This window comes from Gallinula chloropus (genome assembly GCF_964237585.1).
Source record: "Gallinula chloropus genome assembly, chromosome: 23".
NCBI classification, from domain to species: domain Eukaryota; kingdom Metazoa; phylum Chordata; class Aves; order Gruiformes; family Rallidae; genus Gallinula; species Gallinula chloropus.
This window is the reverse complement of record NC_140108.1, coordinates 6284572-6406467: the sequence shown is the minus strand read 5'-3', so window position 1 is coordinate 6406467 and position 121896 is coordinate 6284572. Positions and strand designations below refer to the sequence as shown.

The 121896-nt window shown below is 45.9% G+C and overlaps 4 protein-coding genes across 5 annotated transcripts in view; 1 reads left to right on the top strand and 3 right to left on the bottom strand.

Moving 5' to 3' along the window:
* Positions 1 to 2196: 2196 nt before the first annotated feature.
* PIK3CD (phosphatidylinositol-4,5-bisphosphate 3-kinase catalytic subunit delta) lies at positions 2197 to 21529 on the top strand (the record flags this gene model as incomplete). The annotated part of the gene is made up of 22 exons (XM_084274533.1): positions 2197 to 2337; positions 3771 to 3999; positions 4363 to 4592; positions 5444 to 5623; positions 6261 to 6410; positions 6714 to 6803; positions 7796 to 8017; positions 11387 to 11483; positions 11895 to 12025; positions 12909 to 12968; positions 13171 to 13338; positions 14116 to 14237; positions 14390 to 14533; positions 15191 to 15290; positions 16128 to 16306; positions 16495 to 16604; positions 16998 to 17076; positions 17309 to 17476; positions 18661 to 18784; positions 19919 to 20064; positions 20321 to 20453; positions 21196 to 21529. 22 exons carry the CDS (start codon positions 2197 to 2199, stop codon positions 21331 to 21333), a joined length of 3141 nt encoding a protein of 1046 aa, XP_084130659.1. The 3' UTR covers positions 21334 to 21529.
* Positions 21530 to 28037: 6508 nt separating this feature from the next.
* Positions 28038 to 66035, bottom strand: CLSTN1 (calsyntenin 1; the record flags this gene model as incomplete). The annotated part of the gene is given in 21 exon segments (XM_084274777.1): positions 28038 to 28274; positions 28845 to 29029; positions 29335 to 29470; positions 30885 to 31030; positions 31595 to 31765; positions 32182 to 32408; positions 33656 to 33804; positions 34595 to 34752; positions 36507 to 36557; positions 38965 to 39127; positions 40554 to 40675; positions 42721 to 42969; positions 43973 to 44158; positions 44264 to 44413; positions 45377 to 45585; positions 47756 to 47951; positions 49342 to 49371; positions 55981 to 56103; positions 65593 to 65820; positions 65823 to 65894; positions 65897 to 66035. Coding segments are annotated over 21 exon segments (3285 nt in total). The 3' UTR covers positions 28038 to 28079.
* A 16355-nt stretch (positions 66036 to 82390) lies between these two features.
* CTNNBIP1 (catenin beta interacting protein 1) lies at positions 82391 to 112831 on the bottom strand. Its single transcript, XM_084274672.1, has 6 exons — positions 112718 to 112831; positions 108761 to 108884; positions 97453 to 97544; positions 94468 to 94589; positions 93128 to 93218; positions 82391 to 83595 (listed from the first exon to the last, which is right to left on the bottom strand). The coding sequence occupies exons 4-6, from the start codon at positions 94561 to 94563 to the stop codon at positions 83537 to 83539; spliced, it is 246 nt and encodes an 81-aa protein (XP_084130798.1). The 5' UTR covers positions 94564 to 94589; positions 97453 to 97544; positions 108761 to 108884; positions 112718 to 112831; the 3' UTR covers positions 82391 to 83536.
* Positions 112832 to 115564: 2733 nt separating this feature from the next.
* LZIC (leucine zipper and CTNNBIP1 domain containing) overlaps positions 115565 to 121896 on the bottom strand; it is a 12809-nt gene continuing 6477 nt past the window's right edge. Inside the window, exons 7-9 of one of the 2 annotated variants that reach the window (XR_014617825.1) lie at positions 121108 to 121170; positions 117404 to 117621; positions 115565 to 115948 (exon numbers count right to left, since the gene is read on the bottom strand). Coding sequence is in view for 1 of the 2 variants with exons in the window: in XM_084274715.1 (XP_084130841.1) it covers positions 121112 to 121170 (59 nt within the window). In the remaining variant the exon portion in view is untranslated. Of the gene's footprint in view, positions 115949 to 117403; positions 117622 to 120764; positions 121171 to 121896 lie in introns of those variants that run through there. The other variant, XM_084274715.1, reaches the window with a different exon arrangement.

Here is a 121896-nt window from a genome sequence, read left to right as displayed (position 1 = left end):
AAGGGAATTGTAATTCCTTTTACTCATGAGGTCACGATGGTGCAAACAAGGCTACAGCCTGGAGAACTCTGTTCCAATTTCCCAAGGCAAAATAGAAGATGAAAGTGGGGTGGTGTAGGAGTATTAATCTGTGTGGAGCTTGCTTCATGTGAAAATTGTCACACTGAATCACATCTAAGGTCTGACTAGTAGAGTGGTTTGGTTTTAGCAGTGGGAAGGGGAAAGACTTGGTAAATGAAGTACTAGAGACAATGCAAGCCCAGAGTTATTCTTCCTTTGGTATATCCGCTCCGGGTTCTGTTGGAAGAAATCCCTCCTCATTGTGAGATGATCAGCAAATTTGGAAAGATGAGGTAGTAGTGAGCAACTCGAAGTTGACATTGTAGTGTTAGAGAAGGTACTTATCCAAGGTACATCTGATGGGATGTGGCATCAGGCAGAAGGAAGCAGTTCAGCCGTCGCTGAGTCTTCTGCCAGTCAGTAGAGCCGTGGTGGTTTGTGGCTTTCATTGCCATTGGGAAAGGCTGAGGAAGTGGATATTCTAGAAACATGCTGGGTTTATTGTTAATGAGCAGAAGGCTTGTTTGCTTTATTCAAATTTGTAAACCTTGCCTCTTCCCCTCTTAACTTCCCTCCCTGTTAAGGCATGCGGGTGGGGTTTTGTGGTCTCTGTATCCGGTCTCTGGGTGATACTGCCTGTGCACTGAGGAAGCAGGACAGATAAAACATAGCTCATATTTCTGGGAATCCTTACCCCAGTGCTGATGGGGAAGTGTTGTGCTTCCAGGCGCTGGCAGATAAGGCGCTGGGCTGCTCGTGAGGTGTAGGGCTCACAAGAAGCTGCCTGCAAGACTTCATGATTTGGGAGACCCAAATATTGGGCAGCACGTTGCTTGGCTTCTTTCTAAGTTTGTCCACTGTCTGACAGCTGCAAAGCCATATTTTAAGTTGTGAATGAGCAAATTTTGTACCAGTTTCATGGGCTGAGGATAAGCGGTGCTGTTGGAATTGCTCAGGGCGTGTGCCGGGCTGAATTGAGAACCAGCCAAGAGTCAGGAGGATGAAGCCTCGGTTCTCCCAGCAGCTCTGAGCCTGGCTGTGTGAGTGCTTTCCAGGCAGTACTGCTGGCCTGGTTCTCTGCTGGCCCCCTTCTCTGCTGACCCGCTGGAAGAACTCGGGTGAGCGAGAGGGAATTGAGGTGAGCTGCTTGAAGGGAGTTAAAGCCTCTTACCTGGCCCTGGCTAGGAGCTAATGCTAACAGCTCTGAGCTCTGCCTGCACATGGGGATGCCATGCTCTGCTGTCTGTTATCTGTGGAGGAGACTGGAGTGAAACTGCTGCAGTGTTTTGCTCGTGGGCAAATGGATGGGGCATGAGGGTTTCTCTGCCTCAGGTATTCCACATCTTTAGGAAAGAAGCCATGGGATGGGCTTCTGATGAATGCCTTTTGGTTTACCTGTTTATGTGTGGGCTTACTCTGTGTTTGAAAACAGCAGTTTGTACCTGATAGCCTTCGGATTCCTTCTCTCTTGTGTTCTTTGCATGCACTGGGAATAAATTGTAGAGCCCTGCCAAGTGAAAGGGTGCAGATGGAACTCTCAAACCTCTTTTGATTGCCTCAGCTTTAGATTTCATTTGTTCCTCTATTCGTAGAGAAGGGATATACCATAGGCTGTTATTTGTGTGTATAAAGATGCATGGATGCTCAGAACCAGCAACACCTCTTTCTCCCTCTTGCAGACTGATACTGAGCTCTGGAAAACCAAAGTGAAGCTTGGAGCATGTGGCCTGAGGATCAGCTTGCAGAGCTGGGGTAAGGACCTGCTGCTTGTCAGCTGCTTGGTCATGGGTGATCTGTCAGGACAGGTACCTCCATTCTCAAGTGAAGATAAATTTCTTTCTCAAATGTAGATGTAGATGTTCATCCCAGTCTAGAAGACATTAAGACAGGGCTGCTTTGAGATTGAGGTGAATACTATAGCAAGAACACCTCTGTGGCTTTAAGGTGCTGGGCTAGGAGTGTGACTAAGGTGCATGTTTTCCTGAGCTTTGAGGATATGCTAACCTTCCTTTCCTTGGGTTCTTTTTCACATTAACTTTGTACAGAGCCCAGCACAGATCTGAGAAGATATTGTGTAGTCAATAGCAACAGCCTTTTTTCCCTTTTCTTCCAGGTGGTAGCTGAGAAGTGAGCAGGATGCCCCCTGGGATTTACTGCCCTATGGAATTCTGGTCCAAGGGGGAAAACCAAAACATCCAGGTGGATTTTCTGCTGCCCACAGGCATATACCTAAACCTCTCTGTGTCCTGCAATGCCAGCTTGGGCACCATCAAGCAGGTAACAGCCTTGTTCCACAATCTGATCTGCAGTCTCTTGGAATGAGGAGTCTGTTCTTGGGGAGCACCTGGGGAAATGTGTTGGGTCTTAGCTCAGTGCAAGTGAGTTTCTTCTGCATTGCTCTGAGGCAGATCCTTGTGCCTTGCTTCAGGAGCCCCTCCTTTGTGACAGCCTCTACATTCCAGGGACCCCTGGAGACTGCCCATAGCAAGGTGCTGCTGGTGGTGGTGGCAGTGGGGTCAGCCTCGGTTCTCAGGGTACCAGTCCAACCTTGGGATGAGAACTGGGGTACTTGTGGCAGGTCTGAGTTGGCCACACAGGGCTTGTGGGCTGTGTGTCCAGTTACTGCTCACCTGAGCCAGCTGGTCCCCATGCTGGGTGTTTCACTGGGAGAGCTCTTGTGTATGCATATGCAAGCAAGGGAGTCACCCCCAGGTAGTCAAACCCAGATGCCTGACTGGCTGGAAGTATTTAGGGTGCCAGTCCAGCCTTCTCTTGCCTCACAGAAGTTGAATACTGAAAACTGGGAATGGTGATGATAGAGAGGATTTTTCTTGGTGCTTCACTTGAGGAATAAATGCTGCAGTGAAAGCACGTGTCAGTGACATGTAGCTGCTTCCTTGTTTCCCAGGGCAGGAAGCAGGGATAGGGGAGACTGAAGGAGAACAGTGGAGAAGGTTTTCTCTGCAGCAGCAACCTGGCCTAGATGAGTCACTGATCACAAGGGACAGAAGCTCAGTGCCAGGCTATTCCAAGTTTTCTTACACTGCAGTTCTCAGGTTAAAAAAAACCCCAAACACCCTGTAAGTAGAGCTGGTTAGTTCGAGTAGGTATGCTGGGTCAGCCCCAGTGCCTGGCTACACTGGGATTCCATGTCCTGTAGCAGGCACTTAGGATGAGGGTGAAGAAATGGGATGCAAACAATCATGTGTAAATCCCATCCATGGGAGCGAAGGATCTTTGGGAACTGGGTGGTGTTGAGCAGACAAAGATTTCTTGGCTCAAGTCACAGATTTCATGTCACAGTTCCTGGGGGCGAATTGCTTTACCCAGTTTTGCTTCCAGTAGGAGTGATGCCTCTGTTTCACTGGGCTAGCACTCAGTGGGGACTTGCTGTGAGGTATACAGCTGGGGATTACCTAAGTGCTCAGGTTGAGAGCTCTACTTCTCCTGAAACAAATGACAAGCATGGAAACAAGGCAGTCAGTTGAAGGCACTTGCAAATAACTCCACCCAGCAGTTCTGCTCGAGGTGGAGCCACCAGACTTAGCTGAAAAGCAGCCTAGGATTGCAGGTGTGGGAATGCTGTGAGGAGGTTTGACTGTGCCTTCCCTGTGCTGAACGGTGTGTCTCGGGAGCGGGGTGAGAAGCAGGAGGGAGCTGAGGTGCTGGCAGCGCACTGGTAACTTCACCCTGCTCTTGGTCTGGCCCAGGTGGTGTGGAAACATGCTCAGTATGAACCACTGTACCATATGCTCAGCGATCCTGAGGCCTACGTCTTCACATGCATCAACCAGACAGCGGAGCAGCAGGAGCTGGAGGACGAGCAGCGGCGGCTGTGTGACATCCAGCCCTTCCTGCCGGTGCTGCGGCTCGTGGCCCGAGAAGGCGACAGAGTCAAGAAGGTCATTAACTCCCAGATCAGCCTGCTCATTGGGAAAGGTCAGTTCCCCCATCACTGGTCTCCCCAGGAGCGTGGCCGGGGTGGTGGCTGCGGGTGAAACGTGTGGCGTAGCGATGGAGATGAGATCAGCAGGTTTGGTCTGTGGTGGATCTGGTGAGGGAGTGGTGTGTGAGCAGGCCAAAGAAAGGTGATCTTTTACTGCAGGAGAGCTCTGCAGTGATTGAGTTGGTGTGGTTATACCTGGTAAGTGATTATTAGGAGCGTGGCTGACTCTTGTCCGTTTGGCCAAGTACTAAGCATGTGTTTAGTTCGACTGTTTCACAGACACTGGATTATCAAAGGCTGGTTCCCCCCCACTGGGTGCAGATGCTGATCTTGCCTTTCTCTTCCTCTGCACGTAGGTCTGCATGAGTTCGACTCGGTGCAGGATCCAGAGGTGAATGATTTCCGCACCAAGATGTGCCAGTTCTGTGAGGAGAGAGCGGCGAAGCGGCAGCAGCTCAGCTGGGCAGCGTGGATGGAGTACAACTTCCCCTTGCAGCTGGAGCCCATGGCCAAAGGCCTTGGGACTGGCCCTCTACATACCCCCACCAAGAACATTTTTGTCAACGTCAAGTTTCAGTCTGGCGGGGTAAAGCACAGCCTCTTCTGTGACAATGTTTAACTGGCTTGCCCTTTGGGTGTTTGGAGGCAGGATGATGTGTGTGTGGACAGTGTTTCCATGTGTTCAGTGTTCATCTCCATTCTCCAGATTCCTTTGCCTCTGGAGGTGGTTGGGAGGGAGACTCTGAGCCTCCAACCAAGCGAGCTGGTCCCCTTCCTCAACATGCTCTGTACTGGTGTACTGGTTAGCTCCTAGCTGAGGTGGTTGCATGTACATGTGGTGCTGGAAAGCTTTTTGGTTTTGAGTAGGAGAGTAGCACGGAAACCAACACATGCCTTTCCTTTTGAAGCCCAAAAGTCCGTTCAGCTCGTGCTCAGTGCACGCTGCTTGCAGGCATCTGTTTGTGTTGCCTGTGGGCCCCTGCTCTTGCCTGCTACCCTGGGTTAGTGTGAGTTTTGCATGCTGTGCCTGGGCATGAAGCAGGAGCCACCCCAATGGGGAAGGGCCTTCCAGAGCAGTGAGTTGGAGCATGGGGACCCTAACCACCCTCTGCCTTGCTGGTGGAATGACAGTGAGATTTTTAATAACTAGCAACCAAATGAACTGGTGATTCTGCTTAAACTGGACATGAAATTCCTGATTTCCAGCCTTGTGCCCACACTGCTGAAATGTACTCCTGTCCAGTTTGGCAAACATCTCTAATTATATGCTAATGTGTGTGTGGGGTGTGTGTGGGGGGGTAATTCTGCCTTCCTATCCTTCCCCTTATGGTCAGCAACAGGAATGTCGCTACCTATCTGCTGAGCTTCCTGCTCCTTGTGCTGCTTTCAGCCCTTGGCTGGTATCTGACAGTGTGTGCTGTGTTGTTGGGATTGCAGGAGAGCTTCACTTTCCAGATCTCCCCAGAGGAGTTCCCCATCACGTTAATGAGCTATGCTATCAAGAAGCAGGCTACTGTCTTCCGCCACGAGACGGTGGAGAAGCCAGAGGACTACACGCTGCAGGTGAACGGGAAGTGTGAATACCTCTATGGGAACTACCCCCTATACCAGTTCCAGGTGAGGCTTTTGTTGTGTTTTATCAGTGAGTCTGTGCCCCATATGGCCTCCTCTTGCTGGTAAGGTGGGTTGAGAGGTGTTGCCCTCCATCGAGGAGGCAATGCTTTTTACAGGAATGCAGCACATCAATGGCAGGACCTGGAAGCTACTTAGGGGAAGGGAAACTTCTAGCAACCTAAAAGATCCTTATGATTTTGGGGGATAGTGATCTAAGTCTGTCCCTGGGTACCAGGGGCTGTGTCAGTGCATTTCTAGGTTATGGCTCTGGAAAGGTCTGTCTGCTCACACGGTGGGCTGGGGGTTCTCTTCCTGAAAGTTGGACAAGTATCCCTGTGCTCCCCTGGCAGGGGGAACTGCTGGCAGGAGTGCTGAGTCCTGCTTGGTGTTTCCCCTAACGCAGCCGTTCGAGTCAGTGGATGAAATGCCAGCTGGAAGAGGCACTTTGTATTCTGGCAGCACGAGTCCAGGGAGTTAATTTGTTTATAAAGGAGGAGATAAATGAAAACTGAATTTGGTTGTTGCTGTGTCCTTTCCTTCCTCCTTCACCTGTTCCTGCTGCAGCCAGTTCTCATGTGCTGGCCTGCCCTTGCCTGCCCAGCTCTGTTTCATCCTCCCTGACTCTGTCCTCTCTCTGCAGTACATTCGGAGCTGCCTGCACCGAGGCCGGACGCCCCACCTGACCATGGTACACTCCTCTGCTATCATCGCCATGAGAGATGAGCAAACCAACTGCATTGCCAGCCCCCCAAAGATGGCTGCCAAGCCCCCCCCTCTCCCTAAGAAAAAGGTAAAGGGGGGACAGTGACCCAGCACAGTTACCTTCTGCTCATCCAGTGCTGGAGGTGCTGGCCTTGTCTGGGAATGGGAGCTGGTTCTCCCTGCCTTGCCCAGGATGGGTTTCTAGTGAGGGTCAAGAGCCTTCCAGCTCCCTTGATGACTTCCCTGGTTGTCACAGACTTCGTGCTGCCCACCTTCACTGCAGCACTCTCTTCTCTTGGAGCAAAAATGTATGAGGACAGATGAGGTCTGGAACTTGCTCGTGAAGTCTTTGTTGCATCTGTTTCTGATGGGAACCCTTTCTTCTTTCTAGCCCAACTATGGTTCACTCTGGTCCTTAGAGCAGTCTTTCTACATTGAGCTGGTGCAAGGCAGCAAGGTCAATGCAGATGAGAGAATGAAGGTAGGTACTTACTCAGTTTGGGGTTTTGGTTTTGTGTTTCAGCTTTCCCAGTCGCATCTGTCTTGTTTATGTGGTGAGGCAAGCAGGGGCTGACACCTTGATCTTAGCTGATCCTCCATTCAGCCCTTGGGCAGCCTCTAAACTGCAGCACAACAGGAGGGGGAAGGGAGCTTGCTAGCCAGCAGCCCAGCAATTTGTTCTTAGAAACACTCCCCTGCAGCAGGTTCTGAGTAGCAGACATCTCTGCTGGCCTGTGATGACATGGCAGAAAGCAGCAATGTGCAAACAAAAAGCAGAGGAGGGGAAATTCAGCCCGGAGAAGGGAGAGTGATGGGAGAGGTGGTGACTGGTGAAGACAGAAAGCATGATGCAGCAAAGTGCTGGGGTTTGCAGGGTGTTTGCCATGAAGAGGGAGCAGCTGAATGAGAAGGGGCAAGAATATATCACACAGAGAGGTGTTCTGCAGGGTAGGGCTTTGTAAGGAAGCAGGCAAAGGTGAGCCTGGAGACAGCTCGCTGCTGGCACTGCCCTGCAGCCCGTTCTGGGGCTCAGATGTTTGCACGTGCCCTTCTCCTGTCATGTCAAATTGCCACCTCTTTGGTGTCAGCACTTGCCCAGGTCTTGGTGTCTCTCCTGCTGTGTCAGCACCACAAGTTCCTGAGCAGCATCACGGGGCACAAGGCTTGGTGCATATTTATATCTCCTGGCTATACAGGGTGAACCCATAGTGCTCCTACCAATGGATTACCCAGCGTTCTGCAATGATTAAGCAGCACTTGCAAGCCCATGTGAAGTGAAAAGATAACAGTGTCCCTACTGACACTGAGTAAAGAGGAAGATTAAGGAACTTAATGTCTCAGGGAATCGTAAAAGAGGCAGGAGTAGGACACCCTGTTCAGGGCAGCACATGCCCTGTCCTGTTCCTTTTCTAATCATTCAGCAAACAGGTCCAGTCCCTGTGGATTCATGGTATTTTCTCCTCCTTCCCTCAGCTGGTGGTGCAAGCAGGTCTCTTCCATGGCAATGAGATGCTGTGCAAGACCGTGTCCAGCTCTGAAGTGAACGTGTGCTCGGAGCCGGTGTGGAAGCAGAGGCTGGACTTCGACATCAACATCTGCGACCTGCCCCGCATGGCGCGGCTCTGCTTTGCGCTCTACGCTGTCATCGAGAAGGCGAAGAAGGCACGTTCCACCAAGAAGAAATCCAAGAAAGCTGTAAGTAAAACCCATGTGGGACAGAGCCAGGCTTGCTAATGCTAGAGGGCACAGGACACTGTTCTGAACCAGCTGCCCTTCGCTTTCAGAAGGCTTCGTTAGTTGGACTTGATGATCCTGAAGGTCTTTTCCAACCAAAATGATACTGTGATTCCATGAGCTTACAGAATGATGGCCAGTGACTTCTTCAGCAGGAACCTGAGGAGGGCCTGCCTGTAGGAAAGCTCATTTAAATGTAATTTCTTGACCAGATAGACCATGAAGAAACATACCCTGCATCTGGACGTACACAGAGAGGAATTGGTTGTGTCAGTGTCATTGCTCTGCTGTTCTGCAATTTCCTTGTTTTGTAGTTGAGGTTAAACCATCTTCTAGGTTGCATCTTCTTTCTAGTAAGGTCTTTCATGTAACTCTCTTGTGGAGCAAATTAACAGCTAAAAAGGGTGAAGAAAGTGAGGGAGGTAAGCACTGGTCACAGCAAAGCTTTAGGTGAGGTGAAATAGAAGTGCAGAACCTTCAGGGTTATTGTTCAGATGCTGCAAACTGAGGATGGAAAGTGGAAGTACAGCTAAATAAACAACATCAATGCTGTTGTCCTCCAGTTCTTTCCTGTGCTGTAAGTACATGGACCAGGCGTCTCCATTGAAGAGACCTGGTGGGTTGGGAACAGTGTAGTTACAGGTGCTTCTCCTTTTGCATTCATCACATGGCACTGCCAGGTAGTGGTGTGTGTCAGAGGTCTAGCAGTGGTTTGTAATTACAAAGCAGTGCCTTGTAATTAGAAAGCCTTCCACTTTGGAAGGTCTTCTTTTGAGCTGCTGAATCAGAAGTGTAGTGATATTTCTCACTTTCCTCTATTCCAGAGCTTTTGTGTCCCTTAATACTCCAGTAACTGAAATCAGATCTAAGCACAGTCTGTAATTGCACTGCTGGCTTCTCTGGTGTGAATGAGCCTCTAGCTCTTTGCATGTGCATTTTTTTTCTATGAGCAACAAATGTGTTCCTCTGGAAATTACTGTTTCTGCAGCCATAAAAACACTGTTACCATGCTTTAAAGAGAGGGTTAGTTGTGCCATCTTTTCTAGAGGGCTGAGAAAGGAGGGACTGATTGAAGTGATGGCAGAAGACTTCAGTCTCAGTCCTGCTAGCTCCTTTTCCTTGCTGGGAGGTTCACTGAGCTTTGCTGCCTTGACATCAGGAGGGTTCTCAGAGTGATGGTGCATTCATGTCTGGGGAGCTACAGGCAAACCTTGAGTCCTGCTTGTGTGGGACCCATTTCTGGGTTGGAGGAATCAGACTGAAAACATTTTGAGGCCAGGACCAGGATCAACCTTTTTACTGTTGGGTTTCTTTTTTAGCTTAAGAATAGCTTTAGAATAGTTCCTGCTGGAGGCTTTTGTTGAGCAGAGTGTCTGATTCATCCACAGGCTGCATTTTTGTGGTCACACTGGAACAGTTTTCATTTTTGAAGGCAGTCAGAAGGAAATCTTGCTGTTCTGATTGACAAAATAAAACTGGTCTGATCAGATGAGTTTTTAAAGAGGTTCTTGTTCTTAGGTACCTGGGAAGGTGGATGCATCTGGTGAGCCCTATGAAACCACAGTATTGCTGGAGCTGAGCTCCTCAGAAATGGATTTTTTCCACAGTCTGCTACAGCTCTGAGTAAGGTGTCCAGATCTGATTTGAAATGTTTGGTTAGAGGAGCTTACAGTCAGAGCATGCTCTGATTTTTGGTTTGGATTAATAATCATTTTGTTTGCTTTGCGTACAGGACTCAGAGGGTGATCACATGCATGTTGTTTGTCTGTGCAGACTGGCCAGAGCAGATAGATGGGACTAAATCATTTACTACCACAAAAACAGGCATCAGGCTGGATGAGTCAGAGGGTTAATGTCACCCAGAGGTGACATTAATTTTCAGTGTTTCTGTAAGTCATGCAGGAGTTATTTCTGTCCTTACACTACTGAATCATTTCTTTGCTGGACTTCATCCACCAGAAACCTTGCCTCGTGTTCTGGCAGGCTCTGTGCTGTAGTTTGATGTCATTTTCTGGGTTAGAAAAGGTTGTTGCTGGTGGCAGTGTTTTGTTTGGCTTTTCCCTGTCATCTAGAAGCTGATGTCTCAAATGGGATTTTACTGGAGACACTTAGGCTAATCAGATCAACTCGGAGCCTTGCGAGAGGCCGCTCGGAAGTGATTCATTTTGTCTCATTAGGGGAAAACACTGACTTTGCTGCCTTCACCAAGCCCTAGGGTGTACCTTTGGGGTAAGCCCCATACCTTCTTCACAGTGTCTCAGTGGAACAAGATGTCTCTCTGGGAGTCCCTTCAAATTGTGCATGGTTTGTGGGTGCCTCTCACTGCTGTTTTACCTCGCAACCCTCTTTGCAAGTGGGTTTCTGTTCTAGGGTATGTGTAAGCTGTGGTGTTTTCTGAACTGCTGGGTGAAATGCTGGTGTTGCTGAAACTGTGATGTGAAGTAAACTGTTCCATTCGGGGAACGCAGGAAATCTTAGGTCATTTGTGGAGTATGTCTGTCTGTCTGTCTGTCCGCCGCGGTGGCGGGGAACAGCGTTACAAGCAGGGAGACGGGTTCTCCTTCCCAGTGACTTGCTGGAGTCTCCCACCTCCAAAATGAGACTGGCTTGGGCTCATGGGTTTTATTTTGGGGGTGTGAGGGGGCACTGGCAGTGTAAAGTGTGCTTTCCATAGATGGTGTTTATTACTGTACAAAGGAGCCAAGCGTTTCCTGTCCCATCCTCGGGTGGATCTCGTGTTCCTTGCCTCTCTTTCTGAAGTCATGCTGACTGTCAGTTCCCAGTTTCAAAATTAAGCTTCTTCTCTCTCCCCTCAAACTGTGGAATATATGAATATATATGTCCCTCCTCCTTCAAATACCATCCAGTAGTTGCAAGGCCTTACTGGAAACTGAAGGATCCTTCAGCAGTGCAGGATACTGGGGGATGAAGTTTTAGACACATTTATGGGGGGTGTTTGGTGCCATCATGCACCACGTAAACACCCCAGGTTTTGGCAGGGGTCTGAATTTGATGCCATCTTGTTCTCTGATTTTAGGAACTCTTAAAAGGCAAGCAGGCAGCATGGCTACCTGGGGTGGTGTATTCTTTACAGCAGCTCTTTAGCAGGGGCTGCCTACATCCTCTGAACGGAAAGATATCTGCCAGTAGCATTCAGTGGAGCAATCTGCAGATTTGGGAAAGATCAAGACTATCTCACTTCTTATTCCTGGCTATTGTCAGGGCTTTGCTTTGAACAGGAATATTTTACTTTGCTATTAGTTCTTCTCTTCCCTTCCTCCAGCTTTTGCAGTTACAGCACCCAAATGAGCCTGTGTCTTTGCTTTGCAGGACTGCCCCATCGCCTGGGTGAATGTCATGCTCTTTGACTACAAGGACCAGCTGAAAACGGGGGAGTGCTGCTTGCACATGTGGTCCTCCTTCCCAGGTATGTCAGGAGACAGAGCTACTGTATGGTTTTGTGCCTTCAGTCTCCTCCACAAAGGCAGGAGACACCCAACATTTTGCATTGCTGTCCAGTGTTGTAGGAGGAGGCATAATAGTTAGGAGGAGCAGACCCAGTATGATTACTGCTGCATATTGGGAATGGTATCTAGAGCACTGTTGAGATGAAGGCCCCAGTTTGCTTGGCATTGCATGTATGATGTGAGAGGTTGCTGCTGTCCTAAAGGTGTCATGTATGCTTGGTGTGTGAGAGGTCAGGAAAACAAAGTGAGCTGCTCAGGGGCCATGCAATACACAGTGACAGAGCTGGAGGCAGTCTCTGCTCCTTGCTCTTCCCCCTGACTCAAAGCTTCAACACATTTGGGCTCACAGGTTCCTGTACTTTGCTTTTCAGATGAGAAAGGGGAACTTCTGAACCCCATGGGCACGGTACAATGCAACCCCAACACGGAAAGCGCGGCGGCCTTGGTCATCTGCTTCCCCAGCGTGGCAGTGCACCCTGTGTACTACCCATCCTTTGAGCAGGTAGGGCACAGGGACTTCTGCTGGGAGGCACAGTGGTTCCCTAGTGCTGCTGGTGTGGGGGTGTATGGAGATGCTCTTTTGGGCAGCTGTCAACAGGGACCTGGTCCAAGCCAACTCAGCCAGAGGTGGTGTTATTTGGAAGTCTGACTTTTTCTCTTAGCTAATGGGCTGTGTCTTCTCCTGAGCTCCTGAGGTGAAGTTCCTCTCTATCTCTAGATAAGCAGTTTAACAAAGAAGTGTTTAACAGAGTGGCCTTTAAATTGTGGGTAGGATTAGTCTCTGTAGGAAGGAAGAGGAATAAAAGGGGAAATGAGTGAAAGTAGACAGCTCCCCCCCTCTCAGCGCAGAGCGAGAACGTGCCGTGTGGCACAGGGACTTTCCATCTGTCACTGCAACTGGCCTGAAATGGAAGAAGAAGAAATGTGCCTGTTAGAGGAAAGGAGAGGGATCTGCTCTGCCAGGGACATGTACACATGTTCCCCCATGGTGTGTGTTCTGGCTCAGATGCTTTAATGGATTGTGCTGGTGTGCAGGGGTGGCTTGGGCAGCAAGTACACACCAGCTGGAAGAAGGTGGAAGGGCTCATGATAGCCTGGAGCTTGATGACCCAGAGCCCATTCATTGAGCTGTATGGTTGCCCTTTTGGGAAGAAGGACCCACCCCTTCATTCTTCTTACTACCAGGGAAGGGGGTCTATGAGCACTTTGACACCTCTGAGCAGAGGGGTCCTGCTGGGTACCCTTGGGCTGGGAGAGGTGTGATTCTCTTCTCCAGAGGTAACAAGGGACTGATCTCTAATGCAGCATAAATGTCTGAAGTGATGGTGAGTTAGAAGTACAGAGGAAATGAGGAGAGTTTCTCAGACTCTTTATTTGTGTTCCAGCTGCTGGAGTTGGGGAGGAATGGAGAACAACCCCGCACAGGACCAGAAGATCCTGAGGAGGTGAGTCTTCTGTCACCAGTTTTTCAGCAGTGTGCAAGCCTGCTTTCATAAACCAAGTTACATATCTCCATCTTACCCTCAGCCAGCTTTTGTCACCAGCCTGGATCATGCCCCAACCCCACAGGGTCTCTCTGGGCTGAGCAAGCTCTCTGGGTTGAGACTCAGCCTTTTGTATGCTCTTTCCTGTGATTCCCATGAGCAGAAGCTGCTACTGAAGGAGATCCTGGAGCGGAGGAGCCACACAGAGCTGTATGAGCACGAGAAAGACCTGGTGTGGAAGATGAGGTATGACATCCGTGACCAGTACCCCCAGGCTTTGGCAAAGCTGCTCATTATCACCAAGTGGAACAAGCATGAAGATGTTGCCCAGGTGAGGATGCTGGGACTGGTGGCTTCCTTTTTGATCCATCTTTCAGTGTCTACATGCCTGTGTGGTGTTCAGGAGGGCAGATTAGCAGGGGGTGTTGTTTCACAGGTAGGTTTGACATCCTGAAGCTGAGGAAGATTTGTGCTTCTCAACCAGTCACTGTGAACATAGGCTGAGTGGTACCCAGCTGAGTTGAGGTTTGATGCTCTGCACTGTCCCAGACTCATTACTGACCAGCAAGGTCTTGCTTATTCCCTCAAGAAAAAACCCAAATCTCTAATTCACAGTGTAAATAGGATCTGGATCAGGTATTCTGAGCTGAGAGTGAGACACCAGCACAAGCAACTCAGAGGGTGGCTGAATCTTTTCCAGTGAGAATGTCAGCCACAGTTAGGGATGGTTTTTGTGCTGCTCATCCCTCCTTGCCACAAGAGCTTTGACAGCACCTCCTAAAGGTCCCTTTCTAGGCTACATTATCATGCTGCAAAAAAGTGCTTTTCCCAGAGAGCTCATTACACTGATTGCAGCGTGGCAAAGTACCCCTGCTTGGACTTGGCTGGCTCCTCCTGTCAGCCTTCTGAGAGTTCAGACTGATGGGCTTTGACCTGGTATCTGCACACATGCTGTGGGACATCTGTGAGCACCGGCGGAGACGGAGGGTTTACACCCACGAAGGAGCTGCCCTTCGCCTGGGGAACGTTACAGTTTTTATTCATTGTCATAAATATCTCCTGCATTTAATTTTTTTTGCTTCCTCTTCCCTCCCCTTCCCCCTTTCAGATGATTTCCCTGCTTCAGACCTGGCCAGAGCTGCCTGTCTTGAATGCCTTAGAGCTGCTGGACTTCAGCTTTCCTGACCGCTACGTGGGTTCCTTCGCCATCAACTCATTAAAGAAGCTGACGTAAGTGTTCACCACAAGAGAGATGTGGAGCCCCTTTCTATTTCTGTTCAGGGCTGCTGAGGGGGACTGTGAACAAGGCTTGACAGTCTTGTCTTTGCAGCTTTGGCAAGTGTTGCAGTCAAGATAAGCTTGTCTTCCTTTCTGTCCCCCAGAGATCAGGAACTGTTCCGGTACCTGCTGCAGCTCGTCCAGGTGCTGAAGTATGAATCCTACTTAGACTGTGAATTAACCAAGTTCCTGCTGGACAGGGCCTTATCCAACCGCAAGATCGGCCACTTCCTCTTCTGGCACCTGAGGTGAAAGGCAAATGCTTCCTGCTTTTTCTCAGGAATTGAGTGAGACCAGCATTTGCTGATCTTTGTCGTTGCTCTGTGAAGTGAGACAAGCATGGCTCTCTGTGTAGATGCCAGGCTATTTATTTAAGGGCTGTTGGCTGCCCTTTAGCTAATGTCTTTCATCAAAGCAGTGGTGGGACTTCCTGGGCTTACCAAAAGCTTCCCTGCATTTTACTTTGGGTCACTGAGGATTATTCCAGGAGGACACACAATTTGTTGTTGTTTTTCTTTCTTCTTTCATTGTTGTTTGGACTGGGTTCTGCTTTCAGAACTTACATACCCATCTATGTGTTGAAATTGGCTTTGGCCACCCATGGCCACCTGCCAGTTCTGAGCCATAGGCTCTGAACCATCCTTACTCCTTCAGTAATGTTCTCAAAGGAATCATTAGCAGTTTGCTTATCCAAAAGGATGTCTCATTGCTTCCAGAAATGCTTTTTCTACAGCACCTCCTGGGGTGGGTTAAGATTTTTCCCTCCTCAGTACATAGATTCTAAACAGCAGCTGATATTCCACTCCCTCTTCTCCCCATCTCTTTGTACTGGCATGACTGGGAGAATTAGTTACTCACTGCAGTGAGTCAGAAATGCTTTATCCCCCCTGTGTCATCTTCCCCAGGTCAGAAATGCACGTTCCTGCTGTTGCCTTGAGGTTTGGCCTGATCCTGGAAGCATACTGCAGAGGCAGCACCCACCATATGAAAGTTTTGATGAAACAGGTAAAAAAATGATTGCTTTTAGCCATAAGGTTGAGTTCCCTCTGGCTTGGAGCTGGTTCTCAGCTGTAACACAAAAAAAAACAAACCAAAAAAAAAACCTTTTAATTGTGTTATTGGTTCTGGCATTTCCTGGTGGAGACCCTGGAGGGCTCTGTCATGTGTGACTTGGCTCATGTCTCACCCACATGCACCCCTAACTACACCATGCTGGGTCTGAGTGGTTTGCAATGGTCAGAGACCTCTGCTGATACTAGACAAGCTGAATGAGTTACTGTTCAGTAGGAGCTGATCATAGTTGGGTGAGTTGGACCACACCCTTTCCTTGAGGTGGAGGTAATCCTGCCATTTCCCCACTCTCTAAAAGGTCCTGTTAGCTGCCCAAGGTCTCTGGCCCTAATTCAGACCTGGGGGACTCTGGTGTACATGAAGTTGTACCTAAAATGTGTCCACCCCCTGGTGCTGCTGCTGTTTTCCAGCCTGAGTGGTGCTTTTGCACAACCACATCTCCTCAAGAGCACGAAGGGCAGGGGCTGTAGGGCTCATCCTCACGTTTCCAGCCCGTGCACCTCACTTTGTCTGCTGGTCCTTGATAACAGGTGTTATTCCTGGTGCAGGCCTTACCTTGCACTGTGTGCCCAGCAGAACATCCATAATTGATGATGGATCTCCATCAAACAGCTACTACTGAATTTGTTTTGTTGCAGTGTGTGAAATTGCCATGACTTGAGAAGGTCAGAGATACAACCAAGGGTTACATTTCATAGATTTTAATAGTTTTTAAAGTTTCTCCAGGAGTTTCCTATTTGTTAACCCTGTTCCATCCATCCCTTTTTCCAGGGAGAAGCCCTCAGCAAGATGAAAGCTCTGAATGACTTTGTTAAAGCAAGTTCTCAGAAGGCCACCAAGCCTCAAACCAAGGAGATGATGCACGTGTGCATGAAGCAGGAAACATATCTTGAAGCACTTTCCCACCTCCAGTCCCCCCTGAACCCCAACATTATCCTCACTGAAGTTTGGTAAGGATGATATCTGTGTCTAATTCCTGCCTCAAGCTTTGTTCAGCAGCAGAGCTGGGCTTTGGGTTACCCCAAGTTCCTCTTTCCTCGTGGGAGCCACCAGTCCATTAGCTTTTGTTGCACTTGCAGCTCAGGTGGCTGCTCCTTTAGAGCTGGAAACTGATGATGGTATTTTTTGTTTCCTCTAGTGTGGATCAGTGCACCTTTATGGACTCCAAAATGAAACCTTTATGGATTGTGTTTAATAATGAAGAGACAGGTGGAGGTGGAGTGGGGATCATTTTTAAAAATGGAGATGGTAAGTCCTTAGAGGAGAAGTTTGTACAGGCATAAGGGGCTGAAATACTTCCTGGGGTGAGGGGGAGAAATGTGAAGCATTAAGATGACGTATAAATGAGGACCAAAACCATATTTGAGGGTTGGGGGTTTTTTGGGTAGTAATCTAGAGATAAAATAAACTGTCCTCTGTATATAATTCTTCCCTGAAAGAGTTGTCAGGGCCTGGCACAGGCTGCCCAGGGAGGGGACTGAGTCACCAGCCCTGGGTGTGTTTAACAGAGGGCAGATGAGGTGCTCAGGGATCTGGTTTAGCACAGGACAGGACTGGTGGGACTTGATGACCTGGAAGGTCTTTCCAGTCTTGTGAGGGGCAGGTACTTACCTCCCTTTTCTCCTCTGTAACGCTGTGTAGATCTTCGTCAGGACATGCTGACTCTGCAGATGATCCAGCTGATGGACATCCTGTGGAAGCAGGAGGGCCTGGACCTGAGGTAATGTGCACACAGTTATCCTACTGCAGTGATACATCACTTGGGGGTGGGGGAGACCGTTTTGTCTGTGAGGCTGTTTTGCCCTTGGCAGGTCTGTCTCAAGATTCTACAAGCAGCTGGTCAGGCTGTGTGGTACTGAGGAGTAGAGATGACAGACAAGGGAAAGCTGAAAAGGCAACACCCCCCAGTTCTGGGCAAGATTTCAGTGGAAGGGTTTCTTTCATCTCTGCAGGATGACCCCTTATGGCTGCCTCTCCACAGGAGACAAGACTGGCCTGATAGAAGTAGTCATGCACTCAGACACCATCGCCAACATCCAGCTGAACAAGAGCAACATGGTGGCCACGGCTGCCTTCAACAAGGACGCGCTGCTCAACTGGCTCAAATCCAAGAACCCAGGGTAGGTGGGCTGACCCCCCTGCTCTGCTGCTCCCTGCCAGCTGGAGACACTTCAGAGATGCATCAGCACGGACCCCCAGACTGGTTTGGGTGGGAAGGGAGCTCAAAGTCCACCCATCCCATTCCCTGCCATGCTCAGGGACAACCCCCCACCAGCCCAGGGTGCCCAAAGCCCCATCCAACCTGGCCTTGAGCCCTACCAGGGATGCAACTCCTCTGGCCAACGTGTGCCACAGCCTCACCACCCTTGCAGTGAAGAAGTTTTTCCTAATCTCTCATCTACATCTCCCCTCCTTCAGCTGAAGGCCATTCCTCTCCTCCTGTCCTTCCCTCCCTCATCACCAGCCCCTCGAGGGGCTGGAAGGGGCTCAGAGGTCTCCCCACAGCCTTTTTCTTTTCCAGGCTGAACCACCCTAACTCTTTCTTCTGTTTTTCTTCTGCTTTACTCTATTTTTCCCCTTCAGTTATGCGTATTTCCAAGCTGTCCCACAGTATCTGTGGATGCTTCACTGCCTGGCACACTAGAAGGTGCCATGTGGGTCTGTACAGGTCTGGAGCAGAAACAGAGGCATCTGGATTACTGTGTGCAAACTTTATTGAGCTTTGATAGCTGAAGGTAGCACTGGCCACAGGCTGGATCCAAACTTTGATCTCCCCCTTGGTTCTGTTACTGTCTCCAGAAAGAAACAGAGTGGAGGCAGCTGGAAAGGGGGCAGAGGGAGTAGTGCCAGAACTGGTAGGTGAAAAAAGCAAGCAGCAGGGAAGCTGTGTGACTTGGGGGTTACTGGATACTGAGCCAGAGAGCAGCAGTAGGCCAGTGCTACTCTGGTGCAGCAGGGCACCAATAGCAATCATCACAGGAGCCTGCTTCAGCTTTTGGATCTGTGGAGATGTAGACAGAAGTTAATTTAGTCAAAACTAAATTCTTTTCATTGAGACTGTGGACACCAGAGCTCTCCAGTCCCAGCCAGCTGACTGGGAGTACTGCAGGAGCTCAGACAGGCTGTGGCAGGGGGGGTTGGAGCTCTCTGATCCCTGGGGTCCCTTCCAACCCAGACCAGTCTGGAATTCTAGGATTCTCCTGCAGGACCCCACAGGGGCAGCTGTAAAAACCCCTTTCCCAGGGGTGAAGTGCTGCTATTCAATGTAAAAGCTCCCTCTCACTCCTTGCCTTGCCCCCTCCAGTGACGCGCTGGAACAAGCCATAGAGGAGTTCACCCTCTCCTGCGCCGGGTACTGCGTGGCAACCTACGTGCTGGGGATAGGTGACCGGCACAGCGACAACATCATGATCCGGGAGACTGGACAGGTATGGGCACTCTCTGCTGCTGGTGGCCTGCTGAAGAGGGGCCTGAGACAGCCCAGTGCACTCCTTCTGCTGAGCAATGTACCTCACCTCCCAGCCCAGAGGCAGACTGGACAGATATTCTCAGTACCTTCTCTCAATTAAGAGGGTAAATACAGTTTTATAATTCGAATTATGATTCTGTAAGTGCCACCTGCCAGCAGCTGCCACTGTTAGCACCCCCTTGGAAATTCAAGTGGGGCAATTGATACTTCTCAGGCCTAAAACTGCCTGCAGATGCAAACTCAAGCACTGTACTCAGGCTGAAGACTTACTTGGCTTCAGCAGAGTCACAAATCACCCACAGTTGCTAGGTAAGATCCTCAGTTACTTGCCCAAGCTGATTTATTTATAAAATCCCTTCTAGGAAAAAGATACGTTTGTGGGGTTTTCCCAAATAAATGAGGCAATCAGCATGGATTTAATTGTTCTTTGCTACCCATACTTTACTTCTCTGTTCAATAGCTACCAGAGTTTAGAGTATGAGAAGATGTGTTTGGAAGACAAAGGGCAAAACAGGGAAAAAGCAAAATCCCTTTGCTGGCAGGATATGTACCCAACCATGAGTAATGGTTTGGTGAAGGGGGAGTCTGAGCTCTACCTGTGTTGTGGAACTGTGAATTCTACAAAGCCAAAACTACCAGGGGTAGTGAATATGGAATGTACATCAGTGCCCATGTTCTGAGGTTCAGAGGATTGTAGGGGTGGGAAGGGACCTCCAGAGCTCATCGAGTCCAACCCCCTGCCAAAAGCAGGGTCCCTGTCTGGGCCTGCAGAGCAGCAGGGTACCCATTTTAGTTCTCTTTCTGCTTCTATCAGTGACACACATTACAAAAAGCAGTAATTTCTTCAGATATACCAAGTGTGGGAGGGGTAAGTATCTTTTCTCTCCCATCCAACATCTAATTACACTAGAGACTATCTCAGCAAGTAAATTATTGCCTCTTCTCCCAACAGTGCCAGGGGAGAGGCCACCCTTCTCCCTCCCAACATCCTCCAGTCAGTGTATTTTGAACACAGGAACTGCAAACAGAATTCAATGCTGATCAGGTAAAACAGACACTACTCTGAAAATAACTTTTTTTTCTTCATTTTCAGCTGTTCCATATTGATTTTGGTCACTTTCTGGGGAACTTCAAGACTAAATTTGGGATTAACAGAGAACGGGTCCCTTTCATCTTAACCTATGACTTCGTGCACGTCATCCAGCAAGGCAAAACTAACAACAATGAGAAGTTTGAGAGGTAAGAGGGAGCAGTGAAACTCTTCAAGCTCTGAGTTTTCAGGAGTTACTTCCACCAGTGATGTGTAGCCTATAGCTGAGAGCCATCTAGACACAGCAAAGGAAATAAACCATTATCCACCTCTTGGAGAAGGTGGAAAAGCTCAGGAGCCATCAGTGCAGCTAGCAGATGACCTGGTCTTGTTTCATGAATGATACAGCTTGCAGTCCTTGATCCTTTGCTTCACCTTCATGCTGTGATCTTCCTTTCTGCACAGATTCAGGGGTTACTGTGAAAAAGCCTACATGATCCTCAGGCGCCACGGCCTTCTCTTCCTGCACTTGTTTGCACTGATGAAAGCTGCTGGCCTGCCAGAACTCAGCTGCTCTAAAGACATTCAGTACCTAAAGGTAAGAGATGCCCGGCCCAGACATGGTTAATGCTGGATACCTGTGCCTCAGAGGTCAGTGTTGAAGGGTGGATTGGAAGCAAATGAGCTCCAGAAATCACTAGTAGATGGTGGCCCTGACAAGTAGATGGTGGCCCTGACAAGTAGATGGTGGCCCTGACAAGTAGATGGTGGCCCTGACAAGTAGATGGTGGCCCTGACAAGTAGATGGTGGCCCTGACAAGTAGATGGTGGCCCTGACAAGTAGATGGTGGCCCTGATCCATGTTCAGGTCATCCAAAGTTGGTGCTGAGATACAAGTATCAGATTCCTCAGCCCAGAGGCCGTAGGCTCCTTGTCCAAAGAACCAGCTTGCAGGGAAGGAGACAGAGCTCTCTGGTTGTGTATCCTAGGGATCTGGTTTAGCATAGGATGGGAACAGTTGGAATTTATGATCTTAAAAGTCTTTTCCAACCTTGTGATTCCCAACTTGCCTCTTAAATAGTAAAGGCCTAGTCCCAGCCAGCAGAAGGGAGCTTTGTACACACACAGCATCACAAACCTACTATTTCCCTACTCTGTGTAAAATGCATCTGTTTATCAGAATGAAAAAACCTGGTGCAAACTAAACCAAGTCACAGCTACTTGTTTCCTACTTGGTGTTCCTTTCAGTGGAGTAAATTCTAAGTCACTTAACGTCTTGGTAGTCAAGCAGATTTGCACTTTCCATGAGGCTACGCTGACTCCTGCCCCTTTTCCTCCAGGATTCCCTGGCTCTGGGGAAAACAGATGAAGAGGCACTGAAACACTTCAGACTGAAGTTTAATGAAGCCCTGAGAGAGAGCTGGAAAATCAAAGTGAACTGGCTGGCACACAACGTATCCAAAGATAACAGACAGTAGAGCAACATCAGCCTGCACTTGCTCCAGGAGAACATCAGACCTGCGCCGAGCCCAGCACTCACAGACAGGTTTGTACAGACTGAGGGGTGTTGCCAGACTGAAGACCCTGCACCAGTGTTCCCAGAGCTCAGACACTTCTGCAGGACTGAAAAGCTGTTGGACTGTTGTCAGCCATGTGATTGCAGCTGGTGTAGATCTGTGGGGGACAAGGGAGAGAGGTGAGGCAATAAAATCACTGCAGTGAAAGGTAGGTAGATGGACTGTATCCTTAAGAGCTCGTTGAGATTCAAATACAGCTTCAGAGTTCAGGCAGGTGGATCATCCTTCCACTGTGGTAATGTGTCTGTTTTCCTGAAAATTCAGCTGAACACTGAGAACCTGCTGTCCCTGTAGCTCTGAGTGCAGCCCAGCGTCTTGGTCCTCACTGTTCCAGCTGGGAAGTGTTGACTTCACCACGCGATTGGTGCTCCTACCCTGTTCCAGTGCACACCAAGACAGGGCAGCTTCAATTGCCACTGAAGCTGACAGAGAAATGAGCTCTGCATTGTGACAGGGTAAAAACACATCATGTTCTCTGTGCTGCAGAGGCTGTTTCAGAAGATGGAGCTCAGAGTGTTCTGAGATAGAACTGAACCTATTGCTTGCTGTCAAAACCCTGATGCCACAAGAACAGGCTTGGCTTGCGCAGTGGTTTGGTGTTCCTGTTGGCTTTCCCAGTCAGACTCCAGCTGAGTCTCAAGCAGGTCCCAGGGTTCTGTGTTTATTTAGATCACGCTTTCAGAATTGGCACAGCCCACACCTAATCCTGCTGGGGTTCATTAGAGAGTCAGCACCTGGCTTCCTTGCAGAATGTGCATGCAGGGTGCTGACCCTCTCCTATGTCACCACTGGGGTCCAACACCCTGGTTCCTACATCAGATGGGGCTGTTCTGTGCCTGAGTTGTTTGGCCAGTCTGCTTCCCATGCAAGGATAGTGGTGTGCCAGAGGAGCAGACGAAACACTTGCAGTGCCTGAGCTGCATCTCAGCTCTCCTCAAGAGTTTATTTGCTGTTCCTTTCCATGCTCTTCCTCCTCCACCATGGTGCACGACTCCTTTCCTGGGTGTAGTCCTGGGGTGCCAGACCTGTACAGGGGCTCAGCCATGGAGCACGCTGTGGTCATCCGTGCTGGTACCTACACCGGGACAGACAGCCCCAGTCTCCCCCTGTGCTCACAGCTGCTTCTGTCTCCTCCCCACGAGGTGCTGTAATCACAGGTTTCCTACTCGTGTGTCATAGCTTTGTCTCCATGAGTGTCCTCACCTCATGCACAGTTCTGAGTGCTGGTGCTGTACAGGGACAGAGGAGCAGGAGCTGCTGCTCTGCACAGTGCCTCCTGCTGCTGTGGTTAGTACCTGCTTCCTCCAGCAGTGTCCTGGGGTGCTTCCATCCATTTCCCAGTGTTCTCCGCACCATCCAGTGTCTGGAAACGTGCTATAATGCCACCATTCCTGCCTTTAAAGTAGTTAATTTTCAAGACACCCCTGAAGCAGAGTCTTGGATTTGATTTGTAAGCCCTGAACTAGGCTGAGCTGTTGTCCCTTATTCACAGAGCTGTTTGTTTGTTAAATTTTTCTTACTTACATAAAAATCCCAAATCCCTTTCATACCCCAAGGCCAGAAGAGCTGTTTGTATTGTCAGATGATGGACTCATGTAAATTCAGCTTTCATGTCTGGTTTAAAATTCCCACAAAAACCACCAAGTTCAGGACAGAGACTGAACTGGCCAGTTTATTCCTAATACATCCCATCTGGGGTAGAATAAATGTGATTTGATGGTTTGACAGGGAGCAGAGGTAGATACTGCTCAATCCTGAGTTTCAGCTCTCGTTAATACTTTAAAACTGGCTGTTTAACTCCACCTGTTTTTTTTTAAGGTCAAGGTCAAATCTGTTTGTTCTTCAGCAGCAGCATCCCTAAGCAGAGAGGAACAGTCGGTGGCAGCAGCAGGGTGGGTTGATGAATGGAAGGTGAAGCCCCATGCTGAGCCTTGCCCCTTCCCTGCACACCTGTTAGCAGGTCATGATTTAGTATTTACACTGTTGGTAGTTTAAATCCAGATTTGAAGTACTTATTCTTTTCATAAAAGATGTTACAGTAGGAAGCCTATACTGTTGAGTATATATAGTAATGGAAAGCAGGTAGCCTCTCAGAACAAGCTGTTACTGGAAGCTGTAGTGCTGCACAGCAGAACTCTAACTACAGACAAACCCTTGGAGCTCCCCTTTCTAAATGATGCTGTATGGAATGGAGAAGCAGCCCATGTATTTCTAGATCAAACAGCAGGGAGCCTCCTGTGTGACCCAAGCAGGTAACACATCCCTTATAGTATCACTTCTTAAACAACCTCCTGAAGAACTGAACCACTGAAGGTGTTTGCAGACATTGTCTGTGCTGTACCTTGTGTTACAGACCCAGCTGGGGTGGCTGAACTGAGAGCTTGAGGTATAACCCTGCTCTGGCCCTAGAGAAACAGCAGCAGCTGAACACACACAAACCTGCCCAGGGGAACAAACCCCACCCAGCACTCCCGACCTGCCGCTGCTTCCAGCAAGCAGAGGCTCTGAGCTCTGTCCTCCAGCAGCTCTGCAACACACTAGAACCTTCTCATACTGTTCTTGAGCTGAGTCCCTGTTTGCAGTTAGTAGAGCAGCATGAAACTGGTCAATACAGTACAGGAGTTAAAGCCTTGTGTTATTTTTTTAGCTGCTTAAGCACATGTAAGGATGGGTTCCCTTTCCTGTGCCAGATTCCATAACCTCACGGGCTGGGAGGCTGCTGGGTGTCACCACTTCCCTTGGGAGTAGGAAGGTGCTTGTATCTCTCGTTACTATTCCATTACCATGAGGATGTGGACAGACACTGCAGGTTCCATGGGGTGGCAGGTTACCACCCACCAGCTGCTCTCCCACCCGTGACAGCAAAGCCTGTGCCTGTGCAGCGAGACACTTACCATGGGCTCTTCCCCCCAGAAACCAGCTCACTTGACGCTACTTCCCAGGACTAAGGCAGGAATGTCTGGTAAGCACCTCATTTGTCCAGCAAACCTGTGTGTCACCTACCTGCTGGGATGGTGCTTTCAAGGGTCCTCCACAGGCACCTTGGAATTCCTTTGAGGGCTTTTTAAGAGCCAGAGGGGTGGCGACCGCGTGTTCTGTATCCAAACCTACAGGAACATACAGAAAGTGTCCCCCAGTCGTGGAATGAAGGGTGGCAGGGATCCTGCTGAAATGCTACCTGGGAAATGCAGGAGGAAAACCCAAAGTTCAAAGCTCTTACTGGAACCTGAGATGCACTGAAACCCCCACAACCTCATCGGGGGCTCGTACACTCTTGCGGAAGGGAGGAAACAAACACGACACTGCTGGTCATGGGAAATAATTCTCTTCCACGGGTAATCCTGCAGCCAGGTGCTCTTCCCAAGTAGTTTCCTTAGTCCCTCTTTGGCTGGCAGGCTTGTGGCAGTTGGTCCCTTCAGCCTGGCAGTATCTCCAAAAAGCTCAGGCCCTATTAGCAGAGTTCCTCACAAGTACAAAGCAGCAGTGGCTCAGTCATCTGTCCTTCAATCTTAGAAGTGCAATAAAACACAAGTTGTATCGGTGTAAACTGCCAGAACTGAGTGATTCTAAAGGTTTCTCAATCCAGCGGGGTGCTACAGATAGGATACTCAGTCTAGAAAATCAACTTACCTACCAGGAGTAGAAATACCAAGGTGTTGGTACGTGGATGCTCTTGCTTGCACACTCCTGGAACAGAACCTGTGTCGGGTCACCACAGAGCCTTCCACCCTCACAGAGCAGCAGCTCACCCAGTTGTTTTCAGCAAGGAATTGTACTGAAGATGGAAACTTAAATCCCTCTCAAAAGCCTCATGTGCCACTATGAACAGGCAGCTTCTGGCTGTACAGATGTGCTCGAACCCCTGTCTATTTATTGCAAGGTGTTTCTGTGGTTTTACCTGTACAAACAGATTGTGCTTGTTCTGTTGCCTTTGTAAAAAGAAGTATTTTTTTAAGCCAAACTGTGGTTCTGTAAGAAGGGAATGTTTACATGTTCAAATTCTCAGTTGCTTTAAAAGGTACTTGGTTTTTTAAAGTCAAAAAATAATAAAAAGATGATTATTAGATCAATATCCAAACACTGCCAAAGACTTTCTGTGCTCCAGAGATAAACAAATCCAAACCATCAGTTTCCTCAAATTAACACACAACCTGATTCAGCTTTGACCCACTCATTAAGAAATCAATGCAAACCACCTTCAGAACCAGAAATTTATTGTAGCTTATAGACTTTCCAAACTGACCTGTTACCAATATACACACCCGAAAAGTTATACCCACAGCGGCTACAAACTGCATCAGGACGTTTACAACCTCTCAGTATAACTGTTAAGTCATGATCAGTTTTGGTCTAAAATACAGCAGCTACAGCAACAGTATATGGAAGGATAAGTCTTCTACACATTAACACAGGACAACTGTCAGACATAAGTTAAAAGTTTCCCAGTTTACTTAAAACTAGCAGTTATGTTACCACGTTAAGTAGTCAAAAACCGTTTCCCCAGTTTAGAAATCTAAAATTTTACATTAAAAAAAAAAAACCAACAAAACCCCAAAGCCAAAAACAACCCCCCAAAACAGTTAAGATACTTGTGTGGGTTCTCCTCCCTGCTTCCAGGTCCATCTACTATTGGAAAAGGCACTCCAGAGTCAAGCGTTACCCCAGGTAAAACCCACCGCTCCATCCCATCACCCACCTCCACAGGGCTGAGAAAAGGTCTGCTCTGAAAAATCCAAACTAGGGAAACATCTGGATCACCCTTTGTTTTTCCTCTCTTGGACTCAGGATGAATTACTCTGTGTCCCACCCTTTGGTTTGCTGGTGGCTCCTCCAGCACACTTGCCCCATGGAATGGTTCCCTGCTCACACCTCCATCCACACACTGTCTGGCCTGTGGCACAGGCAGGCTACAGCCAGCACCCCACCTGGAGCTTCACTTCCCGTGTTGAGGAGCAGACAGAGTCCTACTCTCCCAAGACAAGCAGAACAAGTTACCCTCTAATCCACCTCCAACTGCACAAACCAAGCAAGCAGATACCCATTCTTTACAGCTCTACATAAGCCCAGATGAAAGTCAAACACACAAGACCCGCCTCTCCACCACAGGGGTGTAACTTACTCATCATACCTTTCAGCTGCTCCTCTAGAGAAGTCCTCTGCAATTCCAAGTGAGAGCTTTGATCAGGAGCAACCACAACCATCTGGACTTGGAACACTACTACCACCATTCCCAAGGTTTTCTGGCTGGAGAGTTTATGCTCTAGTTGTCACCATCAGGAAAACACCATTGCTAAGTGTAAACAAAGGCTTAAAACACACCAAGAGCCTGAGTGACCTGTACAGGGGAGCTACAGGGAGGGAGGAGGAGTGTGGTTATCAGAAATGGTATCAGCTGTGCCCCAACCCCTCCCCCTGTCAAGGAAAACCCAAGATCCAAACCTGCCCAAGCCCCTGTGTGTGTGCAAGCTGGTGCACAGGTAACACAGGCTGTCAGCCACCACCACAACACTCACTCACCGAAAGGAACAATCCACCGCGTCCGGCAGCACGAGCAGACCTGACTGTGCCAGAGGCAGCCTGGCTGTAATGAGAAGGAGCTGCTGCAACACCCCACAGACACAGCACACCCATCACCCAACAGCCACCTAGTGTTTTTTTTACCCAATAACTTAAAAGCCCTTTTACCAAAGACTTGAAAAAAAAAATAAAAGAGAAGAAGAACAAAACCCAACCCCACGACTGTATTGCACAGGGCAGCTGAACCTCCCCAGAGGTTCCCAAAGCCTTTCCAGTATCTCACAAGCTCGTCTGGTCCCTCTGCAACAATAAAAGAGAGAAAAGAAAGAGGAAGGGAAGGAACCCAGAGCGGGGCGCTGAGCAGACATGGCAGTCAAGGCCAATGACACTGAAACATCTACACTAGATAACTGTGCCCGTGCTCCTGCTGCAGTAGTATGAGACTTGTAACATTTCATGCTTCATGATTTTTTTTTTGTTTACTTTAGCATGATTTAAAACCCCAATCCCTGTTTTCACTACCACAAATGACATAATTACATAATTCCAATGTATTTACAAAATATTAAAAAGTCTGTTAATCTTCTACATATTAACCTCATTCTGCCACTTTACACATGCACTAAATTTGGGGGGGGAGGGGAAAAGAGGGAGGGGAAGGAAATCAACAGGCTGAAATGAGCAGCTTTACCCTCTGCCAACAAGCAACCTTTCTGAAAGAGAAAAAAAAAGGAACAAAGCTAAGGTTGTTTCACTGAGCAAAAAATAATAAAGACAGTTCAGAAATTCATGTGCAACTAGAGATCTGGAGAGTCACTTAGCTGAGATGATGTGAAGAAAACAAAAGTGCAAGGTGGTTCCTCACATAGCATTAAAAAATATATATATAATCCAGTCATGGAGGCATGGCTGAAGGAGAAGAGGTGCTAGCTACAATTCTAGAACAGCATGGGGATCTAGCTGACAGAACACAAACACTGGGATGCCTGGGGGGGGGTGGATCTACTGGCCAGAATGATTTGTTGTTGTTGTTGTTGGTTTTTAAACACCATGAATCCTTGGTACCAATGGAGTGTGTTACAGCCGAGTCCTCTAGAGCGGAAACGTAAAGACAAAGGGAACAGCTCGAATCAATAGCTGAGGGTAGAGTCATCCCATTCCAGCTGTTGCTGTCTATTGACATTCTGTTGGTCCTCCTCCTGCTCACCCTCCTCCTCCTCACTGCTTTCAGACTCTGCACTGGTGATGTCGTCTTCTTCTCCATCTTCGCTTTCTTCTTCCTCTTCCTCCTCTTCCTCTTCGCTGCTGTGTTGGTCCTCGTAAGTCTGGGCAGACAGAAAGCAGCTGGTAGTATCACACTGGCTGAAATCCTTTTTACTCTGCTGAATCCAGGCAGCAGGACCTGCTACAGGTTCCCTACTGCTACAGGTTCCCTACTGCTTCTACGTGCCCCGCAGCAATCAGGCAACCAGTAAGGAAAAGCAGCTCTAACACCCCTGTCAGTCCTGACACTCCCAACAAACTCACTCCGTGTGTGATCCAGCACTGCAAATCCTGCTGGAAAAGGACCCTGCAGTAGGATCACACAAACAGCTCTAAGGTGGTAGATTTCTTGTTCCTGATTTTCTAAGAATTCAGGTGTCCAACACCCAGAAGGGCACACCATGAACATGGATGTTTCAACCATTCTTGCAGCTTCAGAAGCAAGCAGACCTCAGCAGGATGAACACCAGTGTGGGACACCAGCCTGTTACACACCACGACACCACAACCCACACGAGACCCCAGACAATTAAACCCATTAAAAATTCAGTTAGTGCCTCTACATTCTGTTCTGGCTCCACTAATCCACCCATGTCCAATCACACCCACAGCAGCTGGAGAAGAGCATTTACCTCCATGGGGTTCACAGTGATGGTCAAAGCAGAGTCATCCCAGTCCATCTCGTTCTCCTTCCCAGTGTCCTGGTCACGCATCGTCCGCTGGTGCGCGGCTCGGATCCGGAACACTCCCAAGATGATCATGAAAACCAGGAAGCTGACACAAACCACAATGACCACAGTGGCTGTGCTTGGGACAACTGCAAGAAGAAGTTCTGAGTGGGTACCTCTGAGTAACTCTTACACAAGAGGGCAACACCTTACACAAACGTTCTCTGGGGTTACACAGCAGCAGCTCAGCCAAAGCCACTCAACATTTGTCAGCTGGAGAGTAAGAAGTAAAACGAGGTGACATCTAACTGGAACAAGGACTGAGAAGCTGCCTAGATTAGTCCAAAACCCTGGTTTAAAGTCTGGGGGAAGAACCTCTCTGCAGCAAGAAGCCTCTGAGGTGTTTTAACACCAGAGAAAATCCAACTGAACAGCAGTGGCTGAGAATTCTTACCTGAAAATGGATGGGGGTTGGCCAAGTTGTGACCAGAGAGATCCACAAAGGTGTGGTGCACTGGATGAACGAACTGTGGCTGTGCAGCTATGTGATTAGCATGTTCCACTGGGTTAGCTGTGTGGATAACATTCACCTAGAAGAAGAGAAGATGTTCAACTCCAGAAATGCAACAGTTTACTTCTGAAGAGTAGGAAGAAACATTAAAAATTAGGTTTGCTTTTTATTTTTTTCTTAATTTTTATTTCCCAGAGCAGGCATCTAACCCTCCTTTCAGCAGAGCAACAGCTTGTCTCAAGGGACCATCAGCAGCTCCTCAGATGTTCCAACTCCTCATCACAAACTCTCCAGTTTCACAGCTCTCTGATCTGGTTCAGTTAGGCTGGCAGGTTTGGGTACAAACCCCAGCATTTCAGAACAAAACAAAGCTAGCACATGATTGAATTTGGGAGCCAGCCATTTCAACCCCAAAACAACAGGATACACAAAGATACAGAGCACATCAGGTACATTTTCTTTACCCCCATCTTTTCTTACTCCGCTGTGTATCTTCAGCCAACACTAAAGAACAAAACTCCATCCTACAGTCAAAGGCTCAAGAAAAAAAACCTATCATTTCATGTTTAACCCCCAGTTTGCAGAGCTGGCTTTCAGGTACAAGTGCAGGGCCATCATTTGCACAGTGTGTTGCACGTCTCCTCACCAAACAAGCAGTCCCTACACCCCTCCTGTGGCAGTGCCCCGCGGTACAGGGTACGTGGTTACTACAGAGTGGGGGCACAGCTGCAGCTCAAGTTCAGGAAGAGCCTGACTGGGGCTCACAGAACCTCCTCAGGAAACAAACCCACGTAAGGCCAAGGCTTCTGTTCCATTCCCCCAGCCCAACACACCCACCAACTCCTGGTAAACCCGAGTCACTTTTCTGTCACCCCTTTGGGTCAGCTTTAAAATGGGAGAACTCAGCTGACAGCTGAGAGATGGGACAGTCCCTCTCAATGCAAATCATTTCACCTGAAATTACAGCTCCCTTTATGTTTTCTTCTGCTGTACTTCCATGTATTTGACAGAGGTGTACTCAGCAATAACTGAGCTGGATCCTACTGCAGAGGAGATGCCACGCTGGCCTGTCTGCACTCCTACCTAAGCCCTTGGTATCAAGTGCTTTAAGCATCACACAAGCAAAACCATAAAGGACCCAGCACATGCAGCCTCCTACAGGTTATACAGGAAGGCCCCTCAAGTCTCCTGTTTATGAGTCAGTTTTTTGCTAAATACACCATCTTTCCAACTCAACCTTTTCACTTTCACACTCCCCTCAGCCTTAGGATTCCTTCTACAACACACCAGCTCCACCCTGTTTAAGCAGCCTTAGAACTGAAATGGAAGATTAAGAACACATTTATAAGTGAAGGACAGCCTGAAATGCCTGTTTCTACTTACTTACTAAATAAGTACACTAAAACTATTAAGTTCACCAAAAAGTAAGGACAAAACTCCACTGAAGCCACAACTCCCACCCTGTTCTGCCAGCCCCAGAGCAGCTCCCATACCTCCACTTTAAACTCGTTGCTGACGTAGCGCCCGTTGAGCTCAGAACAGACTAACTTGAACTTTCTGTCAAAGAGGGAAACAGTGTGCCAGTTCCTGTAGCGTATCAGATGCAGAACTTCTTCATAACTAGCCATAGTATCAACCCCTGTGGGGAGAAACAAGGAAATTGATTACTTTGCAAGAGACTAGTGCAGTATCATCTGCTCAAGGAGTACTGCTCACTTTCTTCAGCAAGTTTTCTTGGCTGACAGATTTTTTCAGTCAGTACAAGGAAGGTCAGTCCAGAGAGACAGACACACAGCTATGTGGCTCCACTGGAACACCACAGACTGAGTTTGTGATCAAATCCTAGATCCTGTTAGGTCTTTTCAGGGATTTTGGAAGCCTTTACTCTGAATACATAACATGTTCTGGATATAAAGCACACAGGAATGATGTGTGCTCCTTGGCAATGGATTATCTGTGCGAGGAACAAGCCTGTTCTGGGGCAAAGGGTACATCATTTCCAGGGGTAACCTGCCATTTGGGACAGGAGAGAACAGAAAGGGGGTTCTAAAGGATGTATTTTCTGGAATCACAGCCTCCCACAAAATACTCCTAACACCCCTGGGCTTGAAATTCTTGTAATCATATGGTGCTACAAACCATCCTCCAGTTCCCCCTGCCTTCAGACCCTTCCCACAGGAAGCACAGGAGCAGTAACCCTTACCTGTGATTATCATGCCCAGGTTGGAACTGCTCATCTCGATGCCCTTCTGCTGCAACCGTGTCATGTCAATCTCCAGGCTTTCCTGGTCCTGATTCAGTTCCTCTCCCAGCACTGTCACCTCACAGGTATCCAGGTTATGCATGATCTCTTCAGATACCAACGACTCTTGCACTAAAAAGCAGAGTGAGAGCCAAAGAGGTAAGCAGAAACCAAGGGTAAGGAGACAAGAGCCCCAGAGCTATAAATGTCACATGAAAACTCTGCCTCCAGAAAAAAAAAACCACTATGATGTGGGCCTGAAGAGCCAAGTGTTCATGGAATTATGATTGAAACCCCAGGCAAAATACACACAAGGGGTATTTACATGTAGGTAACAGCCTGGGTTTACCATTTCCAGGCAAGTTTTTGTCAGCCTAGAGCAGAGTGTCTGCACCTGTGCCTTCTCACACAAGATACACACCCTTCTTTTCCTCTACTACATCCTCTGTTAGAGGAGAAAGCCAGGTTTTTGCAAGAGGAAGATCCTTCCCCATGGTGGTTGGACAGGGTGAGGACAGACAGGAGTCTCAATCAGAAAGGGGTGTTACCTGTAGGATCCTCATCTCCATCTCCCTCCGGCTCCACCTCCCGTGTAATGGTGCTTATGATGCGAAGCTCAGGGAAGAGGGAAACCCCTTCAGCGCTCTCAAACTCTGAGGCAGAGCGTGCAAAGTGGTTGATGCCACTCAGGCTGATTTTCGGTTCCTCTGGTTGCAAGACCATGACATACCCCTCCACAGAAGGAACGGAGACACAGGCCTCGTCGTTGAAGCACCTACGAGACACAGCAGCAGTCTGGCACAGCTCTTTGCAAGGGAGGACTAATTATGCAGAGTAATTGCTTTATCCATTTTTTAAAAGCTCTTTCTCAAGCCCAGGAGTCTTAGATAAATTCATCAACTGCGTTACGAAGTGAGAATTCCCCACCAAGGGAACAATCTTAAAATTAATTTTTACTTCCCATTCACATCTGGCCCCATTTTCTGTGCTGTGAGTAACAGCCAGAGATGGCACCTTGAATGAAGGCTGTGATACTGGAGACATACTCACAGCACACCCTACCAACAAGTTCCTCCCTACCTTACACACTCCTTACTTAGCCCTGGGGGCTGAGAGAGACAATGGGATCCTGGGGGGCATCAGGAGGAGTGTGGCCAGCAGGTCACAGGAGGGGATCCTCCCCCTCTGCTCTGCCCTGGTCAGGCCCCACCTGGAGTGTTGTGTCCAGTTCTGGGCTCCCTGGGATAAAAAGGACAGGGATCTCCTGGAGAGAGTCCAGAGGGGCTAGAGAGATGATGAAGGGCCTGGAGCATCTCCCCTATGAGGAAAGGCTGAGTGAGCTGGGGCTGTTCAGCCTTTAGAAGACTAAGGGGGGACCTTATTCACGTTTATAAATATCTTAACTATGGGATGCAGGGGGAATGGGCAGCCCCTTTTCAGTGTCTGTGGGGACAGGACAAGGGGCAATGGCTGCAAGTTGGAGCACAGGGAGTTCCACACCAACATGGGGAAGAACTTCTTCCCAGTGAGGGTGAGGGAGCCCTGGGACAGGCTGCCCAGGGGGTGTGGAGTCTCCATCTCTGGAGAGATTCCAGCCCTGTCTGGATGCCGCCCTGTGCGCCTATCCTAGGGACCCTGCTTGGGCAGCAGGGCAGCACAGGGGGGGCTGCAGCAGGGCAGCACGGGGGGGGCTGCAGCAGGGCAGCACAGGGGGGGCTGCAGCAGGGCAGCACAGGGGGGGCTGCAGCAGGGCAGCACAGGGGGGGCTGCAGCAGGGCAGCACAGGGGGGGCTGCAGCAGGGCAGCACAGGGGGGGCTGCAGCAGGGCAGCACAGGGGGGGCTGCAGCAGGGCAGCACAGGGGGGGCTGCAGCAGGGCAGCACAGGGGGGGCTGCAGCAGGGCAGCACAGGGGGGGCTGCAGCAGGGCAGCACAGGGGGGGCTGCAGCAGGGCAGCACAGGGGGGGCTGCAGCAGGGCAGCACAGGGAGGGGGGGCTGCAGCAGGGCAGCACACGGACGTACTTGACGACGCTGGTGATTTTAAGCCTGCGAATTCCAGGAGTTGGGAACTGGCGGGAGTTCAGGTAGGAGATGTGCTGCATGGCCTTGTCCACCCTCTCAATATCATCCCCTTCCACGGTCAGTGTGGACTGGCTGGGGTTCATGTGGATCTGAGAGAGGGGAAAGAAGAAAAACAAAGAGGTTAATACAGTAACCTGATCGGGTAATTAGAACTGGGACCCAGCACTGACGAGCACTAGGATAATTACATCTGTATTCAAAGCAGCAAAGCCATTATTCACTGCCCTTGTAGCATAGTTTGACTTCCCTGTTCACTTCCTTATTCCAGCCAAATATATTGAGTGTTTCATTCTTTAGGAAAACATCCAGGCACTGAGCACAGCGCTGAGGGGAAGACTCTAGCCATGTCAAAGAGCGACAGCTCATGTAAAGGAGAAATTCACTGTCCACAGAACCTTGCTGCTGAAAGGTGGCACACAGGTCAGTCTGTCTGCTCAGCTCCTAGTTAAGAACACATTTTATTACATAGAAGGTATTACTTATACTTGCTCTGGTGAAACAGAGGTTTGCAGGTTTGGAATTTCTCATCCAAGACTTGAAAGAGAACACAGTAACTTTCTCTTCAACTCAGCCAAGACCATGTCTATGCAAGAAACATCTCCTGGTTTTCATGTCCTTTCAATGCAAAACATCACAGCACGTTACCTTGTTCTATTAGGGGAATCAACTTTTTAGAAGGGTAGATAATGGCAGGACAAGGCGGATGGAGTGAAGATAAAGGAGGGGTTGGAACTCTGTGATCCTTGGGGTCCCTTCCAACCCAGACCAGTCTGTGATCCTATGATTTGGGACACCACCACTAACATTGTTTGGAAAAACCCAAAGCTATTACCAGCAAAACACTGTACATACTCCCCTTTAACTCACACATGACTTTACCTTCACGCCTTTGCCAACACCATCAGCCATCTGCAGATCCAGTCCCTCTTTGCAGGTATACAGGCAATCTATCACTTTCTTGTTCTCCAGTTTACCAGAACGGATCATCAAGCCTGCCAGATTGCCTCTGAAAAACTGAGCCATGCGGAGTTCCCCACCTTCATGAAGGGAAGAAGGGGAAAAACAATCATAAATCTTTGGGTGTTTTGATACTTTTCACTTTTTTTTTTTCTTTTCTAACCCAACAGATAACGCCTTCCAGCACCACAAAGTTACTATCCACATGCAGGTTAGTTTTTAATCCATTCTGGGTGTTAACCTGGTGATTATGCTCAAGCATAAAGAATGAAGAACAGTTCACCATGCGCGTGGCAGCGCGGCCACCTCGAACTGTCAAACTGAGAAGCTGCTGTTTCCGTAACAAACACTTCCAGAGAAATGGCCCCTGCAGCGAGGTGGTGTTCTTCAGAAATGAGAGACACAGCCAGTGAGATGAGCTATGACACCCACATCTTGGTGGTGGGTTAACACCTCCTACTAGTTGGCTCTCGAGATGGGCAGTGGCCAGCGGGGTCAAGACAACGGCATCCTTCCTCTAGATGTGGGGTACCTACAGCTAAACCCATCCCTGCAGGGTCTCTACATGCACAGGATGGAAAGAAGCTACACAAAATGGTTCAGTTCATTCTGACAAGGGTGTGGGAAGGGCAAATTGCTCCCCACTGAAGGCACTGCCTTCTCTGTGTGGACTTGAGCAAGTGGTTTAAATTCAGGTAACTCCTTTTCAGGTATCAGGGTTGAGGCTGGTGAATTGCAACCCAATACGCCCCTTATTGCTTAGATTTTCTGAAGATGACATCACAGCCATCACCTATTCCTTATCTTGATAACTAACAGGGGTCAGATAACACCACCTGGAATTTTTTATTTCTAGGTCATCACTTACTAAGCTACCAGGTTTCTAGACAAATGGCTAAGCTTGATTTAAAGACTGGAAGTGATAGAAGGTCCCTGGCATAGTTTTATATAATTTTCAGTGGTGAATTTTCCTCCTACAAATTATATAACGTCCAGTTTAGATTCATGGCCAAATTAAAATGTGATATACAGATAGAAACCTCTTGTCAGTTCTATCTAGACCAGGAGTCCTTACACCTTACAGGAAGAGTACAAATCCTCAGTATACTCTCAGAAGTATGGCTGGTTTTAAGTATCTCAACTTAAATACCCAAACTTGAGTATCTCAACTCCATACCCAAATTCCAAGCTATCACTAAGAATTTCTAATCCAATAAAACCCCGTGGCCAACCTGAAATACTTGGTAGCCAAAGCTATTACACCCATTTGCTAGAATTAGAAACTTTATAGTAACTGATGATCAAGCAGGCATCCACTATAATGTATAGGATAATGTAAAGGCAACCTGATTAAAATACCAATTTGGTCAGCTACCTGACTTCCAGAGGTCCTTCCCAACCTACTGAGTAATCCTATGCCACACACACATACCTACAGAGACATTTATAGTGGATGAGGCACATTTCTCTTAACAAACCTGGATGAAAGAAATTAACAGCTGATTTTTTAACATCAGCAGCTTATTTTACACCACTTCACTGCAATCAGAGTGGCTGCAGATTTGTACATGGATGTGTGTTTGGGTGCAACAATGAAAATAAAAACACCCCCTCCCCCAAAAAAAAACCAACCCAAAAGAAAGCAAAACAAAAAAAAAAAATCAGCTGATGAAGCTCTGGAAATAGAAGCACAATGAAGAAACAAGCCTAGGAGAGGATTATGTGAAGGTCAATGGCCCCAGTGCAATGCCTGCATGTCATGCTGTGTGCGAGATGAAGCAATGTCTTGGCTTAAAAATGAAATAAAACAGTAGGGGAAAAAAACTCCAGCAACCTGCAGAGGCCTCGGGCACAGTTTCATTGTCATTTTCATTTCCTGTATATTCTGTAGAAAAGGAAGACAAAGAATGGGACAACAGGGAAAGGACCAAGCAGTTATAATTTGGCAAGTTCTCTTATCACAGAAAAGACACGGCAGCGCAAGAGCCTGCTCACGCTCAACCCAGCTTCTTGAGGTCTCTGAACCACTAGTAGCTGCAATGCAGAGAAGAGGCACTACTATGCAGTTACAAGAACCTAATACATTTGTCACCAGGCACCCAGAGAGCCCCACACACAGCCTGTGTCAGAGCAATCCTGCCGGGGAACACTTTTAACCACAGAAACCCAATCTGGCACAACCCGTTGTCAGTAACCAGACCCGGGTCTGTCAGCTGCCTCAGTCTCTCCTCTCCCAGGTACTACAGGGCAATGAAGGTGAGACCCAGCCTGTACCAGCAAATCACCAAAAGGTATTCAATGCTGAGCAAAAGGAGCCACTGCCAACTGTGGTATGGTAATAGCATCGTATGTGTTCAGCCATTTATCGAGTGGACTCACCAAAAATGAACACCAGGAGAAGAGAGAACTGTTTGGAAAGCAGTAAAACCTCTCTGTCCTCAGAGGTGAGCTGTCTGTGTAAGTGACAGGTGATGGGATGAGGGGAATGGGCTCAAGCTGTGCCAGGGCAGGGTCAGATCAGACATGAGGGAAATGTTCTTCCCCCAAAGGGCTATCAGGGCCTGGCACAAACTGCCCAGGGAGGGGCTGAGTCACCGACCCTCGGGGTGTTTAACAGCAGGTAGATGAGGTGCTCAGGGATCTGGTTTAGCACAGGACAGGGACGGTTGGACTCAATGATCTCAAAGGTCTTCTCCAACCTAGGGATTCTATGGTAACTTAGAGCAGCCTGATTTATTTTAAAATCTTGGTAAGACAAAGAGGATGGCCTTGAGCACTACCATCACTCCTCTGCCATGCTTTTGCCCTGTGCTCTAATACCCTGAAAATCAGGCTTTTTTAAGTGGAATTTTTCAAAGGTAGTGCCTCAAGGTCTTGTATTCCAGACTTTTAACATTCCTATTTTTCATCCTGCTGTCATTAACAAGGAAATTAACGTTGGAAGGAATTAAGGAATCATATAATGATGCCAATATAAAAGCACAGGAGTTTTTAAACTGAATGTCTTTGTCCGGATGCAGAACATATACAGAAGCCCTTATACAATCCATATGCTTAGCTGGAAGCTTCCAAGCTCCTGTTTCTTGAAAACGAGCCATTATAGCTCCCCATGAGCTGGAAGAGATTGTTGGAAAGTCCCAAACAGAATGAGATTAATTATGGAGAAAAACAATTAATTGACTCAAAGGAAGGGCCAAGAGACTGAATTCAGAACTGAAAGAACATTCATGGTGAAAGACAGCCCACTCCTCACAAAACAGTACATCTGACAGAGAGGGTGTTTTGATATTTGAACCCTCACTCACACTTCAGGGTTTCAGAGCTCATGGAGAAGAGAGACACAGCAAGACAGAAGATCATTAGTTTGATTAACATGTCTCAGAGCTTCTCATTTGTCATTCATTCACGAGCTCCTTTGCAAACTCCAGTCTATGTTTGAACTACAGTGACACATGAGTGATTTAAGACTGGTTTATCTCTGACCAAAACCATCAGCTTTATACCAGCTGGGGGGGATTTAATCAGCAAGCAAACATTTTGGTTCAGGACTGCAAAGCAAGAACTTCATGACAAAGCTCTCTGGTCATCAGCCTCCACATTCAGATGTGTTCTTCTTTTTCTCCAGCTCCGAAGAGGAGGTTTCACAAATATTAAAGCACAAGGACCAGCACTTTACAGCTTGCAGAACAGTGTGTTTTTAAGCCACAGTCTGTGTGCAACAAATCAGACGCTTTCTGTGTTTATTTTTAAAAGCAGAAATGGTAAAATACCCAAAGGCAGCATCACTGTGTTGCTCAGCTGAATAATCTGCCGGTCATGCTTCCGCTTACGAGAACACTTATTGCTCCAAAACTGCTTTTCAACCTGGTTGAAATGTAAGTGTTCTGCTTAGTAATCCGAAGCATCCGATGTACCCTTGCAACTGCTCTCAAAAATAAGCTCTCTCTATTCCCATGGTTACCACAAAGATCAGTTCTGTGGAATGCTGCTTGGTGAGGAGCCCCGTGTGTCACACGCACCTGCGGCCAGCGAGCACAAACACCCACGGAAAAAATGACTAGAAGGGGAAATGTGTGATACTAGGGAGGAGCAAAAATAACCTGAAAATGACAAAACAAGTCCCCTCTCATGCAGCTACAAGCTCTGTTACGCACTTCTAGGCTAACCACAAAGATTTGGCAGGGGTTTGGACCCGATGATCTCTCAAGGTGCCTTCCAACCCCTATGATTCTGCGACTTCATTAAAAAAAAGTAAGTTTAATTAAAAGTATTAATGAATTGCAAAGAGTTACCTTGCCAGCATGCTCCAACTACGAGCTGTGTTTCTATCTTTGAAGGATGAAGAGGGTAATCCTCAGTCACAGGGAAAGGATCGTACGAAACACCATCCACATACAGAGTCACCGCAGGAAATTCGACATTGAGGACATAGTGATGCCACTCTTTGTCACACACCTGAGTAAAGAAAGGGTGAAAGATTCCACATCAATTGTCTGCTTTTAATTAGGGTTGAATGACTGCTCTGATGCACGTTCTGCAGATGCACGCACGCAGACGTACTGACAACCTACAAGCCTGTGTAGACATACTTTACGTTCACACACATGGCATGCATCTGAAGAGAGCAAACCAACTGTCAGAGGTTTATAAATAGCTTCTTTTCTTCCACTGCCAATAAACTGCATGTATTTCCGTTCCTTTAATTGTTACATTATCTACTAACAGCATATTTTAATTTGAGAATACCTACATGGAAGCACGTTCTGAAACGCTGTCCTAATGCAACATGACTTGACAAAAGGAGGTGTATTTGCTGAGAGGGATTTTTTAGACCATTTTGAATAGAAAAAAAAAGCCATCCACAACAGAATTAATTACAGTGAAAATTGGTTAGGTTTTGGAAACTAATGATCCTTCCCAAAGTCCATATACGGGCATTTTACCATTAGAACAGCATACGTTATATAGAGAGAACACAGTTAGGTATGGTAGTAACTCATTGTTTAGCTAAGTGGCAAAACAAACCTGGAATAGTAATTAAAAGCACCTTTATAAATTTACAGACATACAGGGTTACTTTATCACTCAAATCCAGAGGGCTGGGAAAGCCCACAAAATATCTGATCCCTTCTGTCTCACTCTTTGTGACCATGAACATGAATTGACAGAACAAAGTTCTGCAGGTCTTGGGGAAGATCAGGTACCACAGCCTTCGCTGCAAATCCAAAATAATTAAGAATACACAACTGGAAGAACAGAGAGAGCCAATTCCTCTCTCTAAATAGGGAGCAGAAAGTACCTGCATCCCTCTGAGGCCTATTAACTCTTATTTTTGTGGAGTAAAATCTAATTAAGCAAACTGATTCATAGCTGCTGCTCACCATGTGTAAAAAGCCACAGTTTTTACTGCAGCGTGGAAAAGGATTAAGCTAAGTTCTTCTGTTATCTCACAACACTTGGATCTGCAAAAATGCTGCAAGCTCAGGAGTACCTGGATGGCATAAACAAATGAATAGTCCTGTTTTCTCACACATTATGTTGTTTTGTAGTGGATTTAGTGAGGGTAATTGACATCGCAGCTGAAGGACTGATGTATTTTACTACCTTTCCAGGCAACAGCTTGTACTTTACTCATGAGTATCCCACTGGGTTTAATGAAACCATTAAAGCAGGATTTTATATCCAAGGTGTAAAGGTATAGTTGGATCTACCTCTGACACTTGATCACAAACAAAGTAAGTACCGTTGGGTTCTATAAAACAAGACATCGGGAGCCTGGAGTTGCAAGAAGGGGGTATTAGTAACTACACTGTCAGGGAGTTTAGTCTCTGATGGTTTCCACTGCACTCTAACATCCTACCAACCCTCCTTCCAACCTCACCTGATTGAGTTTCCAGTGGAATTCAGCAGGTTTGTATGTTTTTCCCTCGGAAGGTTCTTGGCGGAAGAGGAACACAAGCCGGCAGTTGTGCACGTAGAGCGTGTAGTGATGCCGGTTCATATCTGCACCAGAGTGTTAGTTAACATCATTAGTTACCACTATGATTTAGTTACCATTATTTTCTGTAAACCTTAGGAACTCCTGAAAATTCACCTGTTGTGCAACCTCATACATAAATCCCCAAGTAAGTGCTAGGGAGAAAGAAAGGTAGAAGTGAATCAGGCATGTTCAGAGGGATGAGAAATGTTTGTAGTAGCAGGGCAAACATTCCTGAGCAACCCATGAGTAATACACTAACAACCAGACATGTCTATCTCCAAATCCAATCTAAACCCAGGCACAGGACTGAAGACTTACAGAGATAAACTTGTCAGCAGGAAGAAAAAAAATAAGAGAAGCTCTATTTGCAAATAGAAGAGCTTTGTTGTTACAAATGAGTAGCTTCTACTGCTTCTAATTACTGTTTTGGAACAGGAACACATGATGCCAGGTGGACATGCTTCCCTAAGAGAAAACTACACAGCTGCAGCTCTGAAGGATTTAAGGTTTAAAGTAAATACAGAGGTGAGATGCTAGAGAAACAGACCAGAGGAAGGAAAAGAAACACTTTACATCATCCATGCCACAGCATGGATGAGTCAAGGAAGGAGGGAACAAAGTACCAGAATCACATCAATCTTCCAGCCTGCCAGCATTAAATCTGACCGTATCACTCCAGCACAACACATTCTAAACTGCCCCCCTCCAACAAACCTAGTTCCTGTCTTTCAATACCATGTAAGGTACCAGTGAAATAAAGGGAAATCAGATTTATACTACTAAAAACCTCCTGTCACAAAAGTGATATACCCAGGTCAAAGCAAGGAATAGAAAAGGAGAACTTGTTTTGAAGGTGCATTAAATCAGGAAAAGCTGGGCTTAAATTTGCCTTTTTTCTCCAGTTCACTTGTTTCCATGAACCCAAAGTTTTGGGATTTGATTTTCAGAAATAGGTGAAGGTAGGGAAAAAGAGTATTTGTGCCTGGTTCTGAATGACAGTCCCTTTTCTCCTGTTCAGTTAAATGCTTTTAGGATATTACAAGTATCATGAAGTCCTCCTTATTTTCAAATAAAATTTCCTTAAGGGTTCAGGCTGCTGTGTTTGCTCTGTGTTCACAGACTCATAGAATAGCTTGGCTTGGAAGGGACCTTAAAGGCCATCTAGTTCCATGTAGTTTCCTTTGAAAAGCTTGGCACCATTTTAAGTGAAGTCCAATACACTGAACAAATCCACTGCTCCAGCAAACAAAGGCATGAATTCTTTTACCCCCATTAGACAGCAATTATGGCAACAGGGTTATCAGATTTCCTTCTATTAATAGCATCTTCAAAATGTTTGTGTCTGTTATGTTTGCAGAGACTGGAATTATTCACAGGGTGGAAAAAATAACTTCATTGCTGGAGAAAGAGAAATGATCTCCTCCTAGAAAAAAAGATACAGTATGAAATGCTGCCACTAAATCTGATATAGGGATCAATGATCTTAGGCAGCATCGAGGGAATAGATTAAAGCTAATGGAGGGGAGGTTTAAATTGGATATTAGGGGGAAGCTTTTTACAGAGAGAGTGGTGAGGGGCTGGAACAGGCTGCCCAGAGAGGGGGTGGGTGCCCCGTCCCTGGGGGTGTTCAAGGCCAGGTTGGATGGGGCCCTGAGCAACCTTGTGTAGCTCCAGGCTGGAGGTTGGTGTCCCTGCCTGTGGCAGGGGCTTGGAGCTCTGTGATCCTTGGGGTCCCTTCCAACCCAGACTAGTCTGGGATTCTGTGATCGAGAATAAGGCTGAGATGCAAAATCAAGATTTAATAGCTGGAGTAAGTCATCTACTGTGGTAAAAAGAAATGTGTGATACAAATTGAAGTAGAATTTGGGAAACAGGCCTGGCTAGTCTGAAACTAGACAGTGTAAGGCCACACCTCTGGAGGTAAGCACAATGAAGAGAGACTGTGACAGACTGTTTCATCTCACATCCAAGAAAACCTAACCTAGAGAGAAAGCAACCACTGCCCCAGCAAATCAAAACAACAAACCACCCCCAAGGCAGAGCATTTACATCTGAAGCAGTGACAAACCTGTCTTGTCCGAGTTGCAGAGGATTGTCTCCTTCTCTTTGGTTCCAGGCCCGTGCCTCATCCACACTGAAATCACGAAGGGCTCTTTCAGATTGACTGTGACAACACCATCTGGGATCTTCACAGCTTGCGTGCCGTTGAATTCAAAGACCTGGTCACTGTCGTGCCCGTTGTCAGTAGGAAGCCCCACTGTCCAGTTCGCAGCGCTGCTCGGCGGGGGAAGCAGCTCGGCTGTGCCAGAAGCAGCACCTGCAATACAAACACTCCAGTGAACACATGGAGGAACTGAAAAGATCACCACCACTTTCAAACCAAACTGGTTTTACCAAGTGTGAGTTTTTCAGCACCATCCATCAGGATTATGCTCTACCAACAGACATCAGGGAATTCTCCTTTTAAAGAACTCAGCACCAGTAACAGGTATCTAAACACAATGACTAGACCTCTAAGAACACAATGACTTCCATAAATTTAACTACTGGGCAGACAACTAATCCCACTGTATTTTTTTTTGCTTACTACACCTCTACAGCTGTAGAACCTTATTCTGCCTCCATTTCAAGAACCATGACATTAATTCCACTTGTCCCTGAGGTCCACAAACAGGATACCTTTCTCTTGACACTACACCAGCTGCAAGACTAAAACCTGTCCAGCTAAGGAGGGCTGCAGAGCCATCCCCTCCCAGATCACTGCCTAGTAACGTCATGACCAGGAGCAATGATACCCAGCAGACACTCAGCCTGCTGTTTCTTCCCCACTTCATGCCTAAATCATTAATGACACAGTGACCTTAGCCAGGGAAAGCTTAGGAATTGCCTGGATTACACTAGATAAAGGGTGCTCTTTATCCCTAGGGCAAGCAAAGTATAAATTTAATGATACAATTATGGTTTTTTTTTGTTTTTACATCCCATCCTTCACACCCACCATGCTTCAGAAAAACAGAGCAGCCCTTCCACGTACCTAACTTCATTTCAACTTTCTGAACTGGAATTTCACGTGAGGGAAATTATTAATCTATATAAGCTAGTGGAGAGGAAGGAAGAGATTCTTCACTGCCTTAAAGAATTATTTTGAAAGTTGCCTTTAGCCAATTTCATGCTTTTTAACTGCCTGCTAGGCAAAAAGCTGTAGGAAACTATATACAAACAGAGACCATGTCCACTCTATGATATGTGGGCTAACATAATATTCAGAGAAAAACTAACATGCATGAGAGACTACTTTATCCTAACAAAAGCATCCTTACCACAGAGTCTGTGAATGGATTTCTCAGAGTAGGTGTCTCTGTCACAGCCTTTACCAATGTGGTTTGTTTCTAGTTCAACCGTTGCCTGAATAGAGGTTATGGGCTCATCACACGTCTCCAAACGCATACTGGGGAAGAGAGCTAAGGAACCAGTACCAGGCTCATACTCTATTCTTTTGCTCCAACCTGTGTATTTATCCAAAGAAACAAATATTTAAGAAAAAAAAAAATCACATTTAAGCAAAGGCACTGGCAAACACTGAATGCAGATAGGAAGGAGACCAAACTAACCTTGCCAGCCAGGCTTGCACGTAGGCTTAATGCTAATTTTAACCAACACATCCTCAGCAGCTCTCTTCTTCCCACAGTCATACGCTGTTACTGTCAGTTTATACTGATGTTCTTTAACATAGTTTAACTTTTCAGTGTTTTTTATATAACCTGACAGGGGGAGAAGAAAAGAAGCACCAATCAGATGTCAGTATCTACTCATTTCTCAGGGTCACTGCTGCATTAATTGCACCCAGGTACCAAGACTCTAACAGACACACCAGCAAGTGAATTAGCCCTTCAGTATTTCAGTTCTCAATGCCAGACATCAGGCCCAGATCCTTAAAAATTGTGGAAATCCAGAGTGAGCACACACATACACACAACAGCAGGCAGATACTTATCAGGCTCATAACAGTGTATCACAGCACTCAAAATGGAACTATTCAAATGTGGCAACTGAGATTTCAATTGTCTGGCATGTGCCAGGATTCTCTAACTTTATTTAAATTCACACACCCATGAAAATTATCCAATGGCAACGTGGATCCCCCCCAGAGCTCACACTAAAGCCCACTAAAAACTGCCTCACTTGGCTCAATCAGCTCGTTTGAACCCCTAGAAGTAGCACACAGGTTCTGAAACATCCACAGATTGCCGGCAGAAAAGACCTAAACCAAATCACTGCACTTCAAAACCTATAACCATGCTACAGGAATCTCTGGAGTCACACAGGAACACCTCAAACAGGAAAAGCATGCACATGGAACCCCATTTGTGAAAGCTAATTAGCAAAATGTTTCCCAATACAGAATAGGAAACTACAGGAGGGGAAAAAGCTTACCAAGACCTGGTTTAAAACATAACCCAGCTCCAATATTTTCTTTATTTTGGAAAGAATTTTGCAAGAGACAACACACATGCACCAGACCATCTGCTCCTTACATCATCAGATGGTACCAGTGTTGAAAGGCATCTCACTTTGCATTCTCAATTCCAAGTGGTCCACTTAACTAGGTTGTAGGGAAGGGTTAGAAAAGGGTCGCTGCAGTTTCATGCTGACCAGTCTGAAGTCCTATTGTTAGGGACAGCAGATTATAGTAATTCCTACTCCACCTTGCATCATTTTCTTACCATCTTTGTCAATAGCAAAAGGAACATCCGGAGTTACGATTTCATAGCTGCAGATCTGGCTGAACTGAGGGGAACAATCTGCATCCACTGCTTCCACCTTGAGGATGTTGTCATACCTCTTCCCTTCGATAACCGTGGCCTTGTACGACTTCTCTTTGAACACAGGAGCGTACTCATTAACATCATTCACCTGAATGTGCACTGTTGCTCTGGAAATAAAACAGAAAAAAATCAGCTTCCAGCAGCCTGCAAACCTCCCATCCCTGCAAGGAGCCTGACAGAGCAGCTCCCTCTTTTCACAGCCATCAGAATTTCCACTCCCAGGAAGACGTGACTGACAGTTCAATTAGTCATCAATCTCAATCACCTTAACTAGGAAAGCAGTGGAGATTTTCCCAGTGTGTTGCTATATAATTCAGTGCAGTTCTAGGTTATTGCTTACTATTGCTGATTTGCAAATAAAACTCAACCCCTTGCACTGCACCGACTGAATTGCTGCTATTCCACAGAAATACAACAAAATACAGCTGTGACAAGAGGCTTTGACTTCTGTTAAAGCAGTGCAGTTCCTCCCTGCTGTCAGAGTATTTGATATAAACACACAATTCCACAGAATCACTGAATTGTAGGGGTTGGAAGGGACCTTCAGAAATCATCGGGTCCAACCCCCAAAGTTTTACTTCATGTGAACAAGAACTACAGTTAAGACTGGTTGTAGACTAAGAGCTCAGTCGGATGTGTCTGATGAGCTTTTTTTCCTCTGGTAATAAAGTTCTGAGCTGCATAAGGCAATGAAAACTGGCTTATTGTTAGGATGTAGGAGGAAAAGATCAGCCAGTTTAAATGGAAGAGTCACAGAAGCAGAAGATACACTTCAACACACCACATAGCTCGCTGGTATACACAGCACAGGAAAGTAATGCTGTTCCTGTCAGTGGCCAACAAGGAAAGTGAATACTGAAAAGTAGCTGGAATGGAAATCAATAAAGAATTTGATCATTACAGCCCTTCCACAAAAGCAGAAGTTTTCTAATGCTGGGGGAAAAAAAACAATCTTTAAGGTTTTATTTTATGCCTTCTGCACCAAACATGCTTTGTGATCCTGAATCCCAAGAGCTGAGCTCCAAGCTGGTTTAAAGCCACAAAACCAGAACACAGCCAGGCACGGGGCAGGGGAGTTTCACCAGTGGTTTGTAAAGTGCAGGACTTGGAAACCCATCCCAGAGTGATGGGTTTCCAAGAAAAGAAAAGAAGGGAAAAGAAGAGCTACAAAGCACACTGCCAGAGCTGGTCATTGTGCAGCTGTGAATTTGGCTAACTGGAGTTTTTCCTAGACCCACCAGAAGGAAGTTTCTGTCTCAATTAACCAACACAGGCAGGAATACACAGGCAAGTTGTAGAGCGTGGAGAAGGAACCACACACTATCAAACTGCACAAAGACTGCAGTTCCAGCCAACCCAACAAAACATTTGTTGCCATCTTTCTCTTTGAAAGCTGTCTTCAAAAGACCAACTGAATATCAAACAGAGTTTAAGGGCATATCTACTTTCCCTAAGCATAAGCCTTAAGGAGATAACTTTCTGCTGCCTATCTGAAGCATGCACTATAGAGTAACAAGGCTGTAATTTGTCACCAAGATGACTGCTGCTTGTCTACTCCTCATCTTATTTATGCTCCTCTTTGCTTCACACAAATAGCAATCTTCCAGATGCTCTGCAGATGTTTACATCAGGGTGTTACACAGTTGTTTTCAAGTGGATTTTCTAGAGAGCATTTTGCATTGTGGTTTTTCTTGAGATAAAGATTATCTCAAGATCGCTTTGTTCTCATTCTTTAATCTAGGCAAAGATGAACCTTATGCTAATTAATCCTGCTTTTCTTGCTGAGGCTGTTTGGAAACAACAGCCACATGGATTCTTTTCCATTTTGTCAAGATGAGGTACTCAGGGATCTGGTTTAGCACAGGATGGGAACTGTTGGACCTGATGATCTTAAAGGTCTTTTCCAACCTTGTGATTCTGTGATTCTTGAACCAGGTTTGTTTGTTTTAGAAAATTAAATCTGAGACCAAGTCCAGGTTTGGCAGCCCAGGCAAACGCTTGGTATCAACTCAAGCCAGGTTTTAACTCTTATCAACAGGTTTCCCTGCTTCTATCCCCACACTGTGGTTCTAATGTGAATTCAGAGACATCAAGGGATAGAGCAGCATCATTTAGAAGAGATGTCAAAACAGTTCATTTTCATTTTGCTGCTATTTCTAGTCCCATTACATGAAAGTCTCCCAGTATTAACACTCTAAACACACAGCCCATAAATCACCACGAGCAGGAGACGGCTCGAAACCAAACTTCCCCTCAGCCCACCACAGATTTACTCACTTGTGGGATTTCTTTGCGTTGGCTCCATCTGGTCCCTTTCCACAGTCATAGGCCTGTATGGTGAAGGTGTAGTCCTTCTGCAGCTCACAGTCAAGCTTTTCCTTAGAGCGTATTATTCCCTCCCCAGTGGATTTATCCACTACCACTGCTTCAAAGGGAACATTTTGCCCGTGAATTTTAAATCCACAAATCTCACCTATAGATTCAAAGTAAAAGAGGTTAGAGGAGGTCAAAATTAAACTTTAAAAAAAAACCAAAACAAACCAAAAAACAACAATATGACGAAATATTTTTGCAGCCAAGGGTTTGTGAGGGTCTGTGGACAAAGCAAAGAGCACTGTGCTTGAAAATGGGTGATTTCTGGGAACTTTAGTAAAAAAGAAGCACACGTCTGCCTTCCAAGCAACTTGTTTAACTTTGCATCCATTCATGCAGGAATACAAAAGAGAAAAAAGAGAAATGTAGACAGGCATTTCACAGGAGTACTTGAGATAGCTCTAGGGTAAGAGTAGATCTTATGTGAGCGTACAGCCAAGGCCACTGGTAATATCTTCTAGGCCAAGCTACTGGGAATAGCCGGGCAGCTGGTTTGTTTTGACCAGAGCAAAAGGTTAAAATGCACAGTTACAAGTCAAGGGATGGAAAAAGCTTCAAGTACAGGCTCAGCACTATTAATTACAGAAATTCTGTCAACAGATCAAAGAAGAAAGTCTTCCTGTGCAATGTACCTGGCTAAAATTAGGGAATCAAAAGAAACTACTGAATGAGAAAGGTAGAAATACCAACTTCTCAGGCATCCATTTCAACAGCTACCTACTAACAGACTAAGTATTAGTCAAGGAAGCTCTCACGTGGAACAATTTAGTAGGCTTTCCTTTCTAATCAAGCTCTTCATCCTCACAAACTTGCAAGAGAAACCTCAACTACATCATTTAAAAACACATCTCAGCCCCAGGTTATGCTCAAGAGCCCTTGCTGGCACAGCCAGGCCAATGTGCCCTAACAAAAGCACCTACCCTGTGTTTTTACCTGTGTATTGTTAGGTTTTGAAGGTGATTTTCCTACCCCAACACAAAGCACTACTACTTTACTATTAGAGCTGTGGAGATATTGCAGTGGCAAGAACACACTCCTGCTGCAAGCACGTCTAGAGCCCTGCACCAGAAGTTACTGCATCCAGACTTTGCTGAAGGGGGTGTACTGCAGGGAGGGTGTTTCATTGCTTCAGCAGTGAAATATTACTTTACAAAGCATGTGAGCAAACTCCAGGTGTCACAAAAGCTATTGGTGAAAATGCCAAACCCCTCTGATCCCCCCCTCCTCCCCCAAAACCCAGCTGCTTCGGTGTCCACACAACGTACAGCCCCAGAGGTTCAAATGGATGTCTGATTTACAGATATTTCTAGCCAAGGGTTTGGTTACATAACAGTTTTTAATCGATATATTTTTAAAATAGAAAAAAACTGGGAGAATAAATGGGACGAAAGAGCATGACAGGATCTTCTGTTTGAGTGCTGATTCCCCATTTCATAACCAAAGTTAGTAGGTTAATAGTCATAAAAGGGATAGAAAGAACCCTTCATCACCTTCTTTGGTGACTGTCACCTCAAAACTCTCTAAAGGGAGAAAAGATAAACCCAAGTCAGTAACAGGAAAGGTTGAGAGGGAGCAAATAAGGAAAAGATGTACACATTACACAGAAAAACTTTGGAAAAAAAGTGTATTTTAAAATCCCAGCGGTGATTTGCTGTGAGTGCTGCAACTTCTGAGGTTTAGTTATGTTAAACAGGATTTCATCTTTGAACTCCAGGGCATCATTTGCAGAATTCTGAAGTATTTACTAAGGTAAATCAAAAAGACTCCCCCCCCCCCTATTTTTTTAATACCACCAACTGCTAAAGAACTGATTTTCCAAATTCCATGTTGAAGAACTACCTGTAATGTAGAATTCATCAGAATTTATTTGTGCTATTCTATTTAAGGAAGACATGCTAAATAATTTAAACAAGCTTTTAGGTATTATACTGAAACCACCATGTTTCTACAATAAAAAAACCTTCATATTCCCTTGTTGAGTTCCAGAAAAGAAATTAATTTGAAACAGTTGTGGGATTTTTGTGTTTCTACATAAACTTTTATTCAAGTTGAACAAGACCCAGTTTTTGCAAAATTTAAATTCTGCATCAAACTGAACTTGACAGCGTTGCTGCAATTCAGGATTTAAAAACACACACATTTAACTGTGATCCTAAGGACTATCAAAGCTTTAATGTAAGAAAAAGGAGGCTGAGGGGGAAGCTCTAGGTTTTCCTGCCAGCATGTTGCTTTTCCAGGTTAAACCAGCGACCAACTGCTGCTATGGTTTTATTCTGCTGCTGAAATACGGTGACATGGGACAGTTCACCCCGTTCTTCTCTCCCCTGGAAACCAGGATCTGCTAAAACTACCACCTTTTACTTATCATCCAACATAGTCATTATTTTTTCCTCGTTATGGCCATCTCTGACCTGAATTCCAGCAGCACAAAGCAGACCTCTACCCTGAAAATCACTTCCAGCAGTTGTCCTGTTAATTCTCACTTATTTCTAACCTGCAGTTATTCAAGTCTCCATCCTAGAGCAGCCTTAAAAAGAGATGAGGCACTGACTACACTTAGAGAAGTATTTTCTTTTAAAAAGGCAAATTTAGAGTGTAATACTGAAGCAGAAATACCTTTATGGGAAAATACCCTATAACACATGATGATCTGTAGCCCTTTATTTAAAAGGCAGTTTCTGAAATAGCTCTCATGAAGTTTTCCCTGACGTTCACTGCAGGTTATCCCCAGACTTATCACCAGCTCTCTATTTTACTCCAAGTCTTCTCCCTCTTGTGGAACCCACATAAAACTATTTCAGTCAATTCTTACACAGGATATAAATAAAATCCGGGATTTTAATGTGTTTTGGCAACAGGAATCATTCAAGAAAATGCTGTGCTGCTTACACTTGTGGCTGACACCACTGATCAACCAGAAGTGACATCCCAACTCCAAGCTTCTAATAAATATTCCACATCCCTTACTCCAGGATACCCACCCTCCCTGGCTCCCTCCAGTGATTCCACCTCCAGAGCCAAGCATCCTGTGTGAAACACTAAGCTTATGGGAACAAAAAGGTGTTGCAGAAGGGAACATTAACTCCAAAGGAAGCTGGGCAGTGGAGAGAAGAGGAAGAAATGTGTATTTATTAAGGCAGCAATTACCCACTTGGCAGAAGGGGAGGCTGTTTAAAAGCTGGCTGGTTCTTTATCATCTCAAGTGACCTTTACCTCTGGCACCGACACCGGGGTCTGGCTGCTAGGAAGTTCAGGCATTATGTTTTTGGCTCCTGAGTGTTAAGATATAAATAAACTCTCTGGTAAATATCTGTGTGTCTCCAGGTCCTTTGTGAAGTGGTAAAGCTTCTGGTCAAGGTGTGCTACAGCTGATTCCTGCCAGGTGTTTCTCAAGTAACTGACCCAATACAATCCTATCCTCCACTTCACACCAACAAGGTGAATGAAGGGGCCTTTGGTTACTACACAGATGGGGTTCTTGTGACTGAGAAAGTTATAATGCACAAAAACAATGGCATTTCTTAGGAGATTAGTGCTCTGAACGAGCAAGTGCAGAGCTCCCAACCTAACAGGCTTATTAAACTCCCTTCAGCGAGTGTCTTCAGAAGGAAAAGCAGCAAAAAGGAGCAATTCTCTAAAGTACAAAATACCTTAAGAATTAAAGTTCCCCCTCCTTTCTCTGAAATGCATTGCAGATTGCTACAGAACTGTTTCCAGACAAATAAAACACTTCACAGATGAATATTCCCATACAAGGATGATACCCATTTCCATCTCAGTTATGAGATGCAGATCTCTGTACAGTATTGGTATGGCTCTTCCAATGACTGCAGGATTTTTGGCAGTCCATTTTTTACCCTGCCATTAAGTAAGCTCAGTCCCACAGCACGCTCCCAGTGGTTTCACACTCTGTCATACGTGCTTAATGCTTTTCCTTGTTTCACCCTGAAATTAAGATTATTGCTGAAATAAATTTCTAACTCTAATCTGATCAATCTGTAAATCAGTTTCCAATGGGTATCTTGGAACGTGTTCAGCTACATAAACCATAACTAGAACTTCACAGTGTTTCACTCAGCTGTAATTACAGATGAAAAACCATTTCATTTTACTGACAGTTCAGGTTTGTTGAACTTGTGTTAGCCAGAAAACTTACAGTAATCCTGCATCCTAAAGGCATTCTCTATTTCTCCTTTCTAGTGCAGCACCATCAGATGACAGTGAAAATCTGGTAGATTATTAAGATTTCATTGATTTTTTTTATCTCTTTCTGTACTGTTATATTTAATGATGTAAAATACTTATAGACATACTTCAGGAAAGCCTCCCATTTCCACAGATGCACAGCACCTCCTAAACAAGTATCTGTTAGTACCATAGAAAACTGAGAAAAAGTGAAAGTGAGCCAATTTTAGACTTCACAACTAGGGATAACTCCAGTAAGTATTTATAGGCATGACATCACTTTGTGCATGCTTTAAATTTGATGCAAAGATGCCTGAACTATTACTGCAGCTCAATTTCCTCATCAGTTTGCCAACTGGCCACGCGATGTTGTTTGTTGTGTGCTCACTGATGGGCTCACTGGATGTGACAGGATGGAAATCGTTACCCCTCTGATTACACAGTGTCATTCACCTCCGCGCCGCGTCGCTTCGTGCCCATCGCGCCGCTGAGCACTGCTCTGTGTAGCAGTGTATCTTGAGAGGAGTGGGCTTGTGGCCCATCCAGGCTCATTATTGCCTTGACATGGCTCAGCTTGCCCTAATAAAATCAGGCCTGGGGGTTGAGCAGAGACACCTCAAGGCAATAATGAGTTTGGATGGGCCACAAGCCCACTCCTCTCAAGATACATTGCTACAGCCTTACCCACCGGCTCACCGTGGACAGGAGATAATCACAGCATCAATACTCGCCCAGCCCAAGGTGTGAACCCCACAGAGCTCTGGGGGGAGGCTGACAGGAAGGTTCAGTGGGTTTTTGTCTGGGTTTTAGGCTGGGTTTGCTTTGTTTAAAAAAAAAGAATGAGAGATTCTGCAGGATCATTTTTAAAGCTCTATGAATATTCATGGTCTAAGTCAAGGAATTCCTAACCCCCACGGAAATATTTCTTGCCTCCCAGATTAGGAAGGGGAAAATAAAAGTATTGTGGCTGAGCAGTGGTTTTCTCCAGGGGTGGGGAAGAGGGATTAAAGCTCTATTGCAGGCACATCAAAACCCCAAGGGTTTCCTTCCACCAAGGAAACTTTGCTTGTTTCAAATGCCATAAAATTCAGTTCCTTTCTGCACAGCAAAGGGGAAATCCACACTGAGAGCTTCAGCCATCGAATTCAGACACAAATTAATGTACAATAGAAAAAGTAGCTGTCCTTTATTTTTTCTCAGCAAAACCATTTGGGATCAAACTCCAAGATGACTCAGTTTCACTGAGGAAGGAGAATGGTCACTGTCTTACCAGGCAGATCTGATACAATCAGGTACAGACATCTGACTCCGTGGGGTCTCTGCATGTCGGGCAGCCTGATGAGACAACCTGTCATGACTACACTCAAACTGTTTTCAAGGGTGTGTCATTTCAGATGTTTCTTTCTAGGGTGATTTGTATGGTTTTACATCTGTATAACCCTACCTATTGTTGCACACCCAAATTTTAGGATCCTACACACTGCATGGGAGTGATCAAAGCAATAAAATATTACTTGCCCCACAGTTCATATCCAAAAAAGAACTAGTTTCAGGATGCTTTTACATGCTGAAAATTGAAATAGAGCAAAAAGTTCTATTTATAGAATCCCAGACTGGGTTGGAAGGGACCTCAAAGACCATCTAGTTTCAACCCTCCCATCATTAAAAATTCAAAATATTTTAAACCTGTCCACAGTTCAGAAGCTTCCAAGCTCAGCCAGGGGGCACAGCTAATTAAAGCACCCAACCTTCTGAAGCACGAATAGAATTGATTTCCAAGTAGGAATATCCCAGCTAGGGCTGAAACAGGCATTTAATCCTGAAAACGCTTTGTTTTGCTGTGAAAACATGTCACTGATCTAACAAGCTTCTCACACTTAAACACCCCCAGAGATGCTGCTGGACAATGACCACGCTATTCTCCCTTCGAGGACACGACCACAGCACCACCAACTACAACTGGTAACGCTGATTCAACACATCTCCCACATTCAGTGTCCTGGAGACAGAGCCAAGTATTGTTCCACCTCATGGTGGGCAAATCCTTCCATGGATTCCCACAGCACAGCCATTCAGAACTGACACAATCCAAACCCAACAGAGTCACGCTGAGGTAAATTTCCCTATGACATCAGCATGCTATGCACAGAATTTAAGATGACTGTTTTAAATCCACTGTTCTGCTGCCACAGCTAAAGAACTGCTTGGCTTTGAAAGCAAAACACATCAGGTTTATACACATGTTTATTAAAACCAACCTTCCAGTTGGTAAAATTGTTCATTATCTTCAAGCAGGTTCACACAGTTTAAATCAAGACAATGGAAAAACAGTCTCATTTGAAGAGATGTTTTGACATTGGGAGTTTCCTCTGCAGATTTGACAATATATTTCAAGATATCCTGCCAGTACTTTCTTAAAGCTTTATGTTATCCAGCACTCCAGAAAATTTTACTGTCCACCAAGAGGTATAAAGTAGCCACGTTCAGAATCTGTCCAATGCTGTCAAACTACCAGCACCTACATTTAAACGACTTAAGAACTGTGAGAGATGAGCCACATTCTCCTCATCACCCAGCACACAAACCAGCCTTCCCATATCTCTTTTTACTTAACAGGCTGTGTGTATCCCAACAAAAGCTTCTTCATTTGGAAATGAAAAGGTTTTTTGTTCATAGGCAAGAGTTTTGTTTCCAGCTAAGATCACTTAAGAGCCTATGCCATGTGTATCCAATGCAGGACAAAGTCTGAATTTCAGAGCTTTATCATCATCTCTTGCAATTCCTGGATTTCTAAGGCAGCTCTGGAGATAATTACATGATAATGCAACAAAACTGCTATTTGAAGTACCACTTTTAAGAACTTGTGACCCAGTTGCCACAATCCTGTAGCACAGTTAGCACGCTGAACATTTCAAGGAGCTGCTAATGTAATTACTCTCTTTTTCTACCACTTCCTCCCCAAAGCCAGGCTAAGCAGTGTTCCCAAAAACGGCTCATGTCACATCCTCATCCTTAACTCTAACATTTTACTTAATCAGGTAAGCATCTGTAAATAGCTAATTTAAGCTTCTGCTATCCAGTACAACTAATTTAAATGCCCAATGGCATTTTTCAGAGTTTTCTAGTATTTTGTCAAACCAAGAAAGTACTTTCCATAATACTGCATGTAATTAACAAATACAGTGTTCTTTAACAGGAGTTTCCAGGAAAAAAAACACCTCCTATGGAAGATTGTAAGTACTTTCCTATGTTAAAAGAACTGTAAGACAACTGTCCTATGTTGAAGGAGAGTAAAGTTTTACAAATGGCTTGTGTATCATTCTCTGTGCTCTTTACTAGAGGAGAAGCAGCCTTTCCTTCTGGTGAAGGCAGCCATCCATTTTCCAAAACACCCCAATCTGCTAGAGTTTATCACAGAAATTCTAGATTTCTACAGAAATTAGCACTCCAAACACTGCAGGGAAGAAATGCAATCTTATTATTCTTTTCAACCTATTAAGACACAAAGCAAAACCACCAAAAAATCAAAAGAACTCTCTTCAGAACAGTAAGAAAATGATTATTTCAGAACTCCCAGACTGAATGCTGTGAAATGTGGAATCCAGAGGGCTGAGGAAAAGGTTAGGAGTTATGCAAACCAACCAAACAAAACCAACTGAAAAACCCCAATAAAACAGAAAATGTAACATATGCAGATGAAATTGAAAGCAGCATGGAATATCTGTAATATAAAGTACTCTCTGCTCAGGGTGTTTGGATACAGATGTGTATTTATGGCTGTAAATGCGAAATAAAACTCCGGTCCACGTGCACACATTTCCTGGGATCTAAAAGCTTTGAAACATTATGCTGCTGGTGGAGAAAACACACTGAGTAAGACACAGTGTTTATCATCAAGAAAGCATTTCCACTTCCTACAGAAGAAATGCAGACAAATTCTTTACCTGCAAAACGCAGAGGTGCATCTTTGTCCAGAGCTATTAACGGGGGGTCCAAGAGAACCGTGTTGTCGTTCTCTGTCACGATCCCATGATAGGTGGTTTCAATCCATGGCTTATGTTTGTTAACTGAAAGGAAAACAGAATTCAAAGTCAAAATTTTTGAAACATCATTGATAACTTCTTTAAAAAAATCAAACAGCTTTATAATACAAATTTCAGTGTTTTCCTCTTTTGTTTTTCCAAACCTCAGCCAGCATTTTACTAAATCAAAAAATCCAAGACAAAAAGTGGTTAAACTTAACTAATTCCTAATCAAGGGCCTAAGGAAACAAACAGGGAGGGACAGACACTTCTGTCCCAGTGTAAGATCTAGACCCAGAACTTTTGGTATCAGTTGTATCAGAGTCCAGGAGTTCTGCTGGGCAACCGCAAAATGCAGGGAAGGGGGGAGAGAGGAAAGGCCATGGAAAAAGGCAAGACACCAGCTTTGCAGCCCCACACCTCAGCCACAGAGACACAACACAAGTGTCCCAGGTCCTCCTGGGTTCAAGGACTTGTACTGTGTAGTCTGGAATCCAGCACCTGCCTAACTGCAGACAGAAAGTCAGGCACTACTGGATGAGAAGCCCAAAATCTCAGGCCTTTTAGGTCAACTAACAGAATGCCTTGAAATCAAAGAGAAATACTGACTACTTTTTATATTGCTTTTTCAGCAGTTACTTTGAGAGACTGGAAAACTCCACTGTATCACCCATAAAAGCATTCTTCAGCTACACACAGAAGCATCTGTAAACCAACCATCTGAGTGTGCCTAAAATGACCAGTCTTCTCAGAATCACAGAATCAGTTTGGGTTGGAAAAGGCCCTTAAGATCATCAACTCCAACTGTTGCTTCCTTTGCTGCAAAGAAATGCCTTATCTTTCCTTGTCAGCTTGAAAAAAGAGGTTTTTCTAGTGCATCACGAAAGATGTGAGAGAATCTTATGCTATCTTCCAGGTTATCATCTACCATGTGATAACCCAATGTGAGAGCATCTTGATGATTAAATATTTACCTTTATGCTATGGCTCTCCAAAGATAAACACAGCTCGTTGTCCACAAAACCCCTGTATGTGGTGCTAACAATTAATTCTTCTTGACAGATAAATATAGCTTTCTTCTTGGTCTAGCTCCCTTTGTGCTTAGGATCTACATCTCATAAGCATCTGTTTCACCTCAGTTGTTTGGGCTATGTCTATCTTTACTTTAAAAAAACCTCCTAGGCTACCACATACACTCGCTTCTTAAATTCATACTGTTTTCACAGATCTAATTCTGGAAGGCTGGATGTAGCTAGCTGCTTAGACCTTCATCTAGAGGGCTTTCAAACTGTTCCTTACCTACAAAACCAAGTCATTTTCAGCAAATGGTGGATAGCAAAAGATAAGAAATGCTTTGCTGGAGATATCAACAAACACACCAAACAGTATTGAGTAAGTGGCATCACCCAGATTTTGGTCTTCCTGAGATCAAGTATGTACAACTTCTGAAATAAATGCCTGTGCAATCACAGCAAATTACATGCTACAGCCAGAACTCCACTACACAGCTGAGTCCTGTTATTTCACCCTTCTAAAGAACTATGTGAGCAGATTGTCAAGAGAGGCAGAGATGTAAGGCTAACCTAGGCTTCTGAATCCTGCCTCTCCAACAAACTAAGATGGATTCACGTCTGTCATATGCTTACCCAGCGGAATAAAAAAAACCCCAGCTGGTGATAAAAGGACACTTGAACAAATAATTAAAGCTAGAGATAGAGAACTCCTATAGGAAACCACAAGAGTCTCCCAATATGCTTTCATCTGCAATCTTTTACTGGTTAGTAGCAACAAACTGCTAGACAGGATGCAGTCTCTTCATACATAATAATGCAGCAAGAGAGAACTCACCACAAGCTATTTTAATGCAAACAGTGTTTAATTACCACCGTGTGGTTTCACTCAATTCAGCAAGGCTATCTTTATTGCCTCAACACACTGGCATGGGCATGCTTTCAGCATCCAGCATACCAAACAGCCAGCTAAATGGCAACCACGTCGCCGTAGACAAGCACAGGGCTGCAGCATCCTCCCAGGGATTCGGTGTTTCAAAACAAACTTTGCCATGCTCAAAGACTAACTCTCAGAAGGAAGGCACTGGGAGCTGCTAAAGATGGAAGATGGTGTAAAGAAAAGTGTGTTGCTAAAAGAGCCATGGCTGTCAGGAACACATAGGGGGACACAGTTGTCTCTGTGAGTGTGCCTGGGGCAGCTGGACCTCCAGTCCTGTCATCCATTCATCAAACTCTACAACTCTCCTCCAACTCCCCTCTAACGCTTCTGAACGTAATTACAAAAATAAAAAGTCAAATCCAAGCACTGAGAAAGCTTCTCCTAATTGAGAAACCTGCAGTAAATCCCACTGCTGTGGGGTACAAAGTACTGTAACCACATATGAACAGAGTTAGGAGCACGCGAAGCATCTGCAGAGTCTAGTGAAGCTTCAAACAACAGGCCTGGTTAAAAGCAAAGTCATGTCCTTTTATTGTGCTGGAGACAATAAAATCATAAAGCTTAAAGCCCTTTGTGTTTAGGAAGGCTAAAGCATCACCAGATTTTTAAAACATGAAGCTTAAAGCCCTTTGTGTTTATGAAAGATAAATATCAGTGGATTTTAAAACACCAAACCAGCTGCTGAGTCTCCAGGAAGGGCCCATTATCCGTGCTGGTCATCTCTGGACTCCAGCACAGCCACATACCCTAAGAAATTCCCAAATTAGCATTTGAAATAGGAGGCACAGCTTATGAGCGATACATTACTGCTTCCCTTGAACCAAGGATTACTCTGACCTCAGCTGCCTGAAGTATTCTTACTGTATGTTGGACTGAAACCCATCCTTTCACGTTTTTTCTTCTTTAATTGTGGCAAAACTCAAATCTAGAAAGTTGCTGGAAGCCAGACTGTTCATTTCAAACCAGAACAGTCGGCCTGTTCCAAGCTTGACACTAACAAAGTGCCCTCAGCTGTTAATCTCTTGCCATTTAGCTGGGATAAACTACACCGGTTTCCTTGAAACACAATATTCACACTATCTGTAAGAGCCTCTGCTGGCATCTGCTGTAAATCCCAACCAGCATTTCATCTCGCCAACTGGGGGAAGCTACCCTGGCAGAAGACATCAAGCTGACTTCCACATACTTCTCAGGGGCCAAAAAGGCAGCTAAGCACACCTCTTTATCCACACAGAAACATAGAGCTCATGCTATAGAGCCCTTACTGCTGCCAAGCAAGGGCTGGACACAGGTCTGCAAGGCGAGCACAAGCCACCCATCTCACCTGGTTTATCTACAGGTGATGAGCAGCAAAGGGGATCAGTGCCAGGTGTGGAGTGTGGCTTGAACACTGGTCTCTAAAACACCATTCACTCTAGGTACACATGCTCGGTTTCTCATGGAAATGAATGGACTGGAAGTAGTAGGGATAAAGAAAGGTACCTCAGCAAAAGGATGCTTCACCTAGAGCAACTACTGCTGCAGAAGGTGATGCAGCAACTCCCCTGCTGTCTAAAAGAATGAATGTAAATGAGTATGCAGGCAGGGCAGTGGGGTTTGGGCTAGCAGGGAAACTTTTATCAAAAGCTATCATCTTAAAACCACCAGAATTAAGCAAACGTAATAAAATTCTTTCTGAGGACTTCCATGATCTTCTTACAAGTGGCCAGAAGTTCATCTGACTTCAGTGGGATCTGGCACCTACGTAACTGAAGCTCCAGACACACCTCAGCCAGCAAGGACTGCAGCAGAAAGGGTTTTTCCTTCTGGCTAATGGCTTCTATATATAGTGTCGTTTAGGCACGCTACACATCTTCAGAGCTAGGGCAAGATGATTTATGTCAAAACAAATTCCTAAGAATTAACTGGTAAAACACACTGAATGAACTCACTAACGAGTACTGGAGTCTGAAAGCTAGATGCTCAATCTAGTGACAGTAAACATAAAATATTAATTTCTAAAATCCACCTTTGAGACTGCTTGAAAAACCCAGGCACTGCATAAAAAGAGAATTATAGTCTCTGTCGAGCCAAGCGAACTGCACTCAATGAAATGAGTAAAGTCATTCACTCCTGTCCTGAATGTCTGACAGAAATCTTGATTGCTGTACATCTTTTGTCTTCCTCTTGATGTTAAGAGAATACAAGGATGCCTTTCAGCCAGACACTAAAAGCTCTGAAGCACGTCTTACCTTGAATATTCATAATTTAGTACTTTTCTGATGACATTTCAAGCAATATCATGATAAGAACAAGGCTGTGTAGTACATAACCACAGGAAAATGTAGCTCAGCCAAGGAGTAAAGATTTACACAATAATATATGCCCTCTCCACCCTAAAAGCAAAGTTTAATTAAAAAGGGTGTAGCATGGCCCGACCATAACACGTGCTCTATTCCTGCCCCAGACTCACCAACCTGCAATGCAGAGCTGTGCCTCTGTTTTCTATTAGAAAATGCTAGAAATTATTAACTTTCTATATAAACAACTTCAAAAAGGGTTAGTGGCAATGGAAAGATCTATTATTTGTTTGTTTAGTCATGGTCTTACAACCAGGTACAAACAATGGGATGAAACTGAGCACAAGTTCTTGCATGCTGTCTCTCTTCATAGCTTGGAGCTGTTCTTGTCTGTAGTGGGGGTTTCCAAGACAAACTACCATTCCCATTTCTGGGACAAGAAAACTGCAGGTGATAGGAAATTACAGGGGGATGAATCTGCACGAGGAGAGGGATGTGGTAAGGGCACATGCAGCCATTCACATCAACCTCTGTTTCCTAGCTGAAGGACAATCAGGTGGTTGAAATTCACCCCACAGTTTCCAATCTCTACCTTGGAGTCTGTGCCACAATTAAGGAGCACTTGTAAATTGTGCTTCTGAAGCTCAGTCGTCATCACTGGGAGCACGTGGAATCACAGAATGGTTTGGGTTGGAAGGGACCTTGAAGATCAATTCCAACCCCCCCTGCCATGGGCAAGGACACCTCTCACCAGCCCAGACTGCTCAAGGCCCCATCCACCCCGGCCTTGAACACCTCCAGGGAGGGGGCAGCCTGTGCCAGGGCCTCACCACCCTCACAGTGAAGAATTTCTTCCCAGTAGCCAACCTAACTTTAAACCCATTCCCCCTTGTCCTATCACTCCATGCCCTTCTAAAAAGCCCCTCCCCAGCTTCCCTGTAGCCCCTTCAGGGACTGGAAGGTGCTATAAAGTCTCTCTGGAACCTTCTCTTCTCCAGGCTGAACAACCCCAGCCTCTATCACCTGATAATGTTTATACATTTCCAGGTGCCTACAAGTTTGAGCCTGTACAACCAACACCAATTCTCTCCACACCACATTCACACTGGAGGAATTTGCCAGGTTTTATTAAGTTTTTATTTTACCTAGGGAAAAATTTATCACCATTTACAGAGCTTCCTGCTCTGCACTTGAACCAGCTGCCTAGATCTGTTTTAACTGCACAAAGATACAAGGAAGTTTTGCTGTGCACCTGCACCTAAGGGCCATACAAACGACTGACTGGGAACCAGTCACGATTTTTATTACCCACAGCCACAGCAGAAGAAGTGCTCAGAGTGCCAGAGACCTTAGAGGATACACTGACCACGTTTCAATTTGGATAAAAGCCTGGCAGGGAAACCAGCAAAACAAAAACATCCTACCACAAAACAGTCTGAATGGGATTAAGGAAACAAAGCCTTAATTTTTGAAGTGAAATTTAAAATGTTTTAAACTAAACAGATCAGTGAAATAGAAAACATAAGCCTCTAACTGTAAACATTCATTTAATAAATGCTCTCTTAACTGTTGCTAATTACAGTGCAGGAGTGGAAATCACTCACTGTCTAACTGCTGTCATATTTATAATCCCCACTCCTTGAAAAAGGGAATCTTACTTGCAAGCACAGCCAACACCACGGAGGCATTGCAGGAGCTTCTGGCTCTACTTGTTGACTCCAGTTAAAAAGAGAGAAACCAACTGGGAACAGTAGCAGCGACTTGTTTTCCATCTGAATACAAAGCATGTGAGATGAGACCTAATGCTGCCCACAAAGGACAGAGAGACAGTTCTTCAAAGGCACTGAGGTTTCTAATAATCCTTTCTCAAGGCTCCTAAGGAGGTTTAGTCCCTCCTGAAGCCAGCGTGGAGTCAATCAGCACAAATCAAATCCATCAGAGTGCAGAACAGAATTTATTTAAGACCAAGGCTCCCGACTCCCTGAACTCTCCCATGTTTTGAGGTATGGCTGCTGTCTCTGACAATGATGATGACGCTCCAAGATGTATGAGCTTTAATACCATCAACAGCATTTTAGAGACTTCTCTGAACACAGCTAAGCAGACAGAGATAAGGCTCAGAGAAATGGCAAGGGTGCTTTTGTTCAGAAAACCTTGAGGAGTGCTGAAGTTTTTTTCTCCTCTGCAGAAGTTTCAGGAGCCACCGAGCTACCCAGATACTTGGATTTTCATGGCTGAAAATGATGTCTTACCCAGAATACCAGACCTGAATTTAATGTGCTCGAGATGTTCACATGATGCTGTCCTATGGTCTGATGTGGGTTTAACTTCCTCCAAGCTTTCTAAGTTCCATGAGAAATGTGAGCCCTCAAGCCATGCTTCTTTCCTCCTTAAAAAAACCAACCTATTTGCAACAATCTGAAACCAGTGATCCTGCAGAAACGTTCAGACCTCAAACCAAAGACACATTTACAAGTCTAGAAAAGTCTCTGTTGATAAATCTTCCTGATAACTTGGCACACACAGCACAATCTGCAGTCTAATAATATGGGAGAACTGGCACGATCATTTTCCAAGCACGCAAAGTAAACTCTGCTTGCCCAGACCATCTCTCCTCCATTTCAAATTCCACAACGGTATATGATTTTGTAGAATACATCCAGAAAGAGAGATTAAAATTGTTTGCATGAACAGATGGCTGTATATAATGCTTTCCCAAGCATTATGCACCATAGCAAGGTCTAGCACCGGTTAATTCTGTCTCTTCTTGGCGGTCCCTTACTTTCCTAAATCCTTAGAGGAAAAAACCCAGCAAACCTGCCTCCATAAATAGCCAAGTTGTCTCCTCACAATGCTTTAGGGTAGGCTTAGACTTCCTCACCTCTAAAAAGGAGATAAAAACCTAACCACCAGCCCCTATCATAAAGGTTGTTCCTGCATCAAAAAGACATCTGCAGTAAGACGGTGGTAGTGAGAAAATGGTTTGTGGTCTGGATTTAAGACACTCAGGGTACCAGAAAGCTTCCTGAAATCATCAGAGATCAGCAAAGCTTCCTCAAGACAGGATTATTTTCATCAATAAATACCCTTCCAAAACAACCTCAAGTCGGAAGGAGCCCAAGGCAACAGAGGTACGTGGCTCTCCCTGGTCAGTAGCTGAGTAGCCATTAGATGCTCTGCCTCCTCATCCAAAAAGTCACTCCATCCCCCTTCCCCATTCAGCTCTGCTGATAAACATCACCTGAATGCGCTGCTAACCACTGCTCCTCCACCACAACATCAGTCCCAGCAGCTGGGTCAGCCTGACTGACTGCAAGATCAATTCAGTTAAATTAGGAGCTTTGCATCAGCTGGACAGGAATATGGCTCTTCAGAACCCAAGACCACTCCTTGCACTCCTGAAAATAGCTACAGGGAAGATGGTAGGTCAGCTAGCTCACACCTAACTTTTGTGTAAGGTCACACCCGTTCTGGTGCAGCCCTTCCAGTCCATTTCTGCACATCACTGGGCCAAGCACAATTCAGTTTTCATCACCTAGAATACATCACAGCAACCTGGACAACAAGGACTTTTGAACTCATGGATGACACGGATGAATAAAAAGAGGAACTGACAATACATCACCAAACCAGAAGTTCACCATAAATGCTTCCAAAGAAATGTTTCTGCTAACATCAGGCAAAGCGAGCTGCCCCAGCAGCTTTCCAGGTGTTCTCCAGAGCTTGCTTGTCTTTAAATGCATCTCCATGTAACGTTATGCACAGGCCTGTCTGGAGTAGCCAAAACGTGGTGAGGACTAAGGCAACCACACGTACCAAGAAGCCAAACCAGACCTCACGCTGTAACTCAGTTACGTGTGATGAAGTTTAACAGCTCAGGACCGGCAGTCCAGGTTAGACTGGAGAGCAGCACAGCATCCCCAAACCCCACCACAGCTAAACCAGAGCTGTCCTACATGATGCCACCACCTCAATTCACCACTCGTTTCCGAGCTCGTGCCAGCTTTCCTTGAAGAGGGGCTCTGGTCTTGGTTTTTATTCATCATTTCAAATGATGGCAAAGCCCAGCTAGTGGATGAAATCGTGCTCCTGTGCCGGCGTGGTACGTGTGAGAGGTCACGAGGCTACTGGTGAAGAGGCTGTGCTGAAGAGACCCTGCACAGGTAAATGGTGGCCACTGCCTAACGCTCGGCAGATGACTTTACTACAGCAGCGGCTTCCTGATCCTACCGGGGGGAAACTGCAGCAAGACGGGTTGTTTTTCTCTAAGATCAACAACTTCCCTTCGGTGTGTGTGCAAGGCGTTTTAAAGCCAGGCTTCTAACCCGCATTCACAACGAATGCGGGGTGGGGTGGGGGTGTCTCAGATCCCATCGCACCGCCGGTGAGACCTGGCAGGGATGGCGTTCGCCAGGCGCGGGGTAACCTTCAGGTAAGGGGAGCCTTTGCAAGCCTCTTACGGCAATCTGCTCAGAGGAGACCTGCAATGCGTATGCTCTTACTCCACAAGATCAATCAATAGCCACCAGGCCGCCGTTCGGAAGCGCCGTTCGGGCTGCGGGCTGGGCCAAGCCACCCCGCTCCCCCTCGCTGCCCAGCGGGAGTCCCGCACCCACGCCCGGGCTCCCCGGGGCGCGCCGCTCCCCCGCCCGTTCCGCTGGCCGGCGGGGCTCTCTCACGGGTCCCAGCTTTGGGACCGGGTCCCCGCTGCATTTCGCCCTCCCCTCCCCCGCAACAAGTGCCTCCCTTCCCCCCCACCGCCTCCTTTCCCTTCCCCCCCCCCCTCCTCCCCCGGGGCAGCGCGGCCCAGCCCCCCCGGGCGCGGTTATGTAACGGGCGGGCGGCCGCGCATCCCGCCGCCTCACCGCTGAGGGCCGCGGGCACCGACCTTCGGGTTTGGGGAGGGCGCAGGTGAGCGCGGAGAACCAACCGCCGCCCCCCTTCCCTCTCCGCGGCGCCGCAGGTGCAACGGCCGCGGCGGGGTCACCCCCGGGAGGGGCGGCCAGCGCCCTCCTCTCCCTCCCCACCACCACCTTCCCTTCCCTGACCGCACCGCCGAGCCGCCCTCCTCCGCGCTCGCTCCCTCCCCCCCCCCCCCCCCTTCCCGAAGGACGCGGAGAGCCAAGGACACCGTCCCCCGCCGTGAGCGGCTCCGGCCGGCATCGCCGCAGCCCCCGCAGGGAGCCCCGGGGAACGGTGGGGGACAAACACGGCGACAGCCACGCCACCAGACCCGCCGCCTTCCCCTTCCCCCCCCCCACCCCGGTACCGAGCAGCCTCCCCCGCCTGCCCCGGCTTCGCTTACCTCGAGCGGCCCCTGCTCCTCCGCTGAGCAGCGCGGCGAGCAGCAGGCAGGAGGCGGAGGCCAGCGGGGAGCACGGCATGCCCGGGCGGCGGGACGGCGGCATGGCAGCGCGGAGCGGAGCGGGGCAGAGCGCGGCCCCGGCTGGCGGGGCGGCTGTGGCGCCCCCGCTGGTCCGGGCTCTGCTCTGCGCCCGGCGCGGGGCTCGGCTCGGCCCCGAGAAGGAGGAGGAGGAGGAGGAGGAAGAGGAGGGAGGAGAAGCGCTGCGCTGCCCCGCTCCGCTCGCCTTTTCTCCCCTCCTCCCTCCCTCCCTCCCCCGCCTGGCAGCGCGGCGCCCCGCCAGCGGCACCTAAAATGGCGGCGGCGAGCGCGGCCGGTCCCCCCGCGCCGGTTACCAGGCGGGGGAGGGAGCGAACCAACGGCGCGGGGGATGCGGGAGAGCCCATCTGCGCGGCGGGCGGAGCGAGGCGCGGGCGGCGGGCGGAAGGCAACGCCTCCCCGCAGCCTGGCGGCCGCAAAGCCGCCCCCGCCCCGCCCCGAGAGCCCGGGGGCGAGGGGGAGGTGGGTCTGGGGCCGGTGGATACCGGGCACTGCGGCACCGGGCCGCTCCCGCGCTGACCGCTCGTCCGCTCTCTTCCACCTCCGACGCGGCCGGGATGGGTCCTGCCGGGGGTTGGGGGAGAGTGGTGTTGGGTTTTTCTCGCTGCTGCAGCTGCGGTCGCGGTAGCACCAGGCTGGGCTGATGGGCCAGCGCAGCCCGACGGCTGGTTTAAGCACCTGCCGAGCGAAAACCCAACGTTTTAGGAAGAGTTAAAGCCCCTACACAGCTGTTTAAACGCTCACAGGTCTCCGCAGCTGATTTTTACCTCATCGAGACACCACAGCCAGGCCACCACCTGGCCCAGGGTAGCAGCAGGACCCACAAGCCCTGGTCAGGGGCTGAACCACCCCCAGGAGAGGACAAACTGCCCACACCTGCCTGCAATAAGCACCGTGCAACAGATCCACCCTTCCCCCCCCTACCTTAGCATAGGTCTAAAGCTGCACTGCTGCACAAACGTGCCTGCTTGAAACACAAACACACCTTAGAGCACCATCCTGCCTCACCAAGGTGATGGGTGTAGAGCTGGGGGGGGGTCCTGGGTGTTCATCCCGAGATACAGAGATCCCCTGTCCAAATGCAGGAGCAGCAGCGCTCAGGCTTCAAACACTCTGCATGATGAACCATGCTCAGCATAGTTTTACTGGCCTCTGTCAAGGCAAAAATCTGTTAGTTCTGGTTTGAAAAACTCACAAAATCTCAATCAGTTACTCCTACGAAACTTAACCTATCCCATACAGAAAAGTTATCTGCTCTTTGGTCACAAATTTCAATTAGAAAATAGTTCAACAGAAGAAAAAATACCTTAAACCGTGATCGGAGTTTTGACAACTAAAACGCAACCAGCTTATTTTATAATTAGATATGACTACTCATGCTTTGTACCTATTAGCCATTTCACTCCCACAGTGAAATAAAAATAAAGTCCAGAATGTTCAAGATCCTGGAGATGTGGTATTTCTTTATTTTAAAACACTATGCAATTTAAATACCAAGATTGATCTGTTCTGGAAAATCCTCCCCCTCCCTCCCGAGGCAAGCCCGGTCCTGTTGCCTTCCCTGCTGACTACCTGTTCACCCCAAACTCCTGATGGGGGGACCAGCCAAATGAAGGTGTGAAACCAACTTGCTGCCCTTGATGGGGGGCGGAGGTCTCAGCAAGCCAGCGCCAGGGCTATTCCCAGTGCTGGCAGTTCGTGCTAGCAGCTCAGAAGGCTGACCATGTCCTGGGCTGCATCAATCCCAGGAGGATTCTGCCCCTCTGCTCTGCTAAGACCCCACCTGCAGCACGGCATCCAGCTCGGGGGTCCCCAGGACAGGAAAGACGCAGAGCTGCTGGAGCAAGGCCAGAGGAGGCCATGGAGATGATCAGGGGCTGAGCCACCTCTGCTATGAGGACAGGCTGAGAGAATTGGCCTTGTTCAGCCCAGAGAAGAGAAGGCTCCAGGGGACCTAATTGTGGCCTACTGATACTTAAAGGGGTCCTGCAAGAGAGAGGGAGAGGGGCTGGTTACCAGGGAGTGCAGGGGCAGGACAAGGGGTGATGGCTTCAAGCTGACAGAGGGCAGGGTTAGGTTAGACATTCGGAAGAAATTCCTTACTCTGAGGATGGGGGGGCCCTGGCACAGGGTGCCCAGAGAGGCTGTGGAAGTCCCTGGATCCCTGGAAGTGTTTAAGGCCAGATTAGATGGGGCTTTGGGCAGCCTCGTCTTGCGAGGGTGTCCCTGCCCATGGCAGGGGGCTGGAACTAGATGATCTTTGAGGTTCCTTCCAACCCAAAGCTTCCTGTGAGTCTATTCTGTGATTCTATGATTCAAACAAGCTGGTGTGCATACCCAACGCTTTCCCCCCTGCTCAGAACCAACCACCTTTACTTGCTGGACCTCAAACATAGATGCTAACATGAGCATGCACAGAGCAGAAAAGGCATGTAAAGAGAAACTACTGCTTTGATACAGTGATCAATACCCCAGTTACTGTGCTCTCCCTTAACCAAGAGAGTCCGTTATTCCATTGACAGTGCTGTAGGCCACCTGCTCTATCAAGATCTAAGACATCTTTCTTTTTTTAAATAAAGCCTCAGTCTAAACCCCCCGATTTCCCAGCCTGTCTAACATATGCTGGATGGCAGATCATGTCAGAAGAAGCCTGCAGCCAATCTGTTGCCAGATAGCTGAGTCTTTACATTCTGCCAACGCAGCTTCAGCTGACTGTATGCTACAATATGTGCTTTTCTTTTGTGTGGAGAGTAGAAGGACCGTCCAGCTCGGTACGACTCTTGAACCAGCCTGTCTAACCCAATGCATGAGCAAGAACCACGCCATTCGTAAAGACTTGCAAGGCAAGATATCAGCAGTCAAGAGGTGATTGCCCATTGCTAAATGCAGGATGTAACACAAACCCTTTTGCTCAAATACTGGATTTTGAGTCGGAATATAACTACATACAGGCTTGAATGTCCATATGAAGGTATAAAAGAGGGTAAGTCAGTGGCAGCTGGCATGCAAATATACACACACACACTCCAAAACATCTTTCTGCAAAATAAATGATTATTACCTTTAAACCAGAGAACAACCTGACTTCATTAGGTGTGGCAGGAAAGCCAGTTTAAAGAGCAAAATCTGCTCTGCAGTCCCCTTGAGCTGTACCCTGTGTTACAGCAGGGGAAAGCCCACCACCAGCCACCACCAGCCACCACAGCAAGAAGGAGACTTCAGGGTTGCCATCACACCGGCTTAAATGACTCTCATTCTGCAGAATTAGGAATAAGAGACAATTTTAAGAGAAAAAAATGCTATGTCTAGGTAAACCTTATTTATTGCACGGTGACACTACCAGCTCAGATTAAACAGCTGAATCAGTCACGATGAAACTGGGAAATTTCCAAGGAAGGAGAAGGCACTGATTGCATTTCACTCTCTAGGCAAAACTCCTCCGAGTCAGTTGTGACTAAGGCACTGATTCAGTAAAGCCAACAATTCTTCAGCCTGTATTTTAAGATCAGTTAGATGATTTTGTTTAGTTAGAATGACTAAGTGGTTTGAACTGGCATTTAGTGGTCGAGGACACGGGCAGTACAGGTACTGCAAAATGAAGTTCTGACCCACATCCCCACTGATGTCCCATTGGTAATTTACTCTAAAAACATGGCAAAATACCCACATCCTCTCAAATACCTTTTGCTTCACAAAACTGAATTAAATTTAAATCGCCCAGCGCGACACCCGGGTGCCCTTAAACAGCAGCCACAGTGTTTGCCAGAGTTAACTGCATTTCATGAGCTGACAGAGATTCTCACTTCACCCGAAATGCCACATGCCATTATTGCAGAGAAACTCCAAGAAGTAACTTCAGCACCTTCCCTTTTACCACCTATCTCCCTCCTACTCCCTGACCTGCTTCTCAAGCTCCACAAAAAACCCACATCCCAAGCAAAACCCATTGATTTTTATTTTACTAGTAAGCAACAAACCTGGAACAAATGGCTCCTGGCAGAACATGTTTTCTGTTACAGCTGAAAAACTATGGGAATGATGTCCTTGAAATGCACAGTGTGACTAATGCCTGGCTTGCAAGGACCCAGGAGGACACATTTATTGCACTTGTCAGAATGGAGCTGAGCAGCCAGAAATGAAACGAGAAGGCGATAGGTAAAAACGAATGACTTCACTTGCTACTTAAAGGAAGCCAGCACATACCATAAATACAGGGAGAAGCGAGACATGCTCAGTCCGCAGCAGATCTGGGTCAGGTTGCTGGAGCTCAGGCTCGTAAATGATTTTGGATACACATGGAATATGCACTGTTAAACTTCTAGGCATGAGGCGCAGACCCTTGTTGACAAGGGGAGGTATGGGGGAAGCTTCAAGTAGTCTAGAAGCTTCATCTCAAGCTTCAAGTAGTCTAGAAGCTTCATCTCAAGCTTCAAGTAGTCTAGAAGCTTCATCTCAAGCTTCAAGTAGTCTGGAACTGGGTTGAGAAAATGGTCCAATCTTTAAATAACTAGGCTAGAGCTGGGTGTGGGTCTCTTCCCATCTTTCCTCTCCATACTTCAATTAATGTCTCTGCACTAGTTTGTTTTCAGACTGTTTTCATGGATGGTCAGAACTCAGAACCCAGCTTTATCTCCTCTGCTGAGCATTTGGTTTATCAGAATGCCCCAAAACCACATCTGCAAGGGACCAATTGCCATAGAGACTGCAGGGAAGTAATTAGGCTCGTGAGAGCTGCGTGCACGGCCAAGCAAAATACGAGATGAAGGCAACAACAGAGCAGATCCTGAGAAGCTGCATTACAGCTCCTCTCCAGCTACTTCTCTTCCCATGACAGAAAGCAATAGGAGAACCCCAAAGTATTTTGGGAATTTGAATTCTAGGCTTAGTTTTGTTCCAATATGGTTTTATCAAGCTAAGCCAAGCAGGAAGAATGAACAATAACGGCACCAAGAAAAAGATAACTCAAGGTGAATACAAAAAAAATTAGTTATTCACAGTGAGATCTGTGAAAGCAGAGTACTCTTGTGAGGCAACCAGCAGATGTGGCATCTTTTGGGTCACTCAAAACACAACAACATGCTATGGCAGTGCCCCAAACAGCTGGAGATAGAGATCAGCCACAGACAACCCATTACATCTATTGTAGCCTCGCTGTGCCTAATATACACAGTTGCATTCCTCTGAACAGAGAGGCATAAAATTCATGTTTTTAGATTCAGTAGATAAAGATTTTTCTATTTCCCTTTAAATGCTTCAGAATCTGGCTGTATATATTAGAGGAGAAAGAATTAGAGGACTGGTTTTCCCCACACTTGAACATTTCCAGAGCTGCTTTGATCATGTGTGAGAATTGATTTAGGGGATGCAAATGAAGGCCTTGGCAATCTGAAGAAGAAGAAAAATCTTCTCCCCTGACATTTCTGAATGTTTGGAGAATTCTCAACGAGCCATTGAAGTATGGGTTCATCAGAGACAAAACAACAATTCAGTAAGCAAAGAAGTACATAAAAACAACCAGCTTCCTCACAAGAAAACCAGCAGCATTAGCAATCTTTCTACCTTGTTTAATCCTTTTTTCCCCCCCCACCCCATTTAGACTTACCTTCTATTGCAAAATACTCGAAACATGAAAGCCATGAAGGAAAGATGCAACTCTTGCCTTACAGAAAAAAAAAAAAAGATATTGAATATTCTGCAACATCATTATAATATTTTACAACTCATTAGCACCTTCCACCCTAGGATCTCCAAGCATTTTACAAGCGTTAATTAATGCACCCTCACAATTCTTCTGTGAAGTAGAAAGGCAGGTGTCTAGATATTGTGATGACAGGTGCATTAGAATTGAATGAGGCAGAATTTCCAGGCTTTTTCATTTGCATATTTAGGAGAGCAGGGCACAAAGAGGGTAGGTGAAATTAAGGAGTACTGCAAGACCTTGAAATACCTTGAACTAAGAAGTACTGCAAGACCTTGAAACACCTTGAAGAGGCTGGCTTTCAGGCAATACTTGGGGGCCTTGAGCAAAACAGCAGCAGGAATAAGGGGGAAAAAGGGGAAAGAAACCAAAAAAAGAGTGAAGAATTGTGGGGTTTCTTTCCAGTTCTGTCACAGTTGCCCTTTGGGGCAATGACTAGCCCCTACTCTACCTATTTCCTCACCTGACAAGGTAATAAAGTAACATACCACACGTCAAAAAAGCTGGATGGAGGAACCAACTCAAAGCTTTGCACTGGTGACGATGTTTAAATTACTCAGCTTACAGGGGTTTGGGTTTTGTGTGTTCTCTGGGATCAGGGTATTCAGCGGACATCTGGTCATACAATGAGGTTTTCCTCTTCTCTCTGCCTGCCTTCCTGCAAGGAAGAAGAGGAAAGCCGTAGGGAGGGGAATGCTCATGCACAAGAGCCATATGGGAATGTGAAGGCATTCCTCTGAATTCATTACCCTGCCCCACAATATGATTCCGTCTTTGTACGGGCAAGAAAATGGATGTTAATTTATTCCTTATTGCTAATTTGAAAAGAGGCACAAACACAACAGTTCCATTGCAGAGACTTCTACCAAGGGTGTAGTTTAAGCCCAATTATGTGCTATTAGTACATTTGCTCTTTGTTCCTGTGGCATATTAATTACATGTCTGGTATTCTGATAATTAACACAATTATACTCTTTATTTTCCCCCTTCGTTAGACAATATTCTTGCATTTTAGTCAGATAAGTAATTTTCTGTAGGTAAAAAGGGGCCAAATTATTACATGTTAATAAAAGCAAGCAAGGGGTTTTTAAGTGAGCTTGTAAAGAGAAGTTCCAGCAGCGTTCTCCAGCGAAAAGAAAAGCAGATGCTGTCCTGCAGCCTCTCACAGAGCCTTCTGAAAGGAAACCAAATTACAACCCCCTCAAGTTGTGTACCCAGCCTTACAATCACAACGAGGACTACCTTCAGACTGCCACGCACAGCTCCTCCAGCAACGTCACCAAGGGCTCCCCGTTACCAAGGTCTTTTATCTCCCACCAGCATCCATGAAACTCAATCACATTTCACAGAAAAAGTCACTGAGGTTCAACCAAGACAGTTTACACCTGCACAGGTCACCCCCAAGTGAACACTGAGCAGATATTCCAGAGAAATATCAAGGAACAAACCCACAAAACTTACTACTGGAGGACAGAAAGGTGGGTAGATTTGACTGAGTTAAGTAGCTACAGATAGATGTCTACAGACACCTCAAACTAGTTTATAAAAGGCATTGGAAAGGAGCCTGTTAGGGTTAATTATAGGTTGTTCATAAGTAAATGAGATAAAACTATCCCATGCATCAGTCACACAAAGCATTTGGGACAGAATTTAGAGTTGGTGCAGACGTCCCAATTTCTCAGGCTGTGTTTTGGCTACATAAACTATTTCTGGTGCTTTAAAAAGTCCCTTTTCAAAGTTATCCAGGAGGAATATCTGCTGGAACAGGCTGCCCAGTGAGGGGGTGGATGCCCTGTCCTTGGGGGTGTTGAAGGCCAGGTTGGCTGGGGCCCTGGGCAACCTTGTGTAGCTCCAGGCCTGGAGGTTGGTGGCCCTGCCTGTGGCAGGGGGTTGGAGCTCTGTGACCCTTGGGGTCCCTTCCAACCCAGGCCAGTCTGGGATTCTATGAAAGCCCCCTGTTACCTCTTCTTTTCTCCTTTGTCTAAAATTCCAGTGCCCCAACCTTCTTCCTAGCAGTGCCTTGGCCACTTTAGTCTCATCAGAGAAGAGTGGGGCTAAATCCTTTGTCACTTCACATAGCGACAGGCTCTTCCACAGATACCAGTGGTGCCCCTTCCCCTGCAGTAAGACGCTGCCCTCCTGGCCTCTGCTCTAATTGCAGATTTGCTAATCACGTTCTGATCACCCGCCCATCTAATGGCTCCCTGCTGCAAGCCAGGGAGCCGGCCCTGTTTCCAGAGAAGAGGAGCATCACAGGCCAAGGCAGCGCTTGTGTTCTGCTCCGTATGGAAGGGATCAGAGGATTAAGAGGCACCCTCAGCCCTGATTAACGCTGCCGAGCGAGCCAGAGCTCCTTGCCCACAGCAGGGCCCGGCTGCCTCGCCACGGGGAGCTCCAAGGCAGAGAGTCTCCCTACAAGGACACATCATCTGTTCTGCAATCGAGATGCTGCTTTCTGTTGCAAGAGAAAGGGGGTAAAGTGGTGACAGCACGCTGTCCTGGGGTGGGGAGGTTGGGTTAAAGGAGTACTGTTCTGGGAACGTACTGGAGATAAGAAGAGGTTTGTTTCTGTGGCTGACTCGGCCACTGACCTACCACCAGCTGGAGAACAGGACGATTCTGTTCGGTGGCTTTTGTACAGGCTGAATAGGTGTTAGGGACATCCTAACCTTAGAAGGGAGCCAGCAAAGAGCTGTATCGCTGTAACAAAAGAGGAGATGAATACACACTCAGAGCCAAGGCTCGGTGCCCTGCAGAACCACCACCACCCAGGCTGTACTCAGCACAAGGTAAGGATGCCCCCCACCCCCATCCCTGCTCACGTATGTCAGTGAGTCTGAGTGATTTAGAATAATTACCCCTCCCAACACCCGCTGCCCTGATGTCTCCTTTAGACAGTTAACTCCATGTTTTCCTCTACTCCACACAGGGAGACAAAACCTTTCTAGTGAGTTCTTTTGTGAAGGTTACGTGCCTGTGGGATCAACTTCTGGACCCAACATCATCTCAAGGACCATCCTACCACCTGGACGAACGTTCAGCAGCCAAAAATTCCCATTCCACGTGTACCTCTGAGCATTTCAGGTTCTCTCTTATTTTCAGGAGGGAACATCAGCCCCTGATGTAAGACTTCTTACCTTTCCTGGTCCTCTCACTGCTGGTCCGTGTCAGACAAGAGCAGACCAGCTGTGTAAGCAGAATGACACACTGCAAAGGAAGCTGGGGGGGGCTGTAAATCCCATGTAGTGTGAAACAGCTGAGGTGCAGCGCTGTGCTCTGACAGCAGAGGTTTCTCTGTGTTTACTGCTGCTTCACCCATGCTATGCCCACTGAGTGTGAGTGAAACGCTTATGAGAGGAGACAGGCATATCATCCCGTCTGAAGCCCAGCTTACGCTGGCAGCTCCGGGCAGCGTGCCGAAGAGCCTCTGGGAATGCCGGGTGTCTGTGTGCCATGCCATGAAAATACAGCTCAGGACAGGGCAAGTGTTTATTGACATGAACCACAAATGAGTGCCCAGTTCTCACCGATCGGAGCAGGTCTGTGATGACAGCTACATTTCCAGGGGCTCTGCAATGACCAAGTTCTCAAACCGAGCGAGATGCAAGGGCTCCAGTCTCCTCTGCTTGTTCAAGCCATACTCTACGTATGAGATCATTGCCCATAGAGGGGGTGGGTGCCCCATCCCTGGGGGTGTTCAGGGCCAGGTTGGATGGGGCCCTGGGCAACCTTGTGTAGCTCCAGGCCTGGAGGTTGGTGGCCCTGCCTGTGGCAGGGGGGTTGGAGCTCTGTGATCCTTGGGGTCCCTTCCAACCCAGCCCAGTCTGTGTTTCTATGATTATCACATGGCATTCTCCAGTCCTAATCCTAGACCCCAACACAGCAGCATAGATTAGAATTTTGGACCATTTTCTAAAGTAATGTCATTAGTAACCTGTGAGATAACCCAGACAGACAAGATACTCAAGGAATGAAGGGAAAGAAATCCCCTAAATACATGTAAAATAGCCTTTTCTTCTCAGCACAAGGTGCACAAAGCCACACATCACACACTGGATGTGCACAAGAGAGCTTAGCTGCAGAACATCCTCATACCCTTTGCTGCCCAGCTCTCATTCTGCCTGACACCTCCTTAATCACAGTATCTCTGTCACACACATAAAGTATTATTTAACCTCCAGCACCGAGGAAAATGCATTTATAACCTACTGGGTTTTCCCCTTTAATCTCTCTCTTTCCCCCCTTACTGCTCCCCCCTTTTTAGTAGCTCTGAGCAAGAACGGCGCTAACCACCTGCGTAGAGATTTATTCAGGTCCAGACAGGAACCAACTCCGCTCTCTGCCAAGCCTGGAGACTAAAGGAACCCCCACACAGCCTCTCTTTCCTACCAGAGCACACAATCCCATCAGGTCACAAAAGCCACGTGGCCTCTCCTGCGAAGCCATCCATATGTGTCACCTCAGAGTCACAGAACCGGTGTGACCGTGGCTGCAGCTCCACCAAGCCACCACCCATTCCTGCAGACCCCATGGTGCTTACGATCCCAGAGTGAAATCCACCTAAGAGCACTTGGGTTCCAGAGGTCTTTTTGTGGCTCTGCTCTGCAGCAACCTGACACGGTTGGATTTCACATTCCTTCATCCAAGCTGAACTCACGGCGCTGCCTTTAGCTGTAAGCACCCCCATGCCTCGCATCTCAATGTCAAACACCTCCTTGTCCATGACCAAGCTCACCAGTACTTAAGCCATGATGCTCTTCCTAACCAATATTTAAACTTCTAAAGACAGAGGGAAGGATGTTCTCTATGACAGAGTATGAGCTGTAAATCCTCAGGTACATTGCAGTGTTACCATGCTGGTTACCTGAGCTCTGCTGGGTCTGACTTCTGCACAACCTGTAGGAAGCTGCTCCTGCTCGTTACTGGTCTGTAGTTAATCTAGACACTTCTCAGCTATCTAAGTCTTGCCACCTCCTTTTGACAACAGCACTGAAAAGGAATAGATTTATGTTAGTTCCCTGCACTGGTCCAGTCCCCTGACATCTAAACTTCACTGCACTTAGGCAGAGGAAGGAAAGAAAACAAATCAAGTTAAAATTACCACGTGGCTACACTTGCCAGGGTCAGTCCAAATCTCCCACTTAGCATCAGAAGACTGTGTGATCTCAAGGTCAAGGCCAGACTAAAACAAAAGGCTCTACGCCCATATGGTACAAGGGGCTCAGCATAAGCACCCTACCGAACCAGTGTGCGGCACGACCGCTTTGAGAGGGGGATTGTGGAGTCTGGTGCTGCTGGTGAGGCAAGTCAGAAGCTTAAGATCCTGTCAGGTTTAATTACCGTCTTTCTCCAGGCTCAAAGCAGCTTATGAGAATACAGCAGCGAGGCAGAATCCTCCTCTGATGCTCCCACCTCCATCCCTGACCTGCTCCTATCTTCCTCCTCACACGCAGCAGAGATTCAGCAGGATGGAGCCACCTGAAACACAGACCAGAGCGCAGGCTGCCGTGTGAACCGAACTGCTCTGCCTGCGGGAGGAGCACAGCGCCCAGCCGTGAGGAGGCACCGGGCACACACTGCAGGCTCTGACTGCAGGCATCCATCAGCGGACACGCAGTTGGTGTCTGTCTGCTCGGGGCACTTGAGATACACGAGAGGCTGGAGGCAAACGCCTGGCTACTGCTGTCCATCCCAATCACGTACGAAGCAATTTACACTGTGCCCTCTGATTAGGGGGTCACAGGCGGAGCTGGGAGTGGATTACAGCACACAGTCAGCACCAACACAGGCTTCTACGTCACGCCATCCCCAAGCAACTTCACACATCCTCCTACCCTGTGGGATAAATGTATGTACCTAATGAATAGCATCCATCTCTTCATCCATCTCTTCTGAAGCACCACCCTTCCTCTCAGATCACAGGAACTTCCCATCCCTTCACCAGTTTAAAAAAAGCCAAACCACCAACACCCCCCCCTCCCCCCCAACCCATCAGAGATGAAGCAGTGAGAGTCCCCCAGTCTTACCCTGTGAGGACTGGTCCCAGTGCCATGCTGCCTCACTACTGTGGCTGAACACAGGGCTCCCATTTGCAAACTGGACATGATTAAACTGTGCTTCAGTCTCAGACCGTGATTACGCATTTAGCTTCTCTGCAGGAAACAAAAGCAACTTTGGAGGTCTGGTGGTAGCTTACAACAACCCCCACTCCCAGGTAGAACAGCTAGAGAGCAAGGTTTTGGAGCCACATTCTCACCCTGGCGCATGTCTACATCAAGCCTTGGCCTGATCCTATGTTATCCACTCTCATCTCACAGAATTCCCCTCATCTGGGGAAAGATATTTTCAGAATAACCATCCTCGTTTCTTACCTCAGCTGGAATATTCCAGGCAGGAGAGTGCTCAGGTACAGCCACAGGCTTTATTCGAAGGAGGGGAGTGAAGTTACCTTCACCTCACCACAAAATGGGAACGTGTTTTGTGTGACACAGGGACTACAGTGCAAACAGCCAACTCTGCATGTGTGTATAACCATTATGATGAACTGTCTCCCAAAAACTGAAGTCAGCTATACAGAGGTGCTGAGCAGAGTAAGCAAAGCACAGGGAACTAGCTCGCTGCCCATGGTACGTACCCAACAAAGCCAAGGGAACTATTAAATACCTATCCTATGCTAAATGGGTCCCTAATATTCCAAGAGTCTCAACTCAGAGCACAGATGTAACCTCAGGATTCAGCCCAACCAACCTGAAGTAACAAGGTTGAGCAGAAACATTTCACAACCTTGGGGAAACCCCCCAGATATTCATCATCTGTGTTACTCATATTGGGTAAAGGGCATTTTTCTCTTGGGGGGAGGAGGGGGCGAAGAGCTCAGGTGCCATGTAGCAGCAACACACACAACATGAGGGGAAGAGCGTGTTTGCTCTGTGCTGAGTAGGGGTCTCCAGAAGAGACTTCTGACCCTGCAGAGACCGTAAGGGTGGCAGGAAAGGGCAGTGATGATCACCTTGGGTGGACAACTAAAGACAAGTGTAGATCGCTCGGTCAACATTTGGGTCAGAATTAGTATGGTAATGGTTAAATAACAGCAGAAAGGTTGTTTTCTGAGTTGTCACAGGCCTCAGCTCACAGATCAGCCTTCAGTTAACCTGGAAAACATCCAGACAGCAAAAAAAGCTCCATGCACGTAACTATTTCATGCTGATACACGAGGCAGCTTGTGTATTAGTATTAAAATACTAATTCCCTTTTCCAAAATAAACAATCCCCAAAATTGAAGTGCTTCAGGCTAAAAGGAAGCTAGCCAGATCGTTGGTAACATCCTGCAGGAATTCTGCTCAGGGCAAATCAGCTGCAAAGAAAATGAAAGCAGGGCTCAGAAGTCAGGGGGTGATTTCTCTTCTGTCTTCATACAGAGCCTACCAGTCTGGCAGGGAACAGATTCCAGCTCCCAGCCTACCTCAGCCGGTAATAACAATGCAGCTCCTTGTTACACAGCACTTTTATATTGGTAAAACTGGAAAGCATCAGTCACAGGGAGGTTTAAGGGAAGCTGCAGTGCAGTCTGGGTTCAGACTTGCTGTATTTCCAGGTGAAGAACAATCCAAGGACCTGTTTTCCCACAGATCCACAGGGTACAGGGTTTGTAGGATGGGAGTACTACAGCAAACCCATCAGGCTGCAGGAGTCCGCCCAACAGACACCCATCAACACCTTGTCTGGCTCATCGTGACCAAAACCTGACACATTCTGACACCTTTAACACCCAGACTGGTGTGAGGCCATTCCTGCTGCTTAAGTTCACTGAAGTAACTCGCCCAGACCCAACTGACAGCACCCTTAACCCTCCTCCGTGGCAGGAGAAATAAACCAAATGAAAACATTTCACCTGAAAGAAGTTTAAAAATCTTTCCAATTCACAGAATCACAGAATTGTGGGGGTTGGAAGGGACCTCCAGAGCTCATCAAGTCCAACCCCCCTGCCAAAGCAGGGTCCCTAGGACAGGTCACACAGGCCGGCATCCAGACGGGTCTGGAATACCTCCAGGGAAGGAGACTCCACACCCACCCTGGACACCCCATCAACTTAAAAATCAACCACATTCAGCAAATATCCCACCCCAGGAACACCTGTACAACCCTCCCCTGCTCCCGTTCCTCCTAACCCAACTGTTCCCCAGTTCTAACTGAGATCCCGGAGAGCTCTTTATTAACAACTACGCTTTGTCACTGGTGAGTAACAGCGAGGAAGAGCTGCCTACTCACTAAGGGCTCTTCTTTCACAGAGACCAAATGCAACCAAAGATTTTAAACCTCCAGGAACCACTCTGACTGTTGGTTTCTGCTGGACCCAGTGCCCCAGAGCCTCTTCCCTTGACAGCTCTGCCACAGTCCTTTAGGAGCCAAGAGACCAAAAAGCAAGCTGAAGGGCTGATCTTACAGTGATCCCAGCTGTATACTCTCCTCACTGCCTGGGCACTCGCTACGCCCCTCATAAAATAATCTCTAACACATGTAATACCTATGTGATTCCAAGCTTTCCACTCTTGGCCTTTATTTTACATTGCTCACAAACTTTAGACATGGCACTGCTCTGTTCTTGCACCAGATTCTCAACAGCTATAGAAATTTATCCCACAAATGACCCTGAAGGTCTTAATTAGGGCAATCTCTTCTATAGGTGACAGGGGTCTTTGAATTTCATGGGTCATTTAATCTTTAGCCTTGACCAGAACTATTTAGGCTGCTGGTGAATTAGAAAGAGAGGCCTTATGGAACAGAAACAGATTTAATAGTAAAGCATTAGAAACTTTCACACAGACCATGAAACAGCCAAGAGGAGACAGCTCACAGTAATGACTTACCTTAGATAGCAAAAACCCTGAAGGACTCCTTTTACTTTATTAGTGGTCCAGCTTCTTTCAGGCAATAGCTCCTTCCAAAGTGGTGCTGTGCCACCAGCTCACAGGTTCTGTTACTCCAGGGTTTATTTTAGGACCTGGGAGAATCAATCTAAAGGCCCATGTGAATGGTTGAGGCTCATTTTCATTTACAATGTGCAGCGCTCACAGACACAACCACTACCAGCAATTACAGCAATCACCACCCATCTGGAGAGATGAGTGAGGCATCTGATTCAGCTCTACATCTTTTCCTCAGCTCTGCAACAGGAGGGGCAGATGATAACCTTGGGAAATCAGCACATTCTGACTATCTAAAGGAACATAACTCCCAAAGAAACCACTCAAAGGATGCACTGTCTCTTGGAAGATGCCTCTAAAGCTCTTATGCTCCCTTACCGAATGCCTCAAGCCCCGTTTGGTCGGTAGCTGAACTACACAGCCTTTTCTCTTTACAAACATATTCCAATCTAGATCTATACTAACCTCTGAATCATTGAATTTCTTATTTTTACCTGTGATGGTTTGCTTGAGAAGGCAAAAGCACAAAGGTAAAGCCAGAGAAGTGTGTACACACAATAAACAAGCCAACCACACTGATGTACTCTGTGCAGGTTTCTCTACCTCCCAATTAATCCAGGCTCCACGGTGGCAACAGGTATTTAGTTTTCATAACAAAGAGATATTTGGAAATATAATTCATGGGCAATATTGGGAAGCCCTTTTCCCACCTCATTCTCCCCGATTTATATTTGAATTCTTTATTAGAAATCTTCCAGCCCTGATTTCAAGCTAAGAAATCACCCGTGGGGAGGGGGAAAGCACACAGGCAACAAAGCAAGCACAAATGTTCTCCACAGGCTTCAGCATCTCCTCTGGTTTTCTGAATCCCAAACCACGTTGTTATATTATATCACACAAAACTCCAAGTTTGGAGCCTACACAAAACTCTTCCACCAAGGTGAAGCGAGTATTTTCCATCTGGTGGTTTAACAGTGTAATAAATCAACACAAACCAAGAGTAGCCATTTAAAAAACTGTATTTCCCCCCCACCCCACCCCTCTGCAACAGTTACGTTTGTAGTGAAAAGATTAAACCACATAAACACTTCACTTTTCTCCTTGAAAAGATTTAACACCTCAGAAATGCCAGAGATACACATGGGGGATGCACCACAGGCCACCACAACCCAGCCCATTCATCCCAGCCAGCAGCCAGAAACACGTGGAATCCCCTTAAATTAACCCTTTAAGGGCTGCCCCTACTTTGCACCAAACTTAAAAGCACCTCTCAGGCAAGCAGGTGAAAACTTGAAGAACTTTTTAGGCTTGTTCCTGGTTTATTTTAAGAAAGAAAGTTATCATCTGGCCCCAACCAGGGCTAAAAGATTCACTTTCACGTGGAACTTCACAAAGCTACAACTGAATCAAAAGGATCCTTTCCATAAACAGATGTACAGTTGTTCTCATTACACAGCATTTATTTGCTCAAGAATTTCCCTCCTCCTGCTCCCAATTCTGTTCCTCCTTTTGCATCCTTTCTATGGTTTCTCTCCAGCTTTTTTTTTCCCCAGTAACAGCATCCTGCCATCCCACGGGCGCAGCCAGATCCTGGAATGGTAACTTCAAATAATTAATAAATAAAGCAACCAGGGACAGGTGGATGGAGTGAACAAGAGTTGGAAACATCCTGAAATCAGTGCAACCCACAGGGAAATCTACACATACTGTATAGGCAACCTGCATGTATGAGGGAAAATGAAGTGCTAGTGTTAGGCAGCAGTGCTAGAAGTTGGACATGCAGATTCCTGAACCATCAGCACACATTGGGAACCTCACTGTGGGTTCCACAGTCTGTAAAGGTGTTTGTGTGTGTGTTTTACAGCCCTGAAACAACTAACAGAGATGCTGAGAGTGTCACTGTACACTCACAACCAGCCAGCGTTGTGCAGCGGTCCTGACTCTTGGAGCAGCACCTGAAGGACACGGTGTCACCTGAGGATCCAGGTAATTTCCACACCACCAAACAGTTGCAAGGAGCCAAACCACATACCATTTGTCAAGTGACTAGAAACTTAGTTTATTAAAGCCCAGTGCAAGTTGGATTTAAGTTAACGGCCATGGATTTGTTTCTTTCCTTATGTGAGAGCTAGTCCTGTGCAGCAGTTAAAGGGTTAAAGTGGAACTATAGTAGCATTTCCAACGAGTTCACACATCCTCTATACACGTTTGGCAAATTCACGTCACAGCCATAGATCTCCACCTTGCAATTCCTGCAAAATATCTACAGCTCCTCTGTCAGAAGCAAAGAGAGAAGCCACCTGAACAGCCAGATCTACCAGGAGTTCCCACTGCAGCCGGTGGGCTCCACGTTCCAGCTTACAGGTAGATTTATCGAGCTAAATACGCTTTCCACACGCTCCCCAAAGAGCCTGAGGCCACAGAGCTGATGAGTTTGGAAAAACTGATTGCATCAGAAACGCTGCAGCCCAGAGGAAATCAAAAAACATGGTTTCAAAGCCAATTGAAAACCCAAAACAACACACCCCCCCCCAAAAAAAAAAAAAAGCAAGCATTTATACTTGTGCAGATGTAATAAATATTGCAGAGCACATTTGTCTTCCACCCTCCTCCCTCCCCCAAAGTCAGTAAAAGTATAAAGAAATAACCAATGCACCAAAACATCAGCTTTCTGCACTGAGAACGTTGCAGTCAGCAGAATACCTGCAAAGCCAACTGAAGAGAAAGCATTTCGCATTGCCAACCGATCACAAGTTGCTTCCAGTTCTACGCAGCCAAAAAGAATCAAACCCCCTCCTTAAATTCACAAGTTTGACCTAAATAAGCACCACAGCATGAAAAGCTTCCTTAGGAGTAGGATGCCAGGAGACTTTCTTTAAAATATAAAATAAAACATGAGATAAAAGGTTTTCATTGGTCAAGTTTGCAAAGAAAAAAACCGTCTTCCTTTAGCCAATCCCAGCCTGTCCCTTTGAGCCAATCCCAAAAACACTTGGAGGTTTGTCCTTAATCAACACAGCCCAGCTGGGTGGCAAAAGCTTACAGGAATAGATGGCTGTGAGATGCATTCTGAGGGTTGGGCAAAGGGAAACACGATTACAAAGGAGAAGGAATACCAAGGAACAATTGGGGTGGGCAAAGGAACTTATTAATGCTCAGCCATCCTCCTCTATCTTCAGGAATCTCACTGTCCTCTCCAGCTCTGTGTTGTTCAGGTGTCCTGTAGTTACTGTCTTCTGTCTTCTGTCTCTGATCTGGAAAATGCCATCACAACATCCTCAGCACCTGTAATAACAAGGGATACAAGAAAGCATGTGCCACAATTACTTCATTTAATGAACAGTGGAGAGATGCAGGACCAAAACCATCATTCCACACATCCTTAAAAATCGATAGGAAAGGAAAAAAAAAGAGGACAGAAAGAAGGGAAAGCAGCATTTCCTTATTTTTCTGCAACTGGAACCTGAAGCAGTCTAAATATTTCAACAGCAGATTCAAAATGTTCCTTCTCAAGCCTAAGGAAATCAGTTTGTTTTTAAAGAAATCCAGTAATTCCTGACTTTCACGTCTTTCTAAGAAGCAAGGCTTTAAAATAAAACCCCATAAATTCACAGGATTGTTACCACAGGCATGTAGAGGTAATATTTTTGACTGGTTTCATTGCCCTGCAAACTCTGGCACTGCATAAGAGACTTACTGAGCTTCTCTGAAGTGGGAGGAAGGCGACTGTTCAATAGAACTTGCACTGCCCTACGCATCACACTCTCCTTTTCAAGTGACATTTGATATTCTTTACTTTATCTTTACATCTATGTGTTCATTACTCTCTGCTTTTAAGAATAAAAATTGTTTTAATAGGCCACTGACAGGTTTTTGCTCTCTCCCTGTCCCTGAAAAATTACTTTAAAACACCGTTTATAAACTAACACATCTTGGAAATGTTCATTCTCTAATGGAATCACAGCCTTTTCTTTCCCACTGAAAGCTTCCATTTGCCCAGGGAACAGATACAGCTTTGCTAAGTAATGCTTTTATCCCTGGCCTTCAGAGAGCTTTTCCAGAAGAATTCAGTCTGTGGACTTTCTCAGTTACTGGATTATCTTTTTTAATTATTTTCTTCAACTGAGGCTATCAACTGGGTATAATTACCACCAGAAAACAGGGCCCCTGAGCACAGAGAGGCATTACTACCTTCCTATAACCACCTCCAAATCTCATGTGGCCTTTTGAATGGGCATTTTTAGTAGAGAAAGACTTGAGTTGGCTTGAGAATCATGTCTGATAAAGGCTTGTAAAGACCATTCCATGCTAAGCTCTCACTCTTCAAAAGAAATACCTTGAGATATTAAAAAAAAAAAAAGGAAAATAAGAAGAAAAGAACTAAATCAACTCTCTGGATTTCCAAGCTACAGAACGTGGTCTAACAGGCACCTAAAGAGAAATGTCTTCAGGATAAGATGGAAATAAAAATACATCACAGAGCGGTGTCAAAGCAGCGGTTTAAATCAATATCTCCAATCTAGACAAGAACTGGAACGCCACCCTGAAGGGCTGAGCATGCTATTTTTAGTTTCTGGTTAAAAAAAAAATGGATTCCTGAGAAAGTCTGATAAAACTAAACGTTTTCCTTCATCCGCACATCCTCTGAGGCCACTCCTCTAACTGGTTAGAAAACACCGATGAGTTCACCCGTCCGGCTGTAAGATTTTTCCCCTCCATTCAAACATGCTTAAGCACAACACATGACTCACAATCACCATTTTGGCCTTAATTAATTCGCTCTGCTTGGGATAATTTGGCTTAATAAGTCTTTCTTCAAAGCTTCTCTCAGAAGGATTGGACAACAAAGTAGGAAACGCCATGAGCAGCACCGACCTGTCCCATCCCAGGGACTCCTCAGCGCCACAGAACTCTTACTGGGCAAAGTCCAAAGTGAGCTTGGATGGAGCATCAGCATGTAAAAGTTCTGCAGACTTTTACCTGAAGCTCATCACGAGGCAAATTTCACCTTTGTGCCCCCCCAGCAGCTTTTACCTGCACGCCTGGTCAAAGAAAGAGGACTCAAAAATTTCTCAGGTTAAACAAAATTCCATTTTTCAGGTATTTGCTCTTTCATTGCAGCAGAGAAGGAAAAGCAGCCAAAAAGAGGAGGGTAAAAGCAAAGGTTGTAAATTCCCCATGCCAATATCCTTAAAAACTAAATCAAGACTTACAAAATGCAACTACATTTCCTTTTATACACTTCACAATTTATTTGCTACACATACTCAAAGGAGGAAATATTAAGGACCAAGCAGTAGTTTGTTTTTCAGATCCAGGACCCCTATCTTATATAACTAACATCAAAAACTGCTCTGATGCTCCCCCTTGCTAACACTCAGAAGCCCTGCAGTCATCTTCCTTTTCATCTCCTCCACAAACTGCTTCACCCCCCCCAGATCAAAACATAAATGATATATAACACTTGGATCCTTCAGAAATTTGAATTTATGCACTGGGATCCAGCTCCCAATTAACAAGTTGCCATATTCCTTGATTTTTCATTAACTGCATAAGAACAACTGGCCTTTCCTGAGACATTATTATTTCCAAGGATTCTGAAAGACAAGTCTAGCTCAAAAGAGGTGGGAGATACGGCACTCAGAAGCATTAAGAAAGCCAGGGCATGGAAAGCACGACCTAAGGCTCTGTATTTTTTACATCCATCGCCCTCTAACACTGAGGAGGCTTTGCTATGCCAGCCTGGAGCAGCTGGAGTAGCCTAGCAACTGCAAAATCACAGATGACGTCACATCAGCACCAAGAGATGAGCTGGATTACTTAACAGATGTTGATTGTTTCCTTGGGGTGTCCCCTTTCTACAGCCTAAATATGAAAACCAGGAGAACAGCTATAAATAATAAAGAAAAAAAAAAGAGATTAGAAGTTCCATATTTCTTTGCCTCATGGCACAGTTTAGAACCTGCCTAGCAAAGGATGGACTCACTACACAACTCTGAAGAGTTTTATTTCCTGCTCCCTCTTCAGCTCCTGTTTGCATTTGCAGGAGGTACACACAGCCCAGCATTCACAAGAGCCACAGGCAATTGCCTTTAAAAAAGACAATTTGATCTATCAAATAAGAGACAATACCTTCCAGGTAGATAAGGTGGGTAACCTGAGGGCACACCGCCCAGCAGAACAACACCTTGCAGTGAAGACTGCTGATGCTCATTTCTTTTATTCCCACATTAAAGGCCCAATTTTATGCTCCTGGGGCCTTATTTCATACTCACTAACAAGAGAGCACGTTATTCAGCACCTCTCAGATCTGCACGAGCACCAGGATACAAAAGGCAACAGTATTTCCCAGACCCAGGACTGGTTTACTTAAGCAACTAGGGAAGATTCGATGCTGTCTGTAAGCTGAGTCATTACAACGATGCCACAACCTCCCCAAGGGCAGCGGGTCCTACTGGCTCTAGCTGAGCAGTTCTGGGCTGCATCAAGAGCAGAGTGGCAGCAGGTCGAGGGAGGGGATTCTACCCCTCTGCTCTGCTCTTGTAAGACCCCACCTGCAGCACGGCGTCCAGCTCAGGGGTACCCAGGACAGGAAAGACTCAGAGCTGTTGGAGCAAGGCCAGAGGAGGCCATGGACATGATCAGGGGCTGGACCACCTCTGCTATGAAGACAGGCTGAGAGAATTGGCCTTGTTCAGCCCAGAGAAGAGAAGGCTCCAGGGGACCTAATTGTGGCCTACTGATTCTTACAGGGTCTGGCAGGAGAGCAGGAGAGGGGCTGGTCACCAGGGAGTGCAGGGACAGGACAAGGGGCGATGGCTTCAAGCTGACAGAGGGCAGGGTTAGGTTAGACATTCGGAAGAAATTCTTTACTCTGAGGATGGGGGGGCCCTGGCACAGGGTGCCCAGAGAGGCCGTGGAAGCCTCCTCCCTGGAGGTGTGTAAGGCCGGGTTGGATGGGGCTTTGGGTGACCTGGACTAGTGAGGATGTTCCTCCCCATGGCAGGTGGGTTGGAACTAGATGACCTTTGAGGTTCCTTCCAACCCAAAGCTTCCTGTGAATCTGTGACTTCAGTGACCTGAAAACAGAATGGAAAGCTCCTCTGCTGAGCTCAAGCAAGTGTAACAGTGCAGCATGCATCCCATCAGGGCATCAACCTGCCAGAAGCCACTTACAGAGCACAACTGGTTCTGAAGGGGTCCTGTACCAAAAAAAATCCTGGGTGACATTTGCCCAGAAAAAGGTCATCCACATTTCTCAGCATAAAAGCAGGTTTTGTTCCACTCCTACAACCCAAATTATCCACAGCTACAGGAAACCCATCTAACGAGTCTGCTCATTAAGCAATTCTACCAACACAAACATTCCCAGAGAACAGGGCAGGGGTTTCTCTGTGGTGAGAGGAAAGCAGGGATTAAAGTGCTACTGAATAGAGCTTCTGCTGCAGTTGCACTTGGCTCCCACAGCGGATGTTTTCTTTCCAATCAAGTTAAAAAAATAAATAAATGAAGAGGCAGAGGGCAGGTTATGGAGTTAAGCTGCACGTTGCCCATTGCGACAGGACGGGGAACTGTGTTTACTCTTAGCACATCCTCCAGTGAGCTTTGTGCTTCCGGTAATTAATGTATAGAACAATGAAGGCAGCACACTCAAGACCTGACCTTCCCCATCCTACACACACAGAGCTCCTCTCTCCACAGCTGTCCCATTTCTGCACTACAGAGACTTTGCATATACCCAACAAAACATTCCCTGTCTTCTCTCATGAGCAAAGCACTAACTGCCACAAACATTCAGTCAAACAAATACATTTTCCACTCCTGCCTAACACTTTCCCACCCTCATCCTGCCTAGAAAAATTAACAATAATTAACTCACAGGCCTATGACCTATTCTAAAAAGCAACAGTCTTACCCCACTAGCTTTCAAAAACATCCTGCTGTGGTTATGCTCTCATTGCAGTTCTTTGGCTTGGTGAATCAGCCTGAACAAGCCAAGATGATCTGAAGGTCAAACAGCTTCACCACGCAGCAGTACAGCCTGGAGACAGCCACTGAGCTCAGCACATACAACTGCTCAGCAGTTCACCTGAGTTTCAGAAGATTACACCAAGACGACCAATGATAATGCTCTGGCCTCAGCTACAGTGCCATGGAGCCAGCAGGTTACAAGCTGGATTAGAACTGCACTACCTTAACACAAAGGAAAATGCTCACTCATCTCCCACCTGCTATTTCCAAGTGCTCTTTGACTGATGAACAGATATACCTGACCTGTTTGCAGTTCACCTGCAAAATTAAACCCAAGAAGCCTTTAGAGATCAGAGGGTAAAGCCTGTCAGCCTTCTGAAATCAGTGACAAATTCAAAAAAAAAAAAAATATATATATAATCTTTATTTCCCTCAAGATCTCTGTATGCATGTTTCCTCTACCACCTCCCAGCAATTACCATCTCACCATTAACTTTTCTCTGAAATTCCCAGTATTAGCATCCTAGTCTGGCATTCCAAAAATACAACCTGCATTACTGAGAAGAGGAGCACATGACAACAAGCATCACGTTCAAAAGAATAAAACATGAAGAAAAAAAAGAGAATTAAAAAAAATAGAACCAAGAAGAGCCCCACCTCTGTTTCTCCACCACTGCCTGACACTTCATGCCCACGGTCCCCCCCCTCCTAACTCCACAAGCACCCTGGGATCATTTCTAACACCCTGCCACCCAAAGACTGCATCTAACCCAGCCACCAAGGCATGTGTTCACATCTCCCTCCCCAAGGGACCAGGTTTCTCCAAGAAGCAGCACGACACTCCTGTTGCTATAGGAACAGCAGCGCTGTAACCGCCGAGGTCTTGGGATAATTCACATGTGATGCTTTCGAGCTGCACAGCTTCCATTTCCAGATCTGCCAGAGCAGTGACTGAAGGAAGCCAAGTGCCAGCCTGCCTTTGAGAAATGTAAGCAATGGGGAAACAGGACACATGGGTTTTTACTCAGGAGATCCTTCAGTGCCTACGACTTCCTGAGAGGCATTTTGCTCGTGTTAAAAAAATACATAAGAAAGCCTTAAGTTCATCATGTGGAGCTCAAGAAGTCTGGAGCCCGAGCTGTGTGAGCTCTTGCTGCAATGCAGGGAAGACAACTCATATGTTCACATCTCAAAGAGCTCGTGATTACATCCACGCTCCAGCGTGTAACACTGGTAGAACTGGGGTGTCTTTCGGCTCCTCAGTTACCCTCAGAGCTATAAAAACAAACCAACCAACTCAGATGGCAACTAAAAAGCTCCCTGAGTAAAAGAAAACACCCTGTATTTTGCACTTTGATGTAGGCTTTAACATTAAACAACTATCAAAAACTAAAATGGCTATAAAAAAGCATGAGCATGGCACTAACGTCCAGTCTCTTAATTAATACTGAATTGAAGTATTAAATACTCCAGCTTAGGGGTTTACAACTTGTTCAGGGCTACTGAGATCTCATCTCCTCTGCTAACAGCTCACCTTGCAATGGATAATGAAGTATTTTTAGTACATCAGGTAAACTTCGTAACTGTCATTGATGCAACACAACTGTCTGGATCAGCTGAAGGAGAGAATGGGTGAACAGGCCAATATATTTTAATAAAAATAGCCAAAATATCAAGCTATGAACAGAATCCAGACATCTCAATTGCCCCAATGGTCCTTGCTCTCAGAGGACTGTAGCCTGTGTTAGGGAGACTGCACCTCTAGAGAGGTCAATCAAAGCCAACCGAGGACCAAAAGCTTCCAGAGATACTGGAATACACTGGAAAAGAAAGGGCAAATAGAGCTGGAATTCAAATAATAATAAGGAGATGTGTAAATAATTCTAAGCCACAGGGATTTTGTACAAATGAAATGATGAATTCCTTTTGAAAGCAAGATGGGAAATAAAAAGATAGAGAGTTTAACTTCTCCTCCTCTTATAAAAATAAAAGGGGAGTCCTAGACCTCAGGCTTAGCTTAAAGGTGTTCCAAGAGTCTTCTGGATCAAAATTAGCAATTGACTTCTCCTGATGAGCCCTAAGACAGTAAGCAGAGTACCGCAGAGGAAATGTAAGTGTCAGAGATACTGGTATTAATAGCATCTCGCTGAAGGTTTATGGTACAAACACTTGAATTCACCAGGGACGAGTGGAAACTTCCTTCTCCAGAAGCCCTGTCACACTGCTGCAAATCTCTCTTTGACACGTAGGTTGCAGTGACTCCCTGTGGTCAAACAAACAGACTCCACAAAGAAGCTGACAGATCTTTATCAGAAACCATAGTGGGGAGCACAATGAAGTGGTAAGCTCAGCAGTCCTACCTCAGGTAATTGCTATGAAGCCACCAGCCAGCTGTTTCAAGACAGTATTCCACAGATGCACCACGAAAAGAGCATAAAAATTGTAATAGAGACTGAGATACACATACAAAATTCTAGACCAGGCATCTTCCATGTTATTCTCAAGAAAGAAAAAAAATAAGGAAGAAAAAACACCCTTCTTGTAACTCTGGAACCAGACTACAGCATTTTTAAGTGACACACAGAGTTTTGCAGGTCTGTAACAAACCTTCACAGTGCTAAGACGAAGAATGTCATTCCCTTTTTTGGAATAAAACAGGGGTATGAAATCAGTTTTCTGTGTTTTGTGTGGCTGCTGGAGGAAGACGACTCTAAAGATGGGTCTGGGACAGTCAGGCTGTGAGCAACCTGTCCTAATACTAGACAAAAAGCTTGTGAAATCCACTAGCACACCAACTGTTTGTAAGTTACTCCTTAGATACGCAAGGAGTGAAAGGTGGGTTAAGCTGTGCAAAGGAAAAAGGAAATCCTCCAGAGGAGATTCAACAAAAACAATGATGAAGTAGGTAAGAGGATTCCTTCAGGGCACCTTGAAGAACACAAAACACTCAAGTACCTCCATGGGTAGACTTGCGATGGGTGTTCCAGCATAAGGTCATGACATCTAGAGGGGATGGACTCTCCCTTGGGATGGCAGAGTGGACACCTACATGCTCCATGCTCTGTATCACAACGCTTTCATAGTCAAACCCTTCCCATTTCACCAACACCAGAGTCTAGAGAAGGTCCAGACAGACAGCAATGATCACTGCTGCACGAGCTGCCACACCTAAAAGCAATGTTATAGCTGGCTGTTGGAAATCTGGAGAGATTTCTAAAGAAATCAAAGTCCTAAGCAATAAATTATCGTTGCTTATGTCTAGACAGCACACTACAGCTTCATCTTTCTCCCAAGGAGAAAAATATGCAGCTAGGTTTCCTCATTTTCATCTGTTCTTCATGCTATTCGCTACTTAATTCGGAGAGGTAATCTGAACGTGAGAAGGACCAACATCCTTACCTGCTTCTCTAAATATTTAACTATTTTCTGTTTTTCTTCTTTTTCCCTACCAAGAAAAATCACCATGGTCAGATCACCAGCTTAAATATCATCTGGGAGGATCAAAGGTAGATTGTGGGGTCAAAACTCCCAGGAAAGACAGCAGTGTCTTAGATTAGATCAAAGCAAGCATCAACAGGGCAGCCTTCACTCCCCTAAGGACAAAGTTTTAAGAGCTTTCAAGGACTTTAAGAGAAAAAGGACAGAGAAATCAGTTAATATCTGCTCAAATGTGGGACAAAGACAACTCTGTGAGCAATATACAAAGCTCATACGCTTCCCATACTGCATGATGAGCAAGTCTAGAAGGAGACTGAGCAACTGCTGGTCTCTCTTTCAAATACATTTAAAAGTTAAGTCAAAATTCAGCTTTTTGAGTCTTCAAAGCCCTCTGCAAAGTGAGAAAAGATAATTTTATGGCTAATAAAACCAGGCAGTTTAGAGAAAGTGAGATCAAGCCGTGCAGAAGCATAGCTCTGCAAAGCACCCACGTCCCCTGGCTGGGCTTCTGTCCTTATTGTCTCTTCTCTGCCAAAGAGCAGGTAACCCAGCATATATTTTCACTGTGAGAAATGTAATTACTTCAGAGATAACACTGAAAAAGGCCAACTGCAACTAATTCTCTCTGGAGTGAGTATGTCTACCTCCAGTTTTGATGAGCAACTGGCAAATTTCACTTCAGACTGGCAGAAAAGTTTAAGAATTCTCAGCCAAAAATATATAGATGTATCTATATCTGTCAATCCCCAGCTATGTGAGGAATGAACGCACAGCCTTAAAACAGAAGAGCAAGTTTGTGCAGGTTGTGTTTCTAATGGCTTTCTAAATGTCTTAGATCTATATTAAACTTCTATCAACTCAGTTCATTCTGGCATAGTCTTCCTTCAATACCAAATTCTATGTTATGAATGTGATCTGGCATGAGGCCTATGAAGGGGAGTGGGGAAAAAAAGCAGAAAGAAACAGGTTCAGAAGGGATGAGTAGATTCAGAGTAGCACCAGGCAGTTGTTTACTAAGACTTTTGCAAAGAATTCACAAAGCAGCACATGCTTCATTCCCCTAACAGGAATCTACATAGACCGAAGCAGATTTGTAAACCTGTAACATGTCTACAATGCCTGTCCAGGAATTAATTATAGTGTGCAAATTAAAGAAATGCAATGGGAAACAAATTCCTTCAGTGGTTTGCATCCTAAGAAATCTTAGGTATAGCCAAAGACTAATTTTACCTGTTAAAATAAAATTACCTGCTGAACAGCACGCCCTAGTTCTCCCATAGAGGGGAATGACTTGTGTATCCCAGCTTGCAGGATGGGTTTAAGCAGGGAGTATATTACAAAACCTGGTATTTTCTGAGGCTGTGCTCACAGAGTAAATACACACAATACAAACAAATCCAGTACTCACCCTGATCAATTGAGTGTTGAGGAAGCTGGCTAAGTTGGCTGTTCACTACCCCTGCATACGTGCGCAAGAACTCCTCTTCACTAGCAGTCAGCTGGAAGCACAGAGAGAGGCAGTGAGTGAACAGGGAACTGAAGAAAGACTGAATCACAGCGTCACAGAATCACAGGGGTTGGAAGAGACCTCCAGGGACCATCAGGTCCAACCCCCCTGCCAAAGCAGCTCCCTAGGACAGGGCACACAGGTCGGTGTCCAGACAGGGCTGGAATCTCTCCAGAGAAGGAGACTCCACACCCCCTGGGCAGCCTGTCCCAGGGCTCCCTCACCCTCACTGGGGAGAAGTTCTTCCCCATGTTGGTGTGGAACTCCCTGTGCTCCAACTTGAGCCCATCGCCCCTTGTCCTGTCCCCACAGACACTGAGAAGAGGCTGCCCATTTCCCCATGTCCCACCCTTCAGCTATTGATACCCATTGATCAGATCCCCTCTCAGTCTCCTTTTCTCCAGGCTGAACAGTCCCAGCTCACTCAGCCTTTCCTCACAGGAAACACCAGGACACCATCTCTGTGTCCCTCCACTGGACTCTCTCCAGGAGATCCCTGTCTTTTTTATACCAGGGAGCCCAGAACTGGACACAATACTCCAGGTGGGGCCTGACCAGGGCAGAGCAGAGGGGGCAGATCCCCTCCTGTGACCTGCTGGCCACGCTCCTTTTGATGCATCCCAGGATCCCACTGGCCTTCTTGGCTCTCAGAACACACTGCTGGCTCATGCCCACCCTGTCACCCACCAGGACCCTCAGGTCCTTCTCAGAGCTCCTCTCCAACAGCTCACCCCCAGCCTGTACCAATACAAGCAGTTATTCCTTCCCAGGTACAACACTCTACACTTGTTTTTATTAAACCCCATCTGCAGATATTAACTCTCACTTCCCAGTAAGAAACATAACAGTTGCTTTGATTCTACTCTTCCAGCAGTTCTGTCAGCTGTTCCTTCTGCAAACTGTACCATCAGCAAGGACACAGCAGCAGACTGATACATCACACATTCATGGAGAAGTTCAATGTCACCTTAAGAAGAGTTGCTTTATTTTGTCAGCTTTCTGACAGTGAAAGACTTCATTGTATACAGGGAAACGATCAGCTGCTCAGATTTAGTTCCAGGCATCACAAGCCTCATAACATTTAAGTGTGTTTAACTGCAGATAATGGTGAAATCAATGATGGCTAAAGCAATTCAGCAATAAAACTGGACTGTCACCCGCCCATCTCAGTAAGCACTCTCCCAGTTACCACAAAATGGTCTGGAAAGCCACAAAACATGGGCTCTGACACCACATCTTACATTTGATCCCATCTTCCTCAGCATGAGCAGGACTCTCACTTTCTGCTGAATATACATCTCCTCCGGACTCTTTCCGGGGACGCCCTCACGGTTCATTCCCCTCCTGCCAGCTCCTGGATTTCCTGAAGATACAAGATCAGAAAAACACCAACTAAAATAGGTAACTGGGTATAAAAGGGATAATAGGAGAAGTTCAATTTCCAGTCTATCTAATTTTTCACCGGTGTGCAGACCCTTAAGAGCCTGGGAGAACAAGGAATCACATGCTTCATCAGTGAAAGCCTTGAACATTTGGACAGCTAAGCAGGGTCTTGCATTTGCAACTCAAACACACTCACAGAGGCTGGTGTTCACATCCCAACCAGCTCATTATCTGCCATTACATTACTGCACGGCCAGAAAAAGAGAATTCTAACAACTAGATGAAAGAATCCCCCTGACAGAAGAGTCAGTGCTCTTGGTTTTTCCCCCATAAATAAGCACAGTCAGTATGGAAACAAGATGCAGAACACACAGCCAGCAAGCCTGCAAGGGCTAAACAAAAGCTGGATGAAATCTAAACTCACCTTTCTCCTCCTTCTATTTTTTCTTTTCTCCTTTGTATGTCACATAAAAGGTCAGAGCACTTTTGTAACAGTTAAAAAAATTTATCAAATCATTTTGGAGAGAAAGAAGAGCTAAAAGGAGCAGGAGAGGACCAGAGTCTGTCGTCCTTTATCATATCATTTAAAAGCTGAAGTTTTGGGTTTCTATTTTAATAAAAAATAATTACCTTCTGGAATAAACAGACTATGCTACCTGGATTCTGCAGTGCAGAGCACGTTTACTCTTTGTGGTGTGAGTATCTGCTAATTATTTAAATTCCACTCTATCAAGACAAAAAAAATTGTTCAGGTATACTCTTCAGCCATCCTTAAAAACTATCTTTATTAAGTCAACAGCAGCAAAACCTTCTAATTTAGAAAACAGTGGTGCTTCAAGTACAGCAGTGGAAGCAAACTGAATGTCTGGAAGACCTGTGTGCTGGAGACCAGTGACCCCGCTGAAGAACCGGTGATGGGTTTAAGACAAGCACTTGCGTGGTGCAGAGCCTGGAGAAGTGGCTCCAGAACAGTTCCACAGTCAGTTTTCCTTCACAGAACTGCATGAAGCTATAAATAGGCTTTCCTGAGCCTCAGTAACCAAGGGAATCACTACACAGAGGCTCAGGGAAGATGTCCATCACAGCAGGTTCAAACACCGTTTTCCATGTAATGTTTTCCTCCCGTCCTTACCAATCCCTCCCTTCACTTCATTTTCATTATGACTTTTAAGGGAAAGTAATCTGGGCGTGGAAACAGTTTAAAATTACACATAGGCCCCTCCTCAGTGAGTCAGAAGTAATGCAAACTTAAGTAGCAGCTGCTGGGATGGGCATTACCACCCACATTACTTTGCACGTAGAGAACAGGAGTATGAAGAGGGGAAGGCTCTATCACCCAGTCCTACTTGTCTAACTTCCCAGTGGGAAGATTTGCATCGTGCTGGTTCACTACAGATGGTTCTGCTTGGAAACTTGCAGCCTGTAAATGTGCAAGGCAGTCATATCTATTTTTCCTATAAACAGCAAACCAAAGGGGGAATAGAATGATCCTGGCTTTTTGTGTAGTGTCAACTCCAAGAAGTAGAACAGATGATGTTACTAAAGGCATATATTGCACTGGGCAATTTACTCTGTGTTAACAAGTGGTACTGATAGTAAGATAAGGAACAAGACAGTGAGCAAGAGACATCAACTTGTGCATATCCAGAGGCTGATGAAACATTTATCAAGATACCAAGTAAGTCTGAAAGGTTGTGACTGGCTCACAAAAAGAAAATAATAGAGTATGTATTAGGATGGTATTAATATTAATTAATAGAGTATGTGTTAACATTATATTAACATTAATTATACATTGCCATTTTAATAATTAATGTATTAATATAGTTGATTATATTAATACATACTCTATTATTTTCTTTTTAATGCTGTTACTTGAAGAGAGAATGTGCAGCACTAGTGGCCAAAGAAATCAACTTAGAGAAGAAAAAGCACAACAGGAATAAACCCAAAACATGGTAATGGAGCTGTCATTTAAAAATGGGAGAAATTATATGGGATACCTATCAATAGGTGGCACCACACACAAACGGCAAGAAAATGGCACAGCTGCCCCTGCACCAGCTAGGAAGACCACATTTCAGCATTCCTCTAGGCAGCAGACATTACAGGAGATCTGTGGTCACTGCATATTATTCATTGTTTGCCATCATAATATTCTTCTAGCTGTTTGTTCACTTTTCAAACTTTAAAAATGGGTGATGGGAAATTCCTGTCTAAACCTGGCTCTTCTCAAGTGAACTTCAGCCAAGGAAGACTTAGCACCAAGGATAAAAATACTAAAGCTTGCCCGTTCAGCAAATGCTCCACAAAGCAAGGAACACAGTGGGAAGAATACTCAATATGGCTCAAAAGCCATCAAAATATAAGTATAAAGAGGTTAAATAAAGATTACAGAGCAGGAGCTCTTTGCTCTTGGTACACCTCACAGCTATTTCAGGTCACAGCCTCAGCCAGTGCAGTAGAAAGACAACAGTGTGAGGACAGTACTGGGAGTCCAGCATAAAAACCTTTAAGGTATCTCTGTTCCTGTTATGTAAAGCTTTTGTTAAGACACTGTTGAGGATGACAGAGCTACCCAGCATAAACTGCATCAGCAAATTGTCACAACCCCTTAATGAAGTTAATCTGCACCTAGCACAGTCCATCCTTACCAGTGAAGGACTGAAGAACCTTACTCAGGTGCTCATCAACTTGGCTTTTGACAGTTAATATGCTATACATAATGAACCAGTGCTTAAGCACAATTTCCCTTCCTCCACAATTCTTTCTAGCACACAGAAGTTGTCATCCCCCCTCCATCCCCAACCAGTAACACAACAGAGATTTCCCTGCCAACGTACCTGCTTCTAAGAACCACAGAAGATCAGATAACCCCAAGTGTTCGGTCCTGATTAACCACTGTAGCTGGAAAAAAGGGTACAAGGAACCTGCCCTGTGAAAACAAACAAGCAAAGCATTACAGAACTATACAGAGCTGAAAACAGAAAGATCGTTCATTCAATATGCTTCTTGCTCTACTTCAGAGCACAGTTGAGCCAAAATTCATAAAACCCTAGGCTCATCTGGAGCTTGTAGACCCTTTATATGTTTAAAGAGTAAGTTTTTTAAAGGTCAAGCCATTCTTCATCTGGAAGATATACACCCTGACCATACCAATGACATTCCTGATCCCTTGAGAATGGAATGCATTCAAGCTTTGCATTCTTTAAGAAGCTTTCAGCATAAAACCCAACTCCCTGAAAAAAAAAAAAAACCACAATAAATGTCATGACATGTCATTTTCTAGGGGAAAAAAAAAAGAGAAAGAAAAAAAGTAGCACAGTTTACCAAAGATTTGAGGAAAACTGAGGAGAAATGTTAAATATGCCGATTTTAACCAAAATTATTGTTTTCAGCTATGCATATGTTATCTGAATATAGCAATTACAAAGACCAGCACTTGAATGCCAGGCTGGAAAACCCTTTGTGCAGGATTTTTTCAGACCAACCTCACTGGTTCAGTCACCAGCAGCTGAGAGACATATTGCTGCCCGTGTTTTACAACAGACGCTGGGTATGAGGACGTGGTAGGAACGTGTAACTCTTCCTGTCCATTGCCTTGGTCTCTAAGACAAGAAACTCAATCTCACAAATGAAGCAGCAGTTCAAGCCCTCTGTAACATACAATGAAAGAGCAAGTGGCTACGACTCAGGACAGCAGCTAGGATCATGAAATTAACAGCATAAGTTGCTTAGTTAAGAGTTTCTGATTAGGGAAGATACACATACCTCCACCATTTGTTAACAAAGCTTAAATTTATCAAATATACTTCTTGTGGTCAATAAATGAAGGCAGATGGAGACTAACTCAAGTTTTTCAGGGCCGTTCACCATGCAGATGTCACTACTAGCAGGGAGCAGCTAGAGCTACTCAACTGTTCCCTACACCGGGTTCATCAGAGAAACACTGAATCCAAAACACCCTCTAGCTTCACCCAAAGGTTCTCTGCAGCGTCTCTTACAAGTGCTGGAAGCAGCTGAGCTTTATCAATGGCTTAAAAGAATCATTTCACCTCTCCAGAGGAGAGAAAATCGCCTCCTCTGAAAGGATTATTTAAGCCCTACCTCATTAATTAGTTCCCACTGTTCTCACCCTCTAAATATGCAATGCAGTCCCAAGAAAGATTATCTGCAGCACTGACAACAGGACCATTTGCAGTAACTAATTGCTGTTCTCATTTTTATGGACTTCAAAGACACCCCACCACTACCACCCAACTGGGCCAGCTCCTTCCTAAAGCAAAGGATTAGAGCATGGGAAGCAACCACTTCTGAGATGCTCTTCTGTCCCACTGACGGCATCATCAGCGTATTTATAGCTGCCACTGAAATTCCCCACACACACCTCAAATTGCACACAATCATTGTGTGTAGCACCATAACACAAGTGGAAACAGAAAGATCAAATGTTTTGCTAATGTTATTAAATTCAGAGGAATTCAGCTGAGGAAAACAGCCTCCATGGACAGGCTGTTTCCATGACCGGTTGGAAGGGTTGTATCGCTGATGGTTTCCTTACTTTATCCCTAAAAGCATGAGAAGATTCAAAAGGCAGGTGACCAGTCCAAAGTCACACAAAGGTTCTCTCACCAACTTGTTCCTATCTATTCTGACAGCTCCAACCACACATCAACATTTCCACATTCATCTCTAACGAACCCTAAGAAATACGATCTAAAAATATTTCACAACTGTGTATTTTGGGGGTGGGAGGGAAGAAGTGCAAAATATGAGAAACAGTTTAGCAAGACAGCTGAGGAACAGCTGAATCACTGCTATCACAAGTTCTGCTCACAGTCTTAAGGGTCCCAGAAGATCTGTGCACTACACAATGATCCATCCCTGAAGCATTTCTCAGGGCAGGTAATTCTTCACCCTTCGTGAAGGAGGTTCACACCAGCCAACACTTCAACCATCAAAAGCAAGATTCAGATGTATTCCTGGCCATGAGGTTCTGTCAAAGCCTAACTCACATGGGAATGAGGACAAAAAGGAAGTAACCAAACACTTTCCAATTTAAAGTGTCACTAGAATATGAGAACATAAAACCACTGCTCAAACTTACAATCAAAACCCACCTTGCCCCAACGGGTTTATGTTCCCAGCCACGCTGGATAGAATCACCCAAGGTCCTTTGCCATGGAAATGAAAAGACAACTGTTCTAAGTACAGACAAACACTCCCTGATAACATTTCAATCTGTATTTTCAGCACGAAAAGCCAGGTAGAGAGATAGAAAAACAAGAAGTGCCATGTACTGGACCACAGGACCCTACTGAAAAGCTGTTTGTTCAAAAGAACAAATAGCCAAAGCTGTTCAGAAGCCCAGTTCACAGATACTTACTGCCCTAAGTGAAGAGCTACTGGGGTCCCAGCTGATTTTCTGGTAACCAGATCCTGAATTACAAGCAGAAGTCCAAAGGCTGATGAAGAATCACTGTTTATTCCCCTGGAACTGGTCTCTCCAGGTAAGGGTGAGGCAGGTGGGCAAAGCCAACAGGAAAGTTTGTGCTGCCAAAACCATACCTACTTTGCAGCTAAGCACGCTTCTGCTGTCCAGTGTCACTATTTGATTCCTTTCTCACAAAAAGTCTGGCCTGTGGATCTCACAAGCTGCAGTTTTAATCTGAAATTGTTATATTCATTTGCTAAACTGTGTTAAAAGACCAAATCCTACAAGTTTGTCCTGTTGCATCCGATACAGCGCAAAGGGACGTAACTGGGTCACCTATTTTCTCCCCTGTTTGGCAAGCACAGAGAATGAAATTTAGTTCTCATTTATTTTTAATAAGATTCACAACGCAGAATAATAAATGAGAACAATCTATATATCGCAGCCCAAACCTTGCCAAGGCAATGAATGTGGGTTTAAAAACATTCCCTCCTCTTCCCAAGCGGTAGCAGAGGCTGGTCAGTGAAAAGCCAGCCTGTTGCTCAGTGCTTTCATTCCCCTGCTGCTGCAGAAGGGCTGGGTGAGGATCGCAGGAATGTCTTCTGCTGTGCAAGGCCCAACATGTGGACAGGGCAGGGTCAAGCACGCCTGACATCCCTGGTCTGAACCCCGCTTGTCTGCCTCCCAAAGCCAATCTCTTGGGCTGAGGGAAGAGTAAGTGCAACCCGGTGAAGGAAAAGAAAGCATAAATGTTCCTTGAGCACAAGCAGGGACAGACTGAGGTGACACTTGCTTGGAGATCAGAGTACACCTGGCAGGGGTTTGGAAGCAGAAGATGTAAATACATCTACACAGTCGGTTGATTTTACAACTATGTTACTGAAGTGAAAGGGGATTAAGTATTTTTAACTTTCCCATTTGCATCAAGAGGTGCTCCCCTACCTCTCTGCTTGTCCTGAAAAGGTTATAGTGAAAATTAAATATAAACCTTCCCTAAACCAAACTCAAAGACCACACTGGCTTTCTCTTCAATTACTGACCTTGGACACAATGGCAGTGTGTAATGAAGAATACTGCCTTTGCAGTTACACCCCCTCCTCTTTTCTTCCCCCCTAACTAGATGTAGAACATCAGCCACCATGTTTTCACTTTAAAAAACTGCAGACAGAAGAAATCTGTACTTAAACTAAGTTTAACTAGTCTATGTCACAGACAGCTCCTGAGGAAGCTCAAACTCACCAGTAACAACTGCTTTCCCTCAACACTTTCAGCAGAGGATCCCGACAGGCAGCAACTGACAATTACAGACTCGGAACTATATTTCCCTCACTTCCGACTATACTTCTACAAATTCAAAACCTGGAAGGGCTTCTCTGCTGGACAATGTCACAGCTGGGCTCATGATAAAGAACTCTGGATGACTTCACTCCCATCATCCCTGTTTAAACAAAAAAAATTCATGAAAAAAATTCATGTCCCATCAGAAAAAGGAAAGAACCCCACACTAAAAAACGGTATGTTTTATGTATGGCAAACTACTTAAGCATCCCATTTAATCTTCAAGGCATGCTTATTTAATGTAATAAGGAAGAAACACAAGCTTTTGTTCCTCCAGGTTACACATTCCCTCTGTTAACACTGAAATTCTTAACCATCCACATTTTCCTGCTACAGCAAAATACAAAGAGAAACTGAGGAATCTGAACACCCTGAAAAGGGGAGAAGAAGAAGAAGAAAAGGAGGGGAGAAGAAGAAAAAGGGGAGAAAAAGAAGAAAAAGGGGAGAAGAAGAAAAAGGCAGTAAGCTGTCAGTAAATGTGAGTAATATTTTACATATCCAGTCTTAATAATTTAGGGTACTTACAGCGACCATCTGGCAAGCTCTTTAAAATGTAAGTCACAGCTGACTCCCCCTAATATCTTGTACCATTCCCACTTACAGCCAGAAGAAATCCAACAGGAGCTAGTTCAGCCACAATTTATATTTTTCCTTGAATCTGGCTGGTTCTGTTCAAGGCAGCTAAAACCCCTCAATTAATGGGATAGGATTATAAAAGCTCAGATAAGGAGTTACGGTGAATAAAACCAACCGCTGCAGGTTTCCTTTGCGCTACACAAATTGAGTGAAGAGCCAGCATGAAGAGGTCCCTTTACCTCTATGGTATCATTATCCAAGGTTAAGCTATTAGCCTCCACAGTTCCACTACTGAGTGGTTAAAACACGGTCATACTGGGAACCTTTAAGTGCAAGGGGATGCTGCCCCTTCCAGCCTTGTTAATTTTCAAACGGTGTTTTTAAAGGGAACAGCTAGAGCCCTAAAAACCTTCCAAGCTGGAGCCCGAAAACCTGGAGTCAGGAACCAGAGTGTGCAAATTCCCAATACAAATTTTCCTCTAATTCAGCCTTGACTCCCGACCTTCAGCCACAGGCAGCTGGAAATGGGATTAATCCCCATCTCCAAAGGGAGATGACAATGAGAATTCCTAACAGCTCCCTATTTATAGGTGAACAGCAAGAGTCAAAATATTAAATACATGAGGGTTTTGTCTCCATTTTCCATGTTCAGGATCCTGTTTTAGCTGACTTCAGAATCTGAACCTCAGGGTCAGACTTCAGTCCATGTACAGCTGGAACTCCAGTGGTAGATTCACATCTCTTAAACGTTAGATTTAGATTTTTAACCAAAGAGATGTCCTCCCTCTTCAAGAGGGACAAGAATCAGCCCTAAAAACTGCCACTGACACATGAAAAAAAATATATATATCTGTAAGAACAAGCAGGTTTTGGTTTTCCCCAATGCTGCATCGCTTTCCAGAGCTTCAAAAAAAGCCCTCAAAAGTAGTAATGAAATGCATTCCAAGAAGTTTCCCAATATACTAAATCACTTCTTAAATCAGTGCTTAAGATAACTGTAAACAAAAATAAACTAATCTGACCATTCTAATCACCACTTTTAGGAAATTAATCCTCACCTCTGACCTTCAGGAGCACAAAAACCCAGTTTGTTTTTTTTGTGGTACCACAGCAATCCTCAAAGAGGAGATTTTGTGCCTCACACAGTTAAAAAGAGGTTTTTAGGTAGTTCATGCCACTCAACTTGATGCCTCTGAAATGAAAGGTACTAACAGCAACAAAACCTTAAAAAAAGCCTTTCTTTTCACAAAGGTATTCATGCTTCAAAGATGAATTTGTCAAGAAACCTGTAAAAGTGACACCATTTACCTACAGAGGTTTATACACAAATTCTACCCCAGGCAAAGGAATGATGCTAACCGGATCAAGATGGTCTTCCAACAGCTGGATTGAGGAGCGCTGCTCTTGTCCTGATCCTTAGCGTCTTTCACAGAGGCTCCTGCACCTCTTCCCTTATTTATAACAAGGTTACAGATCATCTAGACAGGAAATTGGGCAGTAATGATAGATAGCTGATGATTTTAACTACCAGGTATCCCACACAAAAGAATTAGTGCTGTAAAAAGTGTGTTACGCATCCACTGTCAACACAAAACCGCACGGCAGTGCTTGCCATGGGTCTCCTCCAAGGGGTAGCACTTGGGCTGGAAGGATCCCAGACATAGATACAGACTGAGAGAAGATCTCCTGGAGAGCAGCCCTACTGAGAAGGTCCTGGGTGTCATAGTGGACAAGAAGCTTAACATGAGCCAGTTCTTGCAGCTCGGAAGGGTGCTGGGATCCTGGGCTTCATCAGCAGAGGGGTGGCAGCAGGGACAGGGAGGGGATTGTCCCTCTCTGCTCTGCCCTTGGGAGGTCCCAGCTGGAGTCCTGTGTCCAGAGCTGGGATCTCAGTACAGGGAAGATGTGGGGTTTTGGAGAGGGGTCAGAGGAGCCACGGAGATGCTCAGAGGGCTGGAGCAGCTCCCCTACGGAGAGAGGCTGAGGGAGCTGGGCTGGGTCAGCCTGGAGAAGGCTGTGGGGGGACCTCATTGCAGCCTTCCAGTCCCTGAAGGGAGCAGAGGAACAGGAGGGGAATCAGCTTGTTAAAGGGCAGAGATTGGCAGGACAAGGGGGATGGAGTGAAGCCGAAGGAGGGAAGGGTGAGATGAGATATTAGGGGGAAGTTCTTTCCAGAGAGGGTGGTGAGAAGCCAGAACAGGCTGCCCAGAGAGGGGGTGGGTGCCCCGTCCCTGGGGCTGTTCAAGGCCAGGTTGGATGGGGCCCTGGGCAACCTTGTGTAGCTCCAGGCCTGGAGGTTGGTGTCCCTGCCTGTGGCAGGGGGTTGGAGCTCTCTGATCCTTGGGGTCCCTTCCAGCCCAGCCCAGTCGGTGATTCTATGATTCTTTGTAAATATTCCTATTTTTTCAGAAAGAGGAAAGGAAGTTTCCAGCACACAGACACAACAAACCTGAGATGCCATCTCTTAAAAAAAAAAATTTACTTTGTTTTCATACCTTGATTTTAGTTTGAATCATGAACCAGTGAAAGAAACATGGTCCACCAATAATAGGTGAGAATTTTACCATCAGCTTATAGCAATCAATAGCTCTATCCTGTTTTACACAGTAGGCGTGCTACACATTGCACAAACACCGACCCATGCACCACCTCCACCCCTGAAGTATATTTTTGGCCTATTAATTAACTGACACCAATGACAGCCTCCTGCAGCACGTCTGTTCTATGATCATCGCAGAAACTGAACCAAGGCCAACACACAAACACACACAAGGAAGATCCAGACCATTAATTGTGGTCACTTCATTTTCTTGTAATGTCAATCAGCTTTATGACCAAAGTCACGTTTGGAAGGAAGCTCAGCAGAAGTGGAAATGCTGGACTCACAGTCCTCTGGAGTTCTGTAGATCATCAGCGTTAAATCTGGGTTTTACTGAAGACAGCCACGTGTATCTTCAAAACTGAACAACTAAAAGGTAACTTAATGCACAGGACAGACACCCTATGCTCACCAAGCACGAGCAGTGATAAAGAATTAGTTAACTGGAGAATCACAGACTGGTCTGGGTTGGAAGGGACCCCAAGGATCACAGAGCTCCAACCCCCTGCCACAGGCAGGGCCACCAACCTCCATGCCTGGAGCTGCACAAGGTTGCCCAGGGCCCCATCCAACCTGGCCTTGAACACCCCCAGGGATGGGGCATCCACCCCCTCTCTGGGCAGCCTGTTCCAGCCCCTCACCACTCTCTCGGTAAAAAACTTCTCCCTAATATCTCATCTCACCCTTCCCTCCTTCAGCTTCACTCCATCCCCCTTGTCCTGCCAGTCTCTGCCCTTTAACAAGCTGATTCCCCTCCTGTTCCTCTGCTCCCTTCAGGGACTGGAAGGCTGCAATGAGGTCCCCCCACAGCCTTCTCTTCTCTAGATGCAGATGCTTGGTGAATTACAGATAGATTTCAATTTAAAACGTGACCTGTGCTGCCCTGTAATTTATAGTGACTTCTGAACGTTGTTAATGCCAGATCACATACGTTTTACACTAAAAATGCCTACAGATCTTTTACAGCAGAGAGATGATGGGTAACTAGAGGGTTGGGGTTTTTTTTAAAGCAATTAAAACATGAGCTGTTATTAGGTTGGTGACTAGTTAGCATTTTAATGTGTTGCAATGCTGTATCAAAGTACATTGTTAGGACCAGAGACTCTGAGATTAGTGGTTGCTGACTACCAGAATTGCCTAACCATTGGACAACAACATGAAATATTGTTCTGGACTCATACATCAATAAACTTTGTTGTAAAGTAGTGATAAACATAGTCTTTATGACACCTACTTGCCTCTTTAGAGAAAGAAGTTGAAAAAATAAAGGAAAATCCTCTGTGCTGCTTTCCCCACGGATGCTCTGTGCAACCAAGGAAGTTTTTTCAGCTTTGAACCAACATATGGTTCAGTTTTTGAAAGCATTTAAAGAGGTGTTTTAATAACAGCTCTTGCTGCAAGCTGAACTAGGAAGTAATGGCTAGTAGGAATATATTCCTTGATCATCTTCTTTTGCACTGCCCAGCACAGAAAAGCTTTGCCTCCTCAGTGACCTGTTTGCATGGTTAATATTATCAGGTAGTATGGGCAAGAGACCCCTGCCTCAAGATCCTTCATCAGTCAATACTCCTCAAGAACTTATTAAAGGGCTTATTAAAAATACAGAGCAAGGGAGAAGGATTTTCATTACCTTCTTTAGGTCACCAAACAAGACCACACTGCACAGATACCTGATGAAGAGAGGAGGAAGGAAAGAAGTCCCTGTCAAAGAGAGGACTTTTGACTTTCACGTGTTTACAACGAATTCCTAATTCCACACCGACCTGACCACAGATATTTGGCTTTCTGTAGTTTTTGATCGAGTGGGATCACAAGGAAGGAAATCTTGCCTTCAAGAGGCTTCCTATTTCTCAGGAAAAGGGATGCAATTTCCTTCCTCCCTAGCCACAATTCTGAATGTTACCTTAATTATATCGGCCTTGAACTGTGAAACAAGCCTGTGTGAAGGAGGGCATGAGTTTGAGAGCAGCAACCTCCCTTCAGCACCACCACACAGACTCTAACGTGGACTGGAGAGAAATACAGTACTGATTCCAAGGGGTTTTCAGTCCCAGTCAGTGCCAGGACTGATTAATTTTCCAAGCACACCAAAAACCAAAAGAATCACAGGCAAAACCAGGAACTCAAGTATGTTAAAGGCAGCCAAGCTTAGCTGTACAGAAAGTTCCACGTGGAACTGCATGGCAAGCCTGATTTATTCACACTAATGAAGTCAAACACCTCACACTAATTGTTTTGAGGTCTCCAACATACACAAAATTCAATGCACTTACAAGACAAGCAGCAATCAGTCCCCTAAGAACAGGAGCCATGTGCAGATGCAGCAGTATCTCTTTTGATTGATCAAATTCCAATAGATATTGATACTAACAGAAGGTGTTAGCCCAGAGACCGTTATCAACAACACCCAGGACAAGTTAAAACTGCTGTAAGATCCCAGAGCACTTCAGAAAGCTCCTGGGAGCAGGATTGTACACCAGCAACCACTGATTTAAGGCACAATGGGGCAAGAGAATGACTGAAGTGGCAGAGATTCCTGCACTTCCCAAACCATAGCACAATTACAGTGTATCTTCACAATAATTACTCAATAAAGGAGCTTATAGCTCCTTTATTATATACAGCATAGCATAGTTATGTCAAAAATCACAGTTACCAAGAGAAGAAAAATGACATGGATATGAAAAACAGGTGCCCAAAACCTATTTCCTCACACACCCTATTACACAGGCAAAATTTTATTTAAGGTTTAAAACTTATCTTGTAATAGCTAGCAAAGGGAAAATCAAGGCAGGGAAACACTAGGGCAGCTGTTGCAAATGGTTTCATGTGAATTGTGAAAGGTTTATTTTGCTGAGCCCACCATAGCCACTGATCAAATTTTCAGTGATAAAAGCTCTGTTTAAAAGAAAACAAATCAACCTGATATTTCTCACCTCTGAGGTTAAGCAAAACCTTTCATGAATCCCACATAAACCAGTGAATATCATTTGGCATCTATGGGCATTCCTGAAAGCAAGCAGCTCAGCAGATGTGAATGCTCCTGTTTTTTCTCAATTTGGCATCAAGTTTTAAATTGTATTTTAAGGGTGTTATTGCCATTCATTTTTTGCATAAACATTTGATCAGAAGTCAGGAAACTCTAATAAAATCATCTTATTATGGCATGAGGAACCAGGTATCACCATGGTGCCACTAGTCTCATCTTCTCACTACAAAATGGTTTAGCACAGGACTGGAACGGTTGGACTTGATAATCTTAAAGGTCTTTTCCAACCTTGTGATTCTGTGAAAAAACCTTCCATTAGCAGTTACCTTAAGCTGTTTCAGTGTTTACACTGCTCCTTTCCAGAAACCCTGCTGTAAAAATTCAGGTCACATTTCTTTTCAGTGTAGAGGCGCCGTGCATACATGTACATTTATTTAAAAGCTCAATGAAATTAATTAAAAGCTCCTCACTGGCTTCAATGTGCACTGAATCAGGAGCTGGGTGAGTTCAGAGGCAAAAACAATTACACCTTAATTAAACACCTTTACATTCTTGTGAAGCAGTCAACTAATTTTATAGGAGGATCAACTGAGTCAGAAAGTTTCAGAGCTTCGTCACGGCCATAAACAGAGTTGGTTACTTAAGTTGCTTCTGTATTTGTTAGTTCCTGTTGTAACACAGAGAAAATGGGACTTTCTGGAAAATGAACTAAAGACTCAGTCTATGCACCTGCAGGAAATAAAACACAACATCCTGAGGCAAAGTGGGATGGTTGTACCCATCTACTGCCTCCATTTCTGCCCCTCAATCGGTACCTAATTTGAGCAACTCCAGGAATGCAAGAAGTTGAAATTTTTAGGGGATTTTTCACAGCAGTTTATTTCCAGATGAGATTTTTTTAGGCTGTGACTTACGTTGCTTGGGGTTTAAAATATCATTGCTGATATGTATGACTTTTAAAAGAAGAAAACCAAACTTGGCAGGTTTGATATTCTGGAAAACCTTGAGAATACTTATTGAAAAGCACCATTATGCTTCCTCAGCTCAGACACTTAAACCATCTGTAAGCGCTGCCACGTCCTGTGAATTCACCAGCAGTGAGTAGAGCTGAGACAGTAACTTTCCTCACTTCTTTGAGCCTTGTTACATAATGATTCCCCTGAAAATCAATCCCAGAGTTGGAAGAGCGTTCTCCTTACTTCCCTATCAACTCACGTTTGTTGGGTGTTTTCCTGATCTTTGGTTTCTTCTCACCTAGTAGCACGCTGTGGTTTGGCTCATTCTGGTCTGTCTGCCTTCTCACGCCGATGGGAGCTCAGGGACAGGCCACGGCTCACTCCTTGAAGGGAAAAAGGAACCATGAGTCTCATCCACGCTCAGAGAAACAGCAGCATCAACAACAGCGAACAAAGAATTCAGTTTTGCTTAATTAAGTTTGTTGGCAAACAGTTTTTAGCATGTTTCACACCTATTTCCATGTCTGTTTTCCCCCCACATACTTGGAAGCAAAACCACAAGACTACCAAGACTTCCTTAGGATGGGGAGTAGGTGACAAAATGGTTTCATTCCAGTGATGTGCATCTTTGGTGTGCACCAGCAGCAACACACAAACAACTCCTGGGACTAGGCACACGCTCGTGTACGTGCAACAGCCTCCCTGGAATTAAATTAGCAGATGCTGTTATGTTTCAAGCGAATCAGAACTCCCAAAACTGACAACAACAACAACAAAAATCACTCTGTAACATCTGTGATGCAGAGAGTCACTTTAAAAGACATTTTTTAAGACATTATGAATATGAATTATGTATGCTGTCTGCTGATATGCTTTTCACAAAAGACAAAAAAACCCACACACACACACTTTCAGAGAGAATCTCCCAAGATCAGATCGATTTAAGCTAGTCTGTTGGAAAACCACCCAGGACTAAGCGCTTTTTAAAGAGGGTTTCATTAAAACTATTCAACACTGTGATTTTTGGCATCTTTCTCATTACAAATGAGGGTTTATTTTTGCCTGAATATCTCACCACAGCATTCCAGAAGTACCACACTGATAGCTTAAATAAAGAGCACGATCGACGTGCTCTCCCATGACGACTATTAACGTATTTGGAAGCACAGCAAAAAGGAGTCGTTCCCTTTCACTCTGCAAACTGAATTATAACCACCTTCAGCCAGAGCACACGAATGCCAACTCCCAGAACACAAAACAGTCGGTGTATTTATCAGGATTACAATTTTTTCCAACTAAAACCCATTAGCATTGGGTTGTGTTTTGCACCTTGCACCCAACGGTGCGGCGCAGCTCCAACAGCTGCTGCTGTCCTTGCTGTGTTTCGGCAGGAAATCCACTCTGATGGTAGCCTGCAATGAAAGGCCACATGGTTTTGCACCTGCATGTATAGCAGTACTCCTGAAGATACCCAGTCGTCCTTTTTTGGGGGGGATAAACAACCTGTGCTGGAAGTTTCTTCGAGCCAGTCGCCTCCCTGTATGCGCAGCGCTCGGGTGCGTTTTTGATGCTTAAAACTAGGTCAGATGCTCAGGAGGGATGCTTTGTAGTCAACAACAAACTTAAAATTTAAATACTTACTAAAAAAACATAAATGTTTATGTCGGTTACATGTGACAAACGTTCTGGAGAGGAAAAAAACCAACCCTGGTATTAAACTAATACAAAGAGATCAATTCCACACAAGGTGTTTCCAAGGCAAAACATCAACCTTCACCATTAGTTTCATTTGCTGTTTGCCTGTATGCAATGGCAGGGCAGGTTTTGGTTCTTGGCAATTAATGTATGTCACAGTCATTGCTTCAATTACAAAATTCAGGGTTCGGTTCTGTTGGTTTTGTTCAGAAACCAGCACAAATTGGTCTGGAGACCCCTCTCTCCTCTAGCAAAGTTACAGTACTCTCAAACCCTGGGAGGAAGGAGGGAAGCAGCAAAGCATGGATGGGAGCTGATGCTGACGCAACTCCAGATTTCCCATAAAATCAGGATTCAGAACTTGTTTTCCATGCAGCCCTAATATTTAACATCAGGATGCTCTGCATCCAGAGAAATGGGTATTAACTGACTCTGGTTAAGGCAGCAGACAGCAGCTTCAATTTGAGTTGGGAGCAAAGAGCCCTCCTTCTCCACACCCTTCCCTGTGCAGCACCCACAGCTCCTGAACACAACCGCAGGCAGGCATTTAGGCAAATGACACTGTGGTTTATCTGGCAGGGATGTATACGTGTTACGTACACGTTACGCAGGCATTACAATGACTCCCATCAGGCCATGGGATGATTTTCCTGGGGAAGATTTCAGTATCTTCCCACCTGGTTGTCAGAAAGAATACCAGCAGTGCTTTTATGCCCTATCAAACTTCTCATAACTTGTTGCAACACTTAAAATGAGCTAAAACAAAAAAAAAAAAAAGAAGAGAACTACAGCTTCAAAGCAGGACTGGGGAGATCACAAAGCCACAGCCAACCGGTTATCAGTCCAAAACGGCTTCTGCTCTCCAATTCATTCCATCCCACGTGCTCCCTCAGAGGTTTGCACCGTTACGATGCACCACGTCAACCAAGAGAGCGTGCAAATCCGTTTAGCAGCATTTCCAAATCACACGGACGCTGCTGCCAGTCGCAGCCGAGATGCCCAAGATGCAATAAAAGGCATGATGCTCTTTTTCCCCAAAGGCAAAGGGAAGCAACTCCAACACATCTCAAATACACCTGCCTCCATTTCCCCCCTGAATCTGCTTCTCAAGGCAGACAGTGGCTTTTATACCAATAATAAGCCTGTGTTTATAATAAGGAGTAACACGTAGCTTTATGCCCTCTCACCTTAAGCACCTGTATTTCCAAAATAACCCCCCTGTAGCCAGTAGCACAGCCTCTCTTTTCACAATTTACATAGCATCTCCCCTTCTCAGGCTACTGCACATCTTACACAAGCTCCAAAAATCACCAAGGGCAAAGGCAGCTGACAGCTTGCGAGCTCAGCACCCAACAAAATCTAAATATAAAACTTTATATTCTGTACAACATCTTTTATCACATGCTTAAAACACACAGAAGACACACCAATGGCCACACCGGAGCCAACTCCTACCTAACCTGCCTCCAACATCCCTTGGGTTTTGGAGCTGGTGGTGTGTTTGGGGTTGGTTTTATTTAACCCCACTGCATCTGCAGAGCTCCTTGCTCTCATCCCGCAGAGCATCAACGCTTATTTCATTCAACATGCCAAGATGAGGAAAAAATAAGTAGATCAAATAAAAAGATGACACACAACAGGGCAAAACATACTCTCTTCTGGAGGAGAAAGCGAACGCAAGCCTGGAAGGCAAACGCACCCCGATGAAGCACATCAGGGTGTTCAAACAGAAACTACTATCACCTCTCATCTGCTTTCTGCAGGACCAACGCGTTCTGATTTGGAAAACACGCTGCTCCACTCCTCTCTGGTGTTACCTTCCCAAGAGATACGGCACTATCGCCTGCCAACAAACACCGTCCATCCTCGCACTACGCTGGAAGTTCGGGAGCGCTGCTGCAGATGCTCTTGGAAGACAGTTTTTAGCCGAGGCAGGAGGAATCACCCCCAGGCGATGCCCTCCAACCCGTGCTGGCCAAGAAGGGTTTCTCCCACTGGCGTTCCGGGGTGCTGAGCAGCAACACGCACTCTCCCCAGGACAAGCATGGGGAGGGGGGGTGTAGGGGTGTCCAGGCACTGGGTTTTATTGCCCAGGGATGTGACACCTGCCCTCCCGACGGCTCCAGCCAACCTGAAGCGGCTTGAGGTGGGGACGGCTTCACCTGCCACAGAAATGCAGCCATTGCTGGGGTGGGACACGGCCGCCGTGGAACTGGGTGCCACATGACGTAAGGGATGATGCCAGGAGATTAAAAAGGCACCTCCCGTACCTGCGCTACGGGGCCACGGGCCTGCCAGCGCCCACGGCCCCTCCGCCGCGCCCGGGGGAGGTCAGAGGCCGCGGCCCTGAGGCGGGATCCGCGCCGGGACGGGGAGGGGGTGCGGGAGCCGGACCCGGAGGGAGGAGAAGGGGAGCGGAGGGGAGGCGGGGAGGCCCGGGGCCGGCGGAGAGGCGATCCCGGCCCGGCCGAACGCCTTTGTTCCCGGCCGGGAGCCGCGCACAAAGGGCAGCCGCGCTCACCTGCGTGCGGGGCCGGGGCGGCCCCGGCGGTCCTGCGGCACGGGCGGCGGCGGCGGCAGCCGGGCGCGGGCGGACGGGCGAGTGGAGCCGAGCCGAGCGGCCGCCTCCTCTGTCGTGACTCACCGCGGCGGCCCGAGGCGGGCGGGAGGGAGGGAAGGAGACAGGGAGGGAGGTGCCTGGGCGGCTCCGGGGGAGGGACCCGCCGCGTCCCGGCGCCCAGGGCAGCGGCGACGCCGCAGGCAGCACCCGAGAGCCGGCCGGGAGGAAGGGGCGGGGCGCGGCGGGGAAGGGGCGGGACGAGGGAGGGACCCCGCTGAGGCGGGAGGGGCGGGACCCCGCTGAGGCGGGAGGGGCGGGACCCCGCTGAGGCGGGAGGGGCGGGACCCCGCTGAGGCGGGAGGGGCGGGACCCCGCTGAGGCGGGAGGGGCGGGACCCCGCTGAGGCGGGAGGGGCGGGACCCCGCTGAGGCGGGAGGGGCGGGACCCCGCTGAGGCGGGAGGGGCGGGACCCCGCTGCAGGGACGCGGGGGTCTCCCTCTATAATGATAGAGGGGCTCTATCGCGATATCACGATACACTGGGAGGGCGGGGAGGGGGTACGCGGGAGCCTTTACCTGAACATCCTTCGGGTCTGGCTCTGCCCCGGGAGTTCCCGCCTTCCCTCCAGCCCAGCTCGACCTGGGCGTTAAACGGGCCTACGCGACCTCTCCTCAGCGATGCCCCGCAAAGTTTACAGTGTAATCCCGGCTAATTGGGCATTTCTGGGAACGTTTCCCCTGGAATGAAGGTGCAAAGCCATAAAACCAAAGCCTGGAGAGGCTGAAGCAGGGTAAAACCACGCTGAACAGAGAGAAATTAATTATAAAAAGCAAAAAAAAAAGATGACAGAAGGTGTCATGGGTTCATCCCCCCCCCTGCTCCATCACTCATCTGCATTCCAGTTTCCAGAACCTGCACTGGGGGTTCAACAAAACAGGCATAAAACTCCTGAAGACAGAAGTGCCCTGTGTGCTAAGTGTTCTTTAGTGAAATGAGCCTGTTTTCTATTTGGTATTTAACTTAATTGGATTTTAAAAAATAGCCACAGTAATGAAATAGGTGGCACTTCCTTTAACAGCTTGCTGTTTAAGGACATCAAAGCCCACTGCCGCTGCAATCCATACCCCACCGCCAGTTAATGAAGGCCTTAACATGAAAGCCTCTGCAAAGAGCAAACCCAAGCTGCTGACAGGAACAGGAATGGTGCAAATATGCTGGGATCCGAGATCACTAGCACATACCCACAGCACAGCAGGCAGTAATGATTATTAATTATTTAAGAAAAGAACATAAGAGCTCCAGCGTAAGCTGGTAAAAAGAAGATGCAGCAGCATTGCTCTGGGATCCTCCAGTTGGATTACTGTTAATTAGCGCGGTACATGAGTCTGAGGGAAAGATCTAAAAGCATCTTATGCTGGTAGGAGCGTATAATTAAGCAATCATTTGCATCTTTGCAATAGTGTGGATTTTCCTACTGATAACATCCTGGGCAAAACACCATTTTATGACTAAGTATTGTCTAATTTAGCTGGCTGACTGTACAACAGTGCAATGCAAGCTTCTCTAGCATCAATCTAACATCCTGCCTTTCTGCAGAAAGAGTTTTAGCAGAGATTCTGTAAGGCTTCCTCTACCTAAATAAATAGAATACATCTAGAATTTTAGATTTATTTTCTTAAAACACTGTGTCCAGCTCAGCTATTGCCTCACCTTAGCTTCTTACCATCAAGATTACAGAGACGGTTAACTATCGAGCAAGGTGACATCTTCCATTGTAGTAGCCACTTTCATCGTCATAAGATGCAATAGAAGCTCAAGAGACCTCTTAACTCCTAGTAAAATACTGTCCATCTCTCCTGGGCATGCACAGACCTTCACAAAATAAACAGAAGACACAAGTGCACTGCACTTGAGCAAAACAATTATCATACCAATTCTCACCCTGCTTGTCCCAACCACAAAAAGGGAGCAACACCACAGCCTGTCATCAGGAGGGGACCGTTAGGGAGTTTAACTCTCTAAAGGTTAAGCCCTTCTAACAGTCTACAAGTATTGTATGAAGGAGGATACTGTTTTGTAAGCATCTAACCTCAGATCAGCTTCTGATTTCTCCTCTTTAACAAGGCTGCTGTTCACTCTGGTACAGCAGGACTTGATGAAACCTCCACCAACACCCTGCTTGACTTGGACAGACTTTCTCCATTCACTCTGTCCTCCTCTGATCTCCAGTTCTTTCTTAATCAGCATTGAAATTCATTTAGGATTCCTTTACAGTGCAGCTGCGCCCACCCTCCCAGTCCCTCTGTATTTGCTGCCATCTCCCTCTCATTAAGGTCTCCCAGCAGCATCTGTACACACAAGCCCTGCTTTCATTACCCATCTGATTTAACCACATGCAACAATGATGAAAACTCTTGTTTCTCTCAAAGATGCAGATGGTACCCAAGAAGGGAATTTTTAGTTTGGAACCTTTTTTCTTTTCTATTTATTATTTCTTTTCTATAAACTTTTCTATTTCAGCGTTAGTCTGACAATTCCAATCCATCAAAACCACCCTCTGATGCAGAAACAGTTCAAGTGCTTTCTGTAAATTAAATGCAGATAAACTAATCAACCCTTTGGATCCTTGGGACTCTACAACAGATTACGTGGAGTCACAACAGTTGAAATTTCCATGACTGAGCACAACTTGCATACATTAGAGCAGCACTAGAAAATTAAAGATGTAGTTCATCTGCATTAGAGTATTTAATGTTTCTACAGACTGTGCAGTGAGGAGGTACGCAGAGATATTTGAGATGAACAAAAAAGCCCTTTAGTATTTAAAAAAACCCCCACAACTGAGACAACATTTTTTGTTGTTAGTTAATGCAGACTCAACATTGTATGGTAAGAAAACCCAGGTGCATATTTTATTCAAAACCAGAGGTGTTCCCAGATTAAATTCAGTATTTACAAAGTTGCAAAGCACGCTCTTTTATGACATCACGGAATTTAAAATTCAACCTTCACCTTACAAGGACATTAACTGGACAATCAAAAGGAAAGATATTCACCCAGACATCAACACTCCTGTCCGCAGGATCTGCAGGTGGCTCTGCCTGACAGCTTCCAGGGCATCTGTGATTATTACTGACCTGTTTTTTGGAGGCACGTTGGAAAACAAGATCCTAAACATTATCAAGCAGCCAACTATTATGATAGCAAGATAAAGAGAGATATCCATGATTAGAACTTGTTTGAAAAAAAAAGACATCTGCCATTAGTTATATCATTAACACATTTGTGTGTGTTAAAATTATATCAGTGTACTACATGGAAATGCTTTACATGTGGTTATATCCACTAACCTTGTGTATTTTCTCTTGTAAAACATTATTTTAGAGACTACTTATTCTGAAACATTTTTATTTATCCCAGCAATGTCACATACCATCTTTTCAGACGCTCAGAACATCAGCAGCTCCTGCTTGACCAAGGTGAGAAGCTTGGCTATTTAAAGTTATGGGAGAGAAACCTTAGACAACATAAAATCCAGTGATTCTCCCCTCACCCTCACAGGCATAAAACACTATTAAAGTAAAGTTAAAACCCCCTAAAATCTCATAGCAAGTCAAGGTGTCACATTTTACATGACTACCAGAGAAAAAACTCCAGCACAAGCACTTCTGTTCCTCTCATGGGTAGCTGAGCAGACAATTGAGTTGACTTCCCTGCCCACAACTGGTTGAGGGCAATTTAAAACCAGAACTAAAAGATGCCTGCAGGCTGATTTTATTTCTTTACAATGTAAAAAACCCCTATTTGCCCTTATATAGGATGGGATTGGCCATACTGGAAGCAAAACCAAATGGTTATATTTTAATTTAGCTACCATTCCAACCACTAATGATACAGGTTTAAATGCTGGTCAGTAGAATATCATTAATAGAGAACTCTCCATCAAATCAATTTGATTTTAACAGGCAAGGTAACATCATGAACTAAGGGATCTCTTAAGAAACAGTGTATTTTTCCTTTAAGACAAAGAGAACTTGCTACTTTTCCATTCAAGATCAAAGAAGGGATATAATACCAGGAGACAAAGACAGAAGAAAGAGACAGGGAGCATTTGAAGCTTCCATTTTCTCTCTAACACTTTTTCCTTTTAGATCAGTACAATCACTAGATTCACCCTATAGTAAAGAAGATTAAAAAGGAAGGTGGCCAAAAAGAACCCTGGGCAACTTTTGCTGATGTGTTTAAAGCTACTGTACTTTATAATTAGCTCAGATGTAAAATGATAAACAAAAACAAAGCACTTTTAATCTTCAAAGCAGCGTATGATCAATAACAACTCCACAGCACTCGATATCCCACTATCACAATCTGTATTTTACTCCAGGAGAGAAAGGGAACAAGTGGGTCTAATGCTGAACTGGGCATGGAACTCAAACATCACCAGCTTGTAAGTTAACCACAAAACCATCCCTTCACTGAGGAGTTGTTCTTTCATTACCAATTTTCATTTAAACAAGTGATTATTCTAATTAATAGCTGATGGATTTATTTTTTTCCAGCCCTTGCAGAAACATTTGAGATACCAGTGAAGGTGCATCCCAGGATTATCTGGCAGAATATTTAGCACAGCACACCAATTAAACTTACCATGCTTCTGAAATGAATCTGACTGCCTCGAGTAGGTTACTTTAGTAATTATTTGCTTGGGTCAACACTTGAATAGCTTCATATTGGCAACAGCCTCCTTGTTAAAGTCGATTTATAGTCAGGGCATCCTGCAGGACACAGCCAGGCTCTGGGTTTCAGCTATGCTTTCCGACCCTTCACAGCTTCTGAGAAGGGAGGGCTGGCCTGGCATACTGAATCTGGCAATAATACAGGTCATTGCTGTCAATCTCATCTTTGTCCATCTAAATCACAAGAGATCTTTTCAAGAGCAGGAGCAGCACGATGTAAAAAAGATTTTCAGTCAAGGATTTAATTTAACAGGAATTCTACGACTGCCAGCAGTACAGAAGCTTTAAAAAAATCCTGAAATAGTAGTAAATCAATTAAAAAATAAAAGAAAGGAGTTTCTCCTGGAAACCTATACCTCTCAAACTGCAAGGCAAAAGAGATTTTTGTATTATTGTACTGTAAACTTACTGTGAACTGTGGGAATGCTGAGAGATTTAATTTACATACTAATGCTGCAAGCAGGTTGGGGAGCGTGGGGGAGAAGTTACTTAGCACCAGTAATGAGCAGAAAGGAAAAGGCAGCAGCTACAGTCCCCAGGGACTGTTTTGTTGTCAATAATTTCAGACTGTCTAATAATGCCTTTTAATAAGATACTCTGGGCTATAAAGCTGCCATCCGCCTCTGTCAGAGAACATAACAGTGCCCCAGACAGGAAAACAGTTCTGATCTAAAGGACAAAAGACCCCATGTGAATAAAAGCTCCTTAAAGAGAATAAAGTTTCATCAGTGAAAGAAATAAATACCATCCCTACAGTGTATCCTAAAATCCATGGGGTCAAAAGGATGTCTGCTGAAGCTAAGTAATACTCTAAAATCTACATTTTCTGGTTTACTCCAATCCTAGTTTACTACTAGACAAGCCTGATTATTTGTAGGGTATTTGTGCCCTGTAAGTGCAGTCTAAGGTAGCACAACACCTGGTTGGAAGGGACCTCAAGGTTCATCTGGTCCAACCTCTCTTGGCCAAAGCACTGCCTAGACAAGGTGGCCCAGCACCCCATCCAGCTGAATCTTAAGCACCCAGCATTGGGGAATCCACCACTTTCCAGGGGAGATGATTCCAATGGCTGATTGTTCTACTTGAGGAAAATTTTTCCTCTTGTGCCCAATCAGCATCTCCCCAGGAGTAACTCATACCTGTTCCTCCTCATCTTTTCCATGGGGCTCCTTACAAAAAGGGAGTCTCTACCTTCTTTAAACACTGGAACACGGTGGGGAGGTCTCCCCTAAGCCTGCTTTTCTCAAGGCTGAATGAACCCAGTCCTTTCAACCTGTCCTCACATGGCATGCTTCCCAGCCTGCTGATCATGTTCATTTTCTGTTAACAGTCTACACTGCCCACTTAGTCTCCAAGCACTACTGTGAGACACAGAGATGAACATTGCAGGAGGCTAACTCAATGTAAGACTATTTCCACTCTACTCAATTTAATGGCAGTTCTCACTGAAGCTCAAGTCTGGCTATAAAAGACTAATATATATATATATATATATATGAGAGATACTAAAACATGGATGTTTGACTCCATTTAACACAGGATTCCTCAAAACAGCCACTCACCTTCACTGCTGCTAAACACAGTCCCAACTCCACTGCTGCCAAAAACATTTATGCCACCACAATCTGGAACTGAATCTACACAACATTTGGGTTTAAAAACTGGATTATAAACCACTGCTAATTCTAAAAGTATCCAGAATCATCCTCTCAGTACACGTATTTCCTAGTTTTTATAATTCAAAACACTAACAAGATGGAAACAGGATCACTTCTACCCTAGGGATTCTTCTGATCTTCCCAGTGTTATCACCATCCTTTTCTCTCCAGCAACAGACTTCCTGCGATGGCAGCTGTCACACTTCCCAGATCAGCTCAGAAGCATGCCTGAAACTTAAGACTCATTGCCAAAAAGATAATCACTAAAACCAGCAGAAAACATTTGTCCTGAAGATACACAAACGAAGTGGTACTTGGCTACTGTAGTTCCATTTAAAGAAACAAATCAATTTATCACTTAGAAAAAGCAGATCATTCATGGAGTTTAAAATGAGAGCTTCCTTCTCTTGATACATCTCTGCCCCACCTTATGGGAAGGGGAACTGGCTGTGCCTGTGACTGGCAAGTCACACTTTCTCTGGGGGGTGCCGGACGTCAACACGCTCCCAGCCAAAGGCCACTTCTGCCACTGAGACTCCAGAACACTTCCTCTGCTTCTGAAGTTCTCCAGAGAAAGGAAGAACTAACTCCCTGCTAAAACACACAGTCCAAAGGACTCAAAACCTCATGTTTGAGCTGGGTTTGCACTGGGAGGGAAATTACTTTTTTACACTAAGTTACTTTTTTGGGCATGAGGGTTTTTTTCCCCAAGTTTTTTTTCTTTACAGCTAGAAGCTGTAAAAGGAGCTGCACTTTTCTTTAGCTAGTGGTAAAATAAGAAGGGGAACAGGCTTCTGCTCCTCTCAGACAAGACACTAACGAGTACTGAATTAAGTGTGAATTATGATCCCTAATATTGATTTAAAAAAATCAATTTAAAAATGACAAGGGAGTTAAACACACATCTGGAGTTCCAAGTAGTTTCTCCTCATTCAAAGCTAAAAACTCAACACTCTAAGATTTTAAATCCTCCTACACCCTGTGATTATTTGGTATTCTAACTTCCCAGACCCTCCCCTCTGCACCATCTGATAAACACAGTGAGCAACACTTGCACCCATCACTCCAGGAGAGTTCTCCCCACCACCCTCAGCCTTTTAAAACTTGTTTCTACTTGCAAACTATGTCATGCCACCCCAGAGACACTGGGAAATAAGGGCAGCGTGTAGTTATTCACCCAGAGCTAAACTAGGAGGTCACAGAAAGGGCTCCTCATTGCCGTTTTGTAGCCATTCCCTGTCATTTCAATACAGGAGGTTAAATTACTCCAGAAGCTCCCTACAGGGCTCCAATTGTTTGTCACTCCAGGCCAGGACACAATGGCACTCATTCATGCCCACAGCAAACAAGCAGCTAAGGGCCAGCGATCAGCATCCAGTCTCATTTGGGTTCTTCTGCAAACAGTTTGTAGAAAGATGGCATTTCAAATAAACCACATCAATTTTTTTTTTTCAAAGCTTCAACCCCTTCTCAGTACAAGCTGCTTAGTAGGGAGGCCAGACAATAATTAAGACAACTCGAGAGCAAGGTGAAGCAGCACCCTAAAAAAAACAACCAACCCCCCACTCACTCATTAGGATTGCTTCTGGAAAAGATCTGCTTGCTACAACCACATGCAAAAAGATTAAGTTTTAATAGTTAGGCAAATACAAGTTCAGAAGAATTCAAACTAGCCAATTCATTCCAAAGAGAGTCACACCATGCTTCTGTTTTTAGAGCACCACTTAGTGTTCAGCCTCAGAGCTTATATTACTAAGGGGTACAGACACCGAGGTTCTAAAGTGCACTTAAGGCTGTTTACTTCATATCTTCTGGTTAAGAACCCAAGAGGTTTAGAGTTTGGGGTATTTTTTTTCCTGGGTTTGTTTCTCTTTTTTTACTGTCAGAATGTTAAAAAACAGAAAACCCAAATGCAGGATGACAGAAGTCCATCTGGAGAGACACAAGCCTCACGCACCTCTTCACTGTTTTGCCTTTTCTACTTCAAAACTTGCTAGAGCAAAGACTTTGTCTCCTGATCCTGTAAGAGGGGAAAGCAAATAATTGCAGTAAGTATTAGCAGAAAGCATTGACTTTCCTTATATACAATTTAAATCAAGCAAAACATTTGAGATCAAAAGCAATCAAACCTACGTTTCTGAAAACTAGAACACTGAAGCTAATTTAAAAATGATAAATAAAATATCTTTTAAAAGAAAAGAAGGCATCCTGACTTGGCAGGTCTGAAACCAGCCTTGTTGCATTGGGTCTGGCTGGGATGGAGCTCACCTTCCCCACAGCAGTCTCATAGTTGTCATGCTTTGCAGTTGTAGCTCAAATGGTGTTGATAACACACCAGTGTTTGGGTACCGCTCAGCATCCAGCAGTCTTGTCCCCAAAGACCTGTAGGCTTGGGGTTGGCAAGAGTTTGGGAGGGATACAGCCAGGACAGCTGACCCCTACTGACCAGAGGAACAGTCCATGCTGCATGAACCACACTTGGCAATAAAAGCTAGGAGAAAGGAGGAGGTGGAGGGGTTGGTAGGAAGGCATTTGTCTCCCAAAGGAACTGCTACACATGCTGAGGCCCCACTTCTCAAAGCAGATGGACATCACCTGCTGATGGGCAGGAGAGCATCAATCTGTCTGTCTTCCTTCACTTCTGCACACAGCTTTTGCTTTTCTCTATTAAAATGCTTTTATGTTTAATAGAGAAAACCCATGAGCTTTTAACACACTGCTGAGGAGGGAGGAGGAGAGAGCAGCT

Bases quoted from the DNA above. Each gene is read 5' to 3' on its own strand.
- CTNNBIP1 (XM_084274672.1), bottom strand. From the start codon at position 94,563: ATGAACCGTGAGGGCGTCCCCGGAAAGAGTCCGGAGGAGATGTATATT. The intron at 93,219-94,467 runs GTAAGATGTGGT...CTGTGCTTCCAG, and splicing joins TGAGGAAGATGGGATCAAAT to CTGACTGCTAGTGAAGAGGA. The intron at 83,596-93,127 runs GTGAGTACTGGA...TTGTTATTACAG, and splicing joins TCAACACTCAATTGATCAGG to GTGCTGAGGATGTTGTGATG.